The 121,776-nt window shown below is 41.1% G+C and overlaps 4 protein-coding genes and 1 long non-coding RNA gene across 5 annotated transcripts; 4 read left to right on the top strand and 1 right to left on the bottom strand.

Moving 5' to 3' along the window:
• The first annotated feature begins 4,627 nt into the window (after window positions 1–4,627).
• On the top strand, window positions 4,628–38,666 carry LOC311064963 (activin receptor type-1-like). Its single transcript, XM_084085052.1, has 12 exons — window positions 4,628–4,949; window positions 18,917–18,994; window positions 19,760–20,017; window positions 20,417–20,692; window positions 21,311–21,577; window positions 24,199–24,404; window positions 26,593–26,692; window positions 34,144–34,290; window positions 34,409–34,684; window positions 35,848–36,045; window positions 36,969–37,099; window positions 37,512–38,666. The coding sequence occupies exons 2-12, from the start codon at window positions 18,940–18,942 to the stop codon at window positions 37,644–37,646; spliced, it is 2,049 nt and encodes a 682-aa protein (XP_083941178.1). The 5' UTR covers window positions 4,628–4,949; window positions 18,917–18,939; the 3' UTR covers window positions 37,647–38,666.
• A 9,621-nt stretch (window positions 38,667–48,287) lies between these two features.
• On the top strand, window positions 48,288–79,081 carry acvr1c (activin A receptor type 1C). The gene is made up of 9 exons (XM_084085054.1): window positions 48,288–48,397; window positions 56,898–57,170; window positions 65,499–65,741; window positions 66,421–66,651; window positions 72,831–72,998; window positions 73,824–73,980; window positions 77,422–77,546; window positions 77,887–78,017; window positions 78,848–79,081. Exons 1-9 carry the CDS (start codon window positions 48,331–48,333, stop codon window positions 78,971–78,973), a joined length of 1,521 nt encoding a protein of 506 aa, XP_083941180.1. The 5' UTR covers window positions 48,288–48,330; the 3' UTR covers window positions 78,974–79,081.
• Window positions 79,082–82,838: 3,757 nt separating this feature from the next.
• Window positions 82,839–88,482, top strand: cytip (cytohesin 1 interacting protein). The gene is made up of 8 exons (XM_084085055.1): window positions 82,839–83,243; window positions 83,585–83,637; window positions 83,731–83,785; window positions 84,160–84,262; window positions 84,727–84,820; window positions 85,268–85,334; window positions 85,827–85,893; window positions 86,683–88,482. Exons 1-8 carry the CDS (start codon window positions 83,085–83,087, stop codon window positions 87,171–87,173), a joined length of 1,089 nt encoding a protein of 362 aa, XP_083941181.1. The 5' UTR covers window positions 82,839–83,084; the 3' UTR covers window positions 87,174–88,482.
• Window positions 88,483–92,674: 4,192 nt separating this feature from the next.
• Window positions 92,675–101,741, bottom strand: galnt5 (polypeptide N-acetylgalactosaminyltransferase 5). Its single transcript, XM_084085051.1, has 10 exons — window positions 99,923–101,741; window positions 99,340–99,506; window positions 97,855–97,974; window positions 97,300–97,435; window positions 97,041–97,160; window positions 96,740–96,857; window positions 95,978–96,307; window positions 95,531–95,611; window positions 95,005–95,157; window positions 92,675–93,594 (listed from the first exon to the last, which is right to left on the bottom strand). Exons 1-10 carry the CDS (start codon window positions 101,065–101,067, stop codon window positions 93,460–93,462), a joined length of 2,505 nt encoding a protein of 834 aa, XP_083941177.1. The 5' UTR covers window positions 101,068–101,741; the 3' UTR covers window positions 92,675–93,459.
• On the top strand, window positions 101,627–120,423 carry LOC311064969. Its single transcript, XR_014602773.1, has 4 exons — window positions 101,627–101,753; window positions 102,410–102,439; window positions 106,042–106,101; window positions 120,220–120,423. It is a non-coding gene; the product is annotated as an uncharacterized lncRNA (long non-coding RNA).
• Window positions 120,424–121,776: the final 1,353 nt, after the last annotated feature.

Below are 121,776 nucleotides of genomic sequence, written 5' to 3'. Positions count from 1 at the left end.
ATACAAGCTCACAACACGTTGCGTTGTCAGCTTGTAGATCTGCTATTTTTGAAGCATTTTTACACATTTGGAAACTTGTGAAATGGGACATTCTGCACAATGAGTACTTTTACTTTTGATACTTTCATTTAAATGGGAATACTTTTGTACTTTTACTCAAATACAATTTTAATACAGGACTTTTATTTGTAACAGAGTATTTCTACATTGTGGTATTGGTACTTTTACCTCAGTACAAAATGTGAGTACTTTTTTCACCACAGGTAGAACCAGCTTCATTAGAATATTGCCCAGACATGATAGTGGAGACTTCAACAATCGACCAAAAACAATTGTAGCCTATCTATTTCGATGATAGCCTACACTTATGCCTGTAGGCCTATTTTAGGCTAGTAGCCTGGCTACTATGAAAGGTTCATACATTATTCAAACACGGCCAGCCATGCAGCCCATGGGTGCAGATGGCTCAGTTAAAGGTGGTGTAACTTTTAATTGTAGTAGGCTACAACTGTGTGTGTGTGTGTGTGTGTGTGTGTGTGTGTGTGTGTGTGTGTGTGTGTGTGTGTGTGTGTGTGTGTGTGTGTGTGTGTGTGTGTGTGTGTGTGTGTGTGAGTGAGAGAGAGAGAGTGTGTGTGTGTGTGTGTGTGTGTGTGTGTTCAATACAAGGTCAGCTTAGAGGATTTTAAACCCAAGAAAGCCTATGGCTTGTTTCCATTGAGGTCCTTTGAACTCAATTCCTCACAGACAAATACACTACTATGCAAAACATAAAAAAACAAAAATATGTACAGTAAACAGTAAGTGCTCCTTCAGAGTGGTTATGAAGGAGGGTAGGGATTTACACTCCTTTACGACTGTTGGTAGGGTGTTCCACATTTTTGTGGCATAATAGAGCCAAATCTGGGTTGAACGTGATTAGTGGAGCTCCCTCTGGTGTTGTGATTGTGGACTTCATTGACGTTTGTGAACATACATGGGTGTCTTTGTGGTGTAGTGTATCTTGTAGACCAGGCCCATTGCAAGTTGCTGTATTCTGTCCTCTAACCTGAGCCATCCCACCCTAGCAAAGTGAGCAGGTCTTACCAGTTTGTTTTTAAGGCCTTTGTGGTGCTATGGTACCATGAGGTGCATGCATGTCATAGTGTGTGTGTGTGTGTGTGTGTGTGTGTGTGTGTGTGTGTGTGTGTGTGTGTGTGTGTGTGTGTGTGTGTGTGTGTGTGTGTGTGTGTGTGTGTGTGTGTGTGTGTGTGTGTGTGCGTGCGCGCGCGCGCGTGCGTGCGTGCGTGCGTGTGTGTGTGTGTGTGTGTGTGTGTGTGTGTGTGTGTGTGCGTGCGTGCGTGTGTGCGTGTGCGTGTGCGTGCATGCGTGTGTGTAAAGGCAGTAAAAGGCAGTAAGTACGTAAGTAAATGTAAGTAAGTATTAAAAAGCTATATTCTGAAATCTGACACTAATCTCTCCAGCTCCAGGCTAAACATAAAGTACATTTTCAGGGCGGATATACCAATTTCATCCAATCAGGAGGACAAACTCATACAGATTGATTTAATACTTTTACAGTTTGCAATTAGTACAGAGGTACAATTTATAATGATTGTTAAAATGATAACACAAAAGCCCTATGGGCATGTTTCCATTGTGGTCCTGTGTATTCAATTCATTAAGACATTTAAAGTCATACAATATACAAAAATAAACTGGACATGATCAACACTAGGCTATGTACAGTAAATAGGGGGGGTATTTCTGGTAAGCTTATAGGGCTTTTCTGGGACCATTTACAAATTGCAGACAGGTGCTCTTTTATGGTGGTTTTGAAGGAGGGTAAGGAGTTACACTTTTTGATGTTTGTTGGAAGGGCATTCCGCATTTTGGTGGCACAGTAGAACGAATTTGACCCCATGTTTGTGCCGAATCAGGGTTGAGTGATATCAGGGGGCTCCCTCTGGTGTTGTGCCTGTGTGCCTTTCAGGTTATTGAAGTAGGCCTAGTCTGGTACATGAGTATCAGGATACAAAGAGTAAAATTGGAAGTGATTAAAAATAGAGCAGACACAATTTGTTTTGAAAAAATATATATCTGAAGCTAAATGGCCCTATAACACATCTGAAAATGTATTTTCTGTTTATTAAAGAGCTGGAGAGACTGTTACTGACCAAACTCTTGAGCTCTAGAGCTTTAACTTTTTAATGGTTCAAATTCAAGGTATGACCGACATCATAAATAAAGAGTATTTGACCAAAATATATTAAATTGTCAATGTGCAGGTGTGACATTTGAAAACCTGCAAGTAAAAAAAAAAAAATTACAAGGAATGCAAGAACAATAACCCCAAAAGACACTTGCCCCGGGTCAAATCCGACGACCTCGGAACGGTCGGACCCACTTATTTCTGGCCACCAAAGTCCACTCGGCCCAGTCCAATCCGGCAACCTCGGAATGGTCGGACGGTCGGACCCACCAGGTATTTCTGCCACCAGAACCTACTCAGCCACATTTGATTTCATGGGGGTACCAAGACTATGGGGGCGGTGAGTATGGTGGGTGATTCTGTCCCTGTCGGGATGTAACTCGAACCGCGCTGAGTCGACTGAAGCGGACTTCACAACGCTCGCCTACCGGCTCTCTTGGTAGTGTCTCTCGTGGCTCAAGTCCGCTTCAGATGGCGTGCCTCATTCGTTGTATTAAGTTACTAACTTAATATTAGGGGCTGTAGTCTGTTCTCGCTGGGGGTGAGCGTTGCACGCCAAGTGGGGCGAGTGTTCTGCCTCTGGGGATGAGAGCGTTCAACAAAAGAAATGGGGGTGAGTGTGTTTTGGGGCGAGCGTTCCGGTTACCATTACAAGACATGTCATTGTTATTAGGCAATGTGATCATGTTTGGATATTTTATTTAATGACGAACAAGTCACATTCTCCCCAGGTAGTTTAATCTTGTGACTTGTGTCCATTTCTTTCTTTTTTCTTTTTATATACTTTCCAAGTTAATACCATAACATTTCAAAAACACTGCTTCATTATTAAACGTATTGCCCATTATTTACATGTGCAATAAAAAACAATTATGCCACAGACCCCCTTTCATTCACTGAGCCATGGGCTTAATCAGATGAGATATGAGATATTATTGGTTAAATGAAATGATCTAAATGCAATAAGTTTACATTCTTTTTGCATTTGAATAATTTCAAATGAATTGAATTATTCAGTCAAGACCATAAAAGACCTAATGTGTAATCTAGTTGTCTTTTTGGTGAGTGGTGACACCTCTGGTTGCTCCGTGTTGTAACTGCAATTCCTAGGATTCAGCTAAAAACATGCCTCCAAAATGATTGTTTTAAACCAGGGTAAACCAAGTTTTAACTTCAAAGTACATAAATGAATAATTGTTTGGTATATTCCGATGCCTGCATCATTTTGTTGGGCAGCAGCTCGAAAACACTAAAAATAGTGTTAGAGAAGAGAAGAAAAACACATGTGGAATAGTTATTGTGACAAATGTACACATTATGACTTTAAATGAAACCACTCCTCATTTGGCGGTGGTGGACCCCATGTAACTCCCTCAAGGACCCACTGGCGGTCCCCTCGGACCACACTTTGAAAACCGCGGCCCCTAGCGGCTGAGTGTGGATCATGCGCAGAGGAAATGATGTGGTAATGGTCCTCTAATTACAGTGAGTTGCAAGGCAACTTCCTCCTCCAATCAGTGTTGCCATGTCCGCTTATTACAAGCGACTATGGGCTTGTTTTTCTGTAAAGTTGCTTGTAAATATTGGTATTTGATTGATTGATTGATTGATTGAATACTAAATACTTTATAAGAAGTTTGCAAATAAAAGCACAGGAAACGGAAAGTACAGTTAAATACAATGTCTGCTAAGAGGATTTTAAACCCATGTTTCCATTGGGGTCCTTTGTATTCAATTCATCGAAACAATCAATGACAGACAAATATAAACTACTATGAAAAACATAATATAAAACATCATATAATTGCAGCTTGTTTCTAAAGTGTAGTTGCTTTACCGGTATTTGGGCTCCTTATTTCCTAATGTTGGTTCCTAATGTTTTCCTCCCCAAGATTGTCCACCATTTTTCTTTGTTGAATGACCCCTTAGCTGAGAGAGAGATGAAGCAGGGAACCCCACTATATATTGTATAAAATTGTGTTGCAGATTAGACTTGTTCGACTTGTTGGGCAGCACTATCATGTTGGATTCATGTTAATGTGACATTTAACATTTAACCACTTAAACCCTCAATACTCAGTAAACTTGACCTTTCACTCTGTACTCTTTTTTCCCCCCTCTCCAATCCTCTTTGCCTCCCTTATGTGGATTGTTTGGCTAAAGTTTTCCTCAGAAAAGGCATGTTAGCCTACATCATGCTAGGGTTCAAGTGGTTAATGTGAAGAAAAAAAAGATCCTATCACACAAAAATATTTGGCACCCCCCCCCCTGTAGTAACTCTGAAGACCCTCTAGGGGCCCCCGGACCCCCTATTGAAGACCACTGGCCCAGTCGCTTATGTTGGGCTTGTTAATGTTTTCCTAGACACTGGTTGCGTATTTCTCTCACAGAATCTGGCAACACTGCCTCCAATCCAGCCGCTCGGCCGTCGCAGCGCAGCGCAGCCAGGGCAGGCAGCAGCAGACGCAGGCAGTTCACCACCGCTCCGTGTGCTATTATGCCAAGAAGAACTTTTGCGATCTCCAATGGAACACGGGCGAAGAAGTAACATTATATTATTGCAACAACTTTGGATCAACTTTGGATTATGAACGTAGCGTGAATATCTCCCCGTCGTGTCGAGTAATTGAACGAAGGACAATGTTTTCTGTACGCCGGCGGTGCTTTTTACACATCAAAACAAATAGGCTATTATTGTCGGTGAATTCTCGGGAGATGGCAGAGTAGTTCGACTTCTACAAACCGAAGTATTAAATGCGAGGTAAGTTTGGGGCATTTTGTTCTGCTTAAAGTGGGAATTCCAAAGCCCAATTGTTTATGCTACACCGGTTCTCTGATTTGGGTTCTCGCAACATTAAATCAGCATTTTGTGAAGTTTTGTTTTATAGTCTTTGAAGTGTCATTGCCTTAAAGTAGCCTTCAAGGAATTCAACCTCTCCCTTCAAATCCTTTTCCAATCGTATGGTAGGTAGCCTATATTTTACTTACATACTTTGGTTTCTAGTTTTTGATGATCCCTTCTGATACATTAGAACCTAGGCTAAAAAACAAGAGAAAGGATCGTCTATTGAGACTAAACGTGGGGTGTAGCTCATGCTCAAATTAATAGCCTATAATAAGAGTTCTGGGTGATAGAAAAATGTATGCGTCGAATAAACTGACCCCGGCGTGGGATTGTCTTATTTTCATGGTTACTTTTTTTTGTTTTTGTGTTTTTCACGTTTAATGGGATGGGGGGGGGGGGGGGCAACATTGCAGCTAGTTGTCACTTTTGTAGTTCTTTGTCATGCCAACACTATTGGGAGGGTCGTTGATCGTGTCTCCATCCCACGCAGGGAACTAAGCATCACAATGGCTCCTGCACCATGGAGGGGGAGAACCCTATGAATATTTAACGACATTGGTGAACACATTGATTAGTCTGCATGTGGAGTAATCAGTTAAATCTCGCCTTGGTTTAAAGAGAAAGCTGCTGCCATGAATATATTTTATGTAGGCTGAGCTCTGCCCAGAGTAGACCATAAACTCAGCATAGTGCCATTATCTAAAATTATTTGGGGTGAGGACTCAAACTGAGGGATTCGTAGGCCCCTAGAACAGTGCAACAGACAGGAAATGGGTCTAGTAATGTGATAAGATTGCAGGGCAAACCTAAAGGTGAAAAACTTACCACTGACTGGTGAGGGGGTGCAAACTTCATTAGGAAAGGTGGTAATGCTAAACTGAGGGCATTCAGAGGTGATTGTCCTGATTTAAAAGGTGTGTGTGTGGTGGGGGGGGGTAGATCTTGTTTAAGTGTATAATAAGCAGGGGGTAGATAGATCTAGTTTAAGTATACTAAGCACATACAGTAAAACAATAAATAATAATAAAACATATTACTGACAGTTTCAATTCAATCATTATTTGAGACTATCCAGGGTCCATGTAGTAAGAGACATGAATCATACAATAAAAAAAAAAAAAATCAATTATTAGATTTAAATCATGAGTTCAATTGGAGTGTGTGTTCGCAAGAACAGTTCTTCCATGGGTTGGTCAACACCTCAGTAATGCTGTTCCCTGACCCAGACCTATCGAGGTACTTACACCAGTGGTTCTCAAAGTGGGGTCCAGGGACCCCCAGGGGTCCTTGAGGGGGTTCCAGGGGGCCCCCTGCTAAATGATAAATGGTTAGGAATAGCAACCAAATTTGGTTCCATTTGTACACTTTCAGAGTTAAATTAACATAGATTTTACATTAGAAATGTGGGTCCCAGAGATAGAACTGCCATTAAATTGGGGTCTGTAGCCTAATGCATGTCAAACTGGAGGTCCTTGAGATTAAAATGGTTGAGAATAACTGCTAGAGCCATAAAAATCTTCTCTTGGGGGTTCCTGGCATATCTTTTCAAATGAGGGTCTGTGGGCTACGGGCTAAGTAAGTGTCAATTTGGGGGTCCTTGACATGAAAAGATTTGAGAACCACTGAAATGCCTTTAAAAGTGCTTCACGCATAGGGAGTAGGGACACCAGAGGACATACTAGTTAACTGGCACTATGCCATCTAGGCACCTGAAGGAGCAGCCTCATGGCATCATGGGGTCACTTTGAACCTCTGCTCTTTAATGCTATATGATTTTAAGAAGAGAATAGCCTTTGAATGTTTATCGCAGTGCCAACCAAGTCTTACACAAATCTTTTTTTAATTTTATTTAAGGTTTAGTTGTGTGGCTTGACAAATTATGTCTATGAGAGCTCACCAGTGTGAGTTGAGAGATGCCATGGCAAGTCTCACACCTTTCATTTATAAATTGGGGTTGGGGTTAATGCCGATTACCTCAATGTTGACACACCGTTGTGTGAATTGTGGTGGTGAGATTGAGTCTGCCGCCGTGAACTAGACTGTAGTAGGAATACACACACTTGGGAATATCGATTATTGCAATTATGATTTAATTGCCATGGATGAAACGATTTACCAAACAAACAGGATAGGGAAATGGAGAAAATATTGCTAGTTTAAATAAGAAAAATCACAGCTTGGTTACGGGGCATTTTGGTCCACGGACAATGTGGTCTTTTGTGGTGCTGTGTTTGTGTGGTTGGCTGGTGATCTGGAAGTGCTCTGCGGCGCCCTGTATCTGATTCCGTCCCCTGCCTTTTGAGTCCAGATTGCTTTTTGTGGGCGCCTGGTGTGCTCAGTGGCTTGCTTCCCAGAGGCTGGCTGATAGTGGTCAGATAGTGGGACGTCAGTCAGTCTGTGCTGGGACGTGGGTCAGACACCAGGGGTTCTTCTCTGGTCTCCCGTTCTGAGGTGAAGGCCACTAGCTTGATGATAGCCAGTCACCCAGAACCGTCTCTGATTAGCCCTCTCTCCTTCAACCTGTCTCTTATGGCTGGCCTTGTCAATGTTTTGCCTTGGGTCAGTGGCTCTGTTTCAATCTGGGCTATCTGTGGTAACCTAGTCCTCAGAGCTAAGAGTTTATCTGGCCTCTTAATACATTCCCTACTGTGGGATAGTGGCTGGCTGTCTGTGCCTTTTTTTTTTTTAAGACGAATTTGGCCAAGACTATGTCTAGGTCATCATTTCTTAGCAAAAAATGCTTTACAAATGTTTTGATGTGGTTTTATTTTTCCCTTTCTGAATAGAAATGTAAGGTTAGGTAACTTGTGAATGTGTTATTAAAACACTTAATATTGAGTTCAAGTGAGTCGTAAAGCAAAACATTTTAATAATATAGGATTATATAATATGCTCAGCAAACTGCAGAACAGTCCTTTGAGATGAATCTGAGGGGCTGTTAATTAACCTCCATACCAGAGGCCTCATCCAAGTCATTAGTACTTTTGGAGCAGATATAAGTTGGCCTCTGCTCATCAGATCTCTTCCGCAGCTGCTCTTTCTAAGAGCCACAAAGTGTATAATTTGCCCACAGAGCCCCGCACATTTCAGAACGCAGGGGGCGAAAGAGAGGGAAGGGGGGAATAGTCTTCCGATTCCGAATAGTCCTCCGACAGCAATCATTTCTCTGCACAGTAATTTGGCTGTCAGTAGCAGCTGGCTGTATGGTTTGGAACAATGTGAGAGCTGAGAGAGAGAGAGAGGGAAGCGTTAGCTCCAAAGGGGGGGCAGGAGGGGGTATCAGGTTACACACTCTGTCATTAACAACAGACTGCGCCTTGCTCCCAGACTGAGACGGAGATCGACGGCTTCAAGTCTGAGCAAGAGTCTGAGGAGCAGTGCACTACTGTGTAGGTGGCTCTTGGGTTGGGGGAGGGGGCAGAGGGAGGAGATACTGTATGTCACTGTATATGACGTGTGTCTGTGTGTGTGAGAGAGAGGGAGACGGAAGGAGGGAGGGAGATAGAGGGGCATTTAGAAAAGGGGGTCAATGCTTGACTGAGACTTGAGCGACAGAGTAGCAGTCTCTAAAGATCTGTCAGCTGTGAGCGTAGTGCGTAGTGGGCTGGGCCGGGCTATCTGTGTATGTGTGTCTGAATGTGTGTGTGTGTGCGTGCATGGCATGCTGACAGGTTTAGTTCTGTTTGGATTAGCAGTGAAGCTTAATTTATACTTCATCCCACTGCCTCATAGCTCAATGAAATAACCGATTTTCTACAACAACAAAAAAACGTGAGCCATCTACATTGCCATCCTTGTCTGTCCACCCAAACACTATGGTCCCAAACAAGATATCTCAAAATCTGATGCCATGAAACTCGTTGAGCAGTGACCAGCTCCCTGGAGGATGCCAAAATGTCCACTTTGCCATTTTGGCCTCAGATAGATGGTTGTTAGGCAGATTGCAAGATGAATGTAAAACCACTTTGGTTCGGTTGGGTGTAAGGAGCCTGCGCAGTACTAGGGCCCACTAGCAGGGCTTTTACTCTTATTCTGTTGATCATCCCTTTTTTACGTGGGTGTCGATGCGGTCGTGCAACGCAGTATTAGCCATGAAGCTGGCATCAGACGAGGGAGCAGGCTGGGGAGGAACGCATGCCATGTGGGATGAATTTGCCTGTTTCTGCTCATTGTTCCATTCCAGAACTGTTGGCAATGTTATTTTTAGAGGGGGAGGGGGTCTTCCTTGAGCCTTTAATAATCATAAGCCGTATGTAGCCCAAACATATCACGATGAGAGGAGCCGTCTGGGACTGGCGGGCACTGTATTCTCAGCAGGAGACAGGAACTTGGAGGGAGTGAAAGGAGAAAGAGCAAGAGAAAAGGCTGAGTTTAATGTGTGTGCTACACTTTGGTCCTATTTCAGCAACTGCTATAGTCCTTCAGCTCCCCCACTTCATCTCTTTTGGGTTATTGATTTCTGCTGTTCTGGGTTCAAATCTGGAGGTAAAGCAAGTGAGGACGGCGAGAGAGGAGTCTAGAGTCTGGTGTCTGCACAGACACGCATACACACATATAAGCCTGAGTCATACTTAGTTGCGCGTGGGTGTCGCACACTGAAAATAGACGATCTACAAGCTCGCAAGGCGTCTCGCTGTGACACATTGTGATCTTGTAGACCTGCTATCTTCGGTGTACAACACAGCATGCAACCAAGTAAAAATCAGATCTGCACCGCTCCAGGCTCGTCTCCTCTCTCCCCCTGCTAACCCCAGACTACACTGGAGACAGTCTGCAATACACATTTTATGAGCACTTCACTCGGTTCAGTGGCCTTGCCTTATCGCTCAGCTGTTAGGGGGAAAGTTATGGCTTTGCTTCAGTTGCTGCCTTCCTTCCCGGGGCTGGGCTCTCGTTTCTGTGACCACTTTGTCTACAAAGTAAACAATGACCACTCTTTTATCTCCTGTGTGTTGTGGGTTGTAAATTGAGATACGTTTGAGATGTTAACCACTTCTGACGAGTCACATGTATGTGATGTTTAAGGTAGTCCTAGATTGCCTAGTGTTTTTGTCCCATGGCCATGCTTACACTTAACTGATGATGACAGAGCAACAAAAGATGTCCTATTGGGGCTATTGGGTAGTACATACAAAAGGAGCCTAAAATGTTCTTTAATATTACAAATTTTGACCTTGTTTAAAAATACTCAATGTGATAATCCTGATAACCAATCATATGATATCTTATCCACATACACTAGTATGTACTGTATAGGTTTAAATTTAAAACAAAACTCACAGAAACAGACATATTTTCCACCTATATCCTATATTCAGAACCACAGAGGAATTTTCTGTCAGGAAGACGAAGAAAATGCTCTGACTTTAAGGTCCTTCCTTACACACCAGTAACGTGATGAATAAACAATCTGAAAATGTGTCAAACTATTAATTTTATCATGCATTATTCATACAGTTGGATTCATTTATTTGTGGTGAAAAATCAACCTGGTTTCCAAACATTACTACATTGCGCCATATATTTGCATTCTGTGTGTATGTACCCATGGCACAAATAGCAGTTTAAATGAATGCGAATGAATCGCGCAAAATAAATATTTCTGGTGTGTAAGGAACATATTTTGGCAATGCATGGTATTTTATTTATTTCAGATTAGGCGACGCATGATCTGAACGAAAACACGAAAAAGCAGAATGTTCACCTATTATAACATTGTCCAGAATTGGTACACACAGGTTCATGTGGTTAAGGCATTGGTGGTAGGACTGGCTTGGTTGACATTTGGGGGCCACTGGGAGAGTGACCCTGTTCACCTTTCTGTCAGACAAAGTACAAAACCAATTGGACATTAACACAGCTGTGAGGGTTATTGGTTTGATTCCTTGCTTGCAAATTGCAGCTGTCTACAGTCCCCGTAACTCTCAATTAGGCAAATGCCTAAAACCCCAAATCCCCCGTCTCTTGGACCAACCTGTCTGCTTGACTAATCCACACAGGAGGGGGTAAAAAATGTGGTAAAAGGGATCTACTGTGATACAAATCAAGGTGCTCTTTAGAGAACTGTGTCGTTCCAGCACGGTGAACTTTGCGAGAGGGTCGTTTTGGAGGAGCAGTGTTTGTGCATTCCTCTGTCTGCAAACATTGCTGAAGGTCACAAAGACGGTGTTTGAATTGGCGGTTTCAAGTATTTTGATGGTAGTCAGACAATGAATGTCTGAGTCCCATGGTGACCAATGGGGATGTAGTTTATAACGGTGGTTCTCAAACATTTTCATCAAGTCAGGATGCCCAAATTGATAAGTATTTAGACCCCCATTTGAAAATAATTAGTGCCAAGGGACAGGGACTCCCTGAAGATTTGTCAAACTTTTCCAAAATGGCAGATATATAAGCTCACAACGCATCACGGCACATTGTGAGCTTGTAAATCAGCTATTTTCTAATGGCCGAAAAATATAATAATAGGTTAATTAGCTTAAGTGTTTAAACTGTTCAATTTGCTGGGGACCCCCTGGAACCCCCTCAAAGGACCCCAAACCAGTTGTTTACAACACCCACCAGCCGTCTTCACAATGAATGCTTTAAGTGTAAAACCCTCAACTTCTCTCACTTTCCCTTGCTGTAGCTTCTGTTGCTGGGTTGTCTTATTAGAGGAGATATTAAAGGTACGCATATATACACACGAATGAAAAGTCATACTTGCCTGCCTCTGTCATGCAATATTGCCAGAGATTGTTGAATGTATGTTGTCCGAAAAGGAAATCAAACTTTACACAGCTTTATGGGATATGATAAGAAAAACTAAAAGTTTGCTCAAGAATGCATGTCCATTTTGTAAAGGGACCCGGCAGCGATCCAGTGTATACCAGGGTGGTACTGGCGTAGGGGTCGGAGGAGGTGGGGATGGGATCTCGGCTGATAATAAAGCCATCTATTGTCTCATTACATTTGATCAGTGTTTGTGTGTGCATGCATATGTGTGTACTGTAAAATAAATGACCCTGAGTTGCACTGTACCTGGAACAAAACCTTCCATGCTGGATCCTTGTAGAAAGTGTCTGTGTGTGTGAGAGAGAGAGAGAGAGAGAGGGGGGGGGGGCACGTGCACAAACACGTATGAGTGAGAGTTTACATGAAGATGGAGGCATTTGCATCTGATTACATTCCTCACATTGTGAGGGGAGGCGGCTGCTGAATGAAGGGCTGTGAGATGGGACTTGGCTAGACCTGATGGGGCTGTAGATTCCACAGGGTCTACTAGGGGGGCCACAGGACTGTGCGGGGGGCTTTTCACTCCCATCTCCTTAATCTCCTGTTTGATGAGGCCCTTGGCCAGGGAGGAGGGTTTCCATCAGTTAAATGAGCGTTTCTTCCAAGCGCATAGAGTTGGTTGGTGCAATTATGGCAGCTCTCCCAGCTGTTAGTTAGCTAGCTGCCTGGCATGCCTTGATTAATAGCGGAGGTCTCAAGCCTGGATTCTTTCAACTCTTTAAGCATCACTGAGCTGACCCTCTCTCCATAGATCCTCCCTAAAGGTTTCTTTCCCCACTTATGTGTTTGCACGATGACACATGTAAAGTGTAATGTCCCTAAATAGCAGTACATCTGTATGAATATGCAAATGAACCGCAGTCAAAAAAAGAGCCCTAGCACAGAATTGAGTGCAAACAGCACAGGGTGAACTTGTACTCGATGTGAAGACGACCCCTTTCCCTTTTAGGGTTTCAGATATCCTCATTATCAATCATAATTACAAAACATAATTCACAAGTCATTCCAGATCCACGTCTCTCTCACTCTCTCTCTCACATACAAAACCCTCTTCCTTTTCAGGAGGCAGATGATTTTTTTTCTCCACACAGGATGTGCCCTGCCATTAAACTCCCAACTCTGTTTGAATCGCAGAAACCTTTGTCTTCAATAAGATCACAGGGACTCGCATTGTCTATTATAACCCTACTTACAAAAACATGGATTTATTTTTCTCACCCTCTGTGTTTTGTATTTGACTGTGGGCAGAGAAGCCTTTTTTTTTTACATGTAGGGGAACACGTGTTCATCTGCTGAGATGCAGTCAGTGTGAACAGTGTGGGTTGCCTTGCTGCAGTGAGGACAAGTTTTGCCCTCAGCTCTGTATTAACACCCACATCCACGTAGGAGCGAACCATCTGCGTGTCCCTGATGGCGCGCTAGCACTTTGGCTGTCTGGGTCTGAGACGGGGACACGAGCGCTCGGCTTGGCATCGCCCCCGGTCTCTGCCCTGTTTCTTACCCTGCCCTCCCGCAGAGTCGTCGCAGTTCTCCTTGATGCACACAGGCTATTTGTGCCATGGTAACTGTGCCAGCCTGCCAGCTCAGACACAGATTCCACCTCTCGTCTGCCTCCTTGCCAGCATGATGATGACTCAGCAGCTCCTGCAGGGCTTCCAGCCTCCTCCCTCCCTCCCACCAGACAAAATAGTGGTTTGTCACTCTCTTCCTTCCTGACCTGAATACAGAAACAACCCAAAATGATAGAGCGGCAATTGACCTTAAAGCAATCCACCTCGACCGTTCTTTGATTGATTGAATACTTTATTAGTGAGAAATGTAAACAGCACAAGGTACAGTCAGACATTAAGGCTAAAAGGATAACGCAAAAACGTCCTGGGGACTTGTTTTCATTGTGGTCCTATGTATTCAATTCATCAACATAGCATTAAAAAACGACACAATAATGCATGTCATCAACAAATACAAAACACTATTATGTACAAAGGAGAAAAGGGAAAAATGTCAGCAGTGAATGACACCTCCTTTCTATGGGAAGTTGCATTTACCTCCCCATGTGGTCTCTGTGAATATAAAACGTAATGTGGCGTCTGAAGATGTAGATCAGTATTGTTGGTGGAAATGCTGATCGACAGTAGACACGTGTTGTGAGTCATTTCATCTAATCGGAGTAAATAAATAGTGACTTCAGGTGCAAACATTGTAATCAGGGTATTATTGAGTGGAGTGTTGAGTCATTCCCATCTAAGCAGCACTTTTCAACTTCTTAAAGAGGTCCGTATCAAGATCGCCCTCTGGAATGGGATCACTGGAAACGCGCAGCAAAATCCTGAGTGTTAATTTACTTACAACTTACTACTTTAATTGACTATGAAAGTCCATTAACACTCAGTAAGGACTTTACTGAGCAGGTTCAGTAGAAATAGGCTATAGCTTCACAAAGGGCACTGATGTGGGATCACATCACATATAAATTCACATAGCTGCATAGCCGATCGATCTACAACACAGCTGGTAGATATATTCGCTATATGTTGGACGACAAAGTATATAGGGCTTAAGTGGTTAATGGGGTATTCCATTTTCAAATAAAATAGACATTACATTTTTTTTTACAAATTAATGAAAAAAGTAATGGAAAAATCACGGCCCCTCACGCATTACGATGTTCTAATGCGTGAGGGGGCCGTGATTTTTCCATTACTTTTTTCATTTATTTTCATATATTTCATGTTTATTTTATTTGAAAAGTGAAATATCCCTTTAACTTTCAAAGCGATACTGATTTCTGGCTCAAGAGACTTGTACCATGATATACTGTACATGTGGCCAGGTTTATTTCCACTCTTTCTCTTGAGTCTTCATGTCTTTGGCTACTTCTTAGTTTGGCTCAATGTGGTTCTCATCTCATTTCCAAGACCAAAGTCTCAGCAGAGCCTTGTCTCTGCCAAACTCCACCTCTCTCATTTCTCTTCTTATGCACTGAAGAGTGAGATCTGTATTTTTGCTCTTTTCTCTGCTTCATCCCCTCCTACAATGTTGCCATGATACAAAATATTGGCTCTACATGCTCAGAAAATGGCAATTAACATGAACCGTCTGACCTCCTTGAGGTAGAGGGAGATGGAGGATGGCAACCGGAAATGGGTGAATGGGAATGGGTGAGGAAACAAGGGAGGACATGGATACAAATGTAAGTAAATTGTAAATGGTGCATTTACCATTTATAGTACCTTCTGTCCAAAACACTTCACAGTGTGCATTCACCAATTGACACACATTTTCATACACCGATGGCAGAGGACACAAGGCGTTAAGTGTCTTACTCAAGGACACTTCGACATTAAGCCAGGAGGAGCTGAGCTGGGGATTGAACCGGGAACCTTCTGATTTCCCAAGCGGCTGCTGTACCTCCTGAGCCAGTGCTGCCCTCCATCATATCTAGGGTTGTGATGGAGGTCGAAGTTAGCACAGATCTTAGTCATAGTATGCATTTTAGTAAAAACGTATACAATGCAAGTGACGCGAAAATAGGATATTGTGAAGAAAGTGATGTCAACTACAAAGCCATGCAGAGAACATAGTTTTGCGTTAGGTTAGCTGTGTAGTGATGTGGAGTTCATAGTTTACCTAACGTTGCATATCTGGATTGCATGAGGCAAGAGGAGGGATTCTGGGGTTTGAGGGGGATGAGGGTCTTGAGAGCACACCCTTGGCTGGATGTCAGTTCTGTGAACACTGCCAGAGAATTCAATCTGCTGGGATAGAGGGCTGCAGCACACACACACACACACACACACACACACACACACACACACACACACACACGTGCGCATACACAGGCGTGCAGACTGAGAGCTCCAAAAAGTTGTCTGCTCAGATCTCAATCGGTTCTGCAGATGCTGGCCCAATCATCCCCCCCCCCCCCCCCCCCCCCCGCCTCTCTCTCTCTGTCGGTCTTAGTCGCTCCCTCTTTCACCAGGATCCTATTAGAAGTTTCTTACATCAAGCCTAGCTGACTATGTATCCCCCCCCCAAGCAAACGTGTCAGACCCGCACCTGGTTGGCAGCCTGGCACCTTCTCAATAGATGTTTTTTTTTTTATTATTCTAAGCAACGCGTGCCATTCCATGTAACATGCTGTATTTCACAGCTTCTGGATTTGCCATAGCTTGGTTTCAGATAAGGTTCTCAGAACGTAATTTCTAACCTAAGTTCTGGCAATCCATGGGAGGAGCAAGCAGTGCTGTTGCTCTGGAATTTCAAGCTAAGGTGACGACACTGCTCGGCGAAAACAATACACTGCTAAATCAAACATAAAAATTGTACCGATTACGTGGATATGTTTCTGGTGAAATATTTACTTCAACATTGCAGAACATACTTGATGACATACGTCCCCATTCATGGTTGGTTTTGGCTATCATGAAAATATAAACAATCACCCTTTTGTAGTATAAAAGAGCCAAATAATCTTTTAGTAGTTCAGGCTTCAATGCAAAATCCTAGGTCATGCGTCTGAGCGGCCTCAAATTGGTCTCTTAATAGGTGGATAAGTGCATCTGATAACTTACAATTTAATGAAGGCGAGGGAGAGTGGAAATGAGACGGAGGGGGGATAGAGTGCCCCGTTGTTTAAAGGAGTAGTTCACCCCAAATTATTATTCCTATTATTTACTCACCCTGTGATGAGTAAATAAGGAGAATTTTCATTTGTATAAGTCTCCGGTGAATGAAAAATCCAATACTTGATTAATTGAAGTAAATTAAGGCCAAGATTAACAGCAGCAATCCTATATCAGAAATCTGGTCGTGAACTCCAAAACAAACAACGCTCACGGCGTAATCCAAAGTCTCTCGTTTCGTCTTGCAATGTTTACCTTTCCAAAATATATATGAATTGTTTTACCTAACAACTACTTCCCGGGCTAAATCGTCACATGCGCGAACAACGCACATGTCTGGGCGTGTGTGAGCTCCTGTTGAACCCCACGGGCTCGCCTAGGCGTTTTTCACTCGTCCATGTCACGGTTTGAACCGGATGTGAATACATACAATATAGTGAAAAAAAAAGTCCTTATATTCAACTAAATTATAGAAAAAAAGTTTCCCCCCCTTTTTTTCTCCAGTCTGTTGAATGGTAAGCTTAATATAGTTTAGTTGCACGTCTATAGGATCAATTGGATCTCCTTTCAAAAGTAAGCGTTTGTCCCAACTTAGGATAAGTCAGGAAAAAATTCAAAAATTCCCTGAAAAAACGAAATATCCCTTTTTAAGTGGAGCCTTGTGATGTGGTTTGTTAACTAAGGTGAGTTATGGATCGCTCAACAAGCAGAGATGGAGGATTATTATACACCTTGTAATTCCTCCACTATTTCATCCACTGTGTGCATCACATCCGCGAGGTTCAAATCAAGGTTGATGAAGATGACGCCAAGTCCGACACAATCCCATTGTCCGCCTTCCCTCTGTCCCAATTTCATCTGCCCTCTGGCTGCACCCTACCCTGACCCAGCCAGGCGGTCCTGTCAATGCACAGCAGTGCCAACACCCCCACCCCCCTCACTCAATGGGCACACAGAGTGATAGCGGACACCCTCATGTCCCACTACTCTGTTCCTACTTTAGCTCACCACCCATGTCTGTGCCCACATTCCCTCCACACTGGTCCCATTATCTCTGCCCCGCTGCCCTCCGTTTGCCCCCTGGCTCTACCTTCGACTGTCCCTTCAGTGCTACCCGTGTCCTCACTCCAGCCCCCCCCCAAAGATCCCCCCCCCCCCCTCCTGATTATCTCTGTGTGGCAGCCTCTGTTTTGTGCTCTGATTAAAGGAGCAGCATGTGGTCTGTGTGTGAGCGACCCGTACAGACGCCGCCGTCGGGCTAATGCTACCATTACGTGCTTAATCATTTATGTCTGGGAGACGGGCACAAAGGCTCAGGGGAAGAAAAAAAACAACATTGGGATATTTATCTGTGGCGCGCGTGTACACACACACACACACACACACACACACACACACACACACACACACACACACACACACACACACACACACACACACACACACACACACACACACACACACACACACACACACACACACACACACACACACACACACACACACACAGCTAAGATAACAGCCAGTACTTAGTATGGCATAAACAGGGGCATGTTCGGGTGATTAAGCCTCCACAGAAATCACACGCCGTCTTAATTTTGGTTGGATTATCTTTTTCTTTTTTTGTCCAATGTGAGTTATTGTGTGTTCGTTGAACCTAGCGGTCTGCCCAAAATCAGTCACGTTGACAAACAAACAAGGAGGTTTCAGGAGGACATGCCTGCAGACGCATTAAATATTGACAGATCAGACTCCTGGTCTCTAAACGATAGCATTTGGGCGCCCACCCTGCTGCGCTCCCCTTCTTCTTTCGTCTCCTCCTCCGCCTCCTTCTCATCTCCTCTCGTGTCTGTCTGCTCCACTCCCCTCACTGCCAAGCAGCCTGTCCCTCTTTCTCTAACACACACACACACACACACACACACACACACACACACACACACACACACACACACACACACACACACACACACACACACACACACACACACACACACAGGAAAACTCACATGCAGGCAGCCAATAGGAGAGCGCCAATCGCCCCATTGCTTGCCACTCAATGCCTTGTTGCCAGGACAACAGGAAGGCATGAGACCCACTTTGCTTGAGCATTTTAAACTTAGTGTCGACTCTTTTTTCGGGAAACAAGGAAAGGACTATCTGTAAAATTGCTCTGTCTAATGCTCATAAATCAACAGTAAATTCAGCTGATGTGACGTCCTCTCTCTATCTCCTGTGATGAATCTGTCTGTCTCTATACTTTCCTCCGTCCCAAAGAATGCTGCAGTTGTAGTAAAGGCATGTATCTTGTGTGTTTACTGTAGAAGTTGCTGCTAAATGTTGGTTCAGATGTAACCATTAGGTACTACTTATGCTAGCTCATGTACGGTAGAGAGAACATTCTCTTCCCCTCGTTTACCATTATTTTGTGTGCAACAGTTTTCATCACAGTAGTAATGTCAATGATGTGCCTCTCTCCTCCAGGTCTGCAATAAAGAGACAGGGACATGTTTCTTCTGGTCTTCATCACCCTGGTCTTCCTGCCTTACACCAGCGCAGATGGTAAGCTGCTCTTCACAGGTTTTATTTATTCCAGCTTGGCCACAATGGTGATTTTCGTGTCCCTCGAGATTTGGACATTTTGACTGTTTGGCAGATTACAGCATGTGAATACACATGCACTGCATGTGCATACACATAACACATACACATGCACTGCAGAGCCATCAGCCCAGCTACTGTATGTGTATATGAATGAAATCACTGTGGGTCATCAGGAAGGGGCATCAAGTACATGACTGAAAAAAATGTGCATCATCATAGATGTCAGTTTCTTGTCAGTGTTGCATTCTTTCTCTCTCCTCTCTCGCTCTCTCTCGCTCTTTGACTGTCTCTGCCCACCCCATATCTCTGACATAAACACTTTCTCTCCTCTCACCCCCCCTCCCTCTTCAGTCTAACTCCATCTCTTCTGCTGTCTCACAGTGTCTCTATTTTTTTTTTTATAACTGCAGTGGCACGCACATTCAGAAAATGGCAAGAAGTTAAGTTTTCATGTTGTATAATGGAGCTGACTGGACGTACTTTAACCCAGCTGTGTGCATACCATATTCTGCATTATGGTCTTGTTGTTTTTTCCCTGACAGGGCAGCACTAAACATTTAGATAACTTTGAGGTGTACTGTATAATCATATTCATTCCATATATTATGATGGGCCATGTGTGAGATCATTGATCAAAGTGTTTCGATGATGATCCTTCTGTGAAGTGTATATTCTGACTGCTTCCTCCAATTGTGTGTATTTATTTTGTTTGTTTTCTTTTAGATAAGGGAGGTGCAGGGAGATACGACTGCATATGTGACAAGGCGACTTGCGGCAACGGGGAACGATGTTCCGGCCAGCAGTGCTTCTCTGCCCTCGCCATCCTGAACGGCACACAAGTTCAGCAGAAAGGCTGCATTGTGGGTAACGGAGGAGAGGACTCTGTGAGCTGCGGAGGCACCCCAGCCCCTGAGCTGGTGGTTGAGTGCTGCCATGGCGACCTGTGTAACATAAACATCACTGTGCAGCCACTAGGAAGAGGTGAGCGGTTAATTGGACACTCAATACCACATGCCAGCATATGAAAAGATAATTCTCAAAATTATGTATCCATGTAGGGGAAAAGAAAATACTATATGAAGTTTGTCATGTCATTCTTAGTTAAATATATAGGAACAAGCTGGGGGAAGTGCTACTTTCCCATGTCCTTTTAAATCCTTTGAAAACGTTGTTGAGTGAGCTTTCAATCATATTGCAAATCCCATCGAGGAATGGACCTCTTCATATTGTTTGTATGAGCCTTTAGGCCGAGCCTCACTACAATAATACACTTTCATCTTCTGTGTTTTTTCCATCTCACTAAACGCCATTCAATTTATTGGGACGATAATGATGTTGCTCTAATGGATTTCCTCCTATCTGTCTGATTCCTTTCATCAGATGTGGAAGTGTCTTCCGGTAGACCGGTCCTCAGAGACCAGGAGTGTGTGTGCGAGGGGCGTGCATGTGAGCAAGGCGCCCGCTGCCTCGGTCAGCAGTGTTTCTCCTCGGTGACGATGACTGACGGGGCTGCTGTCCACCAGAAGGGCTGCCTCAGGGACGACGAGGAAGGCAGAGGCACATGTGCCACTCCACCCTCATCAGCCCATGTTGTCAAGTGTTGCCAGGGCCACCTATGTAACATGAACGTCACTGTGCAAGCAGGCACAGGGAAAGGTGATTTATCCTTCAGTCATCTTGGATGTCATTTTGCAGAGACCTTTTCCAGTGTCACTTTAATTTGAGTAGCAGTCTGCCGGTTTGTAAACACAACAGAGAAAGGCCTAACTCTTCATCAAACTCTATCCCCATCATCTCCTTAAATTTTCGCCAACCACCTACAATATACATACAATGTATGAGCACAGGTATTCACCATTCCCTTATTCAAATATCACTCTCCTCTGGAGCAACTGTCAAGGTCTTTACATAGTCCACAAAAGGCATTCATGTTTGCTTGTAAGTTCTCAAAGAACGTTTGAGTGAAAATCCAATCTTTTCAAGCTTGAGATAGAATAGTACGTTTGTTGAATTTCTTTTTCGAGAGTGTCCATGCCAGTAAGAACGGCTGCATTCATTAACATGGAGCAAAAGAAAAGCAGCGTCCGTGCGCTTATGCTTGCACGCCTGATGGGTTTCAAGCATAACACTTCAATCGATGAGTTATTGCTTTTTAAGTTTACTTTTTGCTTTTCAAAACCCCCACAGAAGCAAATGTTTACATTGATAAGAGTACAGGACTGGCTTTATCAGCACTGACTCACGGTCTTAACTCTGTCCTCTTTCATGTTTCAGAGGAGGAAGCCAGGCCCCTAGCCAAGGAGGAGCATGAATGTGTGTGTGAGGGCAGCTCGTGTGTGACGGGGGGACGCTGCATGGGCCATCAATGTTTCTCATCACTGACGATGAACGCAGGCTCCCTGGTGTACCAGAAAGGCTGCTTCAAGGTCTACGAGCAGAGCAGGATGACCTGCAAGACCCCGCCCTCCAGGGACCAGATAGTCGAGTGCTGCCACGGGCACCTGTGTAACTTGAACAGCACGGTGGAGCTGCCAGTCCAAGGTACTGCACTACCCAGAATGCATTACATGCACCATCTGTCTTTTTTTCCATGCCATTTGTGCAACACTGCTCTATTATGCATGGTGTTTATCAACCTAGTGCATCCAAGGGGCTTTTTTAGATTTCGCCTCCATTCCAATTAGGAATGCCAATGAGGGTTAGTTCTGCCCATGTTTAAGTCAAAGGGATGCACATTCCATCCTCTCCACTAAAGGAGACAACAAGCCAACAAGCCCTCGGCCGTGAAATTGTCTTTTCCACGTCCATCCTCGCCAGCTCGCATTAGACTGTCTTTTGGGTATGTACGGTCGCAATCCCATGGGAACCACAGAGGAAACAGAAAAAATGGAAGGGACAGTAGGGGAAATGGGAATGAGAGGGAGCCTGTGAATATATTGTTTAGTCATGGTCCACTCATCCTGTCCCCTCTGTGGCTGTCATGGCTGGCTGACATAAGACCAGAGGGTGAAGTCCTTGGGGAGAGACAAGAGACGGGCCACCATATGTAAAGTCTTTGTCGCCCTCCCTCACCTCTACCACCAGTTAACAAACAAACAGATGGCTTGGCTCAAAAAGCCAGGATATCGCATTGGAATATATTTTAATAGGTGAATGCAATCTTTCTTCCTTGTGTACATTTTTGGAGCAGACCTAGGAAACAGTATCTTGTTTTAAAGGACAACTTTGGTTTTTTACAACCAATGTTTATGTTTTAGATTGTAATTAAAGTAAATAAAAGATGAGTGTTAAAAAAATCAAATTTACTGCTTTCTATAGTTTTAGCAATTTTCACAATCTTTTTTACAGTGTTTTCACAGTGGGCGGGGGCATTCTGTCCGGTGGCTAAATATGTATTTTTTTAACACATTAACCCGGCGTTTTCTTTATTATTATTTACAGTAGCTCTTCTAGCCCCCAATAACTCACATCTGGCCATCTCAGACAGCCGGACCTTTTTTATTGTGTAAAAAAGGCATATTTAGCCACCGGACAGAATGCCCCCGCCCACTGTAAAAAATATCGCAAAAAATGCTAAAACTATAGAAAGCAGTAAATGAAAAAAAAATTACACTCATCATTTATTTACTTTAATTAGAAGCTAAAATATAAACCTTGGTTGTAAAAAATCAAAGTTGTCCTTTAAGGTTCTTGGAACAACATTACTTTTCAAATATTTTTTATTGTGAAGCACAGGATAAAGATATACATGTTCAGTTCAAACACCTGCTTCCCTATTTCCAAAAACAAACAGACATACACACAAAATAAACAGGTACGGAACACCATTATGTGTGCGGTTTATGACGTGGACAATTCAGATAAGTATCCCATACATTTTTAGTCATATAAAATTCTACTTAAAACTATACTAAAGTGTCCATCACTCACTGTGTTGTATTATGTATAAGCACACCCATCAGACATTCCAAGCAGCAACAACAGAAGTTATCTGTAAATGCGATTTGACCCAGATCTGCTATGGGATGTGTGACTCAAATGCATCCCCTCTGGCTTATATGCGTTTGGTTCAAGTCTGGGTAGCTCCAGACTTGAATGTGTTGCTACGTTTGGTTCAAGTCTGGGTAGCTCCAGACTTGAATGTGTTGCTACGACTCTGTATGAGGGAGAAAGAGTTCAGTATATGGTGGGAGAAAAGGGGAGCATTGTCTGTGCTGGACGCTGTACAGTCTTTCCCCTGGAATGTTTGGAGTGTGTGTGCGGTGGTCACTCCCCGAGGCTGGGCTCCGCTGCCTGGATGAGCTGCATCTGTGGGTGTGTGTGAGTGAGAGTAATGTTCTCCTCAGAACTTGTGTGTGTGTGTGCCTGCAATTTTGTGCATACATGTACGTGTTTGCCTGTGTGTTCTATGGACCTCCACCCTTCCGTGGTTTTGTCCGTCTGCTGTAGACCCGTGATGGCCATATTGCTGCAGGGCTGTGTGCTGGTCTCAGACTGTGAGTGTGTGTGTGGGGTCCTATTGGGGGGGGGGGTAGCATTGTACAAGCTACAGGGAGGGAGTGTTTGCTTCAGCATCCGTAATTATCATCACCTGTCTTTATGACTCAGCCCAGGCCTCTGGAGGCTGTGGTTGACCTCAGGCACTGACTCACCTGACTAGTGTGACGTGGTCTGTGACACAGCATCGACCAGCACATTGAAGACACTGCTACACACCTCTTTGTGTGTGTGTGTGTGTGTGTGTGTGTGTGTGTGTGTGTGTGTGTGTGTGTGTGGCCATGGGATAGTCTTGAACTTTATTTTATTTAACCACTAAAGCCCTATTAAATAAAATGTAAAAACTAGCCAATCTACAAGCAGTAGCAATGTGAGTCTGTAGATCAGCTATTTCTTAAAAACATTTTAAACATTGGACTATAATAACGTACCCAAAATAGAGGACACCTTTGTACACCTTTGCTAAAACTCGGTTAGCCTGTTTTAAAATCCTGTCTTAAAACACATCTTTATTAACATAGTACGAGTGTAAAATCCATGATTTTGATGTGTTGGTGATAATGTAACTCTTGAGTTAGCGAACTTGATAAAAGTGTGAACACTTGAGATAGCGAACTTGATAAAAGTGTGAACACTTTACTCAACAAAGGTTTCCCTCTCCACAGCTGATGAAGTGCCCAACTACAGTGTGACAACCCTGGCCATTGTCATCGTGGCTCCTATCATTGTCCTCATTGTGCTGTCCGCCATCGCTATCCTGGTCTTCAGACGCATTCACCACAACCAGATGGAGAGGTTAACGGCGCGGGACGCGGAATACGGAACGATTGATGGTCTCATAGCCTCCAACGTGGGAGAGAGCACCCTGGCAGTGAGTAGGGGTTTGGCTGACAGTTTTTGCTCTGCAGATCATCCTTGCGAATAAATAAATGTTTTTTGTATGAGTGATTTTGCTAGCAAACTAAAAAAATATCATTATGTGTGTCAGTATAAGTCTTGTTCTGCAGTTCAACTCCCAACATGTGGGTTTCATCCAGAGTGGTTTATGTTTTGAGGTCTTCTTACTGGTCCAGTGGTTGGGTGGAGTCCTGTGGTTAGCATTGAGCCTGAACGACAACCAAGCACAGTCATTGGCTGACGCACTATGTAATCAAGTTGAGCATAAACAACGTGCAATCTGGTGCGTGCCCTCAAAAATGTATGCTTGCGTCACTTCACAGTCTGTTTCATGAGCCTTTAAATCATGGAATAATATACATGTATAAAAGATTCCTTGTTCCACTTGAATTTTAGAGCCATTGTTTGTACTACTGCAGCATATAAACATTTGTGATTTCCATCTTGTCTTTGTGCTACGGCTACAAAGAGTCTTTGAGTACATACTGTACTCTTGTACTGAAGTATCAATTTCTCTACACCTTGCTCCAGGCTTAGCAACTGAAATCCCAGACAATCCCATTCATCTTTAATGATTAAACATAAAGGCATGGAGGACAATGTTTATAGTGGTGGCACATATAATACACGGTTAAGTGGTTCATCATCATCATCGGTTTAAAGTCCGCTTGTTTCCAGGCACCACTGGGTTGGACTGGATTCTCGCTATGGTTTTCTTCCACCGGGAAAAGTCCATGGTCACCTCATGGTCGATGCCGAGTGCTTTCATGTCAGCCAACACGGTCGTCTGCCAGGTCTTCTTAGGCCGGCCACTGGGTCTTGTCAACCCAAGGTTAAGTGGTTAATCAGACTAATACATTTAGTTGATTATAAAACATTTATTACATTTCTTTTTATAAGAAAAAAGGAAAACAAAAACGAGCTTCTCGATTATTTTGTTATGGTCGGTTATCGGTTCTAAATACCGGTTTCGATATATTTTTGGTTAATTGCCCAGCCATAGTGTGAGGGGGTTGCTTGGATCTATTTCAAGCTATTTTCAAAATCCATTAGGGCACTTAGTTGGGAACCAATAGTCCAAATACGCAGCCACGGAATGTTAGTTTCAGCATAATTAAAAAGTGCTTGGCAGCACCATGAGAAAGGTTATTAGAAACAGTGGTGATGCTGTAAAAAGCAAATTGGACTGAAACACGTGCTTGTTGTCCATGTGTAGCCCAGGGTGCAGAATTCACCTCTGATTATAATTACATTCTAATGTCTGCTTGGATTCTGGTGCAGAATGGCCTGGCCCAGATGTACCCTCTCACCAAACCGGGCTATTTAACCACCTGGCAAAACCCATTTATTTTATGGCCTCTACTCACATTCCTGTGTTGCTGTTCCAAAGCGTCTCTCAGCTGTTTTATTATGCATTTGTTTATCTGAGACTTCATTCTTTTCTTTTTTTTCTGATGTTCCATCTTCCTCCTGCCCTCCCAGTTTGGCATTTTGTTTTTGTAAGCAGTAACAGACCATCTGACAGAGGGCTGCTGTACACTGCCCCCTTGTGTCAACAAGGGGGCAGTGCGGTGTCCAAGTGGAGATAAAAATAAATGGCGTAGCGCCATCCAGCCTGTTTGGAGTCTGGCAATGGGATTAGATAGTATCTCCAGCCCCCAAACAAACAAGCAGGGAGTGGGTGCCGCTGCTGTTGTTTACTCAGCAGGGGGCACTCAGCTAAACGAGAGTGCACACACACACACACACACACACACACACACACACACACACACACACACACGCACACCCTTGCTGTCTGAACATCTCATGCAGCTTGCACCCTTCCACCACCGGTGGGTGCCACATCAAAGGCATCCTGCTTACATTAAGCTCCATCTGAGTCCCAGATGCTTTGTCATCTAAATCTGTGATTTTTTTTAATGTAGCCGATCTACAAGCTCACTATTTTCAATTAGCCAAAATATAAAATAGGGCTTTAAAGTATTTAAATGTTTAATGTTTCCTCATTTTGCTGGGGACCCCCTGGAACGCCCTCAAAGGCCCCTGGGGGTCCCCAGGCCCCACTTTGAGAACCACTGATCTAAAGGATGTGGCATTTGATTCCTTTTGCATGGCTTTCTGTTGTTGACAACTTTGCATTTCCAATTGTCTCTTAACAGGACCTGCTGGATCATTCCTGTACTTCAGGAAGTGGTTCAGGACTCCCGTTTCTTGTTCAAAGAACAGTGGCTCGACAGATCACACTCAACGAGTGTGTGGGTAAGTACAAGGAGATGGCATGCACACACAACACAAATTGTGGGCAGTTAACGTTCATGTCTATCGGCAGTGCAATTGATGCTAGTCCGACACACTGAACGGAACCAGTACAGCTGCCGCTGACGTATTAAAAAGATAATGAAACGGGACAACCCACCACAAGAACACTCATTGCTATTGCATTTGTTCCCTATCCCTATCCAGTCTGTTCTACAAATAAATAAAGTGGAAGTGGGATGTAAATATCTGTATATCCGTAATATCTTAGATATGGCTGTCTTCTGTAAAACTATTACATTGTTAGTGGAATATTGCTGCCACACCTACGTCTGGAACGCCACATCCACAGACGATTTTGTTTGTAATAATTCCCATCACTGTGTTTTCTCAGGGTTCCATGCAGGGAGCTAAGACAATCTTCCATCAGCACTCTGCATGTAACTCAGAGAAAATACTGCTGGGTAGTTAGGGGTAGAGTATACCAATCTACTGCCCTCAAACTCGAGGCCCACTTGCTTGATACATGAGATAAAACGAAACAAAACACAGTCGATATATGCTTCCTTGATGGATTCTCAAAGCCAGGAAGATGAAACATTGTTAACGGACTTCACTAAGAGAGCATCACTGTTCTATGTCATGGCGTTTTTATTTGTGACGCTAATTGAGTCATAGTCCAGCTCTATTTTGAGCGCTTCCATTGCAAGCACTGGTCAAGCACTCAACCATAAGTGCAGTACATTTAGAATAGGTATTTGGGTTACAAAACGAACCAGCGTGCTGTGGGAGTGCTCAGAAGGCCTGCCAGGATGCTTGCGCAATCAAGTCCCTAAACCCAACATTGCACACATTTGATTTGTAAGGTCTACTTGAGCATTTTCAGAGCCAGAAAAAATATCAGAAAACGTGTTTTCTCAATAGCAAATATTCAGCTGCAATGTCTTATTGGCTTTTAGTCATTAATGTGAAAGGCCAAGCCATCGGCCAAACATCTTTTGTAAAAAGAAGTGAATAAGCATTGTGAACTATGTCTGCATTGTTAACGAAGGGCCAAACTTTACCATACCAATGAAAAAAACAAGTTCAAATATAGCTGCAAGCAGCGATAATACGGGGCCAGTGAATAGAGAGAGAAAGAGAGACATGGAAACGGAATAGATTGAAGAGAGAGAGAGTGACATGGAAACAATAGATTGATGAGAGAGAGAGATGGAAACATAGTGGTTTGATTGGACATCTCAACCTACTGCCATTAACAGGATTCGAACTCTCAACCTTCAGACTAATAGGCTGCAACACTACCTATAGTGCTATAGCTTTGTCCAGGCTGATATTGTCTGTTGAAGATCATAAACTCTTGCCTTCTTTCATGACCCAAGCCCCTGTTTCACTAACACTAAGATCACTCGTTCTCAAACCATTTACCAATGAAGAAATTGTACATCTCCTCAGAACCAAAACTAGTGAAAGTAGCCGATCTACAAGCTCACAAACCATGAAAAGTTGTGAGATTGTAGATCAGCTATTTTCAGATAAAGTATGTCATACGTTGAAAAAACATACTCTCAAATAAGCATTTCAGGTTATCTTTACCATTTGCACATGTATTCATTGATACAGTCATGTTGTTTGCAATTCAACTTAAATTAAGTCTGCATCAAGTGAGGCTTGAACTGGCAACCTTGAGATTGTGAGGCATTCATTTAAGGGAGACGCCATTGGCCCAACAGACAAGTAACTGTGAAAAAGGAGATCACACAGATGATACAGTTTCACGCAAATAGCTGAAAAATCCTGGGTTTAAGTGTTTTTCAAACTGCTCAAAATTGCGGACAATCTAAGGGCGGAGCTTAATGGTCAAATCGATACTTGTGTTCCTCATGAGTCAAGGCACATGTGTAAGCAAGTTTCACGACTTTCGGCCAAACGAGGCATGACTTATGCCTGTTTAAAGTCTGCCTTTTCAAAAAATTGCTATAGCGCCCCCTTTTGGCCAATTGGAGTGAGATTGGTTTCAGTGATATTTGGAATGACCCTGTACATTTCTGCAAAGTTTCAAAGAAATGTGAGTCTGCATGTATGTTTTAGTTACAGATGAATAATTTTCATAAAACTGTAATAGTTAAAATCTATCTCCTCCTGGGATTTTTGAGCAATCTGCACGAAACGTTTAACACTTGAACTTTGGACCACTGCCTACAAAAATTTCCAACGGATTTTCCACAAGTGAAAAAATGCAGAAGTTAGGAGCCAATGACTGTTTTTCATATAATTCAAAATGGTGGGAGATCTAAAGGTCAGAGGTCAAAAGTCAGAGTGTGAAAGTTGTTCATCATGAGTAGACACATGTGTGTATTGAAGTTTTATTGCTGTAGGTCAAACAGGGCATGAGTTGTACCTGTTCAAAGTTGGCATTTTCAATTGAGTGCTATAGCGCCACCTTTTGACGAAAGATTGTGATAATTATTTCTTGATCGTTTTTCATGACCATCTACCATATGGCCGAGTTTCGTAAAAAGCGACAGCACGGTTCAGCCAGAACTAAGAGTAGCCTTCAATTGAGAGGGAGCGAAAAACAATTATCAATATAGCTGCAAGCAGCGATAATACGGGGCCAGTGAATAGAGAGAGAGAGAGACATGGAAACGGAATAGATTGAAGAGAGAGAGAGTTTTGACAACAATACTTTTGAATAAGCATTTCATGTTATCTTTAACATGAAATACTCTCAAATTAGCATTTCATGTTATCTTTAACAATTGCACATGCATTATTTGATGCAGTTATGTTTTGTGCAATGCAATTGAAAAGTGGAATGACCCACCCACAGACAGACAGACAAAAAGCAAAGTGCAATAATAGCACAATAAGACATGGAAAGGGAATAGATTGAAATTGAGACAAAGCAAATGATTCCAACAGGCGAATATTCTTTTCAGCCCAACCCAGCTGAGGTGGTCATATATAGGACGCAGGGGGGCAATCCCAGGTGAAAAACCTCACCCATTGACATCTCAACCTATTGCCATTGACAGGAATCAAACTCTCGACCTTTGGATTCACAGGCTGAGACACTACCTATAGGGCTATAGCTTTGTCCAGGCTGAGGTCATCTGTTGAAGATAAAAGTGAACCAGTGAAAGCAGCCGATCTACAAGCTCAGAAACATGTTGCTATCTGAAAAGTTTTGAGATTGTAGATCGGTTATTTTCACAATGAAGTTTGTCATACATTGCAAAAACATACTCTCTCCAAGAAGCATTTCATCATTACCTTTAACAGTTGCACATGTATTCAATGATACAGTCATGTTGTTTGCAATTCAACTTAAATTAAGTCTGCATCAAGTGAGGCTTGAACTGGCGACCCTGAGATTGTGAGGCCTTCATTTAAGGGAGACGCCATTGGCCCAACAGATAAGTAACTGTGAAAAAGGAGATCACACAGATGATACAGTTTCACGCAAATAGCTGAAAAATCCTGGGTTTAAGTGTTTTTCAAACTGCTCAAAATTGCGGACAATCTAAGGGCGGAGCTTACTGGTCAAAGCGATAGATGTGTTCCTCATGAGTCAAGGCACATGTGTAAGCAAGTTTCACGACTTTCGGCCAAACGAGGCATGACTTATGCCTGTTTAAAGTCTGCCTTTTAAAAAAATTGCTATAGCGCCCCCTTTTGGCCAATTGGAGTGAGATTGGTTTCAGTGATATTTGGAATGACCCTGTACATTTCTGCCAAGTTTCAAAGAAATGTGAGTCTGCATGTATGTTTTAGGCACAGATGAATAATTTTCATAAAACTGTAATAGTTAAAATCTATCTCCTCCTGGGATTTTTGAGCAATCTGCACGAAACATTTTACACATGAACTTTGGACCACTGCCTACAAAAATTTCCAACGGATTTTCCATAAGTGAAAAAATGCAGAAGTTAGGAGCCAATGACTGTTTTTCATATAATTCAAAATGGTGGGCGATCTAAAGGTCAGAGGTCAAAAGTCAGACCACGAAAGTTGTCGGGCATGAAGAGACGCATGTGTGTATCGAAGTTTCATGGTTGTAGGTCAAACAGGGCATGAGTTGTACCTGTTCAAAGTTGGCACTTTCAATTGAGTGCTATAGCGCCACCCTTTGACGAATGAGTGTGAGAATTATTTCTTGGTAGTTTTTCATGAGCATCTACCATATGGCCGAGTTTCGTAAAAAGCGTATGCACGGTTAAGCCAGAACTGGCAAAAACAAGTATTTTTCAAACTGCTCAAAATTGCGGAAAATCTAAGGGCGGAGCTTAATGGTCAAATCGATACGTGTGTTCCTCATGAGTCAAGGCACATGTGTAAGCAAGTTTCACGACTTTCGGCCAAACGCGGCATGACTTATGCCTGTTTAAAGTCTGCCTTTTCAAAAAATTGCTATAGCGCCCCCTTTTGGCCAATTGGAGTAAGATTGGTTTCAGTGATATTTGGAATGACCCTGTACATTTCTGCAAAGTTTCAAAGAAATGTGAGTCTGCATGTATGTTTTAGGCACAGATGAATAATTTTCATAAAACTGTAATAGTTAAAATCTATCTCCTCCTGGGATTTTTGAGCAATCTGCACGAAACGTTTCGTACTTGAACTTTGGACCACTTTCTACAAAAATTTCCAACGGATTTTCCATAAGTGAAAAAATGCAGAAGTTAGGAGCCAATGACTGTTTTTCATATAATTCAAAATGGTGGGAGATCTAAAGGTCAGAGGTCAAAAGTCAGAGTGTGAAAGTTGTTAAGCATGAGGAGACGCATATGTGTATCCAAGTTTCATGGCTGTAGGTCAAACAGGGCATGAATTGTACCTGGTCAAAGTTGGCATTTTCAATTGAGTGCTATAGCGCCACCTTTGGACGAAAGATTGTGAGAATTATTTTTTGATCGTTTTTCATGACCATCTACCATATGGCCGAGTTTCGTAAAAACCGACAGCGCGGTTCAGCCAGAACTGCGAAAAGTGGCAGAAGAAGAAGTGACAGAATAATGCGAATAACAATACGTGTCCAGAGCAGAGCTCTGGCCCCGTAAATATAGCTGCAAGCAGCGATAATACGGGGCCAGTGAATAGAGAGAGAGAGAGAGACATGGAAACGGAATAGATTGAAGAGAGAGAGAGTGACATGGAAACAATAGATTGATGAGAGAGAGAGATGGAAACATAATGGTTTAATTGGACATCTCAACCTACTGCCATTAACAGGATTCAAACTCTCAACCTTCAGACTAATAGGCTGCAACACTACCTATAGTGCTATAGCTTTGTCCAGGCTGATATTGTCTGTTGAAGATCATAAACTCTTGCCTTCTTTCATGAACCAAGCCCCTGTTTCACTAACACTAAGATCACTCGTTCACAAACCATTTACCAATGAAGAAATTGTACATCTCCTCAGAACCAAAACTAGTGAAAGTAGCCGATCTACAAGCTCACAAACGATGAAAAGTTGTGAGATTGTAGATCAGCTATTTTCAGATAAAGTATGTCATACGTTGAAAAAACGTACTCTCAAATAAGCATTTCAGGTTATCTTTACCATTTGCACATGTATTCATTGATACAGTCATGTTGTTTGCAATTCAACTTAAATTAAGTCTGCATCAAGTGAGGCTTGAACTGGCGACCTTGAGATTGTGAGGCATTCATTTAAGGGAGACGCCATTGGCCCAACAGACAAGTAACTGTGAAAAAGGAGATCACACAGATGATACAGTTCCACGCAAATAGCTGAGAAATCCTGGGTTTAAGTGTTTTTCAAACTGCTCAAAATTGCGGACAATCTAAGGGCGGAGCTTACTGGTCAAAGCGATACGTGTGTTCCTCATGAGTCAAGGCACATGTGTAAGCAAGTTTCACGACTTTCGGCCAAATGAGGCATGACTTATGCCTGTTTAAAGTCTGCCTTTTCAAAAAATTGCTATAGCGCCCCCTTTTGGCCAATTGGAGTGAGATTGGTTTCAGTGATATTTGGAATGACCCTGTACATTTCTGCCAAGTTTCAAAGAAATGTGAGTCTGCATGTATGTTTTAGGCACAGATGAATAATTTTCATAAAACTGTAATAGTTAAAATCTATCTCCTCCTGGGATTTTTGAGCAATCTGCACGAAACATTTTACACATGAACTTTGGACCACTGCCTACAAAAATTTCCAACGGATTTTCCATAAGTGAAAAAATGCAGAAGTTAGGAGCCAATGACTGTTTTTCATATAATTCAAAATGGTGGGCGATCTAAAGGTCAGAGGTCAAAAGTCAGACCACAAAAGTTGTCGGGCATGAAGAGACGCATGTGTGTATCGAAGTTTCATGGTTGTAGGTCAAACAGGGCATGAGTTGTACCTGTTCAAAGTTGGCACTTTCAATTGAGTGCTATAGCGCCACCCTTTGACGAATGAGTGTGAGAATTATTTCTTGGTAGTTTTTCATGAGCATCTACCATATGGCCGCGTTTCGTAAAAAGCGTATGCACGGTTAAGCCAGAACTGGCAAAAACAAGTATTTTTCAAACTGCTCAAAATTGCGGAAAATCTAAGGGCGGAGCTTAATGGTCAAATCGATACGTGTGTTCCTCATGAGTCAAGGCACATGTGTAAGCAAGTTTCACGACTTTCGGCCAAACGAGGCATGACTTATGCCTGTTTAAAGTCTGCCTTTTCAAAAAATTGCTATAGCGCCCCCTTTTGGCCAATTGGAGTAAGATTGGTTTCAGTGATATTTGGAATGACCCTCTACATTTCTGCAAAGTTTCAAAGAAATGTGAGTCTGCATGTATGTTTTAGGCACAGATGAATCATTTTCATAAAACTGTAATAGTTAAAATCTATCTCCTCCTGGGATTTTTGAGCAATCTGCACGAAACGTTTCACACTTGAACTTTGGACCACTTTCTACAAAAATTTCCAACGGATTTTCCATAAGTGAAAAAATGCAGAAGTTAGGAGCCAATGACTGTTTTTCATATAATTCAAAATGGTGGGAGATCTAAAGGTCAGAGGTCAAAAGTCAGAGTGTGAAAGTTGTTCAGCATGAGGAGACGCATATGTGTATCCAAGTTTCATGGCTGTAGGTCAAACAGGGCATGAGTTGTACCTGGTCAAAGTTGGCATTTTCAATTGAGTGCTATAGCGCCACCTTTGGACGAAAGATTGTGAGAATTATTTTTTGATCGTTTTTCATGACCATCTACCATATGGCCGAGTTTCGTAAAAACCGACTGCACAGTTCAGCCAGAACTGCGAAAAGTGGCAGAAGAAGAAGAAGAAGAAGTGACAGAATAATGCGAATAACAATACGTGTCCAGAGCAGAGCTCTGGCCCCGTAATAATAATATTATATTATATACCTTTAATCATTTTTTTTAATCTGGGAAAATGTTGACCAATGTGTAAATTGAGTTAACCGTACTGCTTTCTCCTCTGCCAGGTAAGGGCCGTTACGGAGAGGTGTGGAGGGGCCAGTGGCAGGGAGAAAGTGTTGCTGTGAAGATCTTCTCCTCCAGAGATGAAAAGTCCTGGTTCAGAGAGACTGAGATCTACAACACAGTACTGCTAAGGCACGAGAACATTCTTGGTATGTAGCCTGTGTAACGTGCTGTATGAATACATTATGCCGGGCACTATGGATGGTCTTGTAGCACTTTTTTCTAAAGAAGCACTCATTCAAGCTTCTGTACGCTCTCTCACCTCAGGCTTCATAGCTTCCGACATGACCTCCAGGAACTCCAGCACCCAGCTGTGGCTGATCACCCACTACCATGAGATGGGCTCACTGTATGACTACCTTCAGCTCAGCACCGTAGACGCTCCTAGCTGCCTGCGTATGGCGCTATCCATTTCCAGTGGCTTGGCACACCTCCACGTGGAGATCTTCGGCACCCAGGGCAAGCCAGCCATCGCCCATCGAGACCTCAAGAGCAAAAATATACTTGTTAACAAGAACGGACAGTGCTGCATCGCTGACCTGGGTGAGCATGCTGATAAATCAGGACAAAGCCAATTCAGTTGGAAGCCTTTATCTGTTATTGCACATTTCCGCTGTCTTTCTAATGTAATGGGGTTCAGCGTCCTGTTCTCCCTTCAGGGTTTTCATACAATGTACTGTTATGCACATTATGATATTAGTTTGTTTGTTGCATGAAAAATGCATCTGCAATACATTCAACCGCTCTAGCCCTGTTCCTCTCATCTATTTGTTGAACATTAGAGCATGAATAGCTAGCAGTCTAGCAGGCTCTCAACCTTTTAAACAAAAACACATTAAGAAGCACTCAGACCTCTCCGTCTCAAACTGGCAATGTTCTTTGCACTAATGAAAAAGAAAAAAACATTTCAGGTACTGGTTCTAACCTGGGTATGTGTTTATTCGATCTTTGGTGCTTCTCCTTGTGCTGATGTCCTGAAAACCACAGGCATAGTTCCATGTGTCCGCAGAGTGATAATAAAGCACTACATCTGCTTTGGGAAATAGAGGGTACAACATAAACCTATTGTGTTTTTTTTGGACACAAAGTTTGTATTTTTTACTTTCACGCTGTTAAATACTGGCTAGAATACATTGTGTGGTTTAAATCAATATTTTCTCCAGGGACTATCTTTGAATAGACTTTTCAAATCAATCTCCACTGTAAAATGTATTTAAACACAATGATAACAACATGGAATCTCACAGTTTTCAAGTCTCTGCATGTTGATTTTCATACTGTACTGAAATGAATGGAATCCAATGATGAAATCCAATGTTTTCCTAGAAAATAACTTTTTATGCTTTTGAAAAATGGTCGGCAGCAAATGCAATGTCAAGTATACTATGAGTTGTAGTATATTGGTTAAACCGGTTTGGTCCTTTTTAACCATCTAAACGTCACTGCCTGGGAGACCCCCAGAAGTCTATACATGGTCCCCTCCTTTTTCCCTTCTACACCAAATCTTTTTGGCAAAAATAGGTGATCTACAAACTCACGTGTTGCAACACAACACATTGTGAGATTCTATATCTGCCATTTCTGTTGAATATGCACATTTTTGCCAAATGTTGGCATACGTCTGCCTATTATGTCATGCCAAAAATATGGATGCAAGGTTCATGTGGTTAATATGTTCAAATAAAAGTAACGTGTTTCCATTCTAGGTTTGGCTGTGATGCATTTCCAAGACACCAACGAGTTAGATGTGGGCAACAACCCTAAAGTGGGGACAAAACGCTACATGGCCCCTGAGGTACTGGATGACTCCATCCAGATGGACTGCTTTGAGTCCTACAAGAGAGTGGACATCTGGGCCCTGGGCCTGGTCCTATGGGAGATAGCCAGAAGGACTGTAAGCAATGGTCAGTACATGTTCACATTGTTTTGTTAGTCTCCACTGAGTCGGATCGCTCTCTATCTTGTCTGCATTTAGCTTGATCTACTAAACACATATCATAGTAAACGTTTTTGTTCTGGTTTTATGGGAATGTTGGAAAACTCTCAGCACAGTAGACCACCACTCCAGACTGAACTACTGGCTGGCAAATAGAATTCTCCTAGAAAGCTTTCAGTCCTGGTGAAATTAACTTAAACCCCCCCCATGCAAACATCAGATATGTATGCAGTGGATTTATGACCCATTTACTACATCATATGGACACTTAGCATGGGCAGAATTTACCAGGCTTCGACGATCCTGTTAAAATACTACAACCTTGTTATTATGGCTATAAAGCATTATATTTTCCTAGCTAATCACTTAACTGGACTTAAACTTAGTGAAAGCATGTCTGCCATTGATGAAATTACTTGGTTATGAGTGACACATCCCACACCCAGCATCTGTGGTCTGCGGGGAAGCCCACTGGCGTCTTATCTGAAATGGATCCTGCTTTCTGCTCTCACAGTTAAATGGCTTTATCGCTATTTATAGTGGAAACTGGGCTGGCGGCGACACTTAAGATATTGGCTAACGCTGGACACAGAAACCTCACATTCCCTTCTCTCTTCCACATGGCGTCTTGGAGCAAGTTATGACAAAAATGGCCTTGCCACAATACACATTTCATTTATCTATTCTCAGTTACTGATTATTCAGTATAAGCTGTAAAGCGATTTGCTAAACCCTTTATACTTTGTTGTATTTCAAATTGCGAAACTAGCTGATCTACAAGCTCACAACATGTTGCAAAGATGCTATTTTTGCCAAATGTTAGCCCATAATCCACACATTGGTGATGTGTCCAGCAGAAGTATAATAATTTCTTGCATTCTATTCATGTAGGCATCGTGGAAGACTACAAGCCTCCTTTCCATGATGTTGTCCCCAGTGACCCCAGCTTTGAGGATATGAAGAAGGTTGTATGCGTGGACCAGCAAAGGCCCAACATCCCAAACAGATGGTTCTCAGACCCAGTGAGTACCCCCTGAAATTTAGGGAGTAACATTTTTTATTGCATTGCAACAATTGTAACTGTCTTTCAAAATCGCATAATATTAACCACTTTAAGACCTAGCGTCTCTATTCTGGGCATGTCATAACAGGAGAATATTTGGGAAAATAGCTGATCTACACGTGAACTTGTAGATCAGCTATTTTTATCGAAGAGATTTGGTGGGAATAGGTGAAAGGATAGACCGCCAAGGGACCCTGGTCAATGAAAGATATATTGGTTTAAGTGGTTAATAATGTTTTTTTTTGTGTTATTTTTCTTTTCTTTTTCTTATTTGTTTTTACTTTTCTCATATTTTTCTAGACTATAACCATACATTTTCAACAAATATAATCAAAGTGATTATTTTTCTTTTTCTCATCATCTTTCTCCAGACTTTAACCGCCATGGCTAAACTTATGAAGGAGTGCTGGTATCAGAATCCATCAGCCAGGTTAACAGCTCTACGCATCAAAAAGACTCTGACAAAGATTGACAACTCTCTGGACAAAATTAAAACAGACATTTGAGTCTTCCTCACAGAGAGATGAGGCAGACATTCTAAAGACGTCCTTTCGGGGGGAAGGGGGGGTGGACCATCTGGAGAAATCATGGAAGATGAGAGACTGGATGCGCTCAGTGCCCTTATAGTGGCACATTGTATTTATTTTAAAACACTTGGTGGGACATGTTTTGGCATCCAAAGATGGCTTACAGGGCATTTCTGAGACTGCCAGTAGTCTTGGATATTAGGAGATTCTATCTATTCATCTTGAGACATAGGAACGGAAGTACTACTAGCAATGTTCCTCAAGGAAGAAAAGAAAAAAACTGTTACCCGGGCATTTTGAGTATGCTTGCTTTTGTTTAGAGATGCAAATTTATTTTGACTTGTTTTTAGTTCGAAAAATGTCTCAACATATTTCATTTAGCGACATCACTATCTCTTTCATTGCACTAGTAGTTGCTGCATTTGTTGTTTGCGTTGTGGTGGATGCATTTGGGAAAGAGTTAAACTCGCCAATCCAACTCACCAACTTCTTCCATGTCTTACAATTCTTAAACCATGATCAGAGCAAGGAAACAAGTGTTATGTTTTACTTTGACTGCATCTCACGCACCACTGTTTACAATATTGTCAGAACAAACTTTGGATTCCATTGATGCTGTATACCTTAGTTAGTCGTACAACTGCAGTTATTACTGGTCTTCTTTTCCAGAGATGTTGTCTAACTAAACGTAACTTGTTGCAAACATTTTGTATATCACAATGCATTTTTACACAGCATTATGTATCTGTTCTGTTTTCTTTCTTCAACTTTACAGAGACAAAATGCTAAAAGATCAAATAAACTATCTGCTAGATGACATTGAACTCTATTCGTCCACAAAGTAAGCCTGTAAAGCTATACTGTCTTAACGCGAAACGCGTGCATTGTTGTCTTAATGCGTGCATTGTCAAAGTAATTGAAGTCAAACTTCAGCCTTTTTTTATTTCTTTAATATTTTATATCAATTAGTGATTTCTATTAATTAAATAGAAAAAAATACGTTTCTATCCGTCTCATTTTTGTTGTTGCTATATCCACTTTCTTCTACTGCTGTATACACATTCATTTTGACATTCTGCTCAGTGGACATTTATGTTGATACAAGATGAATTTCTTATTTCTGGGCTAGTAACAAGGTATTACAGTCCAGGTTTAAATTCAACTAGAGTTGAATGTGTTTTTTTCTTAATCACTTAAATCCTATAAACTTCATTGTTCAACAAATGGTGAAAACATCTGCCATTTTCAATTCTTAATTTAAAAAAATGCATTTATTTAAATATTAAACTTTTTGAAATATTTTGCAAAAGTTATTTTGCAAAATATTAAGTTAAGAATATTTGCTGAATTATGGATGGTTTGGTTAACATACATTTTTTGTAAATACTTTATTTGGGATACTATCAAACATGAATATAAAAAATATCAAGACATGGTACTTAATGCATATAGCCAGTCTGATACTGGCTATGAATATGAATTACTAGTAAATCGAACCCAGACTTCAACAGCACTTCACCTAACCCAACTGGGCATAGCCAGCCATACAGTAGCTTTGACTGCTGCAGCCTTGCAGAACAAATAAAAAACACTTAATCTTTTGGGGGGGATTTTGCACATCACTCATAAAAATAATCTTAATCTATTTTGTTGCTCACTCACATTTTTCAAAGTCACTTAAGTAAAAAAAGTCACCAAGTAAATTAGGCTTAAGGCACCACATGAATTGAATTGAATAGTGGAGCTCTTGGCAGGTGTGAAACTAAATGTTTTGCGTGTCATGAGTCTTCCCAGGCTGATTAATAATATGCAAGAGATGACATAGACCATGTGACAAAACAACAGCTATGTACAGTATGTATCTTATCTCAGTGGTTCTCAGCCTGTGGGTTGGGACCCCCAGGGGAGTCCCCACATGATTTTATTTGTATTTGTATTTTTTATGATTCTTTTGGGGGTCACGACCTGAAAAGGTTGAGAACCACTGTCTTATCTGGTTGACAGGACTGCCCCCCCACCCCCATCATGAATGAACAGCTAGCTTTTTATGCCCTCCATGACCGAAGATGTGATTTGTCACCCATTTCAGACTCATCATTCCATAATTTTGTTTGTGTACTTGAATTATCAAGTGTGCTACTAATTTGTAGTATTGCATTAATTACAGAGTAAGTAACTATAGAGACAGTGAGCTAATGAGTCACTGCCTAGTTCATTATTCCTTAGTGCACAATTTCTAATGATATTGGCTTTGCATATTCTACTGGTTTGACATAATTACAACAGCTGTCAGAATATACTGATATAAATGAATATGAAATATTTATTTTGTCTCAATTAGCCTACATTTAACATTTACACTGGATCTTGGAGCAAAGGGGGGAAAACATATTTTCTATAACATACCAAAAATCAATTCTGCTTTTAAAAATTCTAAGAGATGGCTAAATTGCTACAGTCCTTTGTTACAAATTGTACAAGTAGCTATTATTCTGCCTCGGATGAGACAAAATCGCACAATAATGGCTCTCAGATTCAGCAATCAGTTTAAATAGCTACACCTGCAGCTCATCACCATCCCTTGTGCTAAGCAGTGGTTTCCACGACCCCCATAACTCTGAGAGTGTACAAATGGAACCAAATGTTTACGTGTCCATTTGGAAGCCCATGAGGGTCCCTGGACCCCAACTGTAGACCCACTGGTGTAACAGAGTGTTTCCAGTCAGCCAACATGCACAATACCAGCACCCTGACTCTGTTTGACCAGAATGGAACAGAGCCTTCATTAGTATCATTGGTAGGCTAACACCTGTGAATGTCTTCATAATATGGCTGCTGTGAATATTGCTGAACAGCCCTGCTCTAGACTGTCACACTTTTAGCTAGGCAGATAACGGGAATAATCGTTCACTTCCGGATAAAAGCGCCAAAATTGGTACACATACTCCTTGGGTAGTACTGTTTTGATAAAACCCGTTAGCCACCTGAAAATTCAAGATGGCGGCCATTTTTCAAGATGGCCGCCATTGAATATACAGTAATATGACATTTCCCAACAAAATCACATAGATACAAGCGCCAAAATTGGCAAACATACTCCTTGGGTATTGCTCTTTTGATAGAAAACAAAGATTTTAAGATGGTGGCCATTTTTCAAGATGGCCACCATTGAATATACAGTAATTCGCAGTAATTTCACAATAACATGTCATAGATATGCACCAAAATTGGCACACACACTCTTTGGGTATTGCTCTTTTGATGAAACCTGTTACCCATGTAAAAATTCAAGATGGCAGCCATTTTTGAAGATGGCCACCATTGTACAGTAGGCTATATATAGTCAAATCACATTTAGAAGTAAAATAGCTTAGAAGCAAGCACCAAAATTGGCTCATATACCAATCTTTTAATAACATATTAGCAGCCACCTAAAAATTCAAGATGGTGGCCCTTTTTCAAGATGGCTGCCATTTAATATACAGTATTGCTACATTTTGCAATAAAATCACATAGATTAGCGCTGAGAGACTAGCGGAAGGTGTGAAGAGTAGTAGCTCAACACACCAGATGTCAATGTACAGCCAGGGCACACTGGTTTCACCGCTGCAGTGAAACTTTGCTTGGGGTTCAGTATTAGCTGAATAATTACCTAAATAATTACTTAAGTGTCCCAAATGCTGTCTGATAAGCTCCACATTAGGTAGCAAGTGTAGATTACAAGTAGTAATAGCGCCCTGGGATCACCCTTCGTCTAGTCTCTACCCTTCAACCTGTTTGGCTTGGGTAACCCAGGAGTACAAGACTCCTGCCGACATAGTTCTAGGGGTCATGGAGACATGCAAACTGCCCCACCACGATAAGGTGATGATCCCGTTGAGGCAGGTTTTTTTTTGTCTTTTCTTTATTTATTTTTATTTTTATTTTTTCTATTTTTTAGAGACAGTAGGCCTATACTTATTTGCTTGACCAAATTGTCTGTTTGTTCGCTTATTGTCTTGCTGCCTGGATGAGGAAGACACTTCTAAACCTCGCATCTGCAGCTGCACTGTGCCGTGCAGGTCAGACCAAATCTGTAGCATTTGCATCGACCGCAGCACTCCGACTTGCATCCACACTTGGTCAGCTGCTTGCAACTCTCTGCATTGGGTGGGAGCTCTGTCCAAAATATCTGCCACAGATCTCCATTCTTCTTCCAGGCCCAGTTCGCAGGATCCTCTGTTTCTGGTTGACTTGACTCCAGATACAGCCCGCCTGGTAGGCAGCACGCTTTACATGCTCCTTCAGCACTGATCGGGTTGGAGGAATGGCTTCATATGGTCTCTGCTTCCGAGCAAACATGTCCAACCTTGCATCATCAACACCTTCAGCTGTGCTTGATCTGTCATACATCATTATCACAAACTTCTCTAAAGTCTTCAGGTCTTCATCATCCACTATGGGTGGGTACTGGCTGAGTTTGCTGAAGACACCGGAAGCCTGACCACAAACATCCCAAGTTTGCCAAGCAGATTTCTTCCCTTTGCCACGGAATGCTGAGACGACATCCCAGCCAGTGAAGGCATGGAAGAAGAGCATCCCTGCGCTCTTACACCTAGCCCAATCGTTCATCCAGTATCATTTAAGTCCTGTGCGATCTGTACACCATCCGGGTAAGTCCATGAACAAGTCATGTATGGCCCCCTTACCCTTGGTTCGGCTCTCCCACGCTGGCACACCCTGTCGATTCAGGCGCGACTGTCTAACTAAACATCTATTAAACTACATGTAATCTACAATAGCTAACTGATGTGGGGCGTATTAGACAGCATTTGGGACACTAAAGTAATTTTGTTATAACAAAATAATTATTTAGCTGATACTGAACCCCATGCTGAGTTTCACAGCAGCGGTGCCACCAGTGTGCCCTGGCTGTGCGTTGACATCCGCTCTAATGAGCTACTACCTCTCTACCTTCCGATGAAAGTCTCTCAACCGCCCCTCCACCCCCTCCCGATGCGCACACACACACATACCGCATAGTGGTGTCATGTCAACTTTGGAAGTCTTGTACAGGAAAATGCTACACATAATAGACTTATAACATAGCATGATCCCCTAATTTAGCAGAAGATTAGGATTCCGGGGCTGATATATGGTACAAGGAAGCCAGTGAGTCAGTCCATAGGTCCAGATTCAGATTCTACATAGTGAAAAATGTATGATTTGACACCAAGATTACTCAAATAGGACATATTTTGGTGATTTTATTCAGAAATGCATTATTAGTGTATATTCAATGGCGGCCATCTTGCAAAATGGCCGCCATCTTGAATTTTTAGGTGGCTGCTAAAATGTTATTAAAAGAATGGTATATGAGCCAATTTTGGTGCTTGCTTCTAAGCTATTTTACTTCTAAATGTGATTTGACTGTATATAGCATACTGTACAATGGTGGCCATCTTGAAAAATGGCTGCCATCTTGAATTTTTACATGGGTAACAGGTTTCATCAAAAGAGCAATACCCAAAGAGTGTGTGTGCCAATTTTGGTGCATATCTATGACATTTTATTGTGAAATTACTGCGAATTACTGTATATTCAATGGTGGCCATCTTGAAAAATTGCCACCATCTTAAAATCTTTGGTTTTTATCAAAAGAGCAATACCCAAGGAGTATGTTTGCCAATTTTGGCGCTTGTATCTATGTGATTTTGTTGGGAAATGTAATATTACTGTATATTCAATGGCGACCATCTTGAAAAATGGCCGCCATCTTGAATTTTCAGGTGGCTAACGGGTTTTATCAAAACAGTACTACCCAAGGAGTATGTGTACCAATTTTGGCGCTTTTATCCGGAAGTGAACGATTCGCCTGTTTTTCTCCCGTTATCTGCCTAGCTATTTCTCCAGCCCTTATTCACATGCCTTTATCAGTGGTTATAAGATAGAGTTCTGTGGTTCACAGGTAATTGAACATCGCCATGGAACATCGGCAAGAATGTTAGACAACTGATTCCATTTGAGCCATTTATTTCTCCATTGCACACATGAGCATATGTTTGGGGCAAGGAGGTGATGAGGCTTCAGTTATGGTTTTTTACTATAAAAAGACAGAAACACATAATTAAATACAAGCCAACATTAATGACATCACATTTAACAATAAACAATTAGGTACCTAAGACAATAATGTCTAGCACTCTAGGGGGATGGGTAGGCCTACCACTTAAACTTTAGAGTACTAACAAATAATATGGGACAATACAACAACATTCAATATTTCCTAAGGTTAATGATAACTGCATTTCCTTGAATGGTAAAGTGACTATGTGCACTGCGCATTACACACACTTCATATTTCAAGGCAAACAGGTGATCTGTAAGATTCAGCACATTTATCAAACCACTAAAATGCAACATGAGAACCATGAACTTAACTCACTTCAGTGACGCATAACCAAAGGTTGGCTGAGACTCCCAGGACAAGAGGGCTCTCATGTCTGGTCTTGCTGCTGCTGCTGCCAAAGTGAACTGAAAGGCAGTTTATATAGAGCAGGCCACTGATTGAGGAGTGAGTGAGAGCAGGTGAGAGGGGTGGAGCCAAGCCAAGGTAATAGGCCAGGGGGAGGGTTGCTGTCTAGGGTGACTCTTTTCTACAGCCGCCCCCAAATACTGTAGGGATTTGAAACTCCGAAGAGTCAAACTAGGCGAAGTGATCTGGGGGGGGTCCTTGGGGATTTCAGGTAGGGAAACTGGGTGGACATGGACCTAGAGCCATCGGCTAAGGCGTTCAGAGCTGGGATGAGAGACCAAAGCAGAGAGGGGTTCCGCCGCCCCATGAGGAACAATTTTGGGCTCAAGGGGTCAGAGTCTGTGATACTGGGAACATCAGGGGCTTTGGGCCAGGTGTCAGAGTGGTCGTAGAAGAATTGAGGGCGTTGGTTTGGCTGCTGGATCTCCTTTCGATGGGGAACTACGTGGATAGGTGGGGAGGCGTTGGAGATATGGAGGCATCTGGCAACATGAGGATGAGGTTCAGTGTACCTGGTTGGACCTTGCAGTGTCCAGCCAAGGAGAGTCTTAACTGCTGCCGGTGCTCCTGTCGGGCCAAATCGAACTGGGGCAATAGGGGAGATCAGGTGAATATTATCTGAGCCAATTAACAGTAGGGGTGTGACCTTGTGCATTGGTGTCAGTGGCAGTCTACGTAGATATCTATATTTTCTTTGGAGAGAACGGACAGGGTGTGTGTGCTCAGACAGAGCAAGTCGGTCTGCAGTGAAGGCATGGTTGATGTGAAATTCGGAACCGGAGGTTGAGCTCACCTTAAACGAGACACGAGCCCCCTGCAGCCTCTCCACTCCTTGCCTGACAGTTCTAAGGGCTAAGTCCTCTGGTTCGCCATCAAGCTGGAGTCTTCGAGCTGCGGACTGCAGAAGGATGGTTCGCTCTGACCCGTCATCTAATAGTGCGAAGGTCTCCAGGGCGCGACTGCCATTTCGTAGGATAACCTTGACCAGTTTCAGAAGGACATGACCTGTGCAAGTTGGGCGATCAATGTACAGGGTCTGGGCTGTTGAATTGATGAGGTAAGAACTTGTACCAGATGGATTATTGATCTCACACAGAACCTGTAGGTGTCTCCTCTTGCAGATATTACAGTCTCTCTTTAGTGTGCACTTAGCTGCAAGATGTGGTCGGGCACAGCGCCAACATCTCCTGTTTTCCTTGATCCATTCTGTGACTTGCTGCTTGTTCAGGACTCTGAAATCTTCACACTGGCTTATATGGTGGCTTGTGGAGCCACAGTAGGCACAGGGGGACACGGAGGATGTTTGGGGTTCAGACTGCTCACCAATGCTGTCAGCTCCATGGAATATAGTTGTGTGATGAGTAGGTGCTTGTGGTCTGTGTGATCGAGGGGGGTTTGAACCTGTGCTATCACATCTTGGTTGGCAGCGGGACTCCATTTGCAGCCACTCGGAAAGGTTGGTGAGGTCATAGGCGGCATCTGCCTGAGTTCGATACATATGGCGCTTAAAGCGGCTAACCTGTTCGTTTGGGAGTTTCTCCAGTAGCCGATCTACGTGTGAGCCACAGAGAAGTTCAGCATTGCCCTGGTCGGCCATAGTTCTTAACAGCCCAACCAGGGCTTGGACACGTAGGGCAAAGGCATCAAGGGCATGACCATCTCCGGGACGTACTGGAGGGAGAGCCAATATGGTTTTCAGCTCCTTGAGTGCCAGCTGGCGTGGCTGGCCATAACGGTCATCAAGGGCTCTCAAGGCGTCTGTGAATGGTTTGCAGGCATAAGAGTAGGCCAAAGCCAGGTGTCTGGCCTGGTCCACCTTAAGGTGGTCAAGAAGAATGTGAAACTTGAATTCTTCGGTTTCATCAGGATCAAGTAGGTTGTTCAGGGCCATTCGCAACATCATGTATTGTACCTCATCCTCTCTAGTGAAGTCTGGAAATTTAGGAGCTTCAATTGGCCTGTAGTGCCTGGATCGACCAGTAGGGGGTGCTGTAGATGCAGGCTGATGGACTGAAGGATGGGATTGCGTTGGAGGATGGGGGGATGAAGGATTGGGCGACACTGGCTGATGAGCATGAAGAACTGGAAGATGTGGAGGCATGGAGGAATGAGAAACTGAAGGATGAGAAGACTTAGACTGACGAGGGGCTGGGTGATGTGGAACAAGTTGGTTATGGGCTGAAGGAAGAAAGGGGGGAGGGGCTGGAAGTGACCTGGTTGCAATCTGGTATGGTTGGCTAGGGTCGGTCTCTGCGGATGGGTACAATGCATTTTGGTGACTGGTCAAAAGGTAAGAGCCGCTTTCTGTGGGGGAAGCTGCTTGTCGCTCCAGGAGGCGCTGCAAGATTTCTCCTTGCTGCTTCACCGTCTCAAGGAGGTATTTGATGATGTCATCTTGGCTTGGCTCTGGATTGCCTTCAGTTGGTGCGCTGGCATCTGCTGACAGGGCTCTGCTTGGACTTGTGAGGAGTTGGCCATTGTCAGGGTGGTCACCTTCAAGGTACTCAGGATCCTCTTCCTCCTCCTCCTCTTCTAGCTCATGTGTGCTTTCTGTGCTTGTAGCTCGAGAGTGGCGAGCTACTTCGGTAGGCTCCTCTTCAGCCATGGCAATGTTCACATCCGGTTCTCGAAGGACCATATAAGATAGAGTTCTGTGGTTCACAGGTAATTGAACATCGCCATGGAACATCGGCAAGAATGTTAGACAACTGATTCCATTTGAGCCATTTATTTCTCCATTGCACACATGAGCATATGTTTGGGGCAAGGAGGTGATGAGGCTTCAGTTATGGTTTTTTACTATAAAAAGACAGAAACACATAATTAAATACAAGCCAACATTAATGACATCACATTTAACAATAAACAATTAGGTACCTAAGACAATAATGTCTAGCACTCTAGGGGGATGGGTAGGCCTACCACTTAAACTTTAGAGTACTAACAAATAATATGGGACAATACAACAACATTCAATATTTCCTAAGGTTAATGATAACTGCATTTCCTTGAATGGTAAAGTGACTATGTGCACTGCGCATTACACACACTTCATATTTCAAGGCAAACAGGTGATCTGTAAGATTCAGCACATTTATCAAACCACTAAAATGCAACATGAGAACCATGAACTTAACTCACTTCAGTGACGCATAACCAAAGGTTGGCTGAGACTCCCAGGACAAGAGGGCTCTCATGTCTGGTCTTGCTGCTGCTGCTGCCAAAGTGAACTGAAAGGCAGTTTATATAGAGCAGGCCACTGATTGAGGAGTGAGTGAGAGCAGGTGAGAGGGGTGGAGCCAAGCCAAGGTAATAGGCCAGGGGGAGGGTTGCTGTCTAGGGTGACTCTTTTCTACAGTGGTAGTGGTGTAAAGTTAATGTACTCAACTTAACTCAAGTACTGTACTTAGGTACAATGTTGCGGTATTTTTTACTTTATGGGAGTATTTCGAATTTTCAGTATTTACTTCTACTCCACTACATCTCAGAGGCAAATATTGTACTTTTAGGCTACTCCACTACAATTATTTGAAAACTTTAGCTCCCAGTTACTCTGTAGATTGTAGATGTGATTACTATTACAAAACATTAACCACTTCATTTGAAAATAGCCGATCTACAAGCTCATTCGTGATGCATATCATTGTGAGCTTGTAGAACTGCTATTTTCAAAATACTTTTTACACATGTTATGAAATGGGACATTTTGCTTAATGAGAACTTTCTACTTTTGGTACTATAAGTAAACTTTTACTCAAGTACATTTTGAATACAAGACTTTTACTTGTAACATGAGTATTTCAACATGGTGGTATCGATACTTTTTTTTACTCAAGTAAAAAATGTGAGTACTTCCTCCACCACTGACTGTGGTCTGAGCGTTAATCCTCTTAAACTCCAGTTAGTCTCGACAGAGGCAGAGGCGGAGCGAATCCCATTGCGTATTCACTTTTCTCTCACTTATTCAGAAGAAATTGAAGCAATGTGGACGGTCCATGTCGATCATCCATGCATCATGGTTGACGGACGTGCCTCCAAAAGTATGTTTCTCGCCAGAACAGCAGCATAGTAGTAGAGACACACACAGACACAGTGCGTCCGGGGGAAGCGACCAGATGCGTCTCTCTCTCTCCGGCTCGTCCTCCAGCCATGACTCGTAGCACCAGGACCATGGAGGCGGCGCTGATCTTCCTGTCCATCGCACATCTGACAGCAGGTACTGTATACTTCTGGACTTCTAGATCAGTGGTTTTCAACCTTTTTCATGTCAGGGACCCCCAAATCGACACTTATTAAGCATGCGGACCCCCATTTGAAAAAGATATGCCAGGGACCCCCATAAGAGAAGACTTTTATGGCTCTAGCAGTGATTCTCAACCATTTTAATTTCAAGGACCCCCAGTTTGACATGCATTAGTCTACGGACCCCCATTTAAAGACATCTCTGTCTCTGGGACCCCAATTTATATTGTAAAATCAATGTTAATGTAACTCTGAGAGTGTACACATGGAACCAAATGGACCCGTTAGGGTCCATTTGGTTCCATGTGTACACTCTCAGAGTTACAAGAGTGATAAGGGTCCATTTGATTCCATTTGGTTCCTAAATATCTATCATTTAACTGGGGACCCCCTGGAACCCCCTCAAGGACCACTGGTGGTCACATTAAACATTAGACATTAAGTTTTCTAATTTATGGGATTTATTTATTTATATTAAAATTCTTATTATTCATGAAATTCTGTCTGAATTTTGTTCTTCATTCATGAAAAAATATATCTATATATATTATTTTTGGGGGAAAATAAAGGGATATTTACTCACGAAAATGGATCCGCGACCCACAAATGGGACCTGACCCATTGTTTGGGACCCACTCTCGACGATTGAACTTAGTTCTCGTTTAAATTAGGAGCAGGCTTTTTCATTTATATGAATTATGTCATTATGTGTGTGGAGTCTGGTCAACTTTATCACTACTGTGTTGATTTGTAAATGTCCCATTACTTCAGCTTGTTTATTGCTTCCACTTAATGTCGCTATAGTGCAGCCTGTTGGCTGTTCCTCTGATACTGTAATACGTTTTCGTAAATTGTAATTTTATAGAATGATTTCCTACATAGACTTTTTTTCCCCCCTTAACTGCGTTGATTTCTCCTTGTTGGCAGGTGTTCATGAGTTCATGAGTGAAAGACTTGGTCGCTATTACCGTTATATGTAAATGTAAATTTGGCTATCTATAATTATCCTATCTCCTTGTCCTATAATCTGTAATCTCCCCAAATAGTTATAGTATATATATTAGTATATCGTTTTTGGAATAATTGTAGGACTACTTGTTTGACATATCCTACTGTAATTTAGGCTACAATGTATCTAATTAAAATGTCCTAATTAATAAAAAATAAAACTAATAGCCTAATAGCACTCTGAGATTCCCTGCCAATGAAAAGTGCAATACAAATATACATGGTTATGATTATTATTTCTTGCCGAAGCACCAAGCTGATACAGCTCACACACTACTGTATGTCATTCATGGTCACTGACTGACAGTACAGCAAACTTCTATAGAAGTGGGACCTTGACGAAAGATCTGTGTTAATAGAGTGAGAAAAATCACTATGTTATTCAGTGCTCGAAAATGATTTATCTTTTTTTTAATAGCTGAGTGCCAGTCTATATCAGTGGTTTTCGACCCTTTTCCTATTATTTCTTGGTGAAGCACCAAGCTGATTCAGCTCACACACTACTGTATGCCATGGTGACTGACTGACAGTACAGCAAACTTCAATAGAAGTGAGACCTTGATGAAAGATAATAGTAATAGTAATAATAGAGTGAGAAAAATCACTATGCTATTCAATGCTCGAAAATGTTTTTTTTTAAATAGCTGAGCACCAGTCAAGGTCCATTATGTACGGTAATAATGGACCTTTTGTCACCATTTGATGAGATTTAGACTCTCAGACCCAAGTCTTAGAATATTTTGTTATTGGATAAGATTTTGTCCACCATTCTATGCTGTATTGATAACCCTAACTACCCTAACTACCATAGGAGAGATAACAGGCACATGTTGATCAAAATAACAATTCTTTAATTAAGTAATGCAGATGTTTAACAATAATTTTACTCATGAGAGTAAAGGGTCGGTTTGGTTTCATTTTACACTCAAGAGTTAAAGATCTATAAGGGTCCATTTCGTTACCAACTCTCCATCATTTAGGGGGGACCAGCTGGAACCCCCTCAAGGTCCACTGGTGGTCCCCGGACCACTGGTTGAGAACCACTGGTTTAGCCAATTCAATTCAATACAAAGGAGCTTTATTGGCATGAGAAAACATATGTTTACTTTGGCAAAGCAAAGCAAATAAAAAACAGGAAACTATATAGGGCAGGCTACAATACATGCCAATGAAAACTGATCCAATGTTTAGAATATTGCATGTGACATGGAGAATTATGCCACTGAATGACTTAGGCCATCAAGGTCAGTCACCTTTTAAACGCTTCAGGTTCAGTTTAATGTTTTATGCCAGTCCTGAACCCATGAGTTGCCAATTTGTGCCTGCACAGTAAAATCCTCAGTGTTCATTTATCAATTTGTAACTCAGAGATTGTACAAAGGCGTTGTCAGTGGTGTAAAGTAACCGAGTACATTTACTCAAGTGCTGTACAATTTTGAGGTATTTTTTACTTTACTGGAGTATTTCAAATCTTCGGTACTTTTACTTCTACTCCACTACATCTCAGAGGCAAATATTGTACTTTTACTCCACTAGGTCTACAATTATTTGAAAACTTTAGTAACTTTGTTACTTTGTCGATTTTGATTATTATTACAAAACATCAGTGTTGGGAAGTAACTAAAGTAATATGTAGCTTAAAGTAATATTATTACCTTTTCCCAGTAACTAGTAACGTAACTAATTACTTTCACGTTTTGAGTAATAATATTACCTTTACTTTTTTTCAAAAAGTAACTTATTACTTTTTTTCACGAGCCTCGGTGGTACTCTGGGTTTGAGTGTGTTTATTTGATCCTGTGTTGTTTTTGGTCCATTGATATAATGGTAGACTGGTTGGGATCGAGTTGCTATGCAGGCTGCTTGCTGATCCGGTCTAGAGCGGATACAGAAACGTTGCGCACTTGTCTGTGTGAATTATTATCAGCTGCGGAAGGGCGGGCCACCCTTAAACCGGAACAAACAGTGTTGCCATGTCTGCTTATTATTATAAGCGACTTGTTAACCGATGAAGATGCGCCGTAAGCTTGTAGGTCGGCTATTTTCTATATATATATATAATATAGGTCACTGACTGTGGCATGTATATATAAATATATACACACACACACACACACACACACACACACATACATATATATATATATAGGCGTCAAATGGTTTTCATTTAGTCTGTAAGTTATGAATTCATACACTGTAAAAGTCTTAAGGTTGTTACACACCGGGGCGATTTTTTTGTGCGAATAATGCGTTTTTTTTAAAAACCTTATAAAGTCAATGGCTCCGTACATGGAGCGAAAAAGCGAAGCGAAAAAGCGTATTTTAATTATTCGGAACGAGTCCGAATTTTGCGTATATTCGCTATTTTCGCCGGTGTCGCCCGGTGTGTAAGGACCTTTAGTGTTAATATAATTCAAATGAGTGTACAATGAGGATTTTACAATGTAGGCTGCAGAAAAGAGAAAAAAAAACAACTGCTAATGTTGAAAATGCAAAGTCAGACTTTTGGGGAGAAAGGATGCAAATTACTGGGGGCGAGAAAAAAAAAGTAACTAAAGTAATAAGTAACTAGGTACTTTTGGCAGGGAGTAATAAGTAAAGTAACTACATTACTTTTTAAACAAGTAATATGTAATAAGTAACATATTACTATGTTTTAGTAACTATCCCAACACTGCAAAACATACTAACCACTTCAGCCCTATATATATTTCGGCCATTTGTAGATAGCAGATCTACAAGCTCACAATGCATTGCGATGCGCATCATGTGACGCATTGTGAGCTTGTATATGCCATTTTCAAAAGATTTTGATACATTTTATACATTTGAAAACTGATTTACATAATGATTTATTTTACTTTTGTACTTTAAGTATATTTTGATACCAATACTTTTGTACTTTTACTCAAGTCAATTTTGATTACCAGACTTTAACAGAGTATTTCTACATTGCAGTATTGGTACTATTACTTAAGAAAAGAAATGTGAGTGCTTTTTCCACCACTGGGCGATGTCAGAGCCACATGATTCCTGTTGTTGTTTTGCTCCTCTGATGATGTCACTGCTGGGCATGGTCAAGGCCAAGGTTGGCCAGGTTATTTAACAAGGTCTCTAATCAGGCGCAGGTGTTGCTGATTGGCAGCCAGAGGCAAACAGTTTTTCGACTGTGTTCATTAGAGCTGGTGGTCTCTGTTTGCAGGGGTCTAATATGTCCGTACACAGACAAATGTGTCCGTGGCAAGACTTGGCCTGGTCCGTGGCCGTGGCATATTTTAGATTTTGTTTTTACACACCATTAAAATGTTCTTATTTTGATCATCAGTTACTGAATGTCAGTCTCCAGGTTTTCTTCAGAATATGTATGACACTGGGGTGCCTGCTGGCCTAGCGGTCCAGGCGCATACCACATAGGCTGGTAATCCAGTCTGACAGTGTCGTGGGTTTGACTCCCGATCCCGTCGGCCTTTGCTGTGTGTCACCCCCCATCTTTCTCCCCACTTCCTGTCAGCCTACTTTCCTCTCAAATAAAGGCAGAAAAAGACCCAAAAATATCAACAACAAAAAAAGACTCTGATTTACTATGACTATGATACTATGACTTTAGGAGTCCACTGGTGCAGTAGTTCTCAAACATTTTTATTTTCAAGGACCCCATAACTCTGAGAGTGGTTCCATTTGTACTCTCTCAGAGTTACAGATCTGTAATGGTCATTTAGGGCTAGCTCTCTATACTGTATGTGTTTGTCTACTCATTTCTACTCAAAAATGTCCATCACAAGCTAGCATGGCGATGACCCCTGTCTGTATGCCGTGCCGTGCTCTGTTTATGTTTGACTGTTATTTTGCCTTATTGGTTTTTGTATGCTCAAGTACTCAAGTACTGCACTTAAGTACTCTTTTGAGGTGTTTTTACTTTACTGGAGTATTTCCAATTTTCTCTATTGTCTCTATTCAGGACTTTCTCTATTGTTCCCATTGTAACTTCAAACTCCATTTTAACCATGTTAGATTCATCGAAAACACCGTCCTTGGTTCTGGTGACTCACCCTGCCCTCCTAATGCGTGAGGGGGCCGTGTTTTTCTGATTAATTCTTTCATTTATTTTATTCAATTTTTTTATTGTATTTTATATTTTTCATTTTCCAAAAAAAATATTAAAAATAAATGAAAAAAATAATTGAAAAAACACGGGCCCCTTGCATATTAGGGGGGCGGTATGAGTCACCAGAACCAAGGACGGACATGTTAAAAATGGAGTTTGAAGTTACAATGGGTTTGTATAGGAAGGGGGCGTGTCTGATAAAATGAATATCAAATATCTAAATACTGAATCGAGCAACTTAAAAACTATATGGGGGGCTCACAAAGGCCTGAGTAGACGATAAAATGACCAAACGTTTTTTTGTAAGTGAAATATCCCTTTAAGTTACTAGTTACTTAGATTTTGATTATTATTACAAAACATACATTAAATACTTCAGTCTATATACTTTGGCTATATGAAAATAGCCGACCTACAAGCTCACAACGCGTCATGTGAGCTTGTAGATCTTCTATTTTCAAAAGCTCTTTTATACTTTTTATGCATTTGAAAACTTGTGAAATGGGACATTCTGCATAATGAGTACTTTTACTCGTGGTACTTGTCTTTAAGTATATTTTGATGCCAATACTTTCATACTTTTACACAGACAAATTTTGAATACAATACCTTTACTTAACGCAGTATTTCTATATTGCGGTATTGATACTTTTACTTAAGTAAAACATTTGAGTACTTCTTCCACCACTGACTACAGGCGTTGTTACAATAATATTGTACATATTATGTTTCCTTTGGGACATGGAGATAGTTGTGATCATTGTCATAGATGGTCCGAAGGTCTACATAGAACAAAGGGAGTAATTCAGTAAGCTGTCTTTTTCAGTTGTAGATTAATCTGTAACTGCATTGCACAGTGGTAGCACAGGTGTTATAGACCTACATACAGTATGAGAGGCAGGTGGCATTTTTGAAATTATTACATTCATTTGTAGATCTAAGTTCCTTATTAGAAAGTGATTTCCCTTCACTGGTAGGCTACGCCTTTTCTACTTTACATTGAATCAGTGGCACTTATTATCTTTACTAATGAGTTTTTGTGCTTAGATGTGATGGTAAACACTCAGACAGACAGACAGATAGACAGACAGACAGACAGACAGACAACACTTCATTATGAGTCAGTGGTTACATATGAAGTGAGTAATATAATAGTCTCTCTTTTCATATTCAGGTGTATTATGGCTTCTCAAAGAGCTCTTATGTAGTCTACTTTGTTTAGAGAACACAATCACATTGGCAGTTGTAAACAACATACAATAGCTTCAAATTGGTGGTGATGAAGTGATTGAAGTAAGCTTAGCAGCCACAACTCCCAATGGCATGTAGAAAATTGGTAAACGTTTTGTTACCAAAAAAGTTGTGCTATCCTCTTAGAACAATGACATTTAAACAAGTGATGAGTTGCACTCAGAGTGACAAGAGTGAGTTAGTTTATATTATTTCTCCATGTCTTTACAAGACAGTCTCTGGATCAAATAAAAATAAACTAACTCACCCTTGTCACTCTGAGTGCGACCCATAACTTGTTTAAATGTAGACAACAACGAGACTCTACACATTCACCCAGGTAGCTTTGACAACAACGACAACAAAAGTAAGAAAGCCATCAGTTGCTATGTTTGAATTTCCTTGTAGTCTAGTCAATTCTAATTATTTGCCTTGTTCTTTTGGCTTTTAAACGCAAAGGTGTGAGTTTGGTTAAGGATTTCAGTGGGTCTTTCTGGTCTGTGGTCGTTTGAGAGTGACAAGAGTGAGTTAGTTTATATTATTTCTCCATGTCTTTACAAGACAGTCTCTGGATCAAATAAAAATAAACTAACTCACCCTTGTCACTCTGAGTGCGACCCATAACTTGTTTAAATGTAGAAAATTGGGCAATTTATTCTTTTTCCCTTGAGGGCTCTATATTATGTTGTTACATCAATTGGGAGTGGATGAGCTAGCCCTATTGATCGTCCTATCACAGGCATCAAGGAGAAGCTGAGAGGTTTGTGAAAGACCCAAAACTTAAGTGCCTCTCAGGCATGAACAAGGACAAGTGAAGTTTCAAATGAACAGAGATTAAACAAGTGATTTTACTTGGGCAGCCAATTCTTTGCCTAGAGGATGTATTGTCTCTAGAAAGTGTAATTGGAATGGATTCAAAAGTTTTAACTAGCCTACTAATTAGCATGTACAGTATAGAACAGTATCAGTCTTTGTATCACTCTTGTTCATTGAAATACTGACACAAGCGTTGACTTTTTTTCAGTTGAAAATATGTACTAATAAATTCTGAAGTGCTGCCCATGTTGGCATGTTATATGGTCAAAGATCCAAGACGCAATTAAAACCACATTGATACTTTGCTATTAATTTCCTTCAGTCAAATACTTAATTAAATGAGTTCCTTTTGAACCATTATAATAAAACAAAAAGAAAGCTACCTGAAATACTGGAAAGAGACAACCCAAAACCAAAGCAAAATGGAATGATATCTAGCACTAAAAAGAGTATGCATGGGCAGAATACCTGAGCAGGGTGAACGACCCAAAACAAGGAAAGCCTTGACTAGGTACAGACTCAGTGAACACAGCCTTGCAATGGAGAAAAGTTCTCTCAGACAGACCCCGCTCCCAAGGGAAGACAGACTATACCAAGACATCAGAGATACATACTTCCCACAGATTACATACACCCAAAGCGAGTTGAAAACATGACCAACGACAAAAAACTCCCATACCTACTGGGAGAAATACAGTGTACAACAATGTGCGAACACAGCAGCAAGATTTGTGAACTGTTGCGATAAAAGAAGGTTAGCCAATGGAACCACCCTAAGGACTACTAACCATTGAGTGTCCCGAGTAGACTTTTAGACCTACTGCACATATAAACAGAGCTGCTACCTTTAAACACATTTCAAATCTGAGGCTTTTTTTGTATACTATTTAACTAGTTTTGAAAAATATTATTATCATTAAAAATGCTGCTATTTGTCCCAAAGTGACTGCAAAAGATTGCTGCTATTTGTCTTTGTCTCAAAAGCTAATACGTAATGTGACATAGATCTGTTTACACAATGTACCCCCTCCAACTGTATATACTTTCCCCATTGTCAACTGTTTTTATAATATTTTGACACTTGCTTTGGCAATGTAAACGTATGTTTTCTCATGCCAATAAAGCTCATTTGAATTGAAATTGCTTAATACTTTGCGTGTCAAAGGAAGTTTCAATGATGCATAGGCTACAGAATTAAAAATTAAAATGTTGAAGCTGCAGTGTGGGTCTCAGAGAGGGAGAAACCTTCCCACGGGGAATGCTGTATGTGTAAACTTGTGTAATAACTTTGGTAATATTGTGTGGTATGTTTCAGCGCTGCGGTGTGTTTGCCAGCTGTGTACCACTACCAACCACACATGTGAGACAGGGGCCGACGGGGCATGCTGGAGCTCGGTGATGCTGGTTGATGGGATGGAAAAGACGGACAGGTCCTGCATGTCACCTGCAGAAATGAAGGCTGAAAATGTCTATTGTTTCAGCTCCCGTATGCCTAACGTTGTTAAAAGGAACTGCTGCAAAACAGACTTCTGCAACAACGAGACTCTACACATTCACCCAGGTAGCTTTGACAACAACGACAACAAAAGTAAGAAAGCCATCAGTTGCTATGTTTGAATTTCCTTCTAGTTAAATTCGAATTATTTGCCTTGTTCTTTTGGCTTTTAAACACAAAGGTGTGAGTTTGGTTCAGGATTTCAGTGGGTCTTTCTGGTCTGTGGTCGTTTGAAAGGGACTGAGTGAGAAAGTAAAAAAGGGAAGTACTAGGTGAAGGAAAGACGGCATTGCTTACTTTTAACAGTCAGTTTAAAGGAAAATGTATTCTTACCTAAGTTATTCTTACCTTTATTATGACATTATGATATCCTAGGACGAATGGTACAGTACAGAAATTCCATAACTCCATAACGGATCTGCCACAGTAAAAAAAACGTTCGACTGTAAGCCACGCTTTGACGACAATTCCGGCGCCCGACCGGAAGTGGCGTCAAAGCACGGCTTAAGGCGAGCGCATTCAAGAACAACAGGTTGCATAGTGTTCTCTCACTGTAAACATCAGATCTCTCCTGAAAAAAAAGAAAAAAGCTATTAAAATACGCGATTTAAAGCAAGCACCATAGGCGCAGGTTTTTAACTGTGGCGGATCCATTATGGACTATGGAATTTCTGTACTGTACCAGTCATCCTAGGATATCATAACGTCATAATAAAGGTAAGAATAACGTGGGGCAACATTCTCCTTTAAGTTGGGAGAAACAAGCGGGAGAAACAACCTCCTTTGGGTTTCCCGCCTGTTGAGTATGGCATAAGCCTCGTATGATGGTGTTGCGCACCAAAAATAGCAGATATACAAGTTCACAGCAAGCCGCATAGTGACACGTTGTGAGTTTGTAGATCAGCTATTTCTGGCGCGCAAAGGCTGTCTGCTGATCCTGCCAGATCCTGTGACATAATACCGCTGGTAGAGGTTACAGGCCGCTAGGCAGTCACTGATCTTCCCCTCTGATTTATAAATACCTCCCACAACTTGTAGCTAGGGGGGGGGGTGTCAGGAATACTGTGTTCAGGTGGGCCGCTGTGCTGTTTACACATTATGCATGTCATCTTCAGATCATACATTACAATCTACTCGCTACACGCTAGCATTCCCTGTTTGGTGGAAGTCGTCATGCTCATAGGAGCTTCATCAATTGTATGGGAATAATAATGACTTCATGGTTTGTGTTGATCTTGGATGACGTCATGTGATGTTTTTTACCACTCTTCTCTTTCAAATATTTTTTGTGGTTACATTTATGGATATATGTACTCTATACAGCATATGTATGTCTCAGGTTACAATTGTTGTTTTCCATATTCAGTCAGGGTTCATCATTGGAATGCAAACCGATCCTGGCTGACATACTGTTATGAGGAAAGTATTAGTAGCCGGTGCATCAAACCATAAAGATTATTTGCTCCAAGTTGTTCATATCACTCTCAGACATTTTTGAATAGTATCAGAAACACAAGTGTAACTTTTTGAAGCTGTAGACTAGAAATTTACATTGAAGTTGAATTTCAGTTGTAATAGGTTCTGAGAGTTAAAATAGCTTCTTTTTAGGGTTGTCCGATATTGGCTTTTTTACCGATAACCGATATACCGATATTGTCCAACTCTTAATTACCGATACCGATATCAACCGATACCGATATATGCGGGGATTATTGTGATTAGGGTAAGCTCAAATTTCATATCACACACGCCATATACAGTAAGAACTCCTGTAACTTATTTATAAAGCCAAAAAAAAAAAAAACCGATACCGATATTTTCCCGATATCAATTTGTATGCTAATATCGGCCGATAATATCGGGAGGCCGATAAAATCGGACATCCCTACTTCTTTTTAAACCATGGACCATGGTAAATAATCTTTTATCACATCTGATTTAGTCCATGCAGTGAATGTAATGACTTAAGATTTATTGTCTCCGCCAGGCCAAAAGGCATGGCGAGAGAGTGTTTTGCCCCCTATCCGTCCGTCCGTGTGTGTGTATGTGTCCGTCCGTCTGTGGACAGCTAATCTCCGGCACCGTTGGCTTGATCGCAACGAAACTGTGCACACACACTCCCTGGATGCCAATTCAGAACCTCTGCCCCAAATGTTTCACATGGGCCTATTATAGCGCCACTTTGTCCAAACATCACACAAATCGGTACACAGTATCTCTATAGTCATTAAACAAAACAGGTATTTCGGCTTTTTCATATTACATCCTGAATGGCTAAGATTGGCTTCCAAAGTTTGCAGGAGTGCTCCGTTTTGAACAAAATGTCTCAAATCATGAACACAGCATGCAATTTGCGTGACATTTTGCACGTACATTCTCACTAGGCCAAGGAAGAAATGCCACTTGAATTTTCAAATCAGCCTCATGGTGGCGCTATAACAGGCCGATTCGTGCTTTTACCTATAACAGCACCGATCTGTGTAAAACTTTGTATGTGCTCTCCTTAGAGGAAAAAAACCTTTGCTCTGCATTTTTCACATCTGCCTTTTATAGCACCACCAGGAGGCCGACTTATATAAAACACATTTTTGGATATTACTCCTCCAGATTTTATCAAAATGTAATGCAAATCGGTACACATGATCTCTATAGTCATGTGATCTAAAGGAGCACTTTTTCGAGTTTCTTCTTTTTTCCCCCCGGATTTTGCTGTGTACTTGGTCTGTTGCTGTAGTGGATGATACTTCACTTGTCTTCTCTGGAGGATGCATCCTCCAGCTTTTCTTCTTCAGTGCCTGTTTCTCAGCACATAATGATTGTTTCCCTGGTAACCACATTGATTCCATGGACAGAGGCACAGGTTTTCAAGGCTTGCCAAATTGCCAGCGTTTCCAATGCAAGTGCCATCCAAAAACATCACAGCAGGAGCTGAGCTGGCTTTGTTATTGCAAAGAGGCTGCCTAATAACACCTGCTGCTTTCATTGGCATTATTATCTTGAACAGTGGTTCTCAACTTTTTCAGGCCATGATTTGAACTGGGACCCCCCACGCTGATAAGCACTTGGAATGTAGGAGTTGAAGCATTACATTTTGTTTGACTCGGTTCCACAGATAAATATTGCGAAAATGGCAGATCTACAAGCTCAATAGCTTGTAGATCAGCTATTTCCAAATTTTTGGCCTCTTTCTTATATTGTTTGGCCAATGTTTGACCAGTTTTTATTTTTATAGTGTAGTTTGTTGATTACTTTTGATGAAGAAATTGTCTTTTTATATAAAACTTTAGGTATTAAAAAGGTTTAAAAGTCCTTCAATTCTCACTTCACTGTCATCTGGGACCCGGGAGCCCCCCTTGGGGACCCGACCCACTGGTTGAGAGCCACTGATCTAGAAGTGAATGAGTGCGAGGAAGATGGGACTGGTTGAGAGTTTCAGGTATTGCTGGACATTCCAGGTACTTCCAAGCATGAATAAAGTGTGGAACACAGAAACATATTTGACAGTATTACATCTTGTCTTGTTATCAAACTAAATAAATTAGAAATGGAGTGAAGTTAATGGAATTTGCGTCCTGTTCTTTTGAACTTTAGTTGTTGGCATCAAGAGATTAATAATTAGAAATTATGTGTCCGTATCGGTTGTTGTTGTTGTTGTTGTTGTTGTGCATTGGCGCTATTTTGTCTGTTACGCCCAGAGTCATTAAACCGTGTGAAAGCTAGCTGGGAGGAGGATTTGGGGGAAGACATCTCAGAGGAGATTTGGGAGGAGATGTTGAAGCGATTTTGTGCGAGACATTCTCTTATCCAATGATAAGTACTACATCATAGCCTGGGCCGCAGCGTGGCGGTCCAGGCACCCTAGGCTGCAATGCCAGCCTGACAGCGTGTCGCGGGTTCGACTCCCGATCCCGACGACCTTTGCTGCATGTCACCCCCCCATCTCTCTCCCCATTTCCTGTCAGTCTACTGTCATCTATCAATAAAAGGCAAAAAGCCCAAAAAATATATTTTAAAAAAAAAGTACTACGTCATACTTATTATACCAAGGCTCGCTTATCTAGAATTTATGAGAATGTATCGTCAGCCTGTGATAGATGTCAACACACTCCGGCAGACCTGATGGATACGTTCTGGCTTTGTCCATGCCTCCACAATTATTGGACAGAAATTTTCATTTCTTTGTCAGAAATATAGGGAAATAGAGGGAAAATGTAGAACCATGTGCTATTGGTGCATTGTTTGGGGTTTTCGCTTCTTTGCCTTCCCTCCCTAAAGCTAAGAAGGATGCTATGGCCTTTGTCACCTTATTGGCTAGGTGACTAATCTTGTTGAATTGGAAATCTCATGATTCTCCCTCCCATACTTATTGGATGAGAGATATCCTGTATTTTCTTAAACTGGAGAAAATAAGACTGTTCCTGAATGGTTCCACCGAACAATTCTGGAAGATATGGAGTCCTTTCTTCCAGTATGTGCAGCAGATAAACTTTCCTTTCATTCCAGATTAGGGTATTGTGTGAGGTCTGGTGATGTATCGTTATTATGGTGTTGTGACATATGGTTCAACTGACTGATGTGGGTTTTTTTAAGTTCCTGTTTTTGGTTTAATGTATTGTTTTTTTATTTTTTATTTGTATCTTATTTCACCTTTGTCTTGTTAAGACACGTGTCCTTTGTGTTGTTCATGTGAAGGAGGGAAAAACAAAAACAAACTTGTCATGTTACTGTTTTTTCTTAATTGGTATCTATATGAGGCAATGCAATATGTTGTGGATATGTATGCAATGAATGCTTCTATTAAAATCCAATTGTCACATAATCAGACAGACAATTGAAAGAAAGGTTTAGCTTCTGGAATGTAAAAAACAAACAAAAACAAAAAAGAAAATGTCATAATAAATGATGAATGGATGCAGGTGTCTTCCCTGACACCTGCAGGTCCAACATCATAATACATATTGGGATGTGGTTCTGTACAAAGTGAACCCAGCTCAAGATGAGGTTTTATTTGTCATATACAAGTATGTGCAGTGAAATGGTGGCTCCAAGACTGTGCTAATTATGTCCAATGTATACAGTATACTGTATAATACAAACATGTATAGTAGAAGTAGGTCATAAAGGTTATAATACAAGGGTACTAAGCAGTAATAAGTCATAAAGTGTGTAACGGGTAGACAATGTAATCAACCTGGCAAGGGTCCAAAAAGCAGCATCAATATACACAGACATTGGTGTAGAGAATGACCACATAGACTATGGGATCGGCAACCTTTTTGACATGAAGTGCCATGTTTTCATTTTCTTGATGTGTGCCATATCAACATTAAGTTGAATTATGAGTTTTTATTTTTTTAATTTACAACTAATTTTGATTGTCCATATACATAACAACCTTTATTTTTCGTTTTCTTCTTCAATCCCAGACTCCCTCCCCAGTCAGAGTTGGAAGTTTGAACGAATGTAGAATTATGTGCAGGATGTCATTTGTACATAGATGTGAAGGGACTTAATTGAACTGATTAAACCTTTTTTTGAATATTTCATTTCAAAAGAAAAAACGTTTCTCTCACACTTATGCCAATGATCCCCTGTGCCAATGTTGGACCCGTGCCTAAGGTTGCCTACCCCTGGACTATAATACAGCATATTACATATACAGTTCCCTGAGTTTCTCAACTGACACTGATGTTGAGAAGTTGCAGTGTTTTGTTGGCTCAGGGGAGCGTGCAGGCTTCAGTCTTGCTTTGCACCATGTATGCTTTGCTCCAGTTGGATATGAGATGGAATACGTCTTTAGGTAAACGGCTAAATGATGTCTTAAGAAATACTGGACTGTTCACAACACTCACAACAGTGTGTGTGTGTGTGTGTGTGTGTGTGTGTGTGTGTGTGTGTGTGTGTGTGTGTGTGTGTGTGTGTGTGTGTGTGTGTGTGTGTGTGTGTGTGTGTGTGTGTGTGTGTGTGCGCGCGCGCGTGCTGTTTTGAACATCTGTAGATGTCGCAAGTCCCTTTTGACAAAGAAGCTTAATGGTTTGGGGGGAAATATTGGGACACTTGAACTGTACAAGCATTAGGCTAACACTAGTCAAACTTAGATTCATTTGGTTATATGTTGCCAGTATATTCACAGTTAAATTCCGTAGTGTTGCATTTGGTTACATTTGTATTGTACACTTACAAGTGAAATTAGGGAGTTAAATTAACATTGAGAACTTTACTGTGTTCATTGTCTGGAGATGTCATGCCAACATAATGAACTGTGTAGTCCCCCTCCAGCGGTCCTTTCTAGTGTTGTTTGTGTGTATGTCTTCCCTGTCCTCCCACAGAGAGAATCAAGGACAGAGGCAGATATGTCAGAGGCAGAGCCTGATGTTTTTCCAAACAACATGTTATTACTGAGCTTCACAGTGTACGTGGGCCCTGTCACTTTGCCTGGCAGCATTATGACGTTCACTGTGGTTTTCAAGATACTAGTGCAGTACTTTGTCAGAGTACATGTTGGCCAATCTATGACATCAGTCATCAATGATGTTAGTACTATGACAGTACTATGATGTCAGTACCCATTGTCAGAGTACTTACTCATGGAATTTATAATAATAATACATCAAATTTATAAAGCGCTTTTGTTAGTACCCAAAGTCGCTTTACAAACAAAACGAAACAAAACCAGAAAAAGTGCTCCTCGGAGCACAGGTCTCCGCCAGGTCAGGTAGGTTATTGAGGGGCAAGAATGTTCGGAATTCGGCAATCAGGATGTAATATGAAAAATTGGACGGAACCATCTTGACCACTTCACTATAGAGATAATGGATACCGATTTGCATGATGTTTGGACACAATTTGTAGGAGTAATATAAAAAAGAAAACTGTTGCAAAAATTTGCCTCAAGGTGGCGCTATAATAGGGCATGTTAAAATGGTGCCATTTGTTCCTCAACGTAGTGCGAATGTGCGAGCAAAGTTTCACTGCAACTGGACGCTGCTGTTACCTATTTCCCTCTGTAGCTCCAAACCGTGGTTGGGAGCGTCTGGAAACGTGGCTTGTTTATTGTGGTAACCTTTATAGAATTAGTCCATACAACTTCTTGGTAGAGAACGGGTATCATTTATTACTGACGGTCAGGCAGGAACATACATGTTATACTTTTCAACGGATGCTTCTCTCTTTGTTATCTTTTCTGTTACAATATCTTCCTCCCGCTACTCACTCGCACCATATCACTTCCGCACCGGCACAACACAGTGCGCCAACAATTTTTGGAGAACGGCTGATAACTCACAGAGAGTTTCCACATTTATTGACTGATAGATATGTAACAGCTCAGTGTTACATATCAGCGTTGTGGTTAGAGTGTCTGCTCTGAGATTGGGAGGTTGGGGTTCAATTCCACGGTCAGGTCATGCCAAAGACTATAAATATGGGACCCAATGCCTCACTGCTTGGCACTCTACATCAAGGGTAAGATTGGGGGTAAGTCCCTGCAACATACTAGCGTCATGTCCAGTGAGTGGACTTGTACATCAAGCCACAGAACAGGAGATTTCTTGGTTCCCAAAGCTACTTACTTACATAAAACAATATTAAAATGTATGTGTTCTTTTAACTTTTTGGGTACTAGGTTGTGGGATTTGTTTTTGCTTCATTGTTTGTTTGTTTTTTGTTTGTTTCTTTAGCATGAGCATAGACAGTACAACATGCAGTATGGGAGCATGTATTTGAAAACGTATGACCTGTGTATTGATACAATTATTATTTATGTGTCATTTAGTTTCGTGATAATAAGGTTTTATAGTCGATTTGTATTTTTCAGTGTTTTCTTAACTATTTCTATACGAACTGTGCATGATGTAACTGTGCTTAATGTTTTTCTGCTGTAATCAAGAGATCATTTAGAACAGCCGCTTTGATTAGGTACAGGTGTGATTATAGTCCTGTGTAAGGAGTCAGGGTCACAGTGACTTTTTGAGGTACAAGTGGGTACAAGTGGAAAAAGACAGCTCTGAGGATAGACGGTAGACCAGAAAAAAAAATCATATTGTTTTTTGTTTGATTAAGTCTTCACCTTTTTGGATTTTTTTTTGTTCAAATAAATGAAGAAAATATACTGGGGAAGTGGACTCTATTCTTTTGAAAATGCATAATACTTTTTGAGATTTTAACACCTACTGTACATTCAGTGTAAACAAAACTGTGACACTGACATAAATGACAATGACCACTAGAGGGTACTGTAACAGTTACACAGTAACAGTGTATTACAGTAACAGTGTCTGCCCTGTTTTAATTCCAATATCCTGCCATAAAAATAAGCATCTTGGTGTCATGGTGTCCTAATAATTTAATGACTCTGTTGTGTATACTTTGTATGTTTTTACCAGATGTACCATCCTAATAGCTTTTCTATGTTGAAAACAGAGAGGCCTATGGAAGAACCAGGCTGGGGCAGGCTGGAGCTAGCTTCGGTAATCCTGGTGCCCTCTTGCCTGCTATGTGTGGGCATTGTGGTTGGAGTTTTTGCTGTACTGGGCCAGAGCTGTGCCTACAACAGAGCCCACAAACAGGATGCAGAGGAACCCCTGGATGACCAAATGCTGATGTCACCTGACAAATGCCTCAAAGACCTGATCTATGACATGAGTACCTCGGGTTCTGGCTCTGGTAATAGAAGCATTGCATCACCATATTCACATACTCGTAGGGCTCTATTTTGTTGTGTTGTACCATGATATAAGCGTAACAAATTGAATGAGTTTGTGTATACTGTGTGTGTTTGTGTATATCTAGTATATAAGGTTGAAGTTTTAGTGGGCGAGCACAATCTGCATATGCCCAATTGCACATATATGGACTGGAAATGTCTGTCTATCTATCTATATACAATGTGTGTGTGTGGGTGTGCGTCTGTGTGTATAAAATTATTTTCAATCTATGGGAAAGATGTCTGTAAATAGGGTCCGAAACTGATCAAAAGCGCACATTCCATGGCCGTGATACTTGTGCATTATTTTGATATAAAAAGACAAATGGAAGAGCAACTCTTCCTCTGGTGACTGAGACTGTCAATGCAAGACATGTGTCAACAAGAACAATCTATGGACAACTAATTTACATGGGGAGGGAAGTTAGAGTAGGGTTGAACTGCATAAAACCCTCATTACAAAAGCAAATGCACATTTGAAAGTTCAATGGTCCAAAGACCAAAACTATTAAAGTATCAGTTGCCGTATTCTCGTAACATTAATTACCATGCCGCAAAATGTACCCTTACTTGCAGTAGCTCAACGACTGCTGGAGAATCACTCAAAGTTCTGCTGATGTTTTGTTTTGCCTGCTGCAGGGTTGCCTCTGCTTGTCCAACGCACCATAGCTCGGACCATCGTCTTGCAGGAGAGCATCGGTAAGGGTCGATTTGGTGAGGTGTGGCGAGGGAAGTGGCGAGGAGAGGACGTGGCAGTGAAGATCTTCTCTTCCAGAGACGAGAGGTCCTGGTTTCGAGAGGCTGAGATCTATCAGACCATCATGCTCAGACATGAGAACATTTTGGGCTTCATTGCTGCTGACAACAAAGGTAGGTGTGTTATTGCTGAGACCCAGTGGATGAGTAACGTAAACAGTAATTTACAATGTCTCGTTGAAAGGAGATCCGCTAATCCAAATTGCTTATGTATAAATATAGTTTGTTTCTTCAGATGTGGCATTTATTAGATCATTCAATCAGAAACACTCTCGTCTTAGTAGATAAAGAACCATTTATTGCCACAAATGGAATACAGTTAAGCTTGGCGTTAAAGCTCCACTCTTGGGAGAATATTCACTGAATTTTGTCGAAGCAGCCTGCTAAGCATATATTCAGAGAATGCTTTAGCAAATCCCCATAGGGATACAATGACAACAATAAGCAATACATTAACATATTAGTTAGAATTAGCAGATATACATGATAAACACAAGTATTTGAGCCTAGCAAGATTTTAAACAGCAGATATACATGATAACCACAAGTATTTGAGCCTAAGCCAGACTCTAAACAAAGCAGATATACATGATAATCACAAGTATTTGAGCCTATGGCAGACTCTAATCAAAAGGTGGAGGCTGGGGTGGAGGAGGAGCTAGCAAAATGCATTGGTTCAGCAACCAAGAAAGACCTAGAGAATATGAAGCCATATTTATAGGAACCTCTTTGCTCAAGCATGAGCTGTGATTGGATAATGAGTGTGTGATGTAATGACCAGCTGGGCTGTGAATGGGGAATAGAAAGCTGATGTTCACATCAGCTGACTGACTGCTGGTTACAGCTTTGGCGTGCACGACTTCCGTGTCCTGCATGAACTAACGCTATGCTTCATTTCAATCAGAAACACTCTCGTCTTAGTAGATAAAGAACCATTTATTGCCACAAATGGAATACAGTTAAGCTTGGCGTTAAAGCTCCACTCTTGGGAGAATATTCACTGAATTTTGTCGAAGCAGCCTGCTAAGCATATATTCAGAGAATGCTTTAGCAAATCCCCCAAAACCAATAAATGCATACTCTCTGGTTTCAGCCAAGCGGCAGCTAGGCTACTCAGAGAGTGCATAACAGAATTCCCCCCCAACACACGGAAGCCAACGCCAAGCCTAAAAAACGCCTTAATCAGTCATACATTACTATATTATGTGAAGTAGCAAACCTGCTACTGACTTAAAATAGAATGCGCACGCATCCTGAAGTCATTCTACAAATTATGTGATAAGAGACTATGTGTCACAGCAAGCTTGCTGTGGACCTCAGCATTTAATTATTAAGCTATACTAAAAGAATGCAAGCATGCATCTTAAAACGAGGTCATCCTACAATTAATGAGATATATACTGTGTGTGTTCAACAGCCATGTTGATCCTGTACTTCAGGAGTGCTTTAAATGCAAGCATGCATTTGTGTGTTCAACAGCCCTGTTGATTCCTGAGCTTCAGGAGTTCCTCAGCATTTGATTGTTAAGCTAAACTAAACAAATGCAAGCATGCATCTTAAGACTATGTGTTCAACAGGCCTGATGAATGCAGAAACCTGTTGATTCCTGAACTCAGGAGTCCTAGACGGTATCGTAAAGCGATGCCCACTGCTATGTTGCACCGCGAATAGGATTCGAAAAGGACATTCTATTTCTTTTTAAAGAAATCTGATATATATAAATATATATATGTATATGAGGTCATCCTATGATGAATGATAACTAATGTTTATCATTCATGATAAATAAAGTGTACTAACTATGTGTAACAGCAGCTTGCTGTGGACCTCAGCATTTGATTGTTAAGCTATACTAAAAGAATGCAAGCATGCATCTTAAAACGAGGTCATCCTACAATTAATGACGTATATATACACACTATGTGTGTGTTCAACAGCCATGTTGATCCTGTACTTCAGGAGTGTAGCCTACTTAACCAGAAAGTGTACTATAGGGTTGAGATTCCTTGGTTGCCCCTAGCAACGGAACGCCCCTGTAATCACCACTGATTAATAACATATGTGTGTAACAGCAGCGTGCTGTAACTCCCTATCCGCTCAGATAAGAGGGATGCAAGCATGCATCCGTAAAAGTCAACTATCTTCATCAGAATGAACCCATGCCATTGCCAACCACTTTTGAATGCAGACTCTATTTAACCGTCTCCTCATACAGTACATGCCACTCATTGCTTTTTGAGCAACTTCAAGTTTAAGCCTAGACCAATGTAGCTGCACCAATGCAATGCGGAAATGAGTGAGAGGTATACAGCTGCGCAGCAGTCCACATCTTTTGTAGAGGAGACAGAGCCGGGCCGTGAACCATGACCCTGGCTTTCCCTTGTCGGTCAGGAAGAACATTAGTCTTGCCTTGCCAGAGGACGTCTTTGCAGATACTGGATCATGGAGAACAGAGACAAAACATGGTTTTAGTTAGGGTTAGGGTTAGAAATTATGACGTTTGCACCTTCCCCCCCCTGTCTGATTTACAGTGTTTAAGAGTTTAAGATGTTAAGTTCATCCTACAAAAGTGTGAAACTATGTGTAGCAGCAGCATGCTGCAGACCTCAGAAATGAATTCATCAAGCTAAACTAAATTAAAAGTGTAAAATGTAATAACTATATGCAGCAGTAAGCATACTGCGGACCTTACCCATCACGCACAGATAAAGAAATGCAATACAAAACAGAATCATACTACCCAAATCAGTGCAGTGGAACCCAGCCAACACTTTCAGCAGCATACTTATGCCTGATGTCAATCTCAGATACGTAGATAGCGATCCACAAAAGCTTCAAGTTCCACAAGCATGCAGAACACCACCTAGATGAACTTTTGGAAAGACACACACAAGAGCAAGCATGCAAGCCTTCTCGTCTGGACGCTGTGGAGATCTGTAAGCAAACAGCTGGATTATCTCATTCACTCATGGTGAACGTAGTAGCGTTCATGGCTGCAGACCGGCAACCTGCTGCTTCATTGTGAATGCTGGAATCAAGCAGCTGAAGAGTACTGTAGCTGTACCGTTTGCAATAAGCAGACCGCAATGCATCTTTAAGACTTTGTTTGCAATAAGCAATTATTTTAAATTGCAATTATCATCATACGTTTTCTTCTTTCTGCAACCATCCAATGAAACTTAACCCAGCAGCACCTGTATGAGTCAGAGACAAGTAAACCCCCTTTATCCTTGCAATGAATAATGACTATTATATGATTTCCGCCTTTCACCTGCTGTGTTTTTTGTCCAACTCGAGATGTGGCCAGACGGTGCGCACTTCCTTTAGTACTTAAACAGACAAAGTATGCATCTGAAAATATTTTTGTGAGAAATAAGCAATGCACTAGATAACGTGCCTCAGTCAGCAGGACTCCCTCTGTCTGCCCACTGCTGACACTATGTTACTATGTAGCAGTAACCTTTTTCCTGTAGCATGATTAACATTAGTATCCTCATCATAGTAGTAGCAGCTCAACTGCAGTAGAATGAGTAGCACGATAAAATAGTAGCAGCATTTAGCCAAAGCATGATTTATAGCTGTAATGTTAGCAGCAAGTATAAGTAGCTTTTTAGTAGTAGAATCAGTATCTCACACTTTTAGAACTAACAGCAACCCAACCTGAACCTTCCCGGCATCCGTGATGGAAAGAAGGTCATGCCATCAAAAGCCTTGGATCACCATAATAGCAGTCGCTCATAAACAAAACAGAAGCAGTGTGAATTCAAGCAATGAATATCCCTTTACAATGACATGGTTAGCTAAAAGTGAAGTAACATGCAATTAATTCAATGCACTATGAATCCGCTCCCTGCATCTAAGTCATAAGCTGATAGAATTGAAGCAGCAGAGAATCAGATTAACCTTTGCTTGCCCTCTAAATGGCACCCCCTGGAGGACAACCCACTACAATTGAAGCAATCGCCCCATTTCACAAGACTTTAAATCCACCATGAAGTAATTATCTATTTAAGCATCTGCAAACTAATCCACCCACATAATAGTTTCCTGAACTTGAGCGATAAATTAAGTGAATAGAACAGGAATGCAGAAATAACAGCTTCACTGAGTGGATTATATTAACTTGAATATCCCCTGATAGTTGTGTACCTTATTTAACATGACATGATAGTTGTGTACCTTATTTAACATGACATGATAGTTGTGTACCTTATTTAACATGACAGTTACACTGCCATAATGCCTGCACATGACCAGTTAAGAAAGAAAACACCCTTGCCTTCACCTTATTCTCACACGGTAGCATTGAACTGAATTGACCATGATATGACTGTGTCAGTTGCATAGACTACAATACCCAAGATGCATGCTGTATTGTATGAGACTTCCTGATTACTCCCAAGGAGTAGTCACGTGACACCACCACGGCGTGTTGCCAGATTGTAAGAAAAACAAGCGCCAAGTCTATAAAAACAAGTCGCAAAACAAGTGTTTAGAATATTAAACATTTTTTGTACCATGATTACATATGAATATGGGGTTCCTTCACATGAACCCTGTTTAGTAATCATATTTGCTAGTGACTTAACAGAACACAATCCCAAAGTCGCTTATAATAAGCAGACATGGCAACACTGATTTGATACACATGCTGTGATTTCCTTTCCTGGCTTGAATACATGTCTAAATTTTGACTTCTTGTCTTATATTATGCCCCGTTGCACACAGATTGTCTACGACAGCTTTGATAAGTATAAACATATTATAAAAGCATTTGTGCTAGCAGAGCACTACAACTGTTGGAAGCTCTGCTTGAAGCTTCAGCCAACTAGATGGTACTGCACCATGTATTGTGGGTATTCCCAGAGTCAAGAGTGCCTCAGCAGAACAGCATTAGAACTTAGAAGCAGTACTTATTTTGAAAAATCAAACTTTCGGCCCAAAAATGTAGCTCCATATATTCCTATACCTGAAGCCATAAAAATGCTAAAATAGCCACGTTTCATTACCTGATGAAAGCTCTTTAAAACCACTGAAATGTCTTCTGCTGGGAATAAAAGGAAGTAGCCTACATGGGGAGCAAGCTGCTGTGTTAACTTTGCAGCGCTGTACAAACAAATCAAAGTTTTTACATGGCAGCAAGCATGCTGTTAGCTTTAAGCTACAAACAATTCGAGCTTTCCACATGCTATGTTACCTTTAAGCTATAAACAATTCAAGCTTTCCACATGTTATGTTAGCTTTAGCTACAAACAATTCAAGCTTCCACATGGGAAGGAAGCATGCCATGTTAACTGTGCAGTTCTGTATAACAACAAAGATTCTACATGCAGCAGCATGCTATGTTAGCTTTTAGCTACAAATAATTGAAGCTTTCCACATGGGAAGCAAGCATGCTATGTTAACTGAGCATTGCTGTATAACAACACAGCTTCTAAACACATGGCAGCACGCATGCTATGTTAGCTTTAAGCTACAAACAATTGAAGCTTTCCACATGGGAAGCAAGCATGCTATGTTAACTGTGCAGTGCTGTATAACAACCAAGCTTCTAAATGCAGCATCATGCTATGTTAGCTTTAAACTACAAACAATTGAAGCTTTCCACATGGGAAGCAAGCATGCCATGTTAACTGTGCAGTGCTGTATAACAAACAAACTTCTAAATGCAGCAGCATGCTATGTTAGCTTTAAGCTACAAACAATTCAACTTACCACATGGTGAAGAGAGTAGCCTACAAACAAATCAAGCTTCTACTGTCTGGGCAGCAAGCATGCTGTATTAGCTTTGTGCTACAAACAATTCCTAATTTCTACATGGCAGCAAGCATGCTATTCGCTTAAGCTATGAGCACATTAGTGTTTGGCAGCAATAATAGAAGAAGCATTGCTGCTGTAGCAGTGGTAAAGTCAGCATCATAAGCAGACTCATCTCATATAGCACCAAAATATCATAGAGCAGCGCACAAAGCAGTAGATGAGCAGCAGATGAGCAGCAGATGAAGCTCGCAGCAGCTAGCAAAATGCATTGGTTCAGCAACCAAGAAAGACCTAGAGAATATGAAGCCATATTTATAGGAACCTCTTTGCTCAAGCATGAGCTGTGATTGGATAATGAGTGTGTGATGTAATGACCAGCTGGGCTGTGAATGGGGAATAGAAAGCTGATGTTCACATCAGCTGACTGACTGCTGGTTACAGCTTTGGCGTGCACGACTTCCGTGTCCTGCATGAACTAACGCTATGCTTCATTTGTGCTAACGTGTAAACACGTCCTCTGCTGTTTGTTGCAGATAATGGCTCATGGACTCAACTGTGGCTGGTATCAGAGTACCATGAACATGGTTCTCTATTTGATTACCTGAACAGGTACACTGTGTCTGTGGAGGGCATGATTGTCTTTGCTGTGTCCATCGCCAGTGGTCTGGCCCACCTACACATGGAGATCATTGGCACTCAGGGTAAGGACTCATCATTCCTGTGTATCCTACATATCTTCAGTGAATTATAGATCATTCACCAATGTTGGAGGATTCAAGGGATTTGTGCCAGCTGCATGTGTAAATGAATGCATTATACACTTAAACTCATCACACTTAATGGCTTTGTTCTCTTACTTGAGCTCCCTACTTATACTGCCATTATACCTACTGTATAGTTGAATGTTTATGTTCAGTATTAACCCATTAGAACCCAGAAAGCATCTGTGAAACACAACAAATGCAGATATACAAGCTTGTAGATTTTTTAAAATCGTGAACTTTTTGAAAATCTTTGAGTATATATATATTATTTTAAAGCGAACATTTTCAACTAAAATCTTTGCTTCTGGGGGTCCGTGGAACAAAATATTTTGAGTTGGGTTCGGCGGCCAGATATATGTAATTTTGGGGGTCCTTGACATGGTTTGAGAACCACTGATATAGCAACATATGTTTTTTTCAGAAAACTGTTAGGATTTAGAAGACATTTCAGCCTCAGTTCTTAATGGGTTAATGTATCTGTCAGTCTTTATCTAATAATGTTGTATCATGTTTTCATCAGAGCTAAACTATGTGACTATTTGTTTCCAGATGTCATTAGCTAAGCAAAGGTTTCATGCAAACACATATATTCATATTTTTTTAATTCCACAAATTACGATGAGCCTCATTTTAAATAAAAACATAAAAGAAAAGGTTTTTCTTCCAGCGCTGAAAGACAGAATATGGACACAAAGACAACTGCATTAATATAAGGCAAATTGTTTGGAACTATAATGCGAGTTGTGCTCCGCTGTGTTTCAGGAAAGCCTGCCATTGCCCACAGGGACATCAAGTCCAAGAACGTGCTGGTGAAGAAGAATGGCACCGCAGTCATCGCAGACTTAGGGCTCGCTGTGAAACACGACTCCAATACCAACACCATAGATATGCCAACCAACCACAGAGTTGGAACTAAGAGGTGAATGTTTCTGTACTGTATTCTCGTTTTCCAATCAATCAGCCAATCCCAAAAGGCAAATATTTCAGTTTGTTATGTAATAATAATAGGTTATTCATTTCATCAACTCATTAATTGGCTAGCTATATATTATACGGTGTATATATACACACACACACACACACACAATTCATTTATGGAATTAATGCATCATTTCTTTTTTATGCAATTAACGAATTTGCAGAATGACCCGTCCACTAGTTGTCGCTCTGTTATCTGATGGTTGATAGTTCCAAACATTCATCGAAACGAGATGTAAAGAGAACCTTTCTTTGCGTACATGCGTGGTCTTATCTGGATAGGGAAAAAAACAAGTCGTTATTGGCAGAAAAGGCTAGGCAATTTTCATAGGCAGCGGCTCAAATCACAAAGCACAACGAAGTGAGAGCGAGAGAGATGTTACAGTCCATGAAGGAAGGCCATACACATTTGTTTTTTTCTTTAGTTCATCTACATTCTAGCGCCGCTAGGCTGCTAGGTCTGCCTAAACTAAACAAACCCCACCCGCTGCTCCTTCTGTATACTGTGTGTGTGTGTGTGTGTGTGTGTGTGTGTGTGTGTGTGTGTCTCGAGCCCACGAAGTGCTGTCAGGCTACATTGTGGCCTAGGTGCCCGGACCGCTACGCCAGCCGTCCGGCCCCCAAAAATGTTTAATCAGTTAAATTAAGTGCCCTCACATCTATATACAAATTACATCCTGCACATAATTCTGCATTCTACAGGCAGCCTGGGAGACAGGTGGGTTATTGCTCTGCTGAAAGAAAATATTTCTAAAGAAGAAGTAGTAGAGGAAAAAGCAAGGACTTTTGCACACCTGATCAGCTCAGAGGCGGGTGCATAGGCAGGGATCAGATGTCTAGAATACAATAAAATTACCCGCACACCGTCTACACAACAAGGACAACTTTATTTAGGCCTAAATAAAGTTGTCCTTGTTGTGCAAGTGTAGACTGTGTGCGGGTAATTTTATTACATTATATACGAAAAATAAACGTTATGGATATGGATATGGATAATCAAAATCAGTTGGAAATATTTAATTTTGATGTGATGTCATAATTAAACTTAATGTTGATATGGCACACTGACTATCAAGAAAATGAAAACATGGCACATCATGTCAAAAAGGTAGCCGACCCCTGTGCTAGATTATGCATTGCATACTACTGACTGAATTATTGTGAATTCTACAACGTCAAAACAACACTTAATGCTCACAGCTTCAAGACAGTGTTTGTGAGCAACAGGCCCCCACAGTGACCTAGCAGCCTTTGTTTATGGAACTCAGAATACAGGTGTCTGCTTTCACGTGCCCCATCGTTCCCAGCGGCTATTCTTAGCACAACATATGCTGTGTTTGTTAACATAGTGATGAGACTGCTCCAGTTGTCAAGGCCAGCTTATGTACAGGTGGCCAAAAAAAGGCATTTATGGTTTGGAGAAAGGGGTGGGAAATAGCCCAAGGTAAGACACCTGTGCACCTTAATTTGATGTTTCACTGTGCTCCTCTAACAGCTTTAGAACTTAAATATAAATAGTCATGTTATTGCGCACAATGGACACTATCTTGTGCACTGCATTACCTCTTATGCCTAAACATTTTAGGCATTTGTTTTACTTTTTGAAAAACATTTTAAAATAGTTCAAATAGTTGCTATTTTTACTTTTTAAAATGTTTTTGAAAATAGTAAAAAATGCCAAAAGGGGAGGGGGGGGTGCAAGATAGGGCCCCATGTAGCATATGACAGCAGAGACTTTTTCTAGACAGTGAGCCGTCTAGAAATGGGTCTGTTAGTCTGTCCGTGTGTCTGGGGATAATCTCGCAAACCGCTGGACCAATCAGCATTCAGCACCGAATTTATTGACCATGCTGCCAGTTGTCATGCAGTCACAAAAGTTTTTGAAATACTTAGCTTTAAGTTTATAATAAGTGTCCTTGAGCAAAGCCGGATGGAGCGGGCTGAAACCTTGCCCAAACATGGAGTCATACATCATACATGATGCCATAGAGTGGCCACATGAAGTCTTGTTTATTATTGAGTGGCATGTTGAGAAAATACAATGAAAATGTACATCTCGTAATGAGAAATGCTGGATACAATTAGGAAAAAAGTATTCAACAAGCAGAATGAGGCTAACGAGACGTAACATGGGTTTGGAATATTATAAATGGATGCTGCAAACATGCCGCAAATATGTGAATTTGGCATCATGCTGAGAAAGCAGGCTCTTTTATCTGGTACTTTTTGTTTTTGACAAATGCATATTCTAAATCTGTTTATATTTTGACACCTTCCAAAAAGCACTAGGGCATCAAAATAGAAACATCAAAGCTTCAAAACATCTCTCAAAGGTTGTAGTGACATCAAAACTGCCAACAAAAGCAGTTGCATATTAGTCATTAATATAAAATGATCCACTGCTATTTAAGGCAAACTGTTCATGATTCAAGATGCGTATTTGTTTCCAGAAGTGCACAAGAACCCCTTCACAGTTCACAAACCTTTAACCTTATGATGAGCCTCTGTGCGATTGAGTTTTACTCATAAAGGGGACGGTTCCTCATTGTTACCTAACTTTATTTTTATTGCTCAGCTATTAATTTATCCACAACTTAGGACAAAGGTTTCTCATATACTACTCACATCTGTTAACATAATATCCTCTATATCTGTGAAAGCAATGGCCATCTTAATACATAATACTAATGAAATAACTTCATTCATATGGCACCTTTCCAAAATGGGCTTTAAAAAAGTGCTTTTCAAATAAAAGACGCAGTCCATTAAAATACTATAAAACTGATGCATCTAAGCAGAAAGAGAGGGGCGACAGTGGCTCAGGAGGTAGAGTGGCCGCTTGGGAAAACAGAACGTTCCTGGTTCGATCCTCGGCTTCCCTATGAGTTACTGTTGAAGTGTCCTTGAGCAAGACACTGAACCCCTAACTGCTCCTGATGAACAGGTTGGTGTCTTGCATGGTTTCCTCTGCCATTGGTGTGTGTGTGTGTGTGTGTGTGTGTGTGTGTGTGTGTGTGTGTGTGTGTGTGTGTGTGTGTGTGTGTGTGTGTGTGTGTGTGTGTGTGTGTGTGTGTGTGTGTGTGTGTGTGTGTGTGTGTGCGTGCGTGCGTGCGTGCGTGCGTGCGTGCGTGCGTGCGTGCGTGCGTGCGTGCGTGCGCGTGCGTGCGAGAATGGATGAATGTACATGGTAAAGATCTTTGGATAAAGGCACTATATAAATGCACCATTTACCTAAAGAGAGAGCAAAACGCAGAAAGCGAGAATAAAAATACACTAAAAAAGGAAATGAGAATTACAGTTATTGATTCATGTTGTTGTCTGTAAGTCTGTTTAGAAGACCATGATAGTGCAGTGCAGCCTTTAATCACTTTGTTCTCTGCAGGTACATGGCCCCAGAAATACTCGACGAGACAATCAACATGAGAAGCTTTGAGTCATTCAAGAGAGCTGACATATACGCCTTGGGCCTGGTATTCTGGGAACTGGCCCGGAGATGTTCCGTCAGAGGTAACGCACGCACGCACGCACGCACGCACGCACGCACGCACGCACGCACGCACACACACACACACACACACACACACACACACACACACACACACACACACACACACACACACACACACACACACACACACACACACACACACACACACACACACAGAGACAAACATTGGCGATATTCATTCATTATAATTGAAAATACAGTTATTATTGTATGTCTCATGTCAGATTGACCTGTGCTGTGTTGTTAGTTGAGATAGTTGCAGTTTTGCATCATGGAGCAACAGAACAGAAGGAGAACAGTACTTGTACTAGCAGGGATGATAAGTCCTGCTTTTTGCAGGGCTCCATGAGGATTTCCAACTGCCTTATTATGACCTGGTGCCTTCAGATCCATCCATTGAGGATATGAGAAAGGTGGTTTGTGACCAGAAACTGAGACCCAACATTCCTAACCAGTGGCAGAGCTGTGAGGTGAGGGGATGGAAGCCATTCATTCATTCATTTGCTGTATAATTATCACTTGAAGCCATATTTAAAGGTGCTGTAGTCCTATGTGATATTTTTTGGTTAAAACGGAAGTTTTTTGTTTTGACTTAGAGTTCTATATTCTAATAGTAAACGTTGCTATAGTGTTTGTCCCCGTCTCTCCACCTCTTCAGAAGATATTGATTAATAGTTTATCTAATCATAGGTTTCACTCTCTCCACCTACAGTAGAAATCCGTACCCCTGTAAATCTATCGTGCCAGGTAGTCCCTGGCACAACATCTCTTCAAATGGGGGCCCACTGCTTATTACCTGTGAATTTGGAGGTCCTTGACATGAAAACGAGAACCACATATACAGGCTATTATTAGGGTGACCACCTTCAAACATGCCCATTGAGGGACAGATGAACCCGTTACGCGGGACATCGCGGGACACATGCACAGCGCGCGTGCATGAGGACGCATGAGGAAATTTTCGCGCACAGTTTTTGGTTTCTTTATTTCGGTTTTAGGGTTAGGATTAGGGTTGGGTTAGGGTTATGTTATTTAATTCTTATTTTTGCCTGATTTTACCGATTTATTATCAAAAAAATATATATATATATATTTTTTTTCCATATCTTTGATTTTCGGGACATTGCTCTGCTTGTGCGGGACGCGGGACAGAGGGTCCAATTTCGGGACTGTCCCGCGAATTTCGGGACAGGGTGGTCATCCTAGCTATTATACTAGTTGTCCCTTTTTTTTTTGTCCCTATTTAACTAAACCCTAGGGGTTTAGTTAAATAACACGTACTTCATGTTTACTTTGCCAGGCTTTGCGTGTGATGGGCAAGCTGATGAGAGAGTGCTGGTATGCCAACGCTGCAGCTCGTCTCACTGCATTACGGGTCAAGAAAACCATCTCTCAGGTGACCGTCATCAAGGACATCAAAGATTAGCTTGACTCGCTCTCCCTCAGACTGGCACTGGTGCTGGCGCAAGTGTCTACGATAGCCATCCCCTATGACTGCCTAAAGAAGCCAGCCAGCTTGTCTGACTGTCTGAGGTTGCCCCCCTCAGGACAAAACCAAACTGTACATGCTCAGCGACCATGATGGGCTTATCGGTAGTGCCAAAAGATTGTAGAATGTATTTAGGCCAGCCTTGCCTAAAATGATTGGACCGAACCGCCCATATAAGTACGGCTGTACAGCTATGGCTTTGGGCAGGAAGTGCCATTTGAAGAAGAATGATATGTACAAAGTATACAGTATATAAATCATTTTGCTACCTCAGACATGTAAGTGCCCAGAGCTTGAAGTTGCACATTGAGGAGTCTTTTTGTGTGCCATATTGTCTCGTATATAGTGCTGTACGCAACATGCTGCTAACTCACTGTCATGAAGGATACTAGATAAGAGACTACTCTATCTAAATGTAGTGAATTTATCATATTTCAGACTATGTTTGTGGGAAGAAGTCTGTGTAGAAATTGTTCAATAATTTGTCAAAATACAGCTTTTTTTTTCAAAGTGAAAGTTCCCAATGAATCCTTTTTTTTTAAATAAATGATGTATTGCAAGTTATTATTTTTAATAATGTAGATACACAGCAATGAGCACAATTTCCTACTAGGAACATTGTAGAACAAAATCCTTCAATGTAAGCACCTTATTGACTGACCGCTGAATGCTGATGCAATGAAACAGCAGATTATTTAGGAATTTATGAATGCACATGCGTTTTGTACACTTGATTATATTTATTCACACTGGAAGTATGTTATTAATTCAAAAGTTGAAATCAATACTGCCAGTTGCACAATATGATTATGACCAACAAATCACTGAAAGTTCTTTTGAGTGCATCAATGTGGTGTGTGTGTGTGTGTGTGTGTGTGTGTGTGTGTGTGTGTGTGTGTGTGTGTGTGTGTGTGTGTGTGTGTGTGTGTGTGTGTGTGTGTGTGTGTGTGTGTGCGTGCGTGCGTGCGTGCGTGCGTGCGTGCGTGCGTGCGTGCGTGCGTGTACGATTATTGTAGCCTAAGTAGAATCTGTATTTAGTATATTTTCTTGGATGTCTGTTATGAGGGATTTCACTCAGAGAGCGGTCTTTAGTTTGAACCGAGACTAATGCCTTTGAAAAACATGGCTTAAAAAACCTTGTCATAACAGGCTTAGGCAAAGGCGACACAATGCAAATCTGTGCACACCAGTGCGTTTGTGTTTGTGAGTGTGCAGGTTTGTGTTAATTTCTCCTGTATTTGTTGTTTCTTTCCATTTATCATTACCATGTTTTCAAATGGGTGCTGTGCAAAAGATCTTTTCAGGATTTGTTATCCACCATGGATTTTAAAGCTGCAAAAGATTTACCTATGTCCACTGGGAGACTCCCTCCAACCACTGAAGATGTGCTAGTTATATATACATATTCTACTATATATATAGATTGGTTAAAACAAATGTATTCACTAAAGAAAGTTCCATATTGCAGCTTTAATCTGTGTCTAGTTTAACTTTACATTTACTCAAGTTGTTTATTTTTTGTTATCACTTACTCAAACACTATCTGTATAGCATACAGTATTTACATTAGGAGTGTTACATCAGTGTTGGTCCGTTGTTTTTCACATTGTGCATGTTTTTTATGGATTACTGCATACTAATCAGCAGTAATTGCCCATTGAAAACAGGCTTTTGTTAGCAAGCAATTTTCTGGATGATACAGTTTCTTCATGACAATCATGGGTTCTGTAAAATAAATGTTCAATTCATGTACATAAGTAATTTAGACCATTGCAGATGATAAAAATTGTAAATGCATTGTATTGTGGTTATGTAGTGCACTGCCTGTATCCTGTGGACATAAATGTTTTAGTTATTTGTCTGGTTGGATGTATGCTGAGCCATATTTGTGTTGTGCCATGAGGCCTATCATTGAGTGTTTTGCTAAGAACCAGATGACAGGTGACAGAGAAATGTAAACATTGAAAGTGGATGAGTTACTTAGCAGAGACTCCTCAGTCATTCCAAAGAGAGATTATTACCATGTGCAATTTATGATTGGGGACCTTTATTTTTTTTGTATTGTGTTTGACACAACTGTAAGTCTGGCATGTCCAGAGAATGTGATTTTACGCAAAAAAAAAAAAAATCAGATGGACTAGACATATTTTTCAGTGGTGATGTAAAACCTTTTCTTTCTCACATGTAGGTCTCTTGTAACAGTACCTGTCATTGCTTTGTCTCTCTGCACTATTTATTGTATAAAAATACATGACGTACAGATCGTCAATAAACTATTTTTCATGAACATACAGGTTTCTTCTTTTATTTGAAATTTACACAGGTTGCATGTTGAATTGTGAAATGTCACAAAAAACGTTATGAACATCATGATGATAACATCGGTGCATCATGCAGAACTCACTGCAAGATGGTATACAGCCTTTTCCCTGTTGTCATAAACTTGAAAGTTTTAGTCATTTAGTGTAATCACGTAGCTATCCTCGATTATGACTCATCTCGAATTTCTGTTCCATATACATTTATCTTACTGTGGTTGTGTCCGTTAGATAAGGTTAAGTAAAGCGTGTCACTTTGGCTGTCAGTGCTACAGAGATGACTCACAGTCTTAACGGATTTTAGTCTCAGTCACACAACTTTGCTGCGTCAGTAACAATAATCGCTATGGTAACACAAGGGAGAGTTGCATCAAAGCCTTTGGATTGGTACGTGCCAGTAATTTTGGTAGAGTTGCACAACTGGTTTTCAATGGGTTCAAAATGTTCCCATTTATTTCCTCTTACAAAGACCCGAGTTCTGCAGGGCATATGAGATGCCATTCTGTAGCTGCAGCATACCAACTGCTACCACAGAACAATATAAAACCACTGCAGTGAGGGAAATGGATGCAGGAAAAATATACCAAATGATAGCAAACAAAGATTTCAGAGCCTAGGGATGGCTTTAAATGTCATACTGACAGTCCCATCATAGCTGTTGCAATGTCTTTTGAGGAGGACTTGTGTTCCAGACGGTCCCATGGTAGCTTGGCCACTGCTGCTGCCTGGTGTCACGCACGTTCAGTGGGGCGTAGGGGATCCGTGTGAGGCAATCTGCCAGTTGAAGAGTCGGTCAGCTGTTTTAGGAGACTATTATGGATGGTGAATGTGATGGCTAGCATAATGTCCAATTATCCCAATGGGTAACAATGTTGGTTGTTTGAGTTGGGATGTTTTTGAATGCAACGCGGAGCAGATGGCATGCAAGACATGCTATTCACAGACAAGCTCAATTTCACTAAACTACAACAATGTGGAATGATGGTATATTCAGGTTTTACAGATATAACTCAATGCCACATGATATTATGGGCTTTCGTGAGATTTGGCATTTGTGCCCTGTGGCTCAGTTTTGTCTAACTCATCCATGTGTGTGTGTGTGTATGTGTGTGTGTAATTTCCCTTTTGATCCAACCATGTCTGATGCCTTCAGCCCAATGACCCGTGCTGTCTGTTTGGAGAGCATGTCACTGGCCCCGAGCTAAATCAGCCTTTTGTCTGTCCTGTCCTCCTAAGACAGGTTTAGGTCTCAGGCTCAGGTTGAGAGTCCTCTGCTCGACCGAGGGGAAGGCAGTGAGAAACTGAGAGTGGAGAGGCGAGAGACAGGTGCTGTTAGAGGTGGCTCATCTCATGCATTACTGATTTCAGACAGACCATAAATCGAATTGCATGGACTGCAAGAAGAAAAGGGGCTGTTTGAAGGGGAGGGGAATGGGGAGGGCTTAAGCAGATTCCTTTCCTATTCACAGCAGCAGATCAGCAATTCACGAGAAGAAAGAGTGAGAGAAAAAAAAAGAGAGAAAAAGAAACAAGAAAGAGAAGAAAGTAAGTTGGGCTGAGTTCTGCAGAAACAGGTCCACCACAAGCAGCCAACCATCACATGCGGTGGATTTCCTCTTTGACACAGTTGCTTTGAGTTGCATGGAGGGGCAGGGCCGCAGAGTTCATTAACAGCTACTGTAGCAGGACGGTGATGGTGTTTTGAGGAGAGTTCTACAGCCTAGTCCACCATGAACGTCAATGAACTTCAGCGCCGGGGCAGCCAGGACACTTGCATTCTGGACAATTCTCTGAGGAAGAAAGGTCGCCTGTGGTACCGCCGCTCACTGAAGGAAAGTGATGACAAACGGCGACAGACTGCTGGAACTCTACCCAAAGGCTGGAAACAGGTGAGCGCTAGTCCTATGAAGGGCAATATGTGTAGTTCACACACCTGAACTAATATTCATACCAAGTGACTAAGTTTTATACCAATTGTAATATTGATACTTATGAGTTGTACTTATGAATTGTGCGATAGGCTACTAAGAAGCAATGAACTAAGTCTTAATAATCACAACACACCAGCATCCCTTGACACAGGCACAAAGCCCTTTGACAATTTTAATCTTTTAGAGTTATGTAACAGACTAGGATCAAAATGTACAAAAATGTAGAATGCAATGAGCCAGTTATACAGTGGCCTGACATGATTGAACTGAAGAGGAACTCTACATTTCCCCCTTTGCAGACGAAACAACGAAACAACTCCAACAGTTTGATTGATTACTCTGACCCTCAGAGGTAAATATATAGATTTAATAGCCGTATAATCTTACTTTGACTCGTATTGTGAACTGCAAAGCTAACATCTAGATATATTTCTCATTTACACAGAATATCTATTGTTTTGGAGAAGCAAGACAATGATACGTATGGATTTGAAATTCAGGTGAGGCTCTTAAGGTTCTACTGTTATACTGTATGTATATTTCTTTATTGATGTTAATTTGGTAATATTGACTTTGTTTTCTGTGCCAATTTATTGCACTAAAATGTCTTTTCATTCTTGGTTACTTAACAAATTGGTTGGTACTGTTTACCTGTTTTAAGTTGCTTTGAGTACTAGTGTATGTGGTGTTTTGTGATTGTTTGTTACATGTATGTGTGTAAAACATGTTGAAGAATTCAATAGAAATATTTGAATAATAATAAGGTTATACTGTTATTATATACAGTATTCATAATCGTGTCACTATGGATGTAGTATTACTTGAGTCAATCTTGTCTTGGCTGTTCTTGAGAAAAAATTGTCTCCTGTTGCAGACTTACGGACTGCAGCAGAAGAGCAGCACGGCTTTGGAGATGTGCACCTTTGTGTGCAGGGTGCAAGAGGACAGCGCTGCTGAAACTGCAGGCCTGACCACAGGTGAGCTTCCCATAATACACCTCCCACTGTATGGCCTCTTTCACATCCTCTCTGCACACACGCACTCACTCACTCACTGACGTACACACACACACACACACACACACACACACACACACACACACACACACACACACAAACACACATACAAATGTATACGCAGTGTAATACTTATATAATACAGTGTAAGTTTTTGTTAATTTATCATATTATAAAAATGATTAACCACTAAAACCCTATACTTAGTTCACCAGAGTCCCCCAGGACTCTATACTAGGCCCCACCTGTTTTCATTCTACACTAAATATCTTCACCAAATATTGCCGATCTACAAGCTCTCAACACATCGATGCGTTGTGAGCTTGTAGATCTGCTATTTTCACAGAATGTTCACCACGCCATAGGGATGCTAATGCTATAGGGTTCATGTACCTTTGTGTTCTTGCTATCTCTCTGTGGGTTAGGTGATGTTATCATCATCATCAATGGGGCGAGCATTGAAGGACTGTCTCATCAGCACATTGTTGACCTGATCCGAGACTCCACCAACATACTGAAGTGAGTAGCAAAGATTATACATGTATCTATATTCTATAATCATCGTTCTGATGAAGGGCTGCAATTATCGATTATTTTCTTAGTGATTATCCTATCGATTATTTACATTTGTTTATTTCAACAAATCAAACTGAAAAAAGTCTAACAGATTTTTTATAATCAACTAAATTGATTTGTCTGATTAACCACTATTTTATAGTTTGCCTCAATGCAACGTGCTGTGAGCTTGTAGATCTGCTGTTTTTGCTACTTTTGAAAATCTTTCGAAAATGTTATCATTTTGTATGATTTATTGGTTAGATTATCTGTCTTATACGCACTTTATAAAATCTGCTGTAGCTCCACTCTCTGGAGACCAGTGTGAAACTAATGCACACCAACTGAAAGAGTTTCCTGGACAATGGTCAGACTCAATAATGGTATGTTTGTCTGGATGTGTGATTGCAGGATGGAGACCATCTGTGGGACTGTTGTGAAAAGGATTGAACTTGAGAAGAAGATGAGCTTGCTCAAGGTGCGTCGCTATGACACTGCCCATATTTGTAGTAAACATAGGTATGTGGTTAGGTTAGCTATAGGTTTCATAAAGCCTCACAAATAGATGATAGAAAGCACTGGTTGACCTGTTGCGTCACCAATTTGGCATTTGGCTATGATCAGCTATTCCATAACTAAACCCATTCAAATTTGGACACAGGAACACGTGCATACACGCGCGCGCGCACACACACACACACACACACACACACACACACACACACACACACACACACACACACACATGATTTACCATCAATTTGAAATATTGCCCTATTAAGAAAATCATGATATTGGAATTATACGGTTCTATCTGCATGCAGAGTGGTTTTGAGATATTGAGATTCAAAGGTTTCATATGTCATAGTGTAACGTAGATACAACCATTTCAGTTTTGTATTTTTCATACTTTCATACGCTACATAACACATTTTCATCAATAACGGCAACTATTTTTTTGTCCATACAGCAATCGCTAAGAGAAAAACGGGTGGAGTTACAAGCACTTACTTTACAGGAAAAGCGTCTGATGAGAGGTGATTTTTTTTTTTGCCCAGCTGTCAAACCGCAGCACTTCCTTTACCACAATCATGATCATTTGTGTTTAGCTAGTAATATGCTGATGTAAAATCAAGTGCAGTCTTTAAGGTGAAGTACAAGAATAAGTTTCCCGGGTCAATTAACTAAGAAACTGTTGACACATTTCCTGTCTCTGGGATGAGCTTTCCTCTGAACCTGCAGATTGATGTAACAGCTTTACATCAACCACATCCTGTACAGTTCAAATGAATAATATTCATTTCACACAATTCACACAACACTCACTTCATTCTCAGTCCATTACAGGAATTTTTTTTGATGACATTAGTGCTTGAATATACTGATACATTATGATGTGTACATACAAACATATGGTAGAAGGACAACAGGATCTCACATTCAGTACAATGAGACAGTGTGAGACCATTTAATTTTGGCATAGATTATATATTACTGTACAAATATCTCTTCAGCTCTAAATCACAAACTGCAAGCAGTATGCAAAACAGTTGTTGTTGTACAGCACAGGTGACCAGCAGTGCATTACAGAAACATACAGAGATATATTGCATGGAATGGAGAAGCAGGAAACAGACTGATTTCACAGGAACTAAACTGAGGCTAGTGAAGTGTGCTGAGCACACATACGAGAAGTACAAGTATAGGGCAAGTCCATATAAGCCATTGTCTGCACCCTGCCAGTCTACGATAATCATCTTTGCGGTCTCAATTATCCAACACATTATCAATCTACAGTAAGAGAAATGTATTTTGTATCCCCCCAGGTAACTTGAATGGAAGCTCTCTCCATCCTACTCTGGAGTCCCAGGTGTCTTTAGACTCGCTGACAAGCCGCGGCCATGGCCAGCGTTTTTCCAGCGACAGCAGCTACAGGAGTGTGATGACTGAGGACAGTGACCAGGCCAGCAGCGTGTTCGGGGACCTGAACTCTCCCAGCTCATACAGCACTGCCAGCACCACTGATGACAGTTTATTCTTCTCTACAGATTTCCCAAATCCTGGTCAGATCTTATTTAGTCCTATAGGCTCCCATCGTATCCTGGGCCGCAGCCGCACATGCAGCTCCAGTTTGGCTGGCAGCAGCAGTTCCCTCTCCCCTTCCTGGGATGAAACCAGAGCCTCTACGTTATTTGGCACACTCCCCAGGAAAAACAGGCGAGGCAGCGTCCGCAAACATATTCTGAAGTTAATACCTGGATTCAACAGGTCAGTGGAGGAAGAGGAACCGGGACCAAATGAGATGGAAATCAAATGACAGTCCCCTCTGTGTCAGAAATGAACACTTGAGGGCACGGCCGTGCATGCGCACACACACACACACACACACACACACACACACACACACACACACACACACACACACACACACACACACACACACACACACACACACACACACACACACACACACACACACACACACAATAACTTACTAAGAACAGAATTTAGAGGAAGAAGAAAATAGCCTATTCATTATCGGAGGACAGTAGCTAACCAGAAAACCTAGCAAGTTCAGAATCAGAAATGGAGAAGAAGGGCGTTACTTATTTGTGAATGCTGATTACTTAATTTGCTTTTGCTGTGCCTCTTGGGTTGCTATCATACTCTGAGGACTTTTCTCAGTTTATCAGGAGGAGAAAACAAACAAAAAAGTGCAAATGAACATAAAGAAGTATTCTCCATTGATACAAGCTCATTTTAAGGGCTTATTCATTCAAAGGAGAAAGGCAAATTCTAAATTAGTTTGGAAAATGTGATAATTCATTACACATAGCTCAGAGATAGACACAGGAGTTGAAAAAGCATTATGAAAAATAACATTACTTCCCCTTTGAGCAAACCTTTGAGTTATAGCCTACTGTATGTAAAAAAAGAAGAGCCATTGTGAATGTAGCATTTAACTAAACATATCGAAAGAGTTTCTGCTTTGCCATAATCACCACGAGTGATAAGCATTATTAATGTGACTGTGATAAATACTGTGTGTAGATTTTAGATGCTGTATGCATGTAGGCTACATGAAAACTGTAACGTGAATGTGATCTAAAATAATGCGTTTGACCTTTCATTAATGTTGTACTGTATACCTTAAAGTCAGAAGTGGATGATATATTATATGATTCTCTTACCATCGTTTAACCTTTGTTGACAATATACTGTCATTTTGGCACGTTCAACATAGGAGGCTGAAAACCATAGTTCATACCACACTGATGAGAGTGAGGCTCAAAACAGGATGTGGTTAAAAGCGGTACTATTTTCATTTTTTTTTTCACTTTCAGGTTCTGCACATCCTACTTTCAGAAACATACTACAGTGCAGAATAGTTTCCTTTATGGTGCAAATATGTTTTTTGTTAATTGTTTTTTCCCTCCAATGATAAAAAGTTGCAATTGAAATGTTTTAAATGCAGTAGATGTATTTGAATGATGCCTCTTTTGCTAATTTTCTTATACCCTACTGCTGTTAAAGCTACTGCATCAACATTATATGTGGGCTACTCATGGAATCAATTGAACAGAATTAAAACTGATAAATTGTTTCAATAAATGCAGTTGTGCCTCTTTTGATATTTGAGCTATAGTGTCCTCTAGTGGTCAATCAATGACATGCAAGCATTTTACATTATAAGTACAACGTTTGCCTCTGAGATGTAGTGGAGTAGAAGTAAAAGTACAGAAAATTTGAAATACTCCAGTAAAGTAAAAAATATCTCAAAATTGTACTTAAGTACAGTACTTGAGTAAATGTACTTAGTTACTTTAGAGAGTAATGACCTAAGACGTTAAGTAGGCTACTAAGCACGCACAGTGGCAGCTGCAAATTGATTGTCCACTGGAAAGTGATCAGAGTTTTGAGTTGAACAATGCAAACCCTACAGACAGCATCCACACAGGAAGGTAAGACAAAGCATTACACAGTGAGCACGTCAATAAACACCCAAGAGGGCTTTTTTTGTCAATCAATGCAATTACATTTGATAACGTTTTTAAAATAAAACCTGTTCTTCAGTGTAGGCCAGGATATAGTCTTGTATTTCATGTTGTTATCGAGTTTTGTCAGCATTCATTCAGACATCAATTTGTTGTGATGTGACTTGTGATGAGTAGCCACAATCGATTTACATGACTATTTGAAGCAGAATGTTTTTCATTTGGAGCAAGTGATATTCAAAATAAATATTCAGTGGTGGAAAGTAACCAAGTACATTTACTCAAGTACTGCACTTAAGTACAATTTTGAGGTATTTTTTTTTACTTTACTGGAGTATTTCCAATTGTCAGTACTTTTACTTCTACTCCACTACATCTCAAAGGCAGATATTGTACTTTTGCTCCACTACAATTATTTGAAAACTTTACTAGTTACTTTGTAGATTATGATTATCATTACAAAACTTAAAATACAAAATATTAAAAAATGTGAGCACTTTTCCCACCACTGTAAATATTAAGTAGGATAATATTATTGGTTAGGGCGTTAGCCTATAGTTCCCTTCCCACATGTCAGTATGACTGTCTATATAGAGGCTACTGATGACCTTGAACATGAATTATGTGTAATCAGGTTCTGACTGCTTCAGTGAACATGAAACTGATGAGAAATTAACACTAGTATCATTTTGATTTGAACTGAACAGTAAAAACAAAAACAAAAAAACAACCGTCCAACACTTCCCAAAAATATTTCGAATATTTCAAGGTAAAATAAATGATAGATTTTTTGGGAAGAAAACAAGTTGAGCTAAAATTGTGTCCACCAGATGGCAATGCAAACTCATTCAAGTTCAAACATTGCAACCAACTGGGTGGCTCCACTGCATGGTGACCTAAAATAATAATAAAAAAGTTAATAATATCTATATACAAAGCACATTATACAGCTGAGTGTATTTATTTTTAGTCCAACATTTCAGAAGAACATTTGGTCCATTTCTGTAGAGAAATATCACCCTCAACTTGATTGTTAATCTCTGACTGTCACCATACACCAGAATTACACTGAGATACTAAAACAAAAATGTAATCTTTCAGATTGAATCTTTTATTAGGTAAAATATATGAATGTAATAATTTATGTATTTATTTTTCAAAAGGAGTTTAATAGCTGAGAAAAGTAAATAAATAAATAACCAAAGGCAATCAGAATTTTGTTTTAGTTGAGCACTAAGAAAGTGTTGCAAGGTCAAGTAATTGAGCTGCTTTTGAGTGTTATTTAAGAATTTAAGGTCTTTATAAACACCTCATTAAATAAATACATTTCAATACGTAACAAGGCTCAACTTAGAACACATGGAAATAAATTCCAGTCTCATTAGCTTGCATTGCTGTAAATTGGACTAAACCTATGGCAGAATGTTAATCGTGTCTCATAATGTTGCTGGAGGAAGGTGGCCAGCCAGGAAAGATTAAGGAATCAGTACAATCTCTCCATTTGTGTAAGCCAAAGTGACAAAGAGCCTTTATTGGCCCCACAACAAAAGTTCTGTTCTTCAGTGGCTCAGCAGTCAGCACACACAGAATTACATTGCGTAGTATAGCACAGAAAGACAGTGTGGCTATGCACCATTGATCAACATGCAGGGTGACATTCTCTCTCTACACTCTCATACTGTAGGATAAGAAAGTCTATTTTGATTGGACACAATGGCGACCTGACCAAACTCAGATCCTCAGATCATACTTTGTAAGAAGATTCTGCAAAAATCGACTTGACAACCTAGAACATCAGAGCAATTTGATTATTTACAACAGGCTTTGAAAACAAACAAACAAAGATGATGGAGACAGAACAGAGCATGGCCCCTCCCAGACCATCCCTGGATATGGGGATAGATGAAGATGCACTGGCTAGCCAGGTGGTGGAGATCATCAGTGGCATCACTCTAGGAGCCCTCCAGTCTCTGGAGGAGGCTGTGGACAAAGCTTCCCTCTCCCTCTCGATGGAAGAGGGAGACGACTCTGTATTCTACGACAACGAGGACCCCGCTTTTTCTAAGGACGCACAAGAAGCTGCATCTGGTCCCTTTGGCACATCTGAGTGCGGGGTCGGGAGTCGTGTCTGCATTGATGCAAACAGAACACCTTTTCCACAGGAAGAGAATGCTACAGGTGGCACAGGTGCAGATCTCATCAGTGAAAATATGTCTTTGCAAATGAAGACAGATGAGTCGCACTGCGAAGCCCAGATGCCAGAAACCGAGCCCACAGACCCTGTTACAGAACATCAGCTCACCCCAGAAATGTCTGTCAGCGCCAGTGTAAAACCTGTTCAAGTAAATGACGGAACACACACAGGGCTCCAAACACAAACCCTACAGACAGCATCCACACAGGAAGGTAAGACAAAGCATTACACAGTGAGCACGTCAATAAACACCCAAGAGGGCTTTTTTTTGGCTATGATTATGTGTACAATAGTGATGTACAGTTGTAGGTCCAAGGCAGTTACATTTTATTGCTTAGTCAAGCAGTAGTTGTGCTTGTTGTATTTTGGTTTCTTTTAACTATTATGAAACTGTTTGGTTTCAACTTTCCTCACACCAGATGAGAAGAAAGAGGCAGCACCATTGCTCCAAGACCAGACAGAAACACAGACACCAGCGATTGAATCCTTACATGTATCTGAAGAGGGGAGGGGAGCCGAGATGAATGGAGATACAGAGACCCTAGAGCTGATGCTTAGTGAGGAGCTCCAGGTATCTGGTGGGAGTCAGGGTGAGCTGGACCAGGAGCAGGATCTCAGCTCCCAGACTTCCTCTGGATCACCCCAAGACTCCAAACCCGCCTTCTCCACCCTGCCTCGGGCAAAGAAGTCTGGACACACTGATGACAAGTCATCCTTCAACCATCACGACTCTTCCAAGTACAACACTGTTTCCTACCGCAAGATCCGCAGAGGTAACACCCGTCAGAAGATCGCCGATTTTGAATCCATGATGATATAAGAGCAGTTATTATTGCACTGTAAATATCTGTAAACGGCCCATAAAATATCAAATTGAGCATTGTAGGATGCTGAAATAATGATCAATGTGGTTGTATGTCTCTCTGCACACAACCTAGAGACTTTGCTCTTACTTGAAAATATACTCGTACACAGTACATTCACAGAAACCTTATGTAATTTATATGGCCAGGGTTGACAACAAATGCTATGACTCCAGTGAGGAGCATTCTATTCATAGCTGTTGCATGGTAACTGGGTGGAGAATGATCCATGGGACCTATCTATATCTAATCTCATAAAGGTTTTTCATTTGATAGCTTTACAGCATGAACCGTTTGATTATGTAAACCAGGTATTTGAACAGCAGATTAAAAAATAAGAGGCTTGAGGCCCTATAATCCTGCTAGCTAAATATTAATGACTGAGATGTTGGTTGGTAGTTATTAGAGCTTCAGTACTGCAGAGACCCTGGATAGCATTCTCTGCATAAGCAACTATGATAAGTACATTAAGGAACCATAACAATCTCCCATATGCATTCAAGTAGCCTGTACCTAAATATGTGCTGTTCAGATGGATTCTGTATTCTAGGAATAAGTGATAACATTTGACTTGAACGTTTTAACACTTAATCAAGGTCCCTATTTTCCATTGTAGTAAATGTATAACACTATTGTACTGAATGCCTTGGTGGATTCAAATAAAGTAATGTGAAATAAAATAAATGGTACAAAACCCTTTGTCATATCAATCATGTTTATTCTTACATTTTAATTACCCCCCCCCCCCCCCCCATTTCATGTTTAGGCGAAAGTAAGAAAATCACAGCAAAGGTATCTTGAATCAACACTTCCCTATATTGACAGCAAGAGAGACATACCAAGAGAAGATATGCATTATCAAAACTAAACCTTAATAATCCATTACTTTGGTTTAGGTTTTAAACCCCATTTACCAGCTCAAAAGTCTAATCAAACTATCTTGTGTAGTAGATGACATCTGAAGTCTCGGCATGTCTGCCTGATATGTATTACATTCATGGAAAAAACTCACAACATTGCATGCATTGGCATTTTATATAAAAAAAAAACATTTTTAACAATGAAAACAAAAAGATTTTTTTTTTTTACTATCAGAGAATGTTTTATCTTCGGCAGTCAAACCATATGTGGTTTGCTGTGTTATCAAATGGAGTGCTCATAAGTTCATCGTCGAAACATAATTTTTATACACATCTCAGGGACGCCCATATTCCCATTCACCAAACGGAAGAGCTTTTCGGAAAAAAAACTGCAGGCTGAATATCCCAATATGTTCCTCCAGCACAGTGACTAGAGGCTCTCTTTCCACTCTGGGCCTGGTGATGTGACAAAGGCTGGTATCATCAACAAGCATTGCACAGTATGCCGACTCCACCTCCTGAGATCCCATAGTGGTGTGCTCCCCTTCAGGATACTGGTGGAATGAGCACCACTGAAATTGCTGCCAGTGCAGCATTCCCCAGTTCCATGGGACAGGTGTGTGTCCACGCTGGACCACAGAGGGCCACTGAGAGTTTCTAGTTAAAAACACCTCTGACTTTTTAACCCCCTTCACTGAGCGTGGTAGTGTGTGAACTGCCACTTCTGGAAGGCATTGCTGGATTCACATTGGCCGAGTTGGATAGTGTCACCCTGAAGACCAGCCTCCAAGCACATATGGGGCAACTCTGCTATGAGGTGCTCGTCCTTGGCAAAAACAAAACAGATAATTAAGTTTAGTGTAAAGTATTTTAACATATACAGTAGGTGTGATATGAGTCTGAGACACCAAATATTCTAGATTAGTGATTTTCAAAGACTGAGACAAGGTCAAACAACATTTAATGCCACTCATTTTTAGTCCTGTTTCAGCTTCATTTATGCCTGAAAGGCCAAGACACATTCAGGGAGAGAGACAAGTTCTGTCATGACAGGTCTGGTACTGAATCTGGCCTTTATGTTATTTGTTTCCTTGTACCACAACATTACAACAAAGGCATGGCAAGCAGTTTGTGGTTGCATGGAAATAAAGAGAACTTTTGACCTGCAACCTTGGTTTTCGTCTGTCATACAACTGAGCCTGTCACGATCATAAATGTGGCAACCGTTGTCGAGTGAATCTGAGTTCATAACAAGTAACTTCATGTTGTTCATCTCGACTCACTTACCCTCCCCCCCCCGAGCCCCCCTTGTAAATGCTTGCCTCACTCTGTGTACATACCTCAATCACCACTATGCCATTTCTACCTGAGATATGAATGATTATGTCATTTTGACTTTGCCCTTGTGATTCATAAAAAGCTTTCCACCCATTCTTGAGTTAATTTGCAGTTAAACGGAATAGGTTGAAAAACTAACATCATCAACATGGTGTCCCTCACTCTCACACACCCGTGCACATTACTATGTGCAATGTTTTGTGAGAAAATGTGAGAGCTGCGAGTCACAGTGGCAACAATATAAATCAATAAATGAATAGGCCCCTATCCTAAAAAAACCAACACATACATCTTTTGAGTCTGTATTTTGTGAAATAAATGCGTTGGCTATCATAAATGTATAGTCTACTGACACTGTCATCTTGCGTGACAGAGCAAGTGTATGAGAGAAAGGGGAGTGTGAAATGATCTTATGACGTGAGTTTTGTCATTTTATAATGAACTTTTTGACAACTGAGTAGGTTATACAACTTTAGCATGCTCTTATTATTGGGAAAAAGCACCCTTTATGGTGCTCAGTGAAGGAAAATACTTCAGTAAAACTATAGTTATAAATGTATAGCATCTACAACTATTGTGTAACACTTCTATTCCGCAATGCCTGCATGCAATTTATACACACGGGGAGGCTTTACAGCAGATAGATTCGGTGTAGAAAGGCAAAGCCAACTTTAATGCCAGCTTTTTGTCATGCCAATATTAATATCCAGAACTAATATCTCAGGGTAAAAGTGGTTGAAGACAAAAGAAAAAAGAAAAATCCTCTCAATTGTGAATAACAATGGCTTAAGACACACCCCTGCTGTTAGAAACTGACTGTACAGAGACGAAGATGTTCTGGATGAAAGAACATAGCTGTGGCAGACAAAAGAGAGTGCCCCGCCCAAAGCCAACCTACCAGTGCTGAGTTGGAGCCCTTGTGGAACCAGCGAAGATTCGGCTTGGCATTGTCACATAGCTCCAGAGTCAGGCTAGTGTGTTTGCCCTGAGGAACGATGCATAAATCTTGCTGGCGAATGTGCTTCATCCAGGTGTAATTAAAGTGCTGACTCTGAATTTTAGAGGGAAAGAAAGGGGGAAGAGTTTGTGACAGGCATATAATTAGGCTTCATGAAAACTATAGGTTATTCCAAGAGTAGTTCAGTGGGAGGGGGTGCACTGAAAACCAACAAGAATGCGTTTTGAAAGTCTCAGACTTTGTCTTGGCCTGGTTCTAGTCTTGTATATTTTTGTGCTGGGTTACTTGTCAGCAAAGATGACCATTTTTGGATTATGAAGAATGATTAAAAAAAATATATCTGTGTAATACTAAAAGGAAAATGGACAAGAATTATTCTAACAACTCTGAAGTAATAAAGTGGTGCCTGGTATCACTTTAGCTACACATGCAAAGACACATCAGATAGGAGAGCAAAGGTATTTACCTCCTTGCTGAGATCACATATTTCAAATGACAGTGAGCCTTTTTGCAGAGCAAGGCATTTCCTTAAGCCTTGATTGAACACCTAAAAAAGGAGATAGGTAAAATAACAGCAATGTCACAGATCTGGAAGAGCAGCACTAAAAGTATTTGTTCAGTCACTCATCGTGCCACATGACAGAGAGACAGAGCTTGTTTTCCTTCTCTGTTCCTTCAATAAACACATTAGCTGTCACAGGCCAGTCTTTGTTCAATACGAGCACAACAGGCTCTTGTTTGGGTTGAGTCATTAAAGATCTCTCCACAGAGACATCACTGACTTCTTAGGGGACATATACAATTGTCTTTGTATTTAGAGAATGTTTTAAGGATATGAACAGGGTTAAAGTGAAAGCAAAAGTCAGAGCATTGTGAGTCGGTACTGCAACTGTTTGGAATCAAATCAACATACCAGGCCCTCTGCTTTGGTCAAAGGAGCATCAATATCTGGATATACATTCTCCAGGTACCACTTGAAGCTCTTGCACTTGAGCCTCTTCCTCAGCTCGATCTGCTCTGTGAGGTTGCCAATGTCAATGAGTTTCTTGTCCTGCAGGTGGTGGTAGCCATGGCCATAGAAGAGGTCCTTGTATTCATCCAACCACACCTCGACCACCCGGGCTAGGTTACGCTCCACAGTCTTCTGCCTGTCCTTGGGGAACTTGTAGGGGTTCTGGCCTCTGAAAATGTGGCCCACTCTAGAACAGGGGATTATCTCAATTTCTCCTCCACACATCCAGATCTGTCCAGTGACAAAACATGAGGCAAGCATAGGACATAGTCATGAGGTTAGAAGTGCTGCATGGCACCTATACTAAGTATGACATCAACATGGATGTGTGTATGTATTGACCGCTTCACATGAACATACTGTAGGGTCATGTTCATTTTGGAGGTCAAGAAAGTTTAGGCATTTCTGTGCTTTTTAATCTGTAGAAGCCATATGGCCATGGGTTGATCTCATCGGTTGATGTCAAGCCATTCGTTTTAGCAATTTATTATTATTATTATTATGTAAGAAAACCTCTTTTCAAATAACATTTATTTGATTTCCTCTGTTAACTGACTTGCATGATTAGATATTGCATGCAAAATCGAATACCTCTAATGCCTGTGTTTCGATTATGTCGTTGCTAAGGATCTGTATTGAATGAGTATTAAACGAGCTACTTACCTTAAATGAAATCTCCATGTTCTCTCCGCCCCATACATCTAGTCCAGGATCATAGGCACCCAGTTCATAGAAGTATTTCTTGTCTATAGAGAAAAGACCCCCAGCCATGACTGGACACCTGCATAATTCAAGGAGTAGTTTATTGAGCAGCAGTGGCAACTGGCAATCATTCTAATCTAAATGCTAACATACAACTACATTTTGTTTTCTAACAACCACCACCTTTTGTACATTCAAACCCTAAGCAGCTGCAAAGTGCACAAAAAGTGTTGAGTTTCAATGTCTGTAATTGAACACTTGCCTAATTGGATCTATGACTGTCAGGTTGTTCTTCTTGATGTGGTTTTCTGATAATGTGCTCCAGCCAAACACCAAAGGCCATTTAAATATACCTCTTTGGAAGTTGTCGACAAGCACATAACTGAAAAGAAACCCCAACATGGAAGAATTAATACTTATGTTGAGATTTGCAGATCAATATGACATGTTCTTGTATACTCATTTCAACACTGCACAGACATGCATTATGACATTGAACAGGATGTGTTACACGACGTCACCTCAAGTCCTTATCACTGATGACTTCAATAACTGGACATGCCACTTTCTTTCTGTCAAGGTAGACTCTCTCTAACAGCGGCTCCAACCAGCCCACGTTGCATTCAACATGGGAGTCAAGGAAAGTAAGAACCTCGCCTGAAAGAAAAGCAAACAAACTGTTTTAGTCAAACAGCCACATCTACAGGACAAGGATTCAATATATTTACTTAGTGTGGGTGAGGCACCATAATAATGTAATGATCACTTCCTGGAACGCTTTTCAGTGCCTCATTGATAAGACATTGTTTTATGTACACTTAGTAAAATAAATACAATAAACAGAAGTGTATATATGCAACCCTAATACAGTACATGAATAGATTTATTTGGGTGGACAACTAGTTGTTAATTGGTTGTCCATTGATGTAATGCAAGAAATTAAGAAATTAATTATCAGAACTGTAATGATATATATATATATATATATATATATATATATATATATATATATATATATATATATATATATATATATATATATATATTTAGTATATATATATATTTAGTATATTTACCTTTGGCAACTGCAGCTCCTGCCATCCGAGCCCTGATTAGACCCTCCCTCTCCTTCAGACGAATAATGCGGACTTTGGGAAACTGGGACATGTACACATCCAGCTGTTCTTTCAGATAGTCTGTGAAAGGAAAGAACAGTGGTCAAACTGCAGCCCTCATATGAACACATTATCTATTTTAAAGAGATAATTTCTCTCTTCAAGAGAAAGTTGACTGATAACTGATATATTGATATCAGTATTTTTGTAAGATACTATGAAACTTATTACTAAACACACTATGGTCTACGTTAATCAACATATTTTCCAGGTTCAACTCCAGCCGGAGGACAGTGTTACATATCCTATCACAACCTAATACCTACATCTAAAAACAACAAAAACTCATGATTAAAAGAACTAAAGCACTTAATGTGCCTTTTTCCAGTCAATGATTAACCACTTAATCCATTAAGACCCGAGGCCGATTCTACAGATGCCTTAAATCAGTAGTTCTCACACTTTCACGATTTTTCAAAAATGTTCAGAAATAGCAGATGTACAAGCTCGCAGCGCAGCACAAAGTGACACGCTGTGAGCTTGTAAATCGGCTATTTTTGCTATTTTGTACGGCACCATTCTACAATGAAGTACAACACAGTGTTAAGTGGTTAATCAGACTAATCAATTAAGTACATTTTGTGTGTCGTTTCGTTGATATATAAGAAATAAAAAAGCTATATAAAAAAGAACATGTAGGTTAAACTGCTTCTTGATTAACCTACATGAGCCAGATTAAGTCTTTATTGGTTCTAAATGTTGGTTTCGATATATTTTCGGTTAATTGCACTTCATTGTACATCAATTAGCAAAATTCGACAATCTATAATTAGCAAAATTCGACAATCTATAAGCTCACAACGTGTCACGTTGCGATGCGTTTTGAGCTGGTAGATTGGCTATTTTCACTATGTTCGCGTATTATGATATGCCCAGAATAAGGACACAAGGGACATGTGGTTAAATGTGCTGAGATATTTTCTTTTGTTAAAATAGGGGTTGAATAGCACTATATACTGATAGCAATCATTGATATGGAGTGTTTGTTCAGTGGTCAGGAGTCTCCCCATCTCTCCAGCTCATTAAAGCAGAACATAGTCATACATTTTCAGGTGGGACACCAATTTCTCTTCATTCATCAGGAGAGAGAACTCATTTATCGGCTTAAACTTTAAAACGTCCCATATTGTCTGCTCATTTTCTTGTTTCATAAATTCCAATTTCACTTGTTTATCCTGTACGAGTTCTCTCTCCTGATTGGATGAAATTGGCTTTAAGACCTGAAATGTTTTTCTGTTCACTAGAGCTAGAGACGGGGAGACCCCTGTTACTGAACACTCCATAGCAATGATTACTGTCAGAATATAGAGCTGAAACTTAAACAAAACAACATCCCTGGTATATATATCTACATGTAGAAACATTTTCTTCGTAACATTCCATCACCTTTGGAGCTGAAGTCATCGACCAGGATGATCTCTTTGAGGAGCTGAGGTGGGGACCTGTTGAGAACACTGTGCACAGAGCGGAGCAGTGTGGACCACACCTCATCCACAAAGCAGAAGATCACACTGGTAGTGGGCAAATTGTCATGGACAATACTCTGCGCACACCTAGAAAAACACACAGACAGACCAAACTGATTTTCACCCGAACGTGACGTCACGTACAATCCCTCAGGTTTTTTATTTTTCCACACAGAACCAGGAGATATATGTACAGTATATGTATATATATATATGTGTGTGTGTGTGTGTGTGTGACACACACACACACACACACACACACACACACACACACACACACACACACACACACACACACACACACACACACACACACACACACACACACACACACACACACACACACACACACACACACACACAGAGGTTCTATTGGGAACTCCTTATATGGTTATGGCTGAGTCATAGTGACATGAGCATTATACACATACAGTATATAAATATATATATATATATATATATATATATATTATATATATAAATTCTTCTAATGCAAGACTCACGCCTCAGGTCTTGTATCAGGGATGGCACGGTCCACTGGGATCTGATCGCTCAAGTAGACATTGAAGTGTCCTTCATTCCATCTCTTCTTCACCTCCCCGTCCTTGTCAATGGGAACGTTGGCAGCATGACCAAACTGACCAACCGCATTGGCATCTCTAGGGGCATTAGTCATGTCAAGAGGGAGCACTTTGTGGACACCTGGTTTACGTGCAACCGTGGGGTTTACCTTGAAGTCCACTCCCGGTTTCAGGGGTTCCCTCACATCAACTTTGACCTGCTTTTCCTGTTTCTTGCCATCCAACTCTTTTGTTTTTACCTCATTGGGAGCTGGGTGCACCGCCTCATTCTTGATTTGGTTTGCCTGTTTGTCAGACTTTGGCATGGGTTCATCCTTTCCTTTCTCTATTTTCTTTGAGTCCATGTTTTCAACAGCTTTTTGTAGTGAATCCCCAATTTTATGGGGTTTCTTCTGTGAGGTAGGTTGGGTGAGGTGCTTTTCTCCCTGAACACTAGGTGGCACTTTGGTAGTATTAGAAACTACTGCATGTAACATGACATGTTCTTTAGCTTCCTGTACTGCATGTAACATTACATTTTCTTTAGCCTCCTTTACTTCTGTGTTTGTCTCGCTCAGGTCTAGGTTCACTGCCATTTTGGCAGGTGCCTTGTTTTTTACAATTACACTTTGCTTTGGCGTGACATGTTGTTGTTGTGGGGCAGCATTTTCATTATGCTTAGAAACCACAGATTTAGGACTGTCGAGCTTGGGTTTGACATGCCCTTGCTGTTGAAAGGAGCTAAGTTTATTGTCTCTCAACTTTTGTTCCGGTTTCTTTGCTCGGTGTCTGTACACTTCAGCGACTTTGTTCACCGCAACGAGTGGCCCTTTGCCCGCATAATCTATGTCCAAGTCCACCTTCTGCACTGGATGCTTAAACCCCCGGTTCGTCAACAGTGTCACTTTGGTGGCTTGTTGTTTCATGATCGCCCTTTCCTTGATCACACGCTCCTTCAACAGATGACTGTTGACATCATTCAACGATATACGAAGTGCCGCCATGTCGAACAGTAGCCAAATGACAGAAGCTATGAAAACAAACGCCAGGACCCTCCCACTGTCCCTGAAGAATCTCCTGATCTTCATGGTCTTCGTATTTTAAAAACAAAACTGGGATCCAATAAAAGCAGGACAAAACAACGACAACAACAACTCAGATTGTCAAAATATCGTAGTATAAGTGGCGCCACTCACTCATACTTATTACTGTAACAAAACTTTGCTGGTCAAGACTTTGGTAAAGTTACAGCTGCCTGCGTGGCACGTCAGTCACAGACGAGTCCGTGCACATTTCGTTGACATCAACGGGAGGGACTCCCTCTTTCTTTGGTGTTTCGCCCAGGTGGGCGTGGTTATATGACTATCCCTAATCCTCCGTCCTAACCTTAACCTCACTTAAAACTATGCCTACACCGAAACCTAACCCTAAACTTAACCTCACTAAAACTACGTCTAACCGTAACCCCTAACATTAACCTCACAGGAGCTAGATCTATGCCTAAAAAGTCTAATCTTAAAACCACGCCCACCTGGTCGAAGCACCAAGAAAAGAGAGAGTCCGATCAAGGGAGGACCGCGCGCAGACGCACGGTGCAGTCAGGGTGTCCTGTGCAATAAACAGCGGAGGGTTTCCTCCTGAGTCCTGACTGAGTCCTGTCACCGGACGAGGTGTTCTGCTTGGCTCAACTCACCCATAAGAAGAGAAGCGAAACGGTCGTTCCATATAAAAGCCAGCCTCGCCATGAGAGAGTGATTCATTGTGGAACCACGACGTACGTAGAGCTTTCCTTCAACTTTGCACTCTTTCAGAGCACATGGTGATTGGACAGAGAGACACAAAGTTTCGGCCCACGCCGAGGCGGGGTGGCAACAAAAGTGTCAAATATCCAAAGTGCTGTGGTGGAAGAAGTACTACATTTCTTTACCTAAGCAAAAGTATCAATACTGCAACGTAGAAATACGCTGTTACAAGTAAAAGTCCGGAATTAAACATGTACTTGCCTAAAGGTACAAAAGTATTGGTATCAAAGTGTACTTCAAGTACCAAAAGTAGAAAGTACTCATTATGCAGAATGTCCTAGCTGTAGTATACAACCCTCGTAGAGTAGACGTATTTATGATTCTGACGTTTTCAAACGTCAGAATCATAAATACGTCTACGTGGGTTGTATACTACAGCTACAGAATGTCCCATTTCACAACTTTTCAAATGTATACAAATCTTTAAAAAAAAAAAGATCTAACTCTCAAAATAAGGACTTTAAAGTAATGTTTCTGATATACTTGTTGATAATTTGCAACTCAAATTGCTGTAAAGTTGTGCTGAAAAGTTTTTTGTTGTTGTTAAAAGGTTAAAGCTCTATATTGTGATAGTAATCATTGATGCTGTGTTTGTTCAGTAGTAACAAGGGTCTCTCTGTTATTCCAGGTCTTTAATAAGCAGACAATACATTTTCAGGTGGGTCACAAATTTCATTTATCATCTTCAGTTTTATCTGTTCCAATTTTGTCTGCTCATTTTTTCCATCACTTTCAATATCACATGTTTTTCCTCTTGTATCCTTTATGAGAATCGCTTTTGATTAGATGAAATAGGTATCTCGACCTGAAAATGTATTTTCTGTTTACTAAAGAGCTGGAGAGATGGGAGACAGCTCTTGAACATGAACACATTATAGCAAAAAGAAAAAAGTCACTTACACCACCTTCAATTTAGAGTAAAGCTCGCCCATGTAGATGTGGTTCAGCCCACGTGTTGACTACTTGATAAAGCTTTGTTGAAGTGTTGAATGAGAGCCTATGTACTCTGAAAACAGTAGTGTTTTAAATGGTCAAAATGTGTGTGATGCAAACATAACCAAGTACGGCGGTTATCTATGGACAACTATTAAAAGTGCTGTTCCAATGCAGGAGTGGACAGTATTATATTTGCCTGTGGAACAGATTGAGGGACTAACATGACCCCACCAATGGAAAGTACTTGAATATCACCAGACTTGTGTCTCTCGCGCACACACACACACACACACACACACACACACACACACACACACACACACACACACACACACACACACACACACACACACACACACACACACACACACACACACACACACATTCATAAAACCTGTATTACTGTGGCCATTAGGCAGTGATTAGTGAGGGCGACGACAGGTTTTTTCCTCTTCATCAGCAGACAATCTCCTGGGAGTCACACTGGCTCCATCCAGCCTATTAACAGTCCCCGACCTCAACATGAAGAGAGAGAGGAGTTGTACCTCCCCTGGTGGCTGCCCTTAGCCACACTACACAGGCTTTCATTAGCGTGTTAGCTAAATGATTGGCCTCAGGATAGCCCCCAAGCTCTGCAATGCATGTGTTAGTTTATATGTTCCATTCACTGGCCAATTTATTCATTTATTCATCCATTTTTGCATCCACACATGATGTGATCATTTGCTGAATTTGATTGCATTTTCTCTAAATTTAATGGATGTGGGGTTAGGGCAGACACTAGCCAGATAGATAAAGATGACATGTTGTAGTGTTTGACTGTAAGATATATTTAGATATTATTTGTTAGTGTATAATAACACAAAATAAGTTTCATTTCCTGAAATGACATAGACCAATTATTTGTTTACCAACACATTGAGACTGGATGCACAGGTGATTGTTTCACGCAATCAATTCTCAACCTGTTGTTTTGGGGTGCGCTGGTTTCAGCACACCCCAACACCCTCTTGTGTGTTGGCTGGTGAGGCGCGTCCTAGCGAGACCTGATAGAATGGGTTTCATTGAGCACATACTGGTTGCACGCATACTGGTTCTTATCAGTGTGACGTCGTCTGTTAAGGGGTCTATACTGTAGTAGTCCAATAACCTGTGTTGTGACTTACACTACTGTAGTTTTTCAGTGTAGTTCTCCTAAATGGTCCTGTAGTGTAAAGAACCACCCTGGCAAAAGGGCACCTCTTGAGTCAATCACCATTACCTACTGGATTACACTGGGGGCCTGTTGACCTCAATATGGCCAGGTTTTCCAGTTCTCCAGCTGATGGTGCATTTATGTTAGAGAGAGAGAGAGAGAGAGAGAGAGAGAGAGAGAGAGAGAGAGAGAGAGAGAGAGAGAGAGAGAGAGAGAGAGAGAGAGAGAGAGAGAGAGAGAGAGAGAGAGAGAGAGAGAGAGAGAGAGAGAGAGAGAGAGAGAGAGAGAGAGAGAGAGAGAGAGAGAGAGAGAGAGAGAGAGAGAGAGAGAGAGAGAGAGAGAGAGAGAGAGAGAGAGAGAGAGAGAGAGAGAAATGGAAGCGGTTGCTTAAAACCTAATTTATACTTTGCTGCATGACTGTCATTCGCCAAAAATAACAGATTTTCTTTGTGACTCAATGGGTGTTTGAATTTCAACCAGTTTGAGCAAATAGAACTGTTTCCATCATTGTAACATACTCGGTCATATCAAATGTATCATCATAGTATCATCATAGTATCCTATCCAAGGGATTATACAAAATGAAATACAGGCAAATGAAGGTCTTAAATTGACACTGGCATATGTAAAATGGGCTAAATGTAGTTGTAAGATATCTTTAGAACATGTTAATTAGACCCTGGAATTAAAATTACAACAGTTGGTTCCTGTAATTTACATAGAGGTCATGTTTTGCTAATACAGCAGTCGTTGAAATAGACAGCCAGCAAGAATACGGTTAAGTCTGACCCACTGACATTTTCAGCTCCAAATTATGCACATTGTGTGAATTAAATTAATTAGAGAATTCATTAAGAAATATGGCTTGCGGAAATGAGTACAATATTTAGTTATGTGATGTAATTTTCTTTCATTGTTAAAGCTAATTTGTTTCATAACAGTTCCTGCGGTCGTTTTCCCCCCTGTGTTAACTATGATGTATGTAATTTGTTAGCCATTTAATTAATTATGATTAGAATTAGTGAATGTACAGCTTGTTTTGACAGATGGTACCCATCAGGGAGACCTTTGCACAATTAACTTGAAATCAATTACACCCCCTTTTTCTGTTTGTTACATCTTGAAGTTTGTGTGGAAAATATCCATGGCACACACATCAACTGGACTGTACTCTGAATTTATCAACTGCTATATTATCTATAATTTACCCCACAGTGCAAGCCAAATAAATAATTTTGATTTATTTCATGTGTCATGAGATACCTGAAGCCTACTAACGCTTGTTCACTCAGTGACTGTGAGTTCAGACATTTCTTTCCATTCGTGTAAATGTTGTACTGACTGTCACACGCTGTATCTCTGTACATCTCTAATTGTGCTCCTACCAGTAAATGAGGTGCACTGATTAATTTTTCTTGAGATTTTTCTTCTAAAAGGACACAGCAATTTGAGCAGAGTGACACTGACTAATGGATTTGGTGTTTCAATGTTTGACAAGTTTCTCCTCCCATACATGTTTGAGTTTATTGCTTAGTCTGCTAGATTTAGCACAACTTTGTTTGCAATCAGCCTGCAGTTGGCAACACAGGATAATCTAGGGAATCATTTGAGTACTCAGTCTACTATAGTACTATACACATTTCAGGCCACAAGATGGAGCTTTTGCTCTGTTCATGTTGCAATGGGGAGGGACTACTCTTCCACATGGGTTTCTGAAATAATTTGAAACGCAGAACAAGAAGTTCTGCACTTAGTAACTCTCTTTGCCATTTTGATAATAAGTTATACAAATATTTTGTTTAAAACCTTACCTATCAAGTACTGTTTTGTACCCAAGTCCCAATATATGTTTGAAATGAATATTGGATCCTTAAGGTAGAACAGTTTCAAAATGCTATATGATAGTCATAAAACCACTTTCAGTGATGATGTACAGGACAGGTACTGTAAGTACATGATACTGTGTTATATCAAACCATCTGCACAGTTTAAATCAGTGAAATCAAGGCTTTATAAGCAGTGTCAAATTACTGTTAGTCCTTACATAATAGTTTCATTTGTAATTTACCTACCACAAATGATGGATTGTTTTTTTTATGTATTCTATTCCTTGCTTTCTGTCTCTCCAGCCTTTGAAGACAACAAGAGCACACACCAAAAGGAATTGTCAAGAGTTCTGCAGTATACAGGTAGAATATCTCTGCAATTATTGGCATTTGGATTTGTGCGATATGTTCCATGGTTACCTTGGAAGCAGAATACACTCTAGCCAAGGTGGCAATAGGGTTGAACATGGCTGTGACATTGCTTGTGTCGTATTATACTGTGATTTATTTGTTTATTTTTATTTATTTATTTTTGCCAAATTTCACTGACTGCAGACCCTATTTCTGACTATCAATCTACACTGCTGCTGTTAACTTTTCTTTTCTGAACCTTCAAAGATTACATGTCATAGTATGAAAATATAATTGTTAATTGTTTATTAAGTCTAGCTTTGATAGAACAGAATATTTCTCATCGTTATATAGCGTAATTCCGCCATTTAACCACTTTTACCCAAGCATCCTTTTTTGGGTAGGTCATAGGAGAAAACATAAAAAAATAAATAAATGGGAGGGGTCTTTGAAATTTAATTGTTTGAAAATAGGACATAAATGGTTACGATGTCCACTGCCATCCCCACATTCATTCTTTTGAGCAGGTGACATGAAGGTGATACTGATTTCCCTCCCACTGGACATGACTTAATGTCTGACATAAAAAATAACTACATAATTTGTCTCAATCCAAGGGGCTGACTTGGCATGGACAGCAGCAGACCTAAATGTCACACTATAATGAGTTCTGGCCAAAGGTACACAGTTAGGACAGTGCCCGCTGGCACCTGGGATGCCCACTGGCTAGCCTTTTCCCCCAAAGCCATTTGGACAACCCCGAGTTTGTTTTCTGCACACTGAGCACAAGGTTTTACGCGATGTGCATCCAAACAAAAAGTTTCAGGGTGTATAGGGTAGTATAACCTCCTGCATCCCTATTTTGGGAATGTAATCATTGTCATTTTTTGCTTTCATTTTTTTTGCCTAACATTTTCTAAAATAAGATCTACAAGCTTGTACTGCATTGCACCGCGACATGTTGTGAACTTGTACATCAGCTATTTTCGCTATTTTGTAATAGGGCTTAATTGGTTAATGAAGTTTCAGTCTCAACCCCTTTTCACATGAAGAATGGAAGGCAATTGAGAAGAACAGAATTGAATAGAGTAGTATATATACCAGTATGCAAATTATATATCTTATTTCATGTTGGATCCACTTATAACTCTCTTGTGATTAAACTTTTACGTTGATAATGTATTGCATGGCAGGGATAGGAATTGCAATGATCAGATAATATCCACAAAGTTGCCATTCTCTCAAAGGAATGCAGGCAGACATTTGAATTTGAGGAACTTGACTTCTTTTGTTGGATTCATATGAGACCTATTGGCAAACACGGCAGGTTTATTATCTTACAAAGGCACCGGAGATGAGGGAGCATTGTATCTAAATTAACTTTTTCTATTTCCTGGTAAATGAAATCAATTCCATCCCTTTATGTTTCTTTTCATCTGCCTTTTGTCTTGTTGCGGAATCTTTTCTCTTTCTCTCTCATTCATCTGTTTTGCCCTTTCCTTGATCTGATAGCATTAAACATATAATTAAGTCATAAAGGAGGGGACTGATGAGTGTACCAGATGGTAATTGCGTCCTACATTTGAATGAGACGATATGCATTGCTACAATTTACAGCCTTCGCCTCATATTTTATTCAGCAGCCTTTTATCTCTTTTCCTGCCGAATTATTCTGCAATAAATTTAGACATCTTATCAATAGCCAGAGTGATAGTGGCAGAAACATGGGAAAAAATTTAGCCTCTGCCGTTTTATGCTGTTTAAAATAATTTTCCATAATAAAGGGCTTATCAGGGCTGCTCTATCACGGTAGAGGGGCGGATATTCTTATTTCTAGTAAGGCTGCCTTTGGTTTATGGACAAGCTGTCACTCTTCTGTTAGTCTGAAGAAATGCAAAGGGACCGAAGAAGTAGATAGTTTAAGTGAAGTTCAGTGGAGGCTTCTGAAGCTCAGGGGCTCAGTCACAGGCAGCAATAATTATGATACAAAGTCATCTTGCTGGAGCTATAATCAACATAGAGAGGGTATGTTGTAAAATCATAATACGGCGCATAAGGAATTATTCATACGTAACTATTAGTAACTGTTCATAACATTATATGGATTTTTTTATTAGCGCTGTAAGGTGTTTCTTGATATAATGTTATATCTGTGTAAGGGTTGTAGATTTTAAGGAGTTTCCCAGATCCTAGTGCTCATTCCAATGTTTAGTTTCTTTGGCGCTTCTGGGTTTCTGAGTCAAGACTCATTCTCAGAATGTCTATACTTAGACTAATCTAATGACTTTGACGTTACGGCATCATCATGGTCCTATACAGTTGGATGGCCAACAGAAGGACATTTATTTGAAACATAATTTATAATTTTATAGACAAACTCTGATTCATGGGAGTGCAAGGCTACAGTGGACACATACATACCTATGTTCACATCACTTGGCCGTCGCACTACTGCCAATATGTACAAATAAACAGATAGTAACCAAGGATGTAAACTAGTAACGCGACTAAGTTTGCCAAACCGATCATTGTGCTTTTTATTCAAACTTTATCCTGTTGAATAAGGCATGAGCTACAACAGGGATAGTGTGTTATCCACCTTTATGGTGAACCCCCTTCTATTCCACTTAGTTTATCCATGAAAACTTTTCTCCTACAGTAGCTCTCAGCAGATCAGTTGAATGGAGTGGTGCCAGGTGGAACTGCTTGTACAACTGACATGCTTTCCTCTCTCCAGTCCCCAGTGAAGAGCTGGACTCCGCTGATATTTGAGAACTGGTAGCTGGGGCAATATAGGTTTAATTCTCTTGTTCCCCTCGACCTGCCAAGTACAGGAGCAGGGTGCCAGCTGGAAGGCTTTCACGTGTGTGTGTGTGTGTGTGTGTGTGTGTGTGTGTGTGTGTGTGTGTGTGTGTGTGTGTGTGTGTGTGTGTGTGTGTGTGTGTGTGTGTGTGTGTGTGTGTGTGTGTGTGTGTGTGTGTGTGTGTGTGTGTGTGTGTGTGTGTGTGAGAAAGAGGGGGAGAGAGAGACAGAGAGAGAGAAAAAGAGGCAGAGAAACACACATGACTGTCTCCAGACCTTGAAGGTGCTACAGAAGTGCTTTCTATACCCAGCCACCCCAGGCATTTAGTGTTTAGTCATGACACAGGTCCATTACCTTTAAGTACAAGTGCTTATGTTTGGTCGCCTGTTTTTACAGCCCCTCCAGCTCGGAGGGATTCTACCCGGGGTGACCCAACTCTATTTATTGACGCCTCTTGAGTTTCCACTTGCTGGTAATAGACTGGAAAACACAGATAATGTGTTTGATCGATCAGCGTGAACAAATTTCATTTGTGGGGATCAATAACAGTTTACAGTTGACAGAACCCAAAGAACTACATTTATCTGAGCCTTTTTTTTGTTTTTTTGATTGAAGTCGTCTCGGCGAGCCAACAGTGTGGAGCAATCCATGCCGGGCCAGTATAGCAGGCATGGAGCCTTCTGTTCTGTTATTGCCAGCAATCTGTATTTAAAACTAATATCAGTGTGTGCTGCATGGCTGGGGGCAAAAGGCAGCAAACCAATCTGATATACAGTAGTGTTTCTTTTGGGTTCTTTGTGATGTGAATTAGAATGTGAAAAATAACAATTCCCCCCCATTTTTCACTGGCTATCCGTTTTTTTTCATGGGGGGGTATAATGATTAGATTTCTTCCAGCAGAGCGTGATTTGTATTATGTTTTCGATGCGGTCGAAGCATAATAGAAAAAGTGATATGGAACCAAAGAGGGGCTGTTGGGGTGGGGTGGGGGGAATTAACTGACGTGCAGAAGAAATACGTTTTCCACGGCTCAACCTTTTACAGTTTGCTTGGTGTTTCTGCTTTTCATGATCATGCTCTGTGGAATGCCCCGAAGACACAGGAGCCGCTGCTCTGTGTCATACGGTTTATCAGCCACCTCTCTACAGTACCTCCTGCACACGCAGACCAAACAACATGAGATGGAAAGTCCACATGGATAAACATTTGACATGGTAGGTGATGCTCCCGGCAAGTGCTATTCAGAGGGAATTTACTGTGTATAAACTGGTATTGTCGCAGTAACCCTCTTATAGAGCCCCCCCCCCCCTGTTTCTTTTACAACACAATAAAATCCTGAGTGTTAATGTACTTCTGAAAGTGTACAAAAGTGGACCCTTGCAGGTGAATTTGTACCCTTTCAGAGCTGAATTAGCACTCTGGATTTTGTTGTGTACTGCGCAGTAAATGTGGCTAACCTCAAGCTTGTCATTGTGTGTCCTATTTTACGGCATTCAATAATCAAGTTTTCATAGATTTAGTTTAAGGTGGCCTTTCTATGCAGGATGATCTTAAAATGTATGAAAACATGATGGTGTCTGAAGATAACCCTAACCCCCTTTGCTAAAAGCCAACTCTCTCTTTGTTTTTCAGCCTTAATTTCTTTCACACAATATGAACTGATTTAGTTGTTGGTCTTTGTGGGGCTTTCAGGGGGCCTCCAGCTAAATCTTTGACAATTAAGAACGAGTCTGTAACGACTGGTATAAATGGAACCAAATTGACCCATACTCTCTCAGAGTTAAATTAACACTTCTGGGGTCATTTTAATGTCTACTTTAGTGTGCACTCCAGACAGTTTTTAAGTTTCAATTCCTTTTTTCCTTTTTAATTTTTTAATGAAAAAAATAAAATAAAGGAAAAGAGTATTTGAAAAAACACGCCCCCCCCCTCATGCATTAGAAGGGCAATATCAATCGGCAGAAGCAGGGTGTGTTTTCAATGAGTCTGAAGTTGGGCTTATATAGGAGTGTCTGATAAAATGAGTATCAAATATCAAAATATTCAATCAAGCAACTTGAAAACTGTCTGGGATGCAAATAAAAGCCAGAGTAGACATTAAAGGTAGCGATATATGTTGGTTAAAACAAAAAGGTTTTTGTTAAAAGGTTAAAGCACTATATTCTGATAGTAATCATTTCTATAGAGTGTTTGTTCAGTAACAGGAGTCTCCATGTCTCTCCAGCTCTTCATTAAACAGAACATACATTTTCAGGTAGGTGACAAAATGTCAGCCAATCAGCAGAGAGTACCCATTTATCAGCTTTAATTTCCAGTTTCCAGTTGAAGTGTTCCAGTTAAAAATGTTTCTGCTCATTTCTTTGTGTCATCACTTCCAATTTCACTTGGTTAATCTGTATCCTGTCTGAGTTCTCTATCCTGATTGGATACAATTGGTACCCTGACCTGAAAATGCATTTTCTGTTCAATAAAGAGCTGGAGAGAGACATGGAGACTCATATTACCGAACAAAGACTCTATAGCAATTAGTGCTCAGAATATAGCTATATAACACTTATTTTAACCAAGAAAATCACTTACCTTACCTTTAATTTCACTATTATTTCACCGGCTAGAAGAGAGAAAGTATAAACTTCTCTTATAGGGTTCTCTGACACGAGATATATTTCAAATTGAGTTCTGCGGGGCTAACACGTATGCATTTCATGGTTCTTGACATGAAAATGTTTGAGGGTTTTTTGTGGACAGGTAGGGACCTGGTTTAGAGGACAGGCAGGGACATGGTTTTTAGAGGACAGGCAGGGACACGTTTTTTAGAGGACAGGCAGGGACATGGTTTAGAGGACAGACAGGGACATGGTTTAGAACTTTAGAGGACAGGCAGGGACATGATTTTTAGAGGAGAGGCTGGCAGGGACATGGTTTAGAGAACAGGCAGGGACATGGTTTAGAGAACAGGCAGGGACATGGTTTAGAGAACAGGCAGGGACATGGTTTTTAGAGGACAGGCAGGGACATGGTTTAGAGGACAGGAAGGGACATGTTTTAGAGGACAGGCAGGGACATGGTTTAGAGGACAGGCAGGGACATGGTTTTAGAGGACAGGCAGGGACATGGTTTAGAGGACATGGTTTGAAGGACAATGCTTTAAGTCTGCTGGTCCCTATGAATTATATTTGGCACAGGTTAGGGAGAGGCATGCAGTGCATATTGTTCGTGTTCATTTGAATAAGGACAAATGTCAGATTTCCATGGCTGCAGGCGGCCCGCATGTTAGATGATCAACTCTTTTGGGCCCCTGGTTGTGGGGTCATCAGTACTGCTTCCAGGTCACTGTCACTGCATGGCGGTTTGGGGCCATAATTGACCTTTTGACAGAGCGCAGGGAGACAGCCATTCTCTAAGGGCAGGAATAATCACTTTAGACTCGTGCCTTGTGTTCATATGAAAATAATTAAAACATTTTGGACCTCAGAATTTGTGTTTAGAAATGTTCTTATAATAAGAGTATGTTATTTTGTATTGTTTTGTATTGTATTTTTCATCAGTTGTGGGGTTACCATTGTAAATCGTGTTTGTGGGAAACAGGTCATTGCAGATCAAAATACCATTATTGCCTGTGAATCAATGATATCTCATTGAGATCTTGATGATAACGGCTTTTGCCAAAATATGATAACAACTGGTAAAAAGAACAAAATAAAATATAATAATAACAGTAGAATCAAATGTAAATATTGCTTTTCCTTTTTCTTAATATGCCACCATTCGCACATTTAGCTTTTTTTTACGACTCTTATGATTTAGTCATCTCTGTAGTTTGATATGTTCTGTTCACTATTTCCTTCTCTATATGCTGCCTTGTTATTTCAGCAGCTCATCCATCCCTTCATTCCATGTTGTCCCATATGTTTTGGGGAATTAGAGATTAGTCATTTCTTCTCATGGCATGGCGTAAAAGTGCCTCATTTGTCGCTGTACTTCTGCTTTGAGGCTACGGGGAAAGGTTGAATACAGCCTACATCCCACAAGCCCCTGAGCTCCCTCAGGGTTCCTTCCAGTTCAGGATCTCCAAAGAAGCGTATTTTTCACCCTTCACTGTGCTTGTGATTCTTCACAACACAACACCCATGGCTATGTGTCTGTCTTCATAGCCCTAAACATAAGCTTACATTCACACCATGCTCTGTGTTTGCTTGCTTGGTTCTTACTACCTCTTCTCCACCATTGTTCTTCTTTTCTTTCTTTTATGTTTACATTTCCATTATAATCTAAAGTACCACCGTTGCAGACAAATGCACTGGTTTTAGTTAATGTGCTATTAGAAATTGGTACACAGTAAAATCCTCTGTTAGTTTATCCATTTGAAATTCCAAGAGTGTATAAATAGTACCAAATTGCGTGTGGCACACTTTCAGACTTAAATGAACACTCAGGATTTTACAGTGTAAGAACGCGTTTCCATTTACTCTCAAGCTGCTTGAGAACGCTGCTGTGTTAGGCCCAACCATTATGGATCGAATCCAGCTGAGAATGTGTAGAAAGAAATGCTCCAAGCATCTTTGTTGGTTTCTTGAAAGTGTTTACAAAAAAAGGCAGTGCGAATGCCAGGGGGCCAAGCCTTTGAGACTAGGGTATTACATTATTAATTAAAATACAAGTCGCCTTGTTGCCCATGGGTATACAATGTAACACACTTGATTGAATCAGGTACTGGCAGCCGAGCCTTTTTGTATTTTGCGCTTGAAGGGACGAGAGAAATTTGAGCTTGGCTGTATTTCTCTACACACACACACAAAAAAATGTTTTGAGAAACAGTTGTAAGCTGTCATGGGAAGCAGTGGCAGACTTAAAAAATCTGTTAAAATCCCAGACAGGAGTCAGATTTATTCTATGGATGAAAGTCCTTTCCCCCCTTATTTACAGTTTCATAGTTACAGTAGAATCGAGGTGACACAAGCCTTATCAAGAACCCAGTGCTTTTTGATTTTCAAGAATTTTATATTGTGGCCAGTTTTATTTTGAATGTACCTGTGAAATATATTTTGATTGTATTTTTTCAGTATGGGTTACACCTGTCTTTAAAGAGATGGGTTAGAGGTGGAGAGAGGGTGTTGAGGATGGGGATGTTGGGATGGTGTGCTTAAGGCATTTATGCAAACGAGAGCCACAACAAGTATAGTATATATAGTACTACAGGTAGTTATTGCCAGCTGGAGTATATCCACGGCAAGGATGATACTCCAGTTGGGCAATATTTAGCTGTTCAGGCCTGCAAAAACAGTATAGCCAATATATATTAGCATATATTTTTATGGCACTGACTGAAACAGATATCTGATCAGTACTACACAATTTGTGGACATGGTGTCTGGTTGTCAGCAGCTAGTACCCTAACTAACTTGGATTGTAGCACTGCAAAGCAACTTACTTTGTAGCACAATTTTTTCCCCCACTCTACTTACATGACCATTTACCCTGTCATTTGTTGACTAGGGTTCATGCCATTTACTCTAATCTTGCACTTGTAAGTTGCTCCCCATAAGAGTGCCTGCTAAATTTTAAATTGCAACTGGTCCCTGAGGAGGAAGACTTACGTAAGACCACTAGTATGGAATAAAATGTAGCCACAGTCTCCATAAAAAGTGCTCTAATACAGGCACATTTATAAACCCTATATACTTAATTGACCAGAGTCCCTCAGGGGTCTATACTATACTCCTCCTTTTTTCTCTCTCTCGACCAAATATCTTTCTGGTTAAGGCACGTAACACATAGGCTTTGATGCCTGACAGCGTTTCCCCTGTCCCGGGTTCGATTTGCAGCGGATTTGCTGCATGTCTCTCCCCATTTCCTGTCTCTCTCCACTGTGCTATCAACAAAGGCGGAAAATCCACAAAAAATATCTTAAAGAAAGAAAGAAAATAGCCGATCTACAAGCTCACAACATGTCATTTTGCGACACATTGGGAGCTTGTAGATCTGCTATTTTCGCCGAACGTTCACCCCCAGAATAGCGACGCTAGGATTCATGTTGTTAACTTCAGTGACTAGAAAACTGTTCTTTAACTTGATTTTTTCCTTTATTGGGTTATTGTTATCTCTTGAACGTATTTGGCCATAGTTTAAAAATGAAATCTATTAATATAGCTTACAGAGAGACTGCAGAAGGAGCTGTCGATGTTTGATCTTTATCATAATGTTCGTTTTATATACAGAACAACTGTTGGGAAGCTGGAGCATATATTTTGTGAAGGCATTGTTTAGAATACCTCCATGCAGAGATTAATTTAACATCCTACTCATTAACATCTTTCTCATTATCCTAAGTTTATTCACCAATATGCAATATGGCGATCATAATATGACACAGTTATCCTAATTTAAAACATAATTTGCTTTACAAAGCGATATTTCTTCAGTCTCATCATACATAATACAATTGTTCTGCTAAAACTATAGGGTAGAATTGGTTTGGTGTCCACTCCAGCTCGTTAATGCCTACAGTATATAGCTTATGTCACAAAAGAGGAGTAAGAAAAACTCGATTAGTCTCCCTTCATGCTCATTAAGGCCCTGTCCTACAGAGGTGTGAGTACAGTATGTAATCTTCTAATTAGCACAGTGACAGAATAAAGGCGGTTCCTGTGCTTTTAGTGCTGAGGAGGGAGTGGTAATGGCACCAAAACTAGACAAAGGTAACCATAATGAGCCTAGAGGATGCTCTGCGCTCGCGTGTGTGTGCGTGCGACATACATACGCGCGTGCGTGTGTGTATGTGTGTGTGTGTGTGTGTGTGTGTGTGTGTGTGCATGCCTGTGTGTGTGTGAGATAAGTTCCTTGACCATCTCATCTGTAGGAAGTAGAATTTCTCTCTTCTCTTCTCTTCATCTTCATGTGCTCTCCCTTGATTCCCACTGACCTCCAGTCTAGGTCTGTTAGATGTAGCCCAGGTCATAGCTGACGAACGCATGACGGAAATATCAAAGCCTGCCCAGGGCTTTTACATTTGGATTTGTGCTCCAGATAATCACATGTGTGCAGATCAGTACAGAGCACAGCCAGGGCCTTGTCTCATCTCTTTCATTCACCTGCCCTCCTTATGGCGCTGAATTCACAGAATCCATTTCTGCTGTCACAAGCACATCGCAAGGTTAATTATGTCTTAATGCAGACCGGCCACAAATATCCAAAATGGCACATTCTAATGGGATTTTATTAATTGAAATAGTGCTTAGGCCTGATAATATATGCGCTGAAGGGAGCTTAGCATGGCGGCAACCCCCGGCCGATCCGTTAGAAATAGACAGAGGGGAGAAACCTGAATCCATCTGGAGAGAGAAAGGATCTGTCAGTGAAGATGCCCAATTGTGTGAGATCATGCCTGGCTGTTCAGCAGGCGAGATTCTGAAGTGTATCGAGAGGCACAGCTGAGTGAGTTGAATAGTCTGCGGTCTATTGATAACTAGCGCCTGTTTTAAAATCCTGGCACAACAATGCAACCAGGGGCCTTCTGTGCACCGCTGTGCAACAATACCTTGCCTTCACTGGCGCCTCCGACGTAAACGATGACAAACAACAAAGGAGCTCTTTTTCATCTGCTCCTTATTCCTGGCACCTTTTGATAAGGACATTTCTCTAAGTTCACTTTGGGATGTATGTTTTATTATTTATTTAAAAGTTTTGGCGGTTCTATTTTCAGTTATTTTGCCTAAATAAATGGCGGAGATCCATGACAAGGACAATCGCAAAGCAAATCTTAAAATGTGTATGAATATACTAACAGATACTCATCTTTTCCTCCTCTTATCTCTACCTACATCTCTCTCTCCTTTGATCCTAACCACCCCTTTGCTCTTATTCTCTTGCCCCCGCAATCACCCACCCAGGCACCCACCTCTTCTATATTGCCTCTTAGTACTCCATTCCTGTCTGTCTGTCTGTCTGTGTGTCTCTCTCTCTCTCTCTCTCTCTCTCTCTCTCTCTCTCTCTCTCTCTCTCTCTCTTTCTCTTTCTCTTTCTCTTTCTCTTTCTCTTTCTCTCTCTCTCTCTCTCTCTCTCTCTCTCTCTCTCTCTCTCTCTCTTGCTCTCCCCCCCCCCCCCCCCCCCTCCCAGTGGTTGTGATGTGTGCATCGGCATGGGCCAGTAGCTTGGAGGTATGGTGGAGTGTAAGCAGTGTTGATGTGGATGGCCCCTGGTCAGAGGCCAGGGCCTGGCTGTAAAAACGCAGGCTCTTTTGTGCGTCAGAGCTGGGTTTGCCAGTCCCAGTCCACCCCTGTCGCTAGGGGTGGGGAGGCATTTACCCACCACACGCATTCATTCCATTGGCATTGGCTTGATGCGGGGCTAAATGGCATTGTTACAACGCGCCTCCGAGAAGTGTTGACAGGTCCATATGCTAATTTTAATGAATACAAGAGAGCTGTGGTTTTGTCCGCCTCAACTCTGCTGTGGAATTCTATCTGCACCTAGACTAGCAAATATAATTGCAGCAAACTCAAATGAGCTCATTAGGAAATGTATTGAATTTACACATTATTTCCAGTAGTTAAGCTGAGTTATTTCCCCCAAGGACTCAATTACATACTCATTTGTGACTCAGGTAAATGGCTTTCTTGTGACTTTTTCAACTGCAAAATTGTAGTCACTGAATAATTTGTAAGTAAGCTGTTGTACATGCACATCTATTGACATTCATTTCTGTGAGGAACTCAAAATGGAGAAGAAGAGGAAGAAAGAAAAAACCAAACAAGATAACTACCCGCTTTTGTTCCTTTATTCACTTCATTTGATTACCTCAGAACATTTCAGTCACACATGAATTATTTGTAATGTGGGCTCATCCGTCTTCCATGCGTTTCATGATCCTAATATTTTTGCTCGCAACCGCCTTGTTGTCACTGTGTGATACATGTCATTTTGATCAGTGAGAGCCTCTAGTCAAACAAAGTGTCATGTCAAAAGTGCAACAACAGCAAGTCATTTTCCACAATGGAAGACAGGAAGAAAAAAAAGAGCAGAACAGTCAATCCAAGAGGAGGCCGGTGAGTCAGGGCTCAGTATCAGGGATTATGCCAGCCTACTGGGCTCAGAAATGAAAGTGAACATTCATCGACTGAGTCACTTCTTGAACCGTGTCCTTCCCAAGCCACAATGAGGATATTGTTGAGTGAGGAGACATGCTGTGGAAACTATGTAACAGAGAGGAGTGCCCAAAAATTGAACAAATCGGACGTCAAATTGGTGTTTGTTCTGTTCGAAAGTGGTCCGACTCACTGGAAAACAACAAAGAATTTTTGGATGGGGTAAGCGCAAGAGTTTTCCACGGAGCTCTGTACAGGCTTGTGTTGGATGAACTAAAGTGACACTGGATTTTGGCAATGTTCCCGGCAGCATGTTGAGGAACTGTTTCAGCCAGCATGTTGAGGAACTGTTTCAGGCAGTTGTACTGGAGTTCAGTGCTTGACATATGTTAATGATATTTTGGTATGCATGACTTATCGGTCCTCACTCTGATCTCCTCTCATAATTGGAATTGGAAGAGTACCGTTTTCCTCATTCTTTTCTGCATTCTTTTCCCATATCTGTGTCATTGGATAACACGTTAGAGAAAGGGAAGATGGGAGACAAAGTCGGAATGCTATGCAACAAAGGCTGTGCACCAGAATGGTACACTCTGCCCTGGCCCACTGAGTGTGGCCAGCCTGCCCACAGTATAGTAAAGCTCTGCTTTATTCATGACCCATTAAGTGTCATTGTGTTCACCTTCCCCTTGTGACATAATTGTCCTATGGTTATGTGGACTGTGCGCTATGAGGACTGGGTGTCCTAGCTAGTCTATGGAGTGGCCATAGGGTATGTGGGAATGGGCCCTGTCCTGCCCTGGCCCTGCAAGCTCAGGTCCAAACACATCCTCTGCACTCCATTGTAAATACCACCAACAGCTAGTGGCATGCAAGTTAGTCATGCTTAACAAATTACTGGCCTACATGAGAAGGGCTCCAGTAGCCTCTTTGCCAACCAAGCTACCATGCAAGTAGGCTATCTGGTTTACGGATATAGAGATGTATAGCAAAAAGGAGTTTTAATTCATTCTGATCTCATTTTTGTTTTCTGTCCTGTAATGGTCCATTTGTATAACTTCAGCGTTAAACTAAGATTCAGTATTTTTACCATGTATGCCACACAATTGTGAGATTCCATCCAAATCCACATTTGGATGAAGGTCAGACTTTGAGGGGCACAAAACGGTTTGATGCCACCCATTTTTGGTCTCATAGTCTCTCTCTCTCTTTCACACGCACGCACGTATGCGTGCACACACACACACACACACACACACACGCACACGCACACGCACACGCACACACACACACACACACACACACACACACACACACACACACACACACACACACACACACACACACACACACACACACACACACACACACAGGACTCTGTTTGGAGAGATAGGAATTATCACTGTCACCTTTGAGCTCAGTAGCCTGTCTAGTGCTCATGGTATCACACATAATGACATTCAGTGTTGCCAAGATCACATTTATGATAGCATATTTGATACAGTTGTAAACCTGCAAAGAATACGCCTGCCTACGAGAATGAGCCCCTTTTTCAGTTTTAAACACAATCTATTTTCCAGTGTAAATCACTTGTCACTCTATTGCAAACGGAAAAGCTCCGACGTGAAAGAGAGGGGTGGAGAGAGAGAAAGAGAGAGAGTAAAGATTATCTTTTGGGCCATTTCACTGGCACCGTTGCGTGACAGAGACTGACAGCTCTTTCAGATGACTGACAGGTGTCCTTTGAAATGCCGGCGAAGCGGCCTCTGTTCAGACCGTTGAAATGCATATTTGGAGCTCTTATCATAAAGGCATGGATGGCACAGATAGGTGCCGTTAACATTGCAAATGGCTCCGGAATTATTCATTGTCAGTGTGGAGGGAGAGAATAGGAGGTTGAAGTTTGATTATTCTGCTCACACAATGGCAGGGTGCTTAATGATTCCTCTCCACCTTGGCAGCGGCATGTGCCGACTTCAGGCGCTAGCGGTGGGTGACACAGGTCTGGCCAAGTGTTAGAGCAAGATCATACGTCCGGGCCCCATTTTAATTTCTAATACATTAATCTTTCCCTCACAGATACTCCATGAATATTCCAGGGCTCCTTGTTTGTCAGGAAGGCTGTCTCGCTTTCATCTATTCAGGTGGTTTCATTCACTGTGAAAGCCAGCTAAATGGGCCCGATCAGTCAATGACAACCAGGGTACAATAGAGCCCAGTAACACGTCCCTTTTCTCCTTTCAGCCTTCTGATAGACAACCCTGACACCTGGTCCCTGGGGGGACCCTCCGCCAAGTCAGCGCTCTGTTCCTTGAGAGACTTCCCTTTACTTTATCAGCCCATAAAGGATTGTCACAGGTGACTGTATCAGCGAAGGTATGGAGCTGCTCCCTCTGACCTGCCCTGGCGCCATGCGGGTCGAGGCACGGCGTGCCGCATCGCAAGCGGATTAAGGTTGGCTTAAACGCTGTCATACAAGCGGGCTTGGGCACCTCTCATTTTTAAAAATGTTAAGCCTTTGTTCTCTCCCGTTAATTAGCATTGTCTTAAGTTCATTAGACCACCGCTCACGTTGTTGCTAATGAGGCGACGTAGACCACCTACAACGGCCGTAGCTTTGTAGAGTCTGACCTGACAATGGCTCCCAGGCTTTCTGTTTCGTGGTGTAATGTTGAACACACACACAGGGATGGATGCAGGAGCACACAGCAGCTCACAGCGAGACTCTCATATTCATCATTGGTTAAAGTCTAAACTCAAATACCACATTTTGATGAGGAACGGAAGGAAAAACATGTCGTTTATATTTATGTGAAAATGAACATGCTTGCAATCTGCATTGAAATTTGTTGCAGATCAGATGCGTCCTTTCAAATCGGTTAGTAGCTGAGGCTGACGACATAGAGTGAAATTTCCAGTGACTTCGAGACTGGTGTAAAAGTTTGTTCTCTTTTCTAGGAGATATTTTAGGACAATGTGCTTGTGCTTAATTCAAATGAGCCCATCAGTCAAACCTCCCTTTTCTGCAGCTAAATGAGACTCACTGGGGCCTGTATTCTAGAGCCGCTCTCCATAATACTATAACTCAACAAAGAGAACACCTTTACGGTGGGAACTTAAATGTGCAATGGCATATATGGATATTACAAGTGTCAAGCCCTGTGATGTAGATAGGGTGCCATTCATAATTATGATATCTGATTTGGGCTCAGAGGGGACACTCTAGAGGGAGAGCGAGGGGAGAGCACCAATATTTTAATGGAGAGGAGACAGCGCTCTCCCTCAAGGAACATCTCCTGTGACACTGGCTGGTGGAAAATTGGGATTTATACTTCCTGTTTTCTATTAATATGGAGATGAATACAGGTGTTCTCATGTCGTAAAATTAGTTTAGCTCTTGCAAATTGCAATTACAAGTGTTGAGGGGAGAGAAAAGTGATGTCTATGCAGAATTGCGGGCAAGAAAATGTGAGAAAATGAGAAAAATATCTGGATTTAAAATGAACATAATAACGGATAATTCTTAGCCTCAAACCCTCCCCCCACCCCCTCTCTGCCCCTTTTGGCAATCGTATCTTTTTGTTCTGGCGGTCGGTTTGCAGACTAGTACCCTTCTCCACGCTCCTCAGACACAGTAAGAGCGCAACAAATACGCTGTGAAATGTCTTCTTCAAGGGTGAAACCCTGGGAAGAGCTTCAAACCCCTAGGAAGTCATCCAAAAAAAATCCCGGCTGTCTTCCTAAGGGGTTTGCGGGAGGCATTGTTGAGCAGAGGGCACTCGTGAATGTACCATCAAGGTG

Source organism: Gymnoscopelus microlampas, assembly GCF_963454915.1.
Source record: "Gymnoscopelus microlampas genome assembly, chromosome: 17".
Taxonomy (NCBI): Eukaryota; Metazoa; Chordata; class Actinopteri; order Myctophiformes; family Myctophidae; genus Gymnoscopelus; species Gymnoscopelus microlampas.
This window is presented reverse-complemented; position numbering and strand designations above follow the sequence as displayed.

What these genes read in the sequence shown, in the direction of transcription:
- LOC311064963 (XM_084085052.1), top strand. Translation starts at nt 18,940, where the DNA reads ATGTTTCTTCTGGTCTTCATCACCCTGGTCTTCCTGCCTTACACCAGC. An exon ending in CAGAAGGACTGTAAGCAATG is followed by an intron (nt 36,046 to 36,968) that starts GTCAGTACATGT and finishes CTATTCATGTAG; the next exon opens with GCATCGTGGAAGACTACAAG. An exon ending in ACAGATGGTTCTCAGACCCA is followed by an intron (nt 37,100 to 37,511) that starts GTGAGTACCCCC and finishes ATCTTTCTCCAG; the next exon opens with ACTTTAACCGCCATGGCTAA.
- acvr1c (XM_084085054.1), top strand. Translation starts at nt 48,331, where the DNA reads ATGACTCGTAGCACCAGGACCATGGAGGCGGCGCTGATCTTCCTGTCC. An exon ending in GGAGATCATTGGCACTCAGG is followed by an intron (nt 72,999 to 73,823) that starts GTAAGGACTCAT and finishes GCTGTGTTTCAG; the next exon opens with GAAAGCCTGCCATTGCCCAC. An exon ending in CACAGAGTTGGAACTAAGAG is followed by an intron (nt 73,981 to 77,421) that starts GTGAATGTTTCT and finishes TGTTCTCTGCAG; the next exon opens with GTACATGGCCCCAGAAATAC.
- cytip (XM_084085055.1), top strand. Translation starts at nt 83,085, where the DNA reads ATGAACGTCAATGAACTTCAGCGCCGGGGCAGCCAGGACACTTGCATT. An exon ending in GATTACTCTGACCCTCAGAG is followed by an intron (nt 83,638 to 83,730) that starts GTAAATATATAG and finishes TCATTTACACAG; the next exon opens with AATATCTATTGTTTTGGAGA. An exon ending in AACTGCAGGCCTGACCACAG is followed by an intron (nt 84,263 to 84,726) that starts GTGAGCTTCCCA and finishes TCTGTGGGTTAG; the next exon opens with GTGATGTTATCATCATCATC.
- galnt5 (XM_084085051.1), bottom strand. Translation starts at nt 101,067, where the DNA reads ATGAAGATCAGGAGATTCTTCAGGGACAGTGGGAGGGTCCTGGCGTTT. An exon ending in CCTGATACAAGACCTGAGGC is followed by an intron (nt 99,507 to 99,922) that starts GTGAGTCTTGCA and finishes GTGTTTTTCTAG; the next exon opens with GTGTGCGCAGAGTATTGTCC. An exon ending in CGATGACTTCAGCTCCAAAG is followed by an intron (nt 97,975 to 99,339) that starts GTGATGGAATGT and finishes TTCCTTTCACAG; the next exon opens with ACTATCTGAAAGAACAGCTG.